The sequence below is a fragment of the Taudactylus pleione genome, unplaced genomic scaffold (assembly GCF_031769625.1).
Source record: "Taudactylus pleione unplaced genomic scaffold, aTauple2 ptg000113l, whole genome shotgun sequence".
Taxonomy (NCBI): Eukaryota; Metazoa; Chordata; class Amphibia; order Anura; family Myobatrachidae; genus Taudactylus; species Taudactylus pleione.
In genome coordinates, this window is record NW_028284515.1 from 6,721,802 (window position 1) to 6,865,980 (window position 144,179).

General features: G+C 45.1%; 1 protein-coding gene across 2 annotated transcripts; it reads right to left on the minus strand.

Annotated features, from left to right (window-relative positions):
- Nucleotides 1-17,245: 17,245 nt before the first annotated feature.
- Nucleotides 17,246-116,211, minus strand: COX16 (cytochrome c oxidase assembly factor COX16). 2 transcript variants are annotated; one of them, XR_015878313.1, is made up of 5 exons: nucleotides 116,015-116,211; nucleotides 110,191-110,268; nucleotides 82,572-82,696; nucleotides 82,169-82,240; nucleotides 17,734-17,820 (listed from the first exon to the last, which is right to left on the minus strand). XR_015878313.1 is itself a non-coding variant. In XM_088471302.1 (4 exons), the coding sequence occupies exons 1-4, from the start codon at nucleotides 116,078-116,080 to the stop codon at nucleotides 17,707-17,709; spliced, it is 330 nt and encodes a 109-aa protein (XP_088327428.1). In that variant the 5' UTR covers nucleotides 116,081-116,194; the 3' UTR covers nucleotides 17,246-17,706. The 2 variants fall into 2 exon arrangements, 1 of the variants encoding a protein (XP_088327428.1); XM_088471302.1 differs by lacking the exon at nucleotides 82,572-82,696 and having other exon boundaries at nucleotides 17,246-17,820; nucleotides 116,015-116,194.
- Nucleotides 116,212-144,179: the final 27,968 nt, after the last annotated feature.

Genomic DNA, 144,179 nt, shown 5'->3' on the forward strand with positions numbered 1-144,179 from the left:
TGTGTCGAATCATTGTTTGTGTGTCGTCCCCTCTTCCCTTTTCCCTTTTCGGGCGTTTCCGTTCGGGTTGCACCCATGTGCCTGGCATGCGGGTGCAAACCAGTCTGAGGCCACAAGTGCCAATGATGACCATCCTCTAGTCCCCGCACCCCTGTCCGTCAGTCCTTCCTGTGGCACCAAGGTCCGGCCCATAGGTTCAGCGTGTCCGACCTATCTTACAGGTTAGACCGTCCCCGGCTGTGTCAAACCGGAAAGACCCAGGACCGTCGGTGGGAGAAACCAAGGTGTCCTGAAGGTGAGAGCCACGGGGTGAGAGAGGTAAGTGCCCCGCCACACCTGCACGGCAGCAGGCGCACGCAGCAGTCCACCCCTTGCCCCTCTTACAATACCTTACTGTAACATAAGGACTAAGTATCAGATTCCTCTTTATGTACATAATGTGTTGAATTTAAGAGGCGCCAGTAGTTTGCTTTCAGATATCGTGTTATTGTTGTGTATTTAATAAGCTTGGTGGTGCTTATTTTGAAAGCATGTTATAGGCTGCATTTTATGCTCATGTTATGTCGCATAATTTTTATATGTATTTGGCACCAGGAGGCATTGCCTCGGCTGGTGTTATCATGGACATTCATCTTTAGGTGCACTGATCCCACCCAGATAAAATAGAGGTGATGACAAGTACATAGACCCTTTGTAATATTTTTCACATTTGCGACCTATCAGACGCAGCAGTGTCTGCCAACTGGGTGGCATCAAGAAGTAGCTGGATGGGAGCAGTGTAATACAGATGGAGCCAGCCTCATCGTTGCCGCAATGCGCCCGCATGTGAGCATGCATCGCAGCATAACGCAGCAATCGCCAGGCTGCAAGCACTCGCAGCAGGCGATTACTCCATTAAAGTCTATGGTGTGCACGTGCGTACGCACACGAATGCCACAGCCGAGGACACGCTAGTTGCGCCATCCATGCCGCGATGCGCTCGAATTGCGGCATTGATGACAGTGGCTACAACTGTACTTCGCAATTATGAAACATTTGTAAATCCTTACATTGATTTGAACTTGAAATTAACCATTTTAAATGTAATAATTAAATAATTTTGAAAAAACTTTTGCAGATATTAACCACTTGCTGCCTGCAGACAGATATAATTGCCAGCAATGCCCACTGAGATACAGGGCACATCTGCATAATCCGTCTACTCTTTCTGTAATGTTCCAGCTGCCCAAAGCGCGGCCTGCCTTTTAAAAAAAAGACAGAGGGGTCTATGTTACTGTGCCTGTCACAGTAAGGTAAGCGCAATGCAACTCTAATTTTGTTATAGCCAAGTCATTGTTGTGCTGTTTCCTGACATAATACTTGCTAACAGCTCAAGAATGAAACATTCAATGTACTTTTAAAACTGTTGTAAATAAAATAATTGCGGAAAAGACAGAATAATATATTAATATTGTACACAATGCAAGACAAGCATTTTTTTTAAATACACATTACAGTGTTAGTAAATGCTTTCTTAAACCTGTTTTACCTCAAAGTGCAAATCGCTCTGTATGCAATTACCTTGTAACATTCTTGGAAACATAAGTAGCAATTCAATAAAAACTTGCATTCGACGTTGAGATGAGATTCTAGAATATTATTCCCGTGGAAACGTGATTCTTCGGCTACTGATGTGGATACTGGGAAGAGATAGAACTGTTAGAATATTTTGCTCACATCATTGCCGACAAAAACGTAACATGAACATACGGCAAAGTGTTATCTAATTGCAACACTTGCAAAAACCTCAATATAACAGGTTGCAAATACGACCAAACATGTCTAGTACATAGAGATGCAAACAGTAATAGAAGGAAAAATCAATTAGCGATCTGTAATTCAGTTTCACTTAAAGGGACGCAAATAAAATAGAATGCAAAAGAATAAAAGAATTCTGTGTGTAAAACAGTTAAAACTCTTCTGGAAAAGGAAGTATTAGCTAATTTTCTCAGTAAATTTTACAGATTAATATGGACTTCTTATATTAAAAACTTAATGATTCTGCTTTTTCAACCTATATTCCTATTTTGATAAAAATTTGTAATAACTGATGTTGACAGCTGATAGGGTTAAGCTGGCAGGAAAACATTATGAAAGTAGCCTTGCGACTTGCTTTACCTATGGCATAGCCAGTTTGTGTCTGTGGTGGGCATGTGAAAACACGCCCTGTGAATGCCATTGTTATATGTCCTTTATTGTGAGAGATCTACATGTCCAAGTTGATAGGTTATTTCTGTATAAGTTACACGGTATCTAATACGTGTACCATGCTATTGCGACAGTGTCCTAAGCTACTGCTTCCTCTCCTATAGTTCCAATCTAAACCATTTTTTATTCAAATTTATACTTCACATGTATACCTCCATAGCTCTGATTGTCACCCTACTGTATTGCCTAGCAAGGATGACCCGTTAAGTCTAGGTCAGTTGGATTGTTTAGGCCAGTGTAAATCACTTCACTTAGGTCCAAGTCTAGACTAGTGTTCTAGGTGAGCAATGGTAGATTGGAGTGAAGTACTGTGAATTTGCCCAGTGAATTGGGATGAAGTCACTATCAGAGTTTATTGGTTCCATCCTGTAATGTCTAAGCTAATTTATTGGATGGGTAGGTTCTGCAAATAGAGGAACAACTTTGGCCCCTATGATACAAGTGTCCAGATTGCAATGTTATCTGCTGCCTGCTTAGGCTAGACTACTATTTGTCACTTACAGTGGGCTAGCAGGCGACCTGGGTACTTCCCTAAAAATCTGGACCCAATGGGCAGATGAACTGGGTCCAAAATGATGATGAATGAGAGATAAAGTTCTTCGGTTATATATGACATTAGCCGTCAATGCAAAGAATCAACTAACACAACACAATGTATTCACAGAGTTTACTATACAAAAGATTGAATAGCCCAACACTGTTGTATAGAAACATTACATTTATATGTATGGGATTGTGCCCCAATCCAAACATACTGGAGATATATCTTGCACACCCTCCAAGAGAGAGTCGCCTGTTTAACCAGTAGCCTGTACAACAAACATTAGCTATACTTTTAGTTTGATCTCCCTTGTGTGTCAGAGAGACAAAAGGGTACATGTAATAGACTGGGGACTTCAAGCATCGGCGAGTACGAGACTGCCCAATGTTTTAAAATAGCAGTCATTTAAAAGTCAAAATCAACCTGGTTTAGCCTTTTAATTGACTGACACTGGGCAGTCTCGCACGGGACTTGCAGATGCTTGAAGTCTGCAGTCTATTACATATAACTCAAATAGTTTACATTTTTAGATCCTGTCTATACAAAAATAATTAGTTATAATAGAGTATTATCCTCAATGCATCTTGTACTCATTTATTCATTAACCATCATTCTTATGTTGGTGCGATGACATGGACAATGGTTTTTAGATCTAGAACAATACTACCCAACCTGGTGACATCATATACTGTATGTAACAAAACTACAAAAAAAAAATCAATGCAAGAAGCATATGCTCCAGGTGTTGTGGAAAAGGACTAGACCATAAATGTAGGATCAATAAATTTGCAGCTTGTCATTGGTTATCCTCACCACCCTCGCACTATTTAAAGTTGGCTATCTTAATTGATTCGCTTGGTTGTGTATTAGCTCAGACTAAAATATCTGCATGTTCTCCTTTGGTTCTCCGGAGGGGGGCAACTCTTCTACCCAAGTGACAAAAGATGTCCAGGGGAAGCAGAAATCCAAGTGCACCACCTTTCCTGTTTGATTCGCGACTTGGGAGTGTGACTGAAGTTTAAACAACCATAGGACAGGGCAAAGCAGCAGTATTTGGGTCATGGCTTTACAGAATGTGATGTCTGGAGGTTAGCTTGCTGCACACTAAACATGTTTTATTAACTAAATAAAAGAATGTTAATATAAAAAGACTGAACTTTAAATGATAATGCAAGAGATCTAAAAATGAACCTGTATTATGAAAACTTACTTCTCCCTAAAAAATATTAATGAAATCCCTCATTCCCCTCATCCGTTCTAACTGACCTTTTACTGGAACCTGTGCTATTGGCCATACATACACTCACACTTAGTACATTCTCTGCGAAGTGTGGCCTCCAATTCGTACAATATTCAAAGTGACCAGCTTGTTATGTGCTGAATGGATTAGCTGAGGGCTGCACCTATAGAAGTGTAGGAATCAGAACAAGTCATTAAATGATATCGATGAAATTATCATACATCTCTATACTATATTCTATTAAGACTTTACACATCTAGACAATAGTTTATTTCCTCCTCTTTTACTGATCGCTCCCCACCTTAGTGTTTTGCTGAGTACACGTGACTAGACAATATCTCCTCCGATATGTCGGATGGGGCCGACGTATCGGGCACAACGTCTAGTGTGTACGAACTATCGCGTGCTCCCGCGGGTCATTCATCACTTCTTCTGATCGGCCTGCAGTGCAGGGCGATCAGAAGATATCTTGAACAACACCATCCTCCTGGATGTGACCACTGAATGTTGTTGTGTGCACGGCAACTGCATACTTACCTACCTTTATAAATCTCTTCCCGTGAGAAGCCCGGGTAAGAGAAGCAGCAGGGGGCCGATGGGGGCGGGGCCTAATGATTCGCGTCAAGCCCCGCCCCTCGCATCAAAACTGCCGCGATTGGGTCAAATTTACATAGGGGGCGGGGCCAAATGCTGTGATTCATGCAGAATCACATCTTAAGCCCCCGCCCCCTTCACGGAGACCCGCGATCGCTGCGGGTATTCTCCTCATTCTGCCCACTTCACTAGGAAGTGGGCAGAATGCGGGAGAAATGCCTACCCTTCCGGGAGTGCGGGGGGGTTACCCGAAAAATCGGGAGCCTCCCGCGAAAACCGGGAGGGTAGGCATGTATGGGCAACTGACACATCGTTCCGTCGGCCACGATCCAGGATCATGCAGTGTGCACCCATCTTTCAGTTTAACAACTGTATTAGTAATACTGGGGAAACATAGCTCGTAGATGGAGTCAAGTCTTTAAGAATCAACATCCGTAATTTCTCAAAATGTATATACAGTATGTTTTATTTTGTTTAGAGGATACTTTCTATCAGTACAGTACTGTTTGGAACACGTTTGTTCCCTCCAAAGCATTAACGAGGCCATTTAAAAGTCTGTTTAATGTTGTGCATACTTAGACAACATCTGGAAGGAATGGCTACATAGATGATGGTGGTATTTCTTAGTATAATAAAACAATCACACCTACTGTGGACAGCTGCTGACTGATGCTCCGAAAAGCACAGAATCTCATTCTGTCCTACTGAACAAATGCTCATTTTCTCTAGACTTAATCCCTCTTGCTTTCTGAGCACAGGACAATAGTATGCCAGGAATATATTAAGGCTACATTGTGAGCCAGGGAAACTTCTGTACTAAATGCTGTCCATATGTCGGGTGAGTGTGGATAACGCATGCCAATGGGGTTTTAAATCTATTCACTGCTGGCAGATAAATCCCTTGTGGACAAGAAGCTATACCGCCACGTCTATGAGATTTGCTGCAATCTAAAATCAGCACATGTACGATGGCTTCTAATCAGTACAGGCTAGCGGGACAGAGCACACAATCATTCCCTGCATGCCTACGGATTGCTTTCTGGCACAACAATGGATGAGAGATACAGACCATTTCCTCTCCGGTAATCTCAAAGCTTACACAACTGCAATAACTAGGACTGTGGGTCTGAGAATATTAGGCCATATTTCATTCAGCATTATAGTCATTCCTCAGGGAGCACTAACAGTGCATGTTTTCCGGGTCTCCTCACAGTCACAAGTGAAATAATTATCTCCACCTGTGGTTCTTTTAAAATGTCTCAGCCAGTAATGAATACACCTGTGCACCTGCTAGGAAAAGTGGAAACCATGCACAATACTGAGTGCCTACAGCGATCCTAGGTCCTATGTGACTCACTGCCAGTATTCTGAGTAATACGCATCTGTGTGAGTACAACCCACCCCACACTCAGCCGCGGCAGCAGCAGTCACCACTAGCAACAGCATTTGCAGAAAATGCATCTGGAAATGGGAAATCTCAGAATAGTTCACAACTCTGGCTACAGGCTCACAGCACGCCCAAGGGTGGCTTTAAGTAACGCCCATTCAACCATCAATGTAAGACTCAGTCACTTGCAGCTGCTCTAAGCTGTGTATGTCAGCGGTGGCACATGCACAGTTTGATAAAAAATCATGAGATGCGGCTGCATTTGGACTTGCGTGCAATTCAGAATCAAGAATCAGGCCATGAGTATAAAGCTAGCCACGCAGGAATTTCCCTTGTCATGGTGTAAGTGAGAGGATCCCTTTCCACATGTTAAACATGTTGGGACCAAAATAGACAGAGCTAGCAAGATCACAATCAGATCTCTTGGTGCAATTGAAGAATAACCATACACACACATGCTGAGCATCAGGGCCGGCTCCAGGGGCCTGAGCACCCTGTGCCGAACCGGACTGCTGCGTCCTGCTATCAAGCGGGACCGAAATTGGGGGCGTGGCCTCATTAGCATAGGTCACGCCCCTAAGTGACATTATTTGGAGGTGTGTCTGCATGGCACGCCTCCAAATAAGGTCAGGCTGGGGGTAAAGCCCAGCCCTCCGTCACTGACTGGGCTTCCCCCAGCCCTCTCCCATCTGTGAATGGATGCCGCGCGCATGCACGTAGCATCCATTCAGACTCCGGGAGTCCCCAACCTCCCAATTTGACCACCCGCGGGCCACTTGGGGATGTTGGGGAGGGGTTCGCCCTCTATGGGTGGCACCCGTTTGACCGCACTGGTCGAACACCCCTAGAGCCGGCCCTGCCGAGCATAGATACACAGGCTGGCCAGTAATTTATCTGCAGGCCGTGTGAAAAGCCCTCAAATCAAAGGTGTAACTAGGGTGCTGTATCATGTGACCCTGCCCAGGCAGCAAAGCCGAGGGGAAATGTTGGCAGGTGCAATGTGCTCAGCATCACTTGTTTAGCTTCAGGTGAGAGTGACTGACAATGGGTGGTGTCATAAACACTTTGGAGAATCACATGGGCTCCAAACACCAGTACTGTACAAAAGTTTTAGGCAGGTGTGGAAAAAATGCTGCAAAATAAGAATGCTTTTAAAAATAGAAGTGTTGATAGTTTATTTTTTTATCAATTAACAGAATGTAAAGTGAATGAACAGAAGAGAAATGTAAATCAAATCAATATTTGGTGACCACCCTTTGCCTTCAAAACAGCATCAGTTCTTCTAGGTACACTTGCACACAGTCAGGGATTTTGTAGGATTATAGGTCATCATTCAATTTGGATCGCAGGTCTGCGTTCGCACGCACCCAGTCGATGTTTGTGTTCTGTGCATGCGTTTGCACCGCAGTGCACGAACCGGCCGCTGCGATCGCAAATGTGAATGCAGCGGATAGGCAGTGGCACAGAGAAATGATTGACAGCAAGTGCTGTTTGGGGTGGAGAGGGGGGGGGTGGTCGAAGGAAAACAATTGATTAAGAATTAATGGTCGTAGAAGAGAAACATGAAATGTGTTGGAAATCTTCAGCTGAGGAAGTGGCTCCAATTTATACACCACCGGATTGATGACTTTAAGAATACGATACGGCCCAATGAAACCTGGAGCAAATTTCATGCTTGGAACCTTCAGTCAAATGTTTTTAGTTGACAGCCACACCCTAACTCCAATCTTCAGAAGAGGAACGGCAAGAAGTTTACGATTGATGAACTTTTTGTAGTTACTAGAAGCTTTTTTAAAAGAGGAGTGAATGTTTTTCCATGTATTAGAAAATGATTCCACAAGATTTGTGACGGCAGGTACTTCCATGGTAGGTAAATCTTGGAAATATGGAACACGCGGATGTCTTCCAACTACTGCAAAGAATGGAAAAGAAAGAGAAGTGAGGAGTGGTACCTTAAATTGTGGGCAAACTCTGCCCAAGGTAATACACTGACCCAGTCATCTTGAGAAGAAGATACAAAGGGCAAAATTTACTAAGCGGCGGGTTCTAAGCCCCGGCGGTTTGATGGCGTGTTCTGTTCTAAACCCTGGGGGTTTGGTGGCGGTTTGACGGCGTGTTCTATTCTGTTCTAGACCACGGGGGTTTGGTGGCGGTTTTGCAGCAGCTTCTAAATGACAACCCTGTTCTATTCTATTCTAAAATGTGTTTTGACGACAGTTTTGGCCTTAGTAAATCTGCAGATAGCAAAACCGCCGCCAAACCGCCGGGGTTTAGAACCCGCCGCTTAGTAAATTTTGCCCAAAGAGTCTAAGAAATGTTTCCAATTCCTGATTCATCCTCTCGGTTTGGCCATTTGTTTGCGGGTGATAAGCGGAGGTACACCTCGATCCGACACTACCTCCTGTCACACCCAGATACAGGTTCCTGTATCAGAGCTAGTTGAACCCATGCTTGTAGTTCATATGGATACGGCTACGGTGAACCTGGAAGTGCGGCAGTGAGCTGTTCCGGTGGGAGGCATCCTGGTGACCTGGAGTATATGGTCTGATGTGTGGTACAAGTATGGTATAAGTGTTGTTTTGTGTTTTTATGCTGCTTTGTGTATGATCCTGATGAGGGGGCGGATGCCCTGAAAACGTTTGACCAAATACATACACAACTTTTGTTGTCTCAGAGTGCCATTACTCTGCATTGTGCCGGCAAACTGTGGATTGTAGTGACAGGCAGCATTCCTCAATGTGTATGAATAAAACTGTGAAATGCAGGTGCCTTCCCAGTCAACCTTCAGCAATCAGGTGGACATGTAAATAAAAATAAACCAATGAACAGCGGCACTCATTTATAAAGACACTTGCAGCGATACTGTATTTAGAAAAAACAACGTTTCAATGCGTGAAGCATTTTCGTTTTCTAGTTATAAAGTACCATCATGCATTGGCTCACCACTGTATACTTGCACTTGTAGTAGCACAACAGTGTCCACTAGAAGTATTGGCCCCCTTAAAAGGAAAATAAAAATTTTTTTGCCTATTACTTTAATGAAAATAGGTGGTTGGTAGCATATCTTTGTGATGTTCATTTTCCTACTGTTACAGATGAAGACAGGGCCTGGTTAGAATCCCCCTTCTCCCTGTCCGAGTTAGAGGTAGCTCTTAAGTCGACTCCATCTGGGCCTGGCATGCCTCTAGTCTCAAATACCTTGGAGTCATTCTGGATAAAGATCTCTCCAGGCTGTTTGAACATCATTTTAAGCCAATACTACATACCTTGCATTGGAACTAAAGACTTGAACAAATAAGACTTTCTTGTTTGGGTGTGGTTAAAATTAATGTTCTGCCCAGGACTTATATATACTACAGTCTTTGCCCATAAGGGTCCCTCAGCTGTGGTTTTGTGAGCTGCATAACATGGTGAGAGACTTTGTTTGGGGTGGCTGAAAACCTAGTTTTAAGCATGCTATATTATTCAGGCGTAGGACTATGGGTTTACTCCAACTCCCGCATTTCTCCACTTACTATGATGCAATTATGCTTGGTCGCATAATGGACTGGACGAGGGTCGGGGATGCTAGACAATGGGTACATTTAGAAAATTGCTCTGTTTCTGCAGCTCTATCTACCTATCCATGGAGATCTAAAGTTACCAGCCTGCCCCACCATACAATAGGTTCCACTTTAGATAGATGAAATAAATTGAGGAGATATCCATGGATCTCTTCTCTTTTACACCTTTGACCCCGATATTTGACAATCCAGACTTTCCTCCAGGTACTTCTGGACATATGTTTGATAAATGGAAAATGCAGGGGGTCTTCCGAGTTGGTCAACTGGTGGACTCTGGTACGGTCGTGCCCTTTAGCTCCCTTCAGACTAAGTGGTCCCTGCCGGCAGTTGAGATTTGGTGATACCGTACCTTCAACTTAAGCATTTTGTTCATAGTGGAGAAGTGTGATTGGCCTGCAGTAGACCATTGACCTCCTTTGAAGATATGTGCCTGGCGGCTACTCGTCCGTCCCATTCTCTATCTTTGTGTTATAAATTGTTGATAGCAAACACTTATCATGTAGTCCCCACGTTTTTAAATGACTGGGAACGCTATTTGGGGGTTTCTTTCACCCCTCAGTATAGACTTACAATCTTTGATAACTCTTTTGCCAGCCCCATTAGTTATTCAGTGATCGAGACCCACTATAAAGTAATCACTCGCTGGTATAAGTGTCCACAAATATTAGCTAAAATATTTCCTGCTGTGTCTAATTGCTGCTGGTGCTGTAATTCTGCAGAAGGCTCGCCCCTACATATTTGGTGGGACTGTCGAGCGCTATGTCCTTTTTGGGAGAAAGTTATTTCTCTTTCTGCATCAGTTTTAGGATATGCAGTCCCCTCAGACCCCTCCTTTTGGCTTCTAAATTTGTACCCTGGATCGCTTAAGCTGTACAAGAAATCCCTCCTCAAATTTCTTAACAGTGCGTCGAAAGCAGTAATTCTTATTGGTTTGCTCGCGTGGATCTTTATATGGATATGGAAGATCTACGGTTGAGAGTTGAGAAACAGCGTGAATTTAGTGATACCTGGCTCCCTTGGCTTGAGTTTAAATTTTCCACTGATTATGCCGATGCTCTAATTCAAATAACTGGCGCTCTAGGTGAAATCCTCCCTTCTCCCCCTATGCTTCTTAAGTCTTCCCTTTGTCTTGCCTTTTTCTTTTTTATTTGTTGTTTTTATGTTTGTTTGTTCCATGTGCTATGGTACTTGATATTGGGTCATTTTTTATCTGACTGAGTATCGCTTTGTATTCTGATTGTTATACATGTTTGTACATGTCTACTCCAGTGGATGCATTACTTTGCTCAATATTGTTACACCAACTGTTTTTTTTCTCTGTGTTTTTTTTTTTTAACCAATAAATATATATTGCAAAAAAAAAAAAAGAAAATAATACATTTTTATTAAGAAGGGGGCATTCTATTAACTGTCTTACCTGGCTAATAAAAATATATGACTGTGCCACTGTATAATAAAATGTTTAACTGTGCTCTTCGCCTAATGAACATCAATAACTATGCCTCCTCTTAGTAATCAATAACTGTGCCCCTTTAATAATAGCAATAGATAATGGCATTGTACCCATTTATAATATTATTGGCCCATAAATTTCTCTGTAGTGCAGTAGGTATATAATTCCTTACATGGAATAATCTTCTAGCCTTGAGCCGGCGTAATAATATGGGAAAAATAAGAAACCCTTATTCATGAAGCAGAATGTACCAGAGGAGCTATCGCCACAAAATTTAATGATATCATAAATGAAATAGTAGTCTCCTCCTCAGCCAGCGACCTGCTGAATTCCCTACCTGAACCCGCTAGCACATTCTCTTCGTTTGACCCCACAAAAAAAAGATGAAGTATCTACACTCTTCTCATCCTCCTACTCTCCTCTTGATCCTATATCCTCACAAATTAGTAAAGCTCGGTCTCCTGTGCTCATCCCACCCTTATCTAAAATCTGTAATCTCTCTTTCTCTACTGGTATTTTTCCATCACTGTTCAAGCATGTGGTGATTATTCCCATTCTGAAAAAAAACTAAATTCTGACCCAAACTCTCTCTCTCAAATTACCGTCCCGTCTCCCAGCTCCCATGCCCCTCCAAGCTACTTGAGAGACTTGCCTACACTCGCCTCACACACTTTCTTAACTCACACAACTTTTTGGACCCACTTTCGTCTGGCTTTCGTTCCCAACACTTCAGAGAGACAGCACTGACTAAGGTAGTAAATGATCTGGTCACTGCTAAGTCTAAAGGTACTCACTCACTTCTTATTCTTCTAGATCTCTCTGCTGCTTTTGACACTGTTGACCACTTCTCATACAAACAGTACAATCCCTAGGTCTTTAGGACACAGCCCTTTCTTGGTTCTCATCCTACCTATCTGATCACTCCTTCACCTTTCATTTTTCGTGATTCTTTGCTACCTCTATCATTTGGAGTACTGCAAGGCTCAGTCCTAGGTACTCTGCTTTTCTTAATCTAAACCACCTCTCTTAGCAAACTAATCAGCTCTTTCGGTTGTCCGTATCATCTGTACGCAGACTATACTCAAATCTACCTATCCTCCCCATATTTGTCACCATTTGTACTGGTCCGTGTCACTCAATGTCTTTCTGCCATTTCATCTTGGATGGCATCTCACCACCCCAAACTTAACATATCCAAAACAGAATTAATTATATTTCCACCAGCCAATAGTAGTTACCAACCGGATATCTCTATCACTGTTGATAAATCTATGTCACAACCCGGTTTTGTTACCCTTGCTCGTAGGTCACTTACCGCTCCTGTCAGCTCACTCTCTGGGCATAGTAAAGGCATCCTACTAGGCCGCAGTACACAGCCAGCCAGACCCGGAGTACTGCTGTCCCGATTACCTGACACTGCTCAGCCAGTCCTGGCTGACCCTGAGGTATATATTCTGGCCTCTGGCTCTCAGACATCGCCAGTAAAATGTCTAGCTCAGCCCCTACTGAGTGAAGCTATAACTGTGCTCCTGTTGCATTTGTATGTTACCCTGCTGGTGCAGTTTTGATTCTATTTGCTGCACAGACTCCTTATGTTGCTCTACATCTGTGCATACTATATCTGTAGCTTATGTTGCTCTACATCTATGCATACTATATCTGTAGCTGCACAGGTAATTTCAGCCTTCTGCTGTTTGCTGATCCAGCTCCATACCTGTGCAAAGCTTACCTCTGACTGCACAGGTAATACCAATCCGTTCCTGCTTCCCTGGCTCTGTTCCTGATTATCTACAGCTACCATCCATTCCGGTGTTCGGTCTGAATCCGGTCCTATCATCATCTAAGTGCTCCCAGATCCTGGACTACAGCGACAACCCAGTTTGATCCTGGTTAATATGCCTGCCAAGTTCTGCCACTCAAGCGTCCTGGATTACAGTTACCAAGTAAAAAGAGTGCTATTTGTTTATCAAGTAATAACCCAGTTTCTGCCTGGTTAATATACTGCTACACTCTTCACTGCTACATACATCATCCTATCACCAACACCGAAGTCCCTGGTGGTCTAGTGGGTACGATCTGGCATATCTCTGCCGAAACCCGGGTTCGATTCCCAGTCAGGGAGGCATCTGTTCACATGCCAGGAGCTCTCCTCAGGCCTGCCAGCTTTACCTACACACCTCCAACTACTTATTCAGACCTTCTCCTGACACTGGTTCCACAAACAAACACAAGCGTGACACTCGACAATCAACCCCACCCCACAAGCTCGCTGCCTAGGTATCATCCTTGACTCTGAACTGTACTTTGTTCCCCACATTCAATCTGTCTCAAAATTATGTTACATCTATAAAACAGATCCAAAATTTGACCAGATCTTACCCAGACACTGCAAAAACGTAATCCATGCACTCATTAATTCCCGCATTGACTATAGCAATACTGTAGTCTCCTTACGGGTCTTCCCAAAAATAGACTCTTGCCACTACAATCCTTTTTGAATGTGGCTGCGAGGCTGTTCTTCCTCGCCAAACGTTCATTATCTGCTGAGCTGCTCTGTCAATCCCTCCATTGGTTGCCGGTTTTCTACCATATTCAATATAAAATACTTTTACTCACACATAAAGCTATTAACCGAACCACACCAACATACATCTCTTCAAGTCTCAAAATATCTCCCAACCCGACATCTCAGCTCTGCACATGATCTGCGTCTCTCATCCACACTCATTACTTGTGCCCATTCACGTTTACAGGACTTTTTTCAAGCTGTACCCACGCTGTGGAATACCCTCCATGCACAATAAGACTTTCCACTGGTCTCCAAACCTTCAAGCATTCCCTGAAAACTCACCTCTTCAGACAAGTTTATCAGATTCCAGAACCACCTACATAACCTTCATAGCTTCCATATCTAATTACATCTCTTCTTACAGTCCACACATAACCTAACATATTTTATCTTTCTTCACTTTCACATCCTCCTGACCCTTGGCCAACATTCCTGTGTGACTGGATCATACAGCCCACCAAGCACCTCTACAACCTAGCTGGACCAATTTGCAATATGGAGCGCCTATCCTTGTGAATCAGTACCTATTTCCCTATAGATTGTAAGCTTGCGAGCAGGGCCCTCTTACTTATATGTCTGTCTGTTACTACCCAGTTTTGCTCTATTAACATTGTTTCCAATTGTAAAGTGCAACGGAATATGCTGCACTATATAAGAAACTGGTAATAAATAAATAAAATAAATGTCTGGTAGACCCATATCGATTTAAGAGATGGGCAGCCAATCAGGAGCAGTCTCTCATCCATGAGAAATTATAAATAACAATGTGGGCAGCATCATTAGATATTGCAGTTACTAAAGGGGCACAGTTAATGATTTTTTTATTAAAATAAGAAAGGAGCACACTTTTATTTTCAGCCTAATAAGAGGGTAACATAACTTTTTCCCTACTATAGAGGCCAACACTTGTAGCAGTTACTCTTTTGCCACTAAAAATCCAAGAATGACGGTTTTACCAGGTACATTTCCCCTACCCACATATTTAGGATTTTGGAATTTATGAAACCCAGTACTGTGGCGCAGAGTCTAACGTGCCACCGGTATTCCCAGTCTTCCACACAGATCCTGATTAGATTCTAGGCCACGTAAAGGTCTAGTTTGAATAAAAGGGGCAAAGATTTTTTACCAATCGAAGAGCTCCGAGATAAGGGGGAACTGGTCCTTGACAGTAATGGAGTTCAGGCCCCAGTAATCAATGTACGGTATCAGGTCTTCATCTTTTTTTCTTATCAAAGAATAGACCAGCTGCTGCAAGTGCTTTGGACTCCCTGATGAACCCGCGCTTAAGATTCTTCTTGACATATTGTGACACCACCTGGGTCTCAGGAAGCGAGGGAGGAAACACTCTTCCACGAGGGGGCATTTACCCAGGTAACAAGTCTATAAGAGTAGTCCCACTCCCGATGAGCTGGAAGGGTCTTGGCGGCTTTATTGCTGAACACATCTTTGAAGGACTGGTATGGAGCTCGAAGAGGGTCCTCTGTAGAGATGGTCGAACTCTGCATGACACAAGGTGGAGATAGTTAGCAGACATGTCTGATGGCACTGAGATCCCCACAACAGGACATAAGGTTCACTCAAATCTGAGGTGGGAGCATGCTTGCAAATCCACGGGAGGCCCCGGATAATCAAACTCTTGGCTGTCGGGAGTATATAGAACGAGGTTAACGCCTTATGAAGAGCGCCAACTTGCATGGTGACTTTTGAACTCCTGGTGTAGCCATAGGAAGTTTATTTCCGTCTACTCCGATAATGCAGAGTGAAACCTGTAAAGGCACACTAGGGATTCCGAACTCCTCAACTTTCTTGGCTGTAATGAAGTTGCCTTTGGTGCCCGAATCCAAAAAGGCCTTGAGAATTTCTGTGGATATCTCTTGTAGCAGAGTTACATTAATCGCAAATTGGGATGAGATGTTTTCTTTTGGGGTGTGCTGGAATGCAATCTGACCACCCCATGATCAGTTAGGCTTTCTCGTTTACCGAAGCTTGAGACAATGAGCAAGGAGGTGACCTGGTTCACCACAGTACAGGCACAGCTTAATCTTAATCCTCCACTCCCTTTCTGAGGCAGGGAGACGCGATTTCCCTAACTGCATGGTTTCTCTGGAGGATCAACCAGAGCTGTGAAATGAAGAGCAAGCTTGAAGCTGAAGCGTCGGGACTGCTCCCACTCTCATACCTTTTCTCTACGGCGGAGTCTAAAGATGTTGGCAGTTCTCTGGACGCCAGGACATCCTTAATTTGCTTGGAAAGTCCTTGCATGAATGCGGCAACCAGGGCATAGTTGTTCCATCCCAGTTCTGAAATGCACTGCATACTGTCCCGCGGACTGGTTGCCTTGTCTTAGTTGCAGGATACTTGATGCTGCAGAAGACATCCGTCGAAAACCTTCCTGAAGGCTTCCAGAAATGTTGCACTATCGTTAACCAGCAGACCATTTCTCTCCCACAGCAGGGAAGCCCATGCTAGGGCCTGTCCGCGCAGCAGGGAGATTACATAAGTCACCTTAGTTCTCTTGGAAGAAAAAATTGCAGCTTGGACCTCAAACTGGATAGAGCACTGATTCAGGAATCCCTGACAACCTTTTGGGATCCCCATCAAATTTAGAGGGATTCAGAATCCATAGTGGCATAAAAGCTCCGGTAGAAGGAACAGACACCGCATGTGAAGACGCTAACTATACCGCAGACGACTGGTAGGTATTGATTTGCTGCATCAGTGTCTGTAGACACTGATGCAGCAAATCAATACCTACCAGTCGTCTGCGGTTTTCCAGCAATTACCGTGGTGAGGAATTACCAGCAATTACCAGCAATTACCGTGGTGAGGAATTACCAGCAGAATCCATGTTGGGCCAGAGTTTTGGATGCGGCCCTCAGACTTGGTTCCTGAGTACAGGTGCCGGTGTACTCTGGAGTGGAGCGGAGTACGATGAAGGCAAATAAGCGTAGTTGACAAGCCGGTTTAGAACCAAGCAGATAATACAGTACCAGGGATCAGACAATATCATGTCAGGAATGTAGCTAAAGTCAGGAATGAGCTGTAGAAACCTGAAGGAATAAGGACACTGGAGTAAAGTAATGGAGCCTATACTCTGGCACCTGTCTAGTGCCCAGAGTTCAAATCTATTTAAATCTTTCTGCAGGTTGGCGTGCGCACCCCTAGGTGAGCCATGGCCACCTGCACTTTGCAGCAGCAGCAGAAGACAGAGGGAAGGAGCTGGGAGCAGGAACACAAGCAGTGGGTGCAGGGAACTCCCCGCCCGCTGCCCAGTGCTGCCGGACCTGGTAAGCAGCCGGTGTCCAGCACACAGTGACAAGCTTTTTAGTAATGTTACTCCCTTTTGAATACATCTGATCATTCTTGGACATATTCCTTATTATTAGCCACCATATGTGACAATGTTGGGTCAACGCACACAAACGGATTGCACTTCTTGAGTCAACTTTTATAGTTGTAGTCACTGGGCAACACATTGAGACTGCAGCACAAGTGGTACTCAAACCAAACCCACTGCCTTTATCATAACAGCCTACACTTATTGCAATTGTTAAACATAACTAGCTGTGCATGCAGTTAACATAAAAACACATAAAATCCATTTTTGTTGATTTTTTTTGGTTTGTTAGGCATAAATACCAGGCGTAATGATATGTTACAAAACATCCTTTAATTACTAATAAACTATACATATTAAATGCTTCATTTCTACAGAAAAACAGCCTCATCATTTCCCTGACTTGTTCTGCAGTGTCTTCAGTTCTGTACAGAAATCAATTTATATGACTGTTCCTATGTGTAAGATTTAATATTCTGTTTGCAGCAATCGGCTTTTGAAATCTGAAAAAAATGTACTTGAGCTGAAGGACTGCATAACAATGATTTAATATTAAATAGAAGTAGCTCTGAGAAAACAATCACAAAATAACAGTTAGGGTTCCCACTTCATCACGATCCACCTGCTGAAATAACATCATACATTTTGGGGAATTGCTGAAGCATGTCTTATGTGTGGAGAATGAGCCAAAGGAAATCTGCCGTACAAGGCCTCTGTCCTCTGTATCCACCGCTATGAAGGCCTCTACCACTTTCCCAATTTCATTTTCTTTGATTTATGTATTTTTGGCAGTGTTTATCCTCTGTTGGTCTTGGTAAGATTTAGAGTCCTCCCATGGACGAGGGCCTCGGATGTTCATCCAGCTATCAAGGTCCTTCTGCTTAAGCTTCTGTAGATGACAGGTGAAAAAACAGAGGATGAGACCAGACCACTGTATGATGACAAAGTGGCCCTGATGCTGAGGTGGGAGTAAAGCAAAAAAAAAGTTCAATTAACTTTGCACCTTGGCAAAACCATGCTGCATTGCAGGTGGGGCAGATTTACAATGTGCAAAGAGATTAAAGGTACGTACACACTTGGCGATATTTTGGATGACTGAGCGATAACGATATCGTTCAGCCGTTCACTATATCGTCCAATTTGAACGCAAAAACTATGAACAATAACGACAAACAATGCACGCTCCCTCAGGTCGTTAGTCTTTGTCGTTCAATGCCCGAACACGCAGGCCATCCTGATGATATTGTCAGGTTGTTGCATGTTCGGGAATGAGGGAGGGAGCCCGTTACTGAACGATATCGTTCAGTGTTTGTGCTCAATGTTGTTAACGACACTGAGCACACCCCTGCCGGGGACACACTAGACGATGATGCTCAGGAAGCAAATTGTCTAGTGTGTATGCCCCATAAGCCTGCATACACGCGGTACGATATCTATGAACAATATAAACGATAACGATATCGTTCAACGATATATTGTTCATATCGTTCATTTTTATGCAGTGAATAACCAACGATGCACGTTCCCGCATGAACGATAACGATATCTATGATCGTCTGTACATGCAGGCCAACTTGCACAATATGGTCAACTTTGCCTGTGCAGAGATGTGGCAGGATGACTTCACTGAAAGAGATCTTTCAAATCGTTGGTGATACAGATCGTACCGTGTGTATGCAGCTTTAGATTTGGGAGGGACATGTTCAAACTCAAATATAAATTGCAGTGTAAACATAGAGCTGTCCAGCATTTGTGGGCTACATGCAACAGCAGCCAATATTTACCCTGCATGCAAAAATAATAAAATGTATATGAACCCCTTGCTTTGCAATATAGTTTGTCCTGGTGCATGCAAAGTTACTTGCTCTTTTTTGCTTACTCCCAACTCAGAATCAGGCCCAGTACTTAGACAAACTATAGGGATTTTATAAGAATAAAAGCTAAAACATGATTTAGCACATTTACACCCTGAGAAGCAAATTATTTAATTTAATTGCATTTTAAATTAATAAAAGCTAGCAGACCCCTCCGACCGTAATGCCCCCACCCCTAATCCCCCACCGAACCAAACCAGAGTCCCCTAGGCTTCCTCAAATCCTCTTAAATCCAACCACTAGCGGATGAGTTTGGGGAGCAGGAGAACAATATCACATTCCTTCCAATTGTTGACTGATAAATCCCCGATTAACCAGTTCTGTATTAATAAAATAACCTAAGGCGCGGGGCCTGCATTGCTACTTATTACTAGGTGGTAGCGCAGTTTTGACCAACAAACATGTAAAAATAGAACATATAATAACGGTGGCCAAAAACATAAAACTCTAAGCCTGACCTTTGCTGGAAAATATCTGTATATGTTATTTTATAATATGTTGAATAATAAATTTAACAATGTTTTATTACAAAATAATAAAAGAAAAAAATACAATTACGGTATTTGTTTATAAAAACACATTTTAAAAACAAAATTGAAATAGCTTATCAAAACAAGGCATAGTTCCATAAAGATATTATGGGGCTGATTCAGAGGTGAACACAGAAGCGGCTGCGTCAATTGCGGTCGCCCGTCTGTGGCTTTATGTGAATGCTGCTACAAAGTCCTTTCCTTTTGTACATTTGTGCCTCCTGGACTGAGACTCACACTTGCTATATCGGTGCACACCGTCATACCGATTGGTGCATCCTATGGCAGGTGCAGTTTCTACATCAGAGTATGTAGTTATGCAGAAAGGGCATATCTGCGCACGCCCAAAAGGGGTGTGTCTTTAAGCTGCGATCCCAAGCCGGGCTGCCCCCAATCGCTGCTATCAGTGTGAATGGATGCTGGGCACACGCGCCTGGCATCCATTCACTGGCGGTGACCTCTACACCACAGTTTCCCCACTCGCGGGACACTGCGACCAGTGGGTGGGGACGGCACCCGCAGGCTGTATCAGCGGGGCGACGCACCGGAGGGCAGGGTGCTTTTTGCCCTTTAGAAATAGGGCAGGGTGCGGCGCCCCTCTAAAACAGCCTAGTGGGAATGCTAAGTATGGCCTCCCATGTGAGCGGTTGGGCATCTGTGCACGCAACCACTTCTACCAATAAGCCCCACGTTACTCCCATAAGACGCTCATAAGATGGACCATCTCCATGCTTGCGATAAGACACCTCCCTGCCACTGCCCAGGAACGTCCACAACACTTCCATTTGGGACCCATGCGCTGTGTGACTTAGACACGTGCGTAGTAGCAGCAAAATCGCTCCACTGCGTCCGACATGGTTAGTGTGCCCTCTTCAGAATCTGCCCCTAATGGTGATAATCTTATATATTAACAATTTGTATTATATAGGTTTAGTGATCCTCAAGACTGATTACTCACTGGCTTTGCCAAACGGTATTGCAATTTATTGGTTATCCAGTGATTGCACTTTGGTTGGTGGTGGTAGTGGTTGAATGAATGACACGCCAAATACCTTTATGCAGTGAATAGTAAATCGAACATGGTGTATGAAAAACAGCACTACGATCCAAACACTCCTGAGTGCAAGTGGGTATAGTCAGTCACTGGAATCAAAGGGTTCCAACCACTGTTACAACATGCTATTAGAAACTTGTATTTTGATGCCAGTGGGTACGGGGGCATTAGTGGGTATGGGGGCTTAAGTTGTTAGTAGCAATTTGTTCACTGATAGAAGCAGGAGTTAAACCAACTTTCCATTTCATCCTAATCTGTGAATTAATCACTTGCTGATACATAGTACTGTACAGAGAATGCCAAAATTAGACAAGAAACATGCCTACTCCCTGGCAGAGCTGAAATGTAGCCTTGTTTTATCAGCATCTGCTATTATAAGAGAGCTATGGCCACCTTATACACCGGGCGGATAAACGACAAAAGAAGTTATTAAGGCGTGACAATGAAACCATCACTCATCCGCTGGGTGCAGGACTGGTTTATGCGTCAGTAGATGGATATAAACACAGAATATACACATTGAGGTGTCAGGTGCATCCCCTATGGCAAATAACGGAACACAATTTATCCCCATGAAAAGTGCATGATCACAAGACACTACTCAGTCACAGACACAGATATGGGCTGCAAAAGGAACATACAAAGGAACCATCTTTCAAAACAACAAAACAAAACAAAAACAAAATGACATAAATAATAAATCAAATCATAATGTAAAACCTGGCATACAGCAGATAGGCACACATGCCAACTACAAGAGTACTAGACATCAGAAAGTAATTTTACATTCATAATGTGGTGCGGCTAAAGGCTCAGACTGAATAACAAGGACACACACACATGCGGGAGACGGCTGCTCCGATATAATATTTGCAAGCTTAGATGACAGAGGTGCTCTGCTGAGCGACTCAGCGTGACACTGGCTTCATGTGGCATCCACCATCATGTCAGTGACACTGTATGCAAATGAGAGAGACAAACACTTGAAAGCAGCTTTTTTTTTTTTAACCATATTTACATGTGAGAGTTGCCAATGGCTCATTCATCACAGGCAAACTGCATTTAACATGCTATTAAAGTGGAACGGTCACATACATGAGGGGAAACATCCATTTGTGAGGCCAACGTATATTCATGAGAATGTAGCCAATCAATGCACTTGGAACCAGTACCTCATGAATATCAAGTAGAGGTTCCTAGCCGACTGGAGAACTGCACGGCACGTAGGGTGAGAGGTCCATTTTAAAAATGCGGCAGTCAAAGGGATTGTTAATCACCATGACAATCACGCTTAGCATTCACATGAAATGATCTGCATAGGAAAAAAATGCCTCAGCTATGTTCAAATACTTGTTCACCTTCCAATGGTATGCAGTCGGAATGCCGACCGTCTAATCCCTGCAAGGGTCTAATGACAGGCGTCGAAATCCCGACGCCTGTCATTTTATCTACGCCGGGAGCCCGACGCCCGGCATACCGATGAAAGGTAAGCTGGGCGCAGACACCCGCGGGGGGGAGGGTTAGGTTAGGTGCCCCGGGGGGGACTTAGGGTTAGACACCCCCCGGGAGGGGTAAGGTTAGGCTAGGGGAAGGGAGGTTAGGCACCTCCGGGGGGAGGTTATTTTTAGGCACCCCCCCGGGACGGGATACTTGGGTTTAGGCTGCGGGGAAGGGGGGGGGTTAGGTTTAGGGGCTTAGAAGGGGGGGTAGGGTTAGGCACTTGGGGGGAGGTTAGGGTTAGGTACCCCTAAGGGTGGGTTAGGGGGGGGTCAGGTTAGTTTGTACTTACTTTAGCTGCTGTCAATCTCTTCACTGGTGCCAGTCTTCGAAAATGTGTCCGGCGGTAAATCATACCGATCCCCTTCCAATTGTTCACCCTCCTATTAGCACTAAGGGTCAGGGCCCTTCTTCCCTAGCACTATCCTTGCTCCCTGTGCTCCATTTCTCGTCTCCTAGTCCCTTTCAACGACTCTGACTCTGCGCTTGGCCTTCATGGTGTACAGTATTCACTGAGTGCAGAACTGTGTGTATACGACATGCTGGCCGACATTCAGCTCCCTCCTTCCGGGAGGGAGCTGAATGCCTGCATACAGCAGGGGGCATGGTCGGGCATGACTATATTGGGGCGGGGCCGCACAATTACATCATAGTGGCCACGCCCCTCTTCACAATGCCGAAATTAAAAAGGTATTGTGAATCAGGGCCGGGTTTTTTTTTTTTTTTGTTAGAACGGCCTCCTGGCCGCTCGCATAGCTGTGGGTGACCACCCACAGCTACAGCAAGCGGCCATGATGATGGTCGCGATGGTCAAGACCATCGCGACCATCGGGCTTGCAACGAGACCCTTGTGGTAGGGTCTCGTGGCCGCAAGCCCCAGAGAGATTTCAGCTCTAACAGCACTCTGATGTCTGTGGGGCCGCCCCCAAACGACAGGCGTTCTTATGGGAACGCCTCAGTTTGGGCAGCCACCCCCCCGGCCCGCCCACCAAAGGGGGCGAGCTGTCACTCAACATTGAAAGCTCGCCCCCTTTGTTGCGAGACCCAGAGCGACGGATTGCCCGTCGCCAGCCAGGTCTCGCGCATGCGCTGTGGGCCACCATCGACCCGGTTGCGAGCGCTCAGCGCTTGCGACCAGGTCTGAATCAGGCCCTCTGTGTATCCAGTCCCCGTGTTCTGTACTATCCATCCTATGTGTCTCAAGTTGCACCTTAGTGCATTAAGTTCCTGTGTTCTGTAGTACCTCCAAATTCATCCTGTGTGTCTCATTATTATTCCAAGTCTTCAGTCTCTCCCAGGTGCCTGTCCAGAGGGCCGCGACCTGCTCACTTGGCGAAAACCATATCCCAATTGGAGGGGTCACTGGATAAAACCACCAAGTGGGTTAGACTTCGTGGCTCTGGGCAGGTCTTGCCAAACCTGGGTTAGACCGCAATTGGAAGACTTAATCTGTCACCCCCGTCATATCCATACCCCTATCCTAAAACCCCCCGGTTCTTAACCTCATCAGAGGTAGTTCCTGTGCTGGTTGTGACACATTAGCATTTAGTCCAATGGTGAATTTCCCATTAGGCACATGCCTAGGGGCACCACTTTTTGGGGAAGGGGGGCAGAACTTGGACACTTGTTTTATTATTATCCGACCCTGATTTAGTCACAGATGCGACTGCTTCAAAAGATGGTAAAGCGGTCGTAGCATTGTGCAGCTCAAAACGAGCCCCATGACTTGATGATTGTGCAGGGCACATACGTATAAGATCAGAAGGAGGCATGTGGTCAGGAATGTCAGGTGCACTTGTCTGAAGACTCAAACATATCTATCATTATTGAAGTCATAGGACCATAATATGTTGACATTACATTCTGCACATTACAGTAAAATAAGTTGGGGCCCGATTAAGAGCTACAAGCAGTTCTGTCTGCGCATGGTTCTAGCAATTACTCAGCAAACTCTGCACGTATCAAGGGCTGAATGCACAACTCAGACCAATTACAGGCCATTCAGCATTGTAAAGATCTCAGTCATATCGCCACTTGTGGCTAAGTGGGTGTAACTGGGTGGCAAATGGGTGTACACAAGGGCTATTCGGATGTGAGGGCATCTATCTGAATTGCACAAAGAACAGGGCTGGTGTAAAGGCAGGCCGATGAGGACAGTTACTTCCCCCAGAGCATGAATGGATGGAGCGAGACTCCGAATACAGATGGAAATCTGCCTTTCTTTCAAAACACGGAACGCGACCGCAATTGTGACCACTTCAACTCTGAATAATACCCATAGTTTTGCCAAAAAATAAATATATAATACTTGAATCTGTATTCACCAAACACAGCAAAATCATTTTGACATCACTTAATGTGACAGCTGGTAAATGGAATGGTCACAATCTCTCTGCCCCAGCTTTGTACTAACAGACTGCAATATAAATGTATGCCTATTACCGGCTTTGTATAACATACTAGCTAGAATGTAATCTCTCATATTTCAGAAACAGAATTTCCACACCAGAATGTCAACATGTTCTGAATGTTGACAGAATGCAGACATAGACTTTGACAACATACAAAAATACAAACATACAAAAAGGTCGACATGTTCATAATGTCAAAATTAACATGTTTACACCAGAATGCCAACATTTCGCCCCCCCCCCCCCTTAGGCCCCATAACACTTCACTATTTTCATTTGTGTGGTGCCCTGGGGTGGTTTGGCTGGGCTGGTTTGGGGTTGCCCCATGCCCCATACGGAATACATACGATTTACCGCCGGCCGCATGGCCGGCGGTTCTAATCCCGTCAGCGGCATTCCGGCAGAGGAGGAAATCCCGATAAACAAAGGTAAGTATTGACTAACCTAATTCTACCCCCTAACCCACCCTTAGGGGTACCTAACCCTAACCTCCCCCCCAAGTGCCTAACCCTAACTCCCCCTTACCCTAGCCTAAACCTAACCTCCCGGGGGGGTGCCTAACCCTAAGTCCCCCCCCCCCCGGCACCCTAAACCTAACTCAACCCGTGGCTGTCCGCGCCCGGCTTACCTTCGATCGGTAAGCCGGGTGTCGGGCTCCCGGCATAGGTAAAATGACAGGCGTCGGGATATAAACGCCTGTCATTTAACCCCTTGCCGGGATTAGACAGTCGGGAAGCCGACGGTCGGGATTTCGTCCATCGACTTCGCGACTGCTTCCCCCCCAGACATGAACCCCTATAATGCAGACTTGCCTACTCTCCCTGATTGTCAGGGATACTCCCTGAAATAGTAGCAATCTCCCCGAATCCCTGAAGAGTCTAGCAATATCCCTGATTGCACCGTACCCACATTATGTAGCTGATCTATATATAAAAAAAACAGATATATACATTCAAATGGCATAATCAGTGCCATTTCCCTGCATTACTTATAAGGCACAATATTCCCTATAAAAAAAGGATTGTTTGAAGGGTCTGCGCTAGGATATATACCAGTGTAAAAAATATTGACAAATTGAATATACCAATGCCAATGTGCTAATACAAACAATTTATTGGATATATAACAATTAAATAGATTGACTGCAGTCAAATGTATGTAGGTGTATATGAGCTTTAAACATTAAAAACAAGAACCAACATATTCTTGTACCATTAATATACAATCCACCTGTATTAATCTGAAATGAGAAAGTCTCTTATCAGCTGATTTTTGAAGCTGTAAATAACAGTCTACCAGTATATAATTGCCTTGGTATATTCAATTTGTCAATATTTTTTACACTGGTATATATCCTAGCGCAGACCCTTCAAACAATCCTTTTTTCTTGCAATCCAATTAGGGGATATAGGGGTCTATTTACTAAGCAGTGTTAGGAGAAGTGAAGAGTGAAAAGTGATAAGGTACCAGCCAATCAGCTCCTAACTGCCATCTCACAGGCTGTGTTGTTGAAAAATGACAGTTAGGAGCTGATTGGCTGGCACCTTATCACTTTTCACTTCTCCTAACACTGCTTAGTAAATAGACCCCTTAGGCAGGAATCCCCTGTTTTTAGGTCAGCAGCTGAGGATATCGGAGACTGACACTAATTAGCGCACCTGGTTCTTTTTATTTAGTTACAATGATCCCTATGGCTACATGCATTTTCTGAAAAGTATCAGTGTGTTTTCATCAACGAATAGATCTTACTAACTGCTTTGAGATCATTTACATTTGGATGCAAGTCAGATATATGACACGCCTCTCACATTGTAGCAGTACAGTCCACTTTACCGCCGCGCTCATAGGTACTGCTTTCACATTCTCCCTGAAATGCTTTTGCAAAAGTAGGTAAGTATGCTATAATATTAAGGCCTTACCAGATGAGGTTACCTTGACGTTGGTGGGTAAGCTCATAACTTGGTCTAATTTATGCCAAAAACCTTGTATATTAGTTATAATTAGTACATTTATTATAACTCTAATGGTTGTATGGTGCACCTGCTCTCGTTTTGTCTATGTTGTATACTCAGTCTCAGCTAGGTAGCACATCCCATTACAAGTAGCTAGGGTGTGCAGTCTAGGCCCCCTCCCCCTAATAGGTTTCGGATTAGGCTAAAATAAGCAAAAGCCATATGTCGTCATTCTGGTGTTGACGTGTTAAATGTCAACATTATGAACAGGTCAACCTTGTTGCATGTCAACTAGTGATACCACACCTGGGAGGGCATACATGGTGAATGTGGGGGGACCCTCATAAACAGCTTTTGCACACAGACCCACCACATTCCTAAAAAGCCCCTGTAACTAAATACACAAATTCACAGTATTAAATATTTTAAGTAAACGTAATAATTTATTTGATCTACCTGGTGCTACAGCATTAGGCACGCCAGAGTTCAATCTTTCAATCACCGGGAAACTGCTGCATTTTTTATGCGGCCGCTATATTTGCTATAAGCAGCCCCCTCAAACCTGTCTTTGTGATTTTATTTAAAATCCTCTCAGCCCGTTCTCATTTCCAACTCAGCTCACATGAAGTGACAGAGAGAGGACAGCATGTAGGAAAGGTTATCTTTCAATTAATCTTTCTCTGATATTTAAAGCAAGTTTACACCAGTTCCCAAACTCAGATGTGTAGTTGTATGAATGTAAAACAACTCTGGTCACCCCCGTGCTAGCAGAATATTGTACATATCTACAACTATTGTTGTGCTATTATGCTTTTCGCTTCTCCTTTGAATAAGGAAAAAATAAAAAACGTAAAAAGATAATCTCACTTTAGGAATATTTTATCTTGATCGCACAAGCTACTTTTACATGAAAGAATGAAAGCCAGCATTTTGGCAGAGCATGCTAAATATTTATGGTCTTGAAAGCTTACATAAACTTTTAACAATATTAAACAAAACAATAAAAAAAAACAACTACCCTCCTGCTGTCCTACTGAATAGTACAGGGGTGAATCCCCATTTTCTGCACTGCTGGGATCCCTAGTTCAGAGAAGTGAAGTAGGCAACAGAAGGTCACTTTGTTGGTCCTCCTGTTTTTTCATGTTGCAGACATTGCAAGTCCCAGTACTAATAGTTCCCACCTCTGGGGAAATGTAATAGCCTGCCACTTGCAGGCATCGGTGGGGTTCCAGTGTTTAAAAGTGGCAATCATTTAAAAAACAAAAACCTGGTTTTGTCTTTAAAATCATTGCCACTTTAAAACATTGTGCAGACTTGCCCACTCCCAGACCCCAAACAGCTGCAGCCAATCAGGATGCGGCTTTATGGAACTGCAAGAGAAGGCTGCCAGATCTTACACATCTTGTAACATCGTAGTAGTACGCAAACCATCAGGTTTTCGTACTTCTTTAAAACAGACTCAATTTGTGTTGAGAGTAATGGAGCTATTCCACTCTCTGCGCATCGTAATTCTATGTAGCAGTGTAATATATTGGAGAGCTGCGAAAATGTGTGTTAACTGCAGCCGAGTTAAGTTGTGGGGGAGTCAGTGTTGCTAATATTATTGGAGGATGAGTACTGTGTGTATGTGCCTAATCACTAGCAGAGTGTAGATGTATTCATAACAAAACTATTAAATCAATAGATATAAAGGGATGTACATCCACAACATTTGTTCACATCAATGGCAACGAGGGGCCTAGCGATCATAATCAGACTTCTTGCAACAACAACTGGTAGTCTATTATTGCCAATTATTGTAGCAATAAAAAGCTGTAATTCATCCTGCATTTATCACAATAATTTTACAGAGGCATCTGTCAGCTACTCTGCTTTCCCGGGAATACTGGTTAATGCTCTCTTTTGCTTAGTTATGGCTCTGTATGAGATAGTCATATATAATATGGAATCAGAAATTAGGCATACACACCATTTCAGAACTTAAACATTAAGGAGACAAAAGAAAGATCGGATCCACCGGTCCGCCAGACGCGCATTTCACCTTGTGTAACTTGATCGCAGTGATCAAACTACACAAGGTGAAACGCGCGTCTGACGGTACGGTGGATCCGGTCTGTGCATGGAACAGATTGCACAAATGTAATCCCTGGTATTATTGCAAATTTGTATGACACACTTTAATTTTTTGGAATATTCTATGTCCTTCTTCAATTTTGAGCCACATTAATTACAGTGAGTCTGTTATGATAATGATTTATAGCCTTATTTATAGGCTGACTAGACTATCAACACATCATTGCAATTAGACCCATCTATCTAATTTACTTGGCTGATTATTCTTTGATGTTTTCATGTTTGAGACATCAATTACAGAATATGGGCTATAATTGTGCAGGGCTGATTATTTATTGATGTTTTCAATCTTTTGAGACTCATCATTCCTAACTATGTATATAGTTACCCACCTGATATATTGTTTTATTGTTGCTATATAGGGATGTTTTTACTAATTGAGTAGTCCAGTTTAGTGTGACCACATACCATTAATACCTTTATCTCATCATTGTTCAGTGGGACTCTCATTGGGATCCTCTGTAAGCTCACCTCTGCGCTGGGTTTTAACCCATCAGGGGGAGCTCCAAGCCTCTCCCAAAAGCAAATCTCATCCTACAGTAGGTCTCGTTTCCATCATGGCTTGGGTACAGAGGGCCTAATTCAGACCTGCTCGCGAGCGCAGGACGCTCGCAAGCAGGTTGATGGTGCCCTAAAGCGCATGCGCACGACGGAGGGAGCTCCGTCGTGCGCATGTGCGAGACCCGGCGAGCGACGGGGTAGCCGTCGCTCGGGGTTCTCACACCAAAGGGGGCGTGCTGTTGATGGTGACTGACAGCATGCCCCCTTTGGTGGGCGTGCCGGGGGCGTGGCTTCCAGATGGAGGCGTTCCCATGGGAACGCCTACCGTCTGGGTCCGGCTCCACTGACATCACTAGTGATGTCAGTGGGAGTGATTTTGGCTCTGATAGAGCCAAAATCACTCCAGGGCTTGCGGCAGCGAGACCCTACCGCAGGGTCTCGTCGCAAGCCCGATGGTCTGGACCATCGCGACCATCATCATGGACACTCGCATAAGCTGTGCGAGCGTCCAAGAGGCCGCTCCAAGTTGAGGTAGGAGGGCCCTGATTCAGAGCGAGCGCTCTGGTCGGAGCGTCCGGCTCTGAATCAGGCCCAGAGTACACTCTCTCACCGCATCCGCAAAACACAGAGGCTGCAGAAGCGGATAGGTGCCCCATAAACAGTGATCTGCTTTCATTTCTTCTAAGCTAACTGGTATTATTGAATTCCATTGGAAACCTAACACAAACAAATGTGTCTATCATGTATATGATTATCTATATTTGATTGCTAAACATCTCAATATCATATGCTGTTACCTCTAACGACCACATTTTTAGTCTTAAATAATTTTCATACAATAAACATGTATGATTAAAAAAAGAAGGGTATTTTTTGCTTAGAGTTATAACTTGCAATGCTGTGTGACTTATAGCCTCATCTGTTATAACTGTTTCATTTATTATATTGAATAACTACATGCAAATTACATAGCATTTCGGTTTCCATTAATTGTTTTTAGGTTGTTGATACGCTCTATATTAAAGACATGTACAGTAATTCTTATTCAGAGGATCTACACTAAGGGTGGGCAATAAGAGGCCCCCCAGCTGTTGTAGAACTACATATCCCAGCATGCCCTGCAACAGTTTTGCTATTTGCCCATGCTGGGATTTGTAGTTCAACAACACCTGGAGAGTCGCTTATTGCCCACCCCTGATCTTCACCATGAAACGATCAATAAGTGAGGTCAATGTTTTATGTAACCACAAACACCAGGGGTTCGTTGATAATTTTAACATATTTGTATAGTTATCTGATTATGGGGTCTATTTACTAAGCAGTGTTAGGAGACAGAGTGAAAACTGATAAGGTGCCAGCCAATCAGCTCCCAACTGCCATCTCACAGGCTGTGTTTGAAAAATGACAGTTGGGAGCTGATTGGCTGGCACCTTATCACTTTTCACTCTGTCGCCTAACACTGCTTAGTAAATAGACCCCGTCAATGTTTGCTAATATTTTCATCGCAGAGTATTTTAAGCTGGGTACACACTAGACGATGTGTGTACACAACTATGTGACCCATGACCCCCTCTCCGACAGGCCGACATATCAGGCGGCCCGTACACACTGGACGATCCGGGGCCCGACCGCCCGAAATGTCGGCCCCTGCCGCATCCCGCTGCATGGAATAGTCAGCCGCATCGTCTGATTGGACTGCATGTAGAGAAGATCAGATAATGCGACCGATGACCACACGGGAGCGTACACACTGGACAATTTTAACGATTTGTTGTTCCGATGCATAGGAATCGGCCAAATCGCTAGTAATATCGTGTAGTGTGTAGGTGCCTTCAGATCATATGTACATTAGTACTTATAAATTGATACAAACAATATTATCTTTACTCTAGCTCTTTGTGAAACTATATTAGACCAGACTAGCATCATGTTAGAGATAGAACAGTTCCCTGTTCATCATTCAGGGTGCATGTGTCTGGGCCTGGAATGGGATTGGAATCAGAATACTTGTATACTTAACTTTCAACTCACTACCCTACCCCTTTTCTTCTTTTTCTCTTTTGCAGTGTTCATTCTAGCACCCTGCCGCTTTTACAACCCGTGCAGTTCCTCTTTCCTGCCTGGGGTGTCACTCTCTGTTCTGGTGTTTCTAACACACTTAGCTAATGTAACAAACCGATGAGCTACAGACCAGTGCGTGCTAGAAGCACCAGAGCAGAGAGCGACACCCCAAGCAGGAAAGAAGAACTGCACATGCTGCGACAGGTGCAGGGTGCTAGAATGAACACTATTTTTGGATACAGTTATTAACATTTTAATTTATATAAATAAAAGCTAATTTTTCTCAGTATTTCAAACTATTATTTAAGAGTGCCCCAACACAGTCTCTCTTTTATTCTCATTAATGATTACCGCTGTACATTATTGCCTCCGAGTGCACCACCAACTTAGGTACAACTGAGAGATCCTCTTATTAGGTGATTTATTAATGCATTATTGTTGGTTCTCAATTCTAAAATTAACATTCTCTACTTGAAGATCTATTGAGATCCTCTGCAGAATCACTTTTCTCCTTCTAGATACTATTTCAGAACTTCTCAACTGACGCAATGGACAGAAGGAAACTTCGGGATATATGCAGGGTACATTGTATTCTACAGAATATCATGACATACAGGTATTACCTAACACCTTCCCAGGCAGATCAGTGGGGTGGTATAAAACACCATTAATTAAAGGGGAGTATGGAAAACAGAAATGTCTTTTGTAAGTGATACTAAAACACGTCACCTTGTGTCTTCTATACCATTAAAAATGTTCCCTAAGACACTCTGTCAGATGCACCTATTCTGAAGCAGTGCAACGTTAAATACAGTACCATTCAAATATACTGTATACCGTGTTGGAATGAGGTATGAAGGGCCCAGTCTGGGAATGCAGTAGTAAGAGGACCAAGCTTAAGGGGCATGGTCAGCCACCAGAGGGAGTGTGGCCAGCCACCACAATGGGACTTGGGGCCTGATTCAGCAGCATACGCAATTGCAACTATGTAGGCAGATTGTCCGATTGTTCAGTACTGCACATGTGTATGCACTGCACTGCATGTGTGTTGCAATCGCACTACGATTATGCACGCAGATAAGAATCCATCGCCGAATGAGTGACAGGCCGTGAGCGTTTGGGGGTGGTGATGGGGAAGTGGTCAGAGAAACGCAAGCCTGTGTGTCCGTTGGAATGTCATTGCATGGGCATGCATAAATTACCCACTGCGATTGCATACGCAGCTTGAGTACTCACTGCGTGCAAGGAGACTTGCAGTTTCTACGACGGGTCAGAGCTGCTGTAATTGTGCGTGACGGGCGATGTGCTTCGATGTTACCGATGTAAACGCAGGACTGCGAGGTATTACAGATGTGAGAAAGCAGCAGTGGGTGTCTCTATGCTGGCTGAGCGGTGGCAGACATTAGCATATTTTCACAGCTTCATTGCGTGCGATCACAATTGCGATCCATACTGAATCAGGCCCTTGGACAACTATTAGAGAGGACATAGTCAGCCTGAAAAAACAGGGCCCTTTTATAAAGGAGGAGACATTGGTGTGTCAGGACCACCCACTTTGATTGGCAGGAGGGCTGATATTGGTGTCAATGCCACAGAAATAAGCCCGGCACCCGTTTATCAATGTTTCTGCTCCACCAAGCTACTGACCCTCTAGTAGAGTGAATTGAAGTGCAAGGTCTGGAACCTGCCCCCTAAAGAAGCACTGGGGACGACCGGGGATTCCTCTGTACACCTGTGGGCCAGTCCAACCTGGACGGTATATAGAAAAAAAATCTATTTAGCTTAGAGTAGATCACCTTAATTTTACCACTAAAGGGGCCTATCCATTACATGACCTGAAAAACTGAACGTCTAGAGTTCAGTCCTTCAGGTCGCGGGGTGCGGTACCAGCACTGAATGTCATTCAGTGCAGGAGACCGACCTCCCTATCTGCTAACATGTGGAACCTGACGAGCCTAGTCAGGTTGACCAGCATGTTCAGCAGATAGTCGGGGTTGCTGGTCCTTGCCGGCTATCCATTACACGGCTTTGGGAACAATGCGGCCAAAACCTCCTGGTTTTGGTCGGATCGTTCAAAAAGTTGTGTACTGGATAGACCCCTTAACACTGAGATACTTGCTGGAAGTCAGTATTGTGCTTTCCAAACATCAATTGGACATGGCAACTGTGCTTAGAAATGATTTGTATCTAAAATACAAGATGAGTGAATTCTGTAGAACCAATAATTCATGTCAGACTTCAGCAACTGTTTTTTTATTTTTTTAGAAAAATAATGTAAACATAAATTGCTGTGTTTTCCTGTCACATTTCTATAATGGAGACAAAAGAAAAGATTTGAACATTTCTGCAGCAGAACATCCCTAGACTTACCAAGACAAAGGGAAAGAAAGCCGAATTTAGTCTGTTATCAAAACTCCTCCATTGTTTTGGTAACTGTAGGTGTCTCTTTTTTGCTGTGATCTATTAACGTGTCTCAATAAGTGATGGTCTGGAGACAGTAAGTGATGTGCTTATTCACTACGCAACTACTTGGGAATCGGATTTTAAAATCCGACAAAAGAACACTCAAGGCCAGTTTTCAGCATTTCCCAATAATAATAATAATAGCTACAATACCCAGAAGACCTCTATATTTCACACAACCAATCATCTCACACACAAAGCAAACTCTGTGCTGAAACAGTAAAAAAAGCTCCTTTAAAAAATAAATGTCCTACTTTGTCCTGTGCTTTAGGTGACAAACATTCCTTATAATCTGTTTTACATGTGCTCAGCCCAAGAACAAATCATCTTTGCTGATAGGGAGAGATAGGATGGCTTAGACAAATGGTGTCTACTGAGAATGTTTGTGTGCTAGGAATGCACCAGCAATAACAGAAACTGGCTCATACACCCCTTGTGAGGAACAGGGGAGAGAATGATTAGAACACTAAAAAGGTCGACAAGCAATAGGTCGACTTCATATGGTCAACAGTCGATAGGTACAAAAAGTCGACATGGATGTAGGATGACAGGATCAAAGGTCAACATTGGAATGGTCGACACAAAATGGTTGACTTTTTTTGTTTTCTAACCCTAATATTTACCGTAACCATCCCTCCTAATGCCTAACCCTAACCATCCCTCCTAATGCCTAACCCTAACCATCCCTCCTAATGCCTAACCCTAACCATCCCTCCTAATGCCTAACCGTCCGTCCTAGAACCTAACCTTAATCCACCGGTAAGTGCCTAACCCTAACCATCGTGGTAAGTGCCTAACCCTAACCATCCCTCCTAATCCCTAACCCTAACCATCCCTCCTAATGCCTAACCGTCCGTCCTAGAACCTAACCTTAATCCTCCGGTAAGTGCCTAAACCCTAACTAAAACAAACATGTGTTGACCATTTTTGTGTCAAACATTTGCATGTTGTCATGATTTACCTGTCGACCATATGGTGTCGATCTTTTTACTTTTGACCTTTCATCGTCCAACCGAGGAACAGAACCTGTAATGCTGAAGCTATGACTCCATATTAGGGGTGTATTTATTATAAAGAAAAAAAAAACCTAAATTCATCAAAACTGAGTGTTTCAGTCAGGGACAGGGCATCTTCCTATTTAACAAGCTGTGTCTGGGACAACATGTATGGCATGGGGAATCAGGGCCGTACCTAGGGGTTTGTGTGCAGTGCTGTCACCAAGGGTGCAACAGTCAGTGCCCCAAAACACCTGCATTAGGAGCACTCACCCTTCAGCCTGTAGAGCAGGACACTACGGGGGCATTGCCTTACTTCCTGGTGCCGGCGACGTCACATGTTCGCAGGTGTGGCCAGCATAGGATGGTACAGAGATCTGCTCCGGCTCGGTGAGGCAGCGGTGGTACACGTATCACCTACTATCTCATGCCAATCCCAGAGTTGATAAACAGAAAAAAATGCTCTATTATTTAAATTATGTATTTTTACCATTGTTACTTTCTAATTCTAACTTTTGATCATTCATTTTATTAAACTATTTATTATTTTTTAATTTTAATTGTAGCTGGCAATCCTGGGTTGCGCATACCCAGAAGAGGATGCAGTCATGTGACCGGCGGCCGCTGGTCACAATCCCGATGACAGAATGCCGGCTAGGGATTATTGATAGGCATCGGAATACCGACGCCTATCATAATCCAGACGCCGGAATACAAAACATTGCGGGCCCAATCGAGGTAAGTCCGGAGCGCACGTCGGGGGAGGGTTAGGTGGCTCCTATGGGGACTTCGGTTTAGGTACCTCCTATGGAGACTTCGGTTTAGGTTAGGGTTAGGCACCCCCTCGGGAGAATTAGGTTTAGGGAGCGGGGGTTAGGTTTAGGCACCCCTCGGGGGAGGTTAGGGTTAGGCACTAAGGGGGGGAGTTAGGGTTTACGTACCCTTAAAGGAGAGTTTAGGGGGAGGCGAAGGTTAGGTAGTTTACTCAACTCCGTCGGGATCTCTGCTGTTCGGCCTGCCGGCATTGGTGATTCTGACTGCCGGGTTCTCGTCCGGTGGTCATTCATACAGATTCCCTCAGAACGGACCCAAATTGGCTTGCAAAGTGGTAAGTCTCTTCTTTCCACAGCTAGCCAAGTATTGCCAGGGGGCTGAGCATTGCTCAAATGACATAGTGAAACTTTAACTCTAAATTCCTGTGATAGAAGATTTTCTATCGCTGCATTTGTAAAATCTCTTCTATTGCTAAAAAATGATAAATAGACGCATAAGGCGACCAGCTAAAAATATAGTTTTCTTTTTTTTTTTTACTACTAATGCATATGAAACATGTCAGAAGTCAAATAGCAGTCTTTGCTTGTTCTTTGTCCAGTCCATTAGACAGGCAGATCAAACTGCAATTATTTAAGGTCTTCTAGCTCCACCAAGCTCTGGAATATGCCTTAAAATGTACATAGTTATGTTGAATACAGTCATTTTTTTTTTTTGCTTCAAAAGAAATTCCAAAATGGAAATTTGTCTTCTATGCAGAATGGAAAATCCCGGTGTCCTTAAACTACCTGCATCTTTTACCTGCCACCTAGAAGAGATCAATCGGTATTCAGTGAATTACACCATTAGAGGAATACTAGCGATTTCCAGTCTAAATCAATATCAAGGCTTGCGTTCGTATGTTTCATCATACTATTGTATCTTTCAGCAATTCCACAAAACTAACACTTACAAATCAGGTTATCCGTGTCCTTGTTAGCAGCAAGTGTTAAGGAAAAAATAATAGGAGTTCAACAGGTTATAACCTTTAATGTAATATCTTATGTTTTAAAGTGTAGGAGAAACCAGAGGAGCTGAAGGAAACACCCGAAAACACAGGGACAATAAGCAAACTATTGCCCTGGGCAGAAACAAACCCAAACCCTGCACTCTGTAGCAGCAATGCTAACCACTGTGCCAAAATGTAGGGTTATATTTACTAAAGTGAGTTTTTAGAATTGGAGATTTTGCCCATAGCAACCAAGATTCTAGCTATTATCTTCTACAAGGTGCTGGATAAATGTTAACTAGAATCTGATTGGCTGCTATGGGCAACATCTCCACTTCTAAGAACGCTCACTTTAGTAAATATACCCCTTAGTGTTTCTCAACCTAAATGGGTGGGGGGGATTAAGAATGTGGGGGACAAAGGGCCTGATTCAGACCCACTCGCGAGCGGCTGTCCGCTCGCAAGTGGGTGGATGTTATGCACTGAGCATGCGCACGACGGAGGGAGCTCCGTCGTGCGCATGCGCCAGACGCGACGAGCGAAGGAAAGTCCTTCGCTCGTTGTGTCCGATCAAAGGGGGCGTGCTGTCAATGTTGATTGACAGCACGCCCCCTTTGGTGGGCGTGCCGGGGGCGTGCCTCCCTGACGGGGGCGTTCCCACGGGAACGCCTCCCGTCAGAAGCCGGCCCACTGACATCACTAGTGATGTCAGTGGGAGTGATTTTGGCTCTGATAGAGCCAAAATCACTCCGGAGCTTGCGGTTGAAAACCTCAACCGCAGGCTCCGGCTCGCAATTTCGATGGTCGCGATGGTCTCGACCATCGCGGCCATCACAAAGCACGCTCGTATAGCCTGTGGGTGGTGACCCACAGCTATACGAGCGTCCAGGAGGACGCTCCATGAAAATGGAGCCCGGCCCTCATTCAGAGCGTGCGCTCTGCTCAGAGTGTACGGCTCTGAATGAGGGCCAAAGTCACTAATTTAGGACTTTTTTCCTGAATGCCTAAGACTATTGAAATGGTACCATCAAATACAGTAGTTGTGGTTGTACAACATGTCTTAGGGAGGAATGCAACCAGCGCCTGTAAACTATTGAATGGTTAAGCCATTGATGCTGTGCTTCTCTTGGTGAGTAGTGGAAAAATATAGTTTGTGCATATGCAAAGAATCTCTGTAATAACACAGTGTACGGCATGACATCACCAAACATCGGGAAACCACCAGCAGAACAAAGAGGTTGATTGAGACCATTTGCTCCCTGCAATTTGTGGCATCTATCAGAGATTTTTATGTTTGTTCATGTGAGGGATGAAAGGAGAACCATTGCACATGCAGTGTATGGCAGTATAGCCACACTTGCCTACTTTTGAAAAAGCATTTCAGGGAGATTGTGAAAGCAACACCTATGAGCGCGGCGGTAAAGTGGGTGTGTCCTGCGACATTTGAGGGGCGTGCCAAAAAAATTGATTTACATCTAAATGTAAATGACTCCCAAAGCAGTTAGTAAGATCAATGTGTTGATGGACACACACTGATACTTCTCAGAATATGCATGTAGCTATCATTGTTCATTATAACCAATGCAGGGAAATGATACTAAAAATCCCATTTAAATGTACATATCTCTGTTTTAATGGGGGTAAGGTGCAATCAGGGAGATTGTTAGACCCTTCAGGGAGTCAGGGAGATTGCTACTATTTCCGGGAGTCTCCCTGACAATCAGGGAGAGTTGGCAAGTGTGAGTACAGCTTCCCAATAGGTCAGAATAAAACAACATGGACAAGGGTAATGTCACAGACGTGCTGTGGACACCAGCAGTTTTCCAGCACTCAGTCCCTCCTGCTGTGACACATTTACGGGGAGAACACACTTAAGGGGCCTATCCATTAGCAGATAAAATGAACGATATATCGTTCAATCGTTCATTATATCTGCTAATGGATAGGCCCTGAACAATAACAGATGCGCACTCCCTCGGCCGATAAATCGCATCTATCATCTCTCCAACATGTTAGTCAATTATCGCATATAGCTGTACGATATTAGCAATATCGTGCAGTATATATGCGGTAAACAACGAAAGATATTAGCAGCAGCTACAGAGAAAAAAAAATCCACTCCCTGAATGTCGTCATGCGATATCGTTCGTCGTTTGCCAAAATCTGTCATGTACATGACAGATATCGCTCAGCACAGCCACCGGAATTTTCAAGGGATATCTTTTGTCTTTCATCGCTCAGAAATCATCTGCTAATGGATAGGCCCCTGTACATTGTCACAAGGGAGTGACAAGAGTTTAGAAAACATTGGGCCTGATTCAGACCCACTCGCGAGCGGCTGTCCGCTCGCAAGTGGGTCGATGGTCTGCACTGAGCATGCGCACGACGGAGGGAGCTCCGTCGTGCGCATGCGCCAGACACGACGAGCGAAGGACTTTCCTTCGCTCGTTGTGTCCGATCAAAGGGGGCGTGCTGTCAATGTTGATTGACAGCACGCCCCCTTTGGTGGGCGTGCCGGGGGCGTGCCTCCCTGACGGGGGCGTTCCCACGGGAACGCCTCCCGTCAGAAGCCGGCCCACTGACATCACTAGTGATGTCAGTGGGAGTGATTTTGGCTCTGATAGAGCCAAAATCACTCCGGAGCTTGCGGTTGAAAACCTCAACCGCAGGCTCCGGCTCGCAATTTCGATGGTCGCGATGGTCACGACCATCGCGGCCATCAAAATGCACGCTCGTATAGCCTGTGGGTGGTGACCCACAGCTATACGAGCGTCCAGGAGGACGCTCCATGAAAATGGAGCCCGGCCCTCATGCAGAGCGTGCGCTCTGCTCAGAGCGTACGGCTCTGAATGAGGGCCATTGTATGTAGCCTCTCCAGAGATTAACTGCTCTGTGCAACAGTTGTGACAGAGCACTATAAATGCTAGTGTTCAAAGCCTCCCTCCTAAAAGTTAAACAATGTGGAATGTAAATTTACTAAGATTCACATGTTAGAATTAGTGGAAATCTTTCACTTTAACTGGTTTATTACAGTGCAGTGAACACCAGGGGCTGCTTACAACAAATATGCATGGTTCCAAAGCATCAAACACAAAATCGTGTTCATGTCTATATATGTTGGTGGTGTTGGTGTTAGGTCTGGTGGTCCCTTTTAGAGAGAAAATAATCGCAGCAAAGCAATGCACGAATAAAACTTGTAACTATTATGCGTAACATACTTTAGTTATTGTTTATTAATTATGTAGAGGCTGAGAGAAAATTTCAGAGAAGCATTCATATCTAGGATCTGGCATTAATCTTTAGCTGGAAGAATTAAGCATGCAAGGCTTTTGATCCTCTAGCAGTGTGACGCCTACATTATGTTCTTCTTTTGACCTACAAATACAGTATAATTACAGCATGGGATTGTCAGCTGCTAGACATTGTAGGTCAAAAACAGCTGGAGAGACACCGGTGGCTTTGATTTAAAGGATCGTCAGTAAGAAGGTCGACAGCCAATAGGTCGACATGGAAAAAAAGGTCGACAGTGCAAAAAGTCGACAGGTTCAAATGGTCATTTTTTTATTTTATTTTAACTCTAATCCGACCCTTCTCCTGTCGGCAAGTTTGTTTTGTGCACATCCACCACTGAAACATAAGGAGGCTGCAGGAATGGGCACAAACAAATGAAAATGCTGAGAAATCAGTACTTTCTCCGTACTTTTCTCTATACTAAATGTACAGAAACAATATTTTAGGCTTTCTCTAGCTAAAGTACTTAGAAGAAATGAATATGAAAGTGACACGTGTGCACGAATAGCTGCCCCTTAGACTCCTTAGTAGAAAAAGTGTCACCAAACAAATCAAACACAAATAAAATAAAAAAGTCCAAATATCACCAAGTATATCCAGGAGGCGCTTCTAACAAAATAAACAGAAGTCTCGGTTCAATTTTCTTTTGGGAATGTTCATTCCAACAGGGTCTTCTCATCCACTTACTTCCGAAGTATAAACCTCAAAAATGTAATCTCATAGTGTGAAAAGTTATAACCAATCAGAATTTATGAAGATAATAATCAAACTTAATTAGAGTAATGGTCTACCGCGTGAAGAAGACAATCAGGCACTTTTATAAGACTACTTAGGCATAAACTGCAGTCCCACACGACACCTCAGATCTTTATGGTTCCATGTTCGCTCCACATATATATATATATGAAATAGATCTCCGATAGTGTAACGTTTATTAAAATCACGAAAAAAAAATACAAGTTGCTAGTGGACTCTTACCAAGTATAATGGTCTACTAGTATGAAATAAGTAGACAATTAATGCTTAGTGATATGGGTGAATAGCCAGGCGTCCCCAGGGTCCACCAACCATCTACTGGGTAAGTTCCAGGAGTGTCCAAATAACCTCTTCCCCCAAAGCGTCTCGGTACATTAGTAATCAGTTGGTCTGAGATCTATTTCTATTTTGAGGTTTATACTTCGGCAATAAGTGGATGAGAAGACCCTGTTGGAAGGAACATTTCTAAACAAAAATTTTAACTGAGACTTCTGCTTATTTTGTTAGAAGCGCCTCCTGGATATACTTGGTGATATTTGGACTTTTTTTCTCTAGCTAAAATACAGGAGAAAAAACTTTTTTAAGTTTACGAAATAGACCATATGGCCATGAAATGACATTGAAAGAGTCACAAAACCTAAAATAGATGACTGTGCAGTATGGCAATACATTTTTTCATATTCAAAATAGAAATAAACTCACAAGTAACCTAGGGCTAATATAAAACTATTTGTATCAAATAAGAGCTGCTGCACATGTAAAACTGGGTACACACCCCTGTGATCAGTCTCGCGATATATTGTTCCGACGCGGAACAGAACGACACATAGTCTCAACAGTGCAAAACATGATGCAATGAACAACATCATGCTTCTAAATGCAGCATGGAAAGACATCGCGCTGTAGTACAATGCATTGTACAGTGTGTACGGATGGCGCTATGTGTCATCTCCTTGTGTTGCCCCATGGGCTAGGTCCATAACTGCATAGTATGTACCCAGAATTAGTAAAAACAGCTATTTTAAAGTGAAGAATCATGTTAAATCATGACTCCATTTTGTGTTCAAATGCGAAGAAGAAATTATATTCTGTGTGAGACATTGGACCTCATTCAGAGTCGGTCGTTGCGGCCGCACGCCACCGATGTTCGCTATACTGCGCAGGCGTAAAGTTCGCAATGCGCGTGCGCAAACTAGCCGCTACGATCAGAATTTTCTCTCTCCTTGAACACAGCCAGGTCGGTAGTTTGAGTGACAGATGGAGGCGTTTGTGAGTGGTAACAGGGGAAGGTGCTTGAAAGCGGGGGAGTGGAGATCTGAACGCAGGCGTGCCTGATTATGCGAACGGCGTTTTATGGGAGTGCATATGGATTATGGGAGTGCATAATTAACAAAGTAGCGTCATGGCACATGTGACATGGGAGGTTTTTACACTGACATGATCGTAGAGCTTAAGAGAGGGTATGGTCAACCTTAAACTCTACGACCAGTTCCGATGGTTCCCGATGGTCTCGATTAATCCTTATATGCCCGGAGATGACGTGCAATGCGTACGAGAAGGGGGCGTATTTTTTTGTCTTCCGACCGCTTCGTCCCCTTGGTCGGCCAACATCCGATTCGAACTTAGGGACGCAACTTGCGAGGGAATCATTTGCATATCCGGCCCCTTTTTCCGTACGACTGTGCGGCCACTTCGACCGACTCTGAATGAGGTCCATTGTGCCTGAGAAGGACCTCATTCCTTATCTATCTATTCTAGTTCTTAGGGATGTATTCACATAGAAATAACTTATGTAAGCCAATTTTAGACTATAGTAGAGTGAATTCATCCTTTGCATTCAAGTCTGAGTTATATGACAGGAAAGATAAGAGATTATATGGTCCTATTGGGAACAATGGTGTATGTTGTCAAGAGACTGCCTTATACCAACGATGTATTGTCTCCAAGACTAGCCATAGCTAATAAATCCCTTGAGAGATGTCATATAGATTTATAGCTATAGATAGTAGTACTGATATTCATTTATTGATAAGTTAGGCAATACTGCCATCTACTGACAATGTATGTAATGCTTTGAATATGGTAAATATATTCATATACAGTCAGGTGCATAAATATTGGGACATTGACAGAATTTTCATATTTTGGCCTCTATTCACCAGCAAATTATCTTTGAAATGAAACAAACAAGATGTGCTTTAACTGCAGACTTTCAGATTTAATTTGAGGGTAATTACATCCAAATCAGGTGAACGGTGTAGGAATTACAATGGTTTCTATATGTGCCTCCCACTTTTTAAGGGGCCAAAAGTAATGGGACAAACTAAACAATCCTAAATCTACTTATAATATCTAATGAGGTGTACTTACTCATCTCTGCGCATGCTTATAATGTCTAATGAGGTGTACTTACTCATCTCTGCCCGTGCTTATAATACCTAATGAGGTGTACTTACTCATCTCTGCGCATGCTTATAATGCCTAATGAGGTGTACTTACTCATCTCTGCGCATGCTTATAATGCCTAATGAGGTGTACTTACTCATCTTTGCCCGTGCTTATAATACCTAATGAGGTGTACTTACTCATCTCTGCGAGTGCTTATAATGCCTAATGAGGTGTACTTACTCATCTCTGCGAGTGCTTATAATACCTAATGAGGTGTACTTACTCATCTCTGCGCATGCTTATAATGCCTAATGAGGTGTACTTACTCATCTCTGCGCATGCTTATAATGCCTAATGAGGTGTACTTACTCATCTTTGCCCGTGCTTATAATACCTAATGAGGTGTACTTACTCATCTCTGCGCGTGCTTATAATGCCTAATGAGGTGTACTTACTCATCTCTGCGCATGCTTATAATGCCTAATGAGGTGTACTTACTCATCTCTGCGCATGCTTATAATGCCTAATGAGGTGTACTTACTCATCTCTGCGAGTGCTTATAATGCCTAATGAGGTGTACTTACTCATCTCTGCGCATGCTTATAATGCCTAATGAGGTGTACTTACTCATCTTTGCCCGTGCTTATAATACCTAATGAGGTGTACTTACTCATCTTTGCCCGTGCTTATAATACCTAATGAGGTGTACTTACTCATCTTTGCCCGTGCTTATAATACCTAATGAGGTGTACTTACTCATCTCTGCGCGTGCTTATAATACCTAATGAGGTGTACTTACTCATCTCTGCGCGTGCTTATAATGCCTAATGAGGTGTACTTACTCATCTCTGCGAGTGCTTATAATGCCTAATGAGGTGTACTTACTCATCTCTGCGCATGCTTATAATGCCTAATGAGGTGTACTTACTCATCTCTGCGCATGCTTATAATACCTAATGAGGTGTACTTACTCATCTCTGCGCGTGCTTATAATGCCTAATGAGGTGTACTTACTCATCTCTGCGAGTGCTTATAATGCCTAATGAGGTGTACTTACTCATCTCTGCGAGTGCTTATAATGCCTAATGAGGTGTACTTACTCATCTCTGCGCATGCTTATAATGCCTAATGAGGTGTACTTACTCATCTTTGCCCGTGCTTATAATACCTAATGAGGTGTACTTACTCATCTCTGCGCGTGCTTATAATGCCTAATGAGGTGTACTTACTCATCTCTGCGCGTGCTTATAATGCCTAATGAGGTGTACTTACTCATCTCTGCGTGTGCTTATAATGCCTAATGAGGTGTACTTACTCAACTCTGCAGCGCTCTTCAGAGTGAAACAAAGTCAGGAAAGCAGCAACTAAATAGATGTAACTGGGCGACAACTGGCATTCACACTTAAGAGTAATTTTGCTGGGGAATTGTGGCCTATTTAGAGGTAAGCTCATATATCCGCGATTTCAGACGCATCTATTGCACCCAGGAGAAGGCTAGTGCAAATCCATCTCGGCTGCTCTCACAAGTATATGTATAGGACAGGTGCAGCCGCATTGATCTGGCTGACTGAATTCAGATGGAATTCAGCATATATTGTCAAGCATGTAATGTGGCCATAATTCTCAACCATACTTGCCGACTTCTAGCAACCCCCTCCAGGTCGGTCGGAAAGGAGGGTGGGGACGGCTGAAGAGGGCGGAGCGGGGGCGTGTCTGCACGATCGCTTCCTCGCCCCCGCATTATAATGCCGATATTACTGGCATTACAAAGCAGGGGGTGGGGCTACGATGACTCGATTCAGCTCGAATCGCGTCATCGCCCCCCGACTTGCCCACTTTCACATGCAGGCACAGGGGGTCAGCGGACAATGCAGGGGACTTGCCTACTCTTGCGGGGTGCTGGGAGTGGCACCCGGTTTTCAGGAGGCTCCAGACATCCCAGGAGAGTAGGCAAGTATGCTCCGAACCAGGCCCTGCGTGCATTGGTGAGAATCTTCATCAGCAATCTGGTAGGTTGTTCTAGATCACCCACTTCGAAAACTTTCAACAGACTTCCAGCAGTAGATAAAGATTAATACAGAAGGAGATGCTCTGAGCCTAGTCAGACACATTTTAATATGTTTGCCAAAGGGATGAAACATTGATTCATTCATCAGCGTGAATTCCATACTGAGTGAGAGATGCTAAGAGAAGTCATATGAAAGTGAAAGCCAATCAGTAGATGACGCTGAGTAGCGCTGCACAGCGGAGGCACAACACTGTCCAAGAGAACGCTTTTTCTCTGGACAGAAAGATAAAACAGAAAAATAAATACAACATTGTATATTAATTACCTTTTTCGCTATTTTAGCGAGTAGTAACTCTACAAGAGGCTTTGTAAAAGTCCATTTGTTTGCATCAACTAGGGGATGTTTTCTTTAAGCTTGGATTAGATATTTAAAAGCAAATCTGGAATAGATGAATAAATATTGGTGGAAGGAAGGAGGAAGTGTAGGGTTCCAAGGAAGCCCTGATCATTCCATGAAGACAGTCTTATTTATACAGATGTGTCCTCATACATCTAACCTTAATACGCCACATAGCGTGACTTGTTTAGTGTGAGTGAGCCGCCAGGTCCCGCCCTACTCTGCTAGCGTCGGACATCTTTTTTTGACGAAAATGCGTCTAAGTCGCAGTGTGATGTGACTGTGCTGATTACGAGTCTGTATATGAAGCAAAAACGGAACTTGGAATGAAAAAAGCTGCGGCCACTACATTTTCAGGCGCATATAAAAGCCTTGGTCGCTGAAAAGAATATTTGGCCGTCAAATAATTTGATTTGCCCATAAACATTTCAAACTCTATTTCTGTGTGTCTTTATTTGCATTATTTTCATTTGATTTGTGTAATCCTCTGTCACCTTTCCACTATTTACCATAAACATTTCCTACACATCATGTCTATATTCGCTTTTACCATTACAATTGCTGGCTAAGAATACATATAGTAGCCATATGTGCATCATGGGAAATCTACTTGTTGTGTGCAAGAGTTTCTTTACAGTAGCACTGTGCTCTTTTCAACGTTCCAGAGCACTGAGGACTAATAGGAAATGAAAGCAGCTTTGCAATCGTCTGACTGACAAAGGAGGTCATGGAAATCAAAACCTTTCATTTTTCAAGGACTTCCGTTGTGTGATTTACAGTACATACAGCAAGTGGCATTTTTAAGCAGGACGGCACTGATTTGAGGGGACGGTCTGTACCTACAGTCAGCACAATATTTTCTGACTCACAGATAGGTATGGCCATCAGCGATTAGCAACCATTGATGGTATGCTGCCGATAGTCAAGGGCGGAAGTCCCATCATGTCTCTGCAGCATCGATGGTGGAGGTCCGGTAATGACACCAGTGTTCTCCCCACGCTTTATTTGTCGGGCGGTCCGCCCGGTAAAAATCCCCCACCGCCCGGCACTGTAACATCGGCGGTGCAGCTGATGCATTGCACTGGGGCCCACACCCGCCGCTAGTGTTGGCCAAACCGCAGTGAGTAGCGGTCTGCCCTACACAGAAACAAACACACAGCCGCCAGCGGCAGCTGTGTGTCATAGCAGCGCAACCAGCCAATGAGAGTCATACAGACTCTGATTGGCTGCTGCGGCCATGGAGGGAGCCGACTGGAGCTCACTCATGAGCTCCCATTCCGGCTCCCCCCGCAACGGTGGATGGAAGAGACGTCATAACGTCTCTCCCATAGTGCAGAGCGGGCCGGGAGCAGCGGACAGTGGCGGTCGTCGGCTGGAGCGGGGATCAGGTAAGTTGTCTATTTTTTTTTCTTTTGTGAGTAGGCATTACTGTATAAAGGGGGGTGCTAATGGGGGCACTGTATAGAGGGGCTGCTACTGGGGGCACTGTATAATGAGGCTGCTACTGGGGGCACTGTATAAAAGGGGGCTGCTACTGGGGGCACTGTATAAAAGGGGCTGCTACTTGGGGCACTGTATAAAAGGGGGCTGCTACTGGGGGCACTGTATAAAAGGGGCTGCTACTTGGGGCACTGTATAAAGGGGGCTGCTAATGGGGGCACTGTATAAAGGGGGCTGCTAATGGGGGCACTGCGTAGGGGGGCTGCTACTGGGGGCACTGCATAAGGGACACTATTTAAGCCTGGGGGCACTATTTAAGCCTGGGGGTACTGCATAAGGGCAAAGATAAACTACAGGGGGCAATGCATAATGGGCACAAATACAGGGGGCACTTCATAATGGGCACTTTTGACTGAGAGCCAGTGGGGAAGCAGTCTGAGACCTGTCGGGCTGGATTGGTAAGGGAGATACCCCTTTTCCCGGCGGGCGGATAATTACGGAGGCCCACACCCAGCTAGTTTTTGATGCCACCCGGCTGGAAAAAAATTCTGGGGAGAACACTGGACACTGCAATTTTTTTTTCCTTCACATATCACTGAACCCTGCCATCCTGTCACACATCACTCAGCCCCGCCAACCTGCTATGATTGTCCATCTGCTGTCACATGTCCCATCGATGGTTCAGAACATTGGTTTCCTGCTATTGATAGAAAGTATCAATGGCACCATCAATGGTCCTCCCTGCTCACAGGACATTTGTACAATAAGTATGGCCCCACTCAGGGGACATCACAAATGTGACTAATATTTAAACATAAATAAATGTGTGTGTGTGTGCCATTTAGACAGTATGCATTTAGGTGCTGCATGTCTATAATTGTGCACCGAGCTATAAACATATTAAAGCAACTTTCCGTGCATACACAGGACCATTGGAACACTTTAAGCTACAACCACCTAGCTAGGATTTCAGGACACCTGCACAAATGAGTATTTGTTTGTGTTTTTTAAATTTTCACATCCATTTCTGCAATGCAAAACCGCTACTGTTTTGTTTTTAGATTATGTCCATCATAAACTAAAAGTGATGCAGTCAGGAAGCCGACGGTCGAAATGCTGACCACCGGCTTACCAACTGTCAAATCACGGCAGGGAACTATTGAAATCCCGACGCCTATCATTATCCCTACGCCCAACCGAACGACGCCCAGCATGCCGAACGAAGGTAAGCCGGGCAGCAGGGGGGGGTTGTGGGGTGTTAGGGTCAGGCACCACCCCGGGAGGGTTAGGCTATGGGAAGGGGGGTTATGCACTCGGGGGAGGTTAGGGTTAGGCACCCCTAAGGGAGGGTTAGGGTAGGGGGGGGAGTTAGTATATAGTTTCATACAGATCCCACATATAAACTGACATTAATCTCAGCACACTGTTCTTTACACTATTTTAGCCTTATAATCTGGTTGTTCACAGTGAAACCTGGTTTGACTTAATGGACCTCATTTATGAAGTGCAAAATGGGCAAAGTGCAGTGCACCTCGATTTAGACCAAGTGCATAGGATTATGGATCAAGTTATCAGTATTTGTGAAGGGGCAAGAGTTTGCACTCGCTGATGGGAGAAGCTGGGTGAGTGAGGGGAGCAGGCATATCCGTACAACTGGTTTGATGAAGCCTAGCAAAAACTATGATTTAGATGCAAGATTACTGAAATGAGGGGAAAGGATTAGAGAGAGCACATTCTTAGTTGTTTTATTTACTATGTGAGGGCACATGGACATTTCACTTTCATAGAGGACTAGATCTTTGCATCACCTCTAAGATAAGGTTTTGGTCTATACTTTTATTAAGGCATTTTGCACTTTCTAGTCACAATGGAATACGGAGCTTGTACCTGACAAAAATGCCATATGTGATACACCTTAATGTTCCCTCACACTCATGATTGATTTAGTGCTGCGATAGCACTGCGATTGCACAAGCACAGAGGAATCCATCGCAGAGTGAGAGACAGGCTGTGAGCGTTTGAGTGTGGTGATGGGGGAGTGGTCGGAAAAACGCAGATGTGCCCGTCTGTCTGAACGCCGTTGCTTGGGCATGCATAAATTAGCCACTGTGATTGCATACGCAGCCTGAGAGCTTTCTGCGTGCAAAGAGACTTGCAGTGTTTGCGTCAGGTCAAACCTGGTGTAAATGCTGTGCGAGTGGTCGATGTGCGTCAATGGTACCGATGTTTACGCAGAAGAGCGACGGTGGACGGATATGAGAAGGCAGCAGTGGGCGTCTTTATGTCGGCTGAGCTTTGGCAGGTATTAGCATATTTTCGTAGCTGCATTGCGTGCGATTTCGCAGCTGCGATCTGTACTGAAATCAGCCTTTTAAGCCATAAATGATGCTAATGGATGCATTTAATGAAAGAAATGTAAAGTTCTGGTAGGAGGTTACACTTTTGCACAATGTGCCTCTTCAAAATATCTCTGCCGCTCACCACTAAAGCACATTTCTGTATGCAGAGGCGTTTCCTAAGAGATGAAAGTAAGCATGCATCTTCTAGGGGCATGGGTGCGACTTAAAGGTTAAAAGTTCAATTCCTGGTCATGGCCCACCTGTGTGGAGTTTGTACGTTCTCCACGTTTGTGTGGATTTCCTCCCACGATACAAAAACATACTGGTAGGTTAATTGGCTTCTGACAAAAAATAATTTTCCCTTCTGTGTATGTGTGTTCATGTGTTAGGGAATATAGAGTGTAAGCTCCACTGGCGCAGGGACAGATGTGAAATATTCTCTGTAAAACACTGCGTAATATGTGTGCACTATAAAAATAACTGTACATGCATATATTTAATTTAAGATGCATAACAAAAATTGGAATTAAGCGCTACCCAATTTAAATTTACGTAAAGGTCAAGACACATGGGCATTTAAAAGCAGTACTGTGCTCTGAGGCATTTTGAAGTTCTGAAATGCTCCTAATGAATAGGAAACTATTTCCATATCAGATAGGAACTTTATCACAGTATGCTATTTGTACTCCCTCCTTTAAAGAATACCGGAACCATGTAAGTAAACTCCAAATATATTAAATACAGCAGTTGTGGTGAGGACCTCACTACAGGAGGCACCATTCTTAGGACAGCAAAGGCTACGTTCTCACCACACCTGCAGCACCCAACAGGAAAGGGAGATGGCACATTACTCTAATGCAGTGGATCTCAACCTCAACCCTCAAATACCCCCAACAGGTCAGTTTTGAGGATTTCCATCAGTGGAAGGTGGGAAAATTAGTGACTCATCAAAATAGATGAACTCATCTGTGTATGATTAAATAAATCCACAAAGCATGACCTGTTGGGGGTACTTGGGGACTGGAGTTGAGAACCACTGGTCAAGTGAATGATTGGTGACAGAGCAAAGGTGGGACAGTGGGTATGCGTTCAGAATGCAGACATAGGCCCTCATTCAGAGCCGTACGCTCTGAGCAGAGCGCACTCTCTGAATGAGGGCCGGCCTCCATGAAAATGGAGCGTCCTTCTGGACGCTCGTATAGCTGTGGGTCACCACCCACAGGCTATACGAGCGTGCATTTTGATGGCCGCGATGGTCGAGACCATCGCGACCATCGAAATTGCGAGCCGGAGCCTGCGGTTGAGGTTTTCAACCGCAAGCTCCGGAGTGATTTTGGCTCTATCTAGTGATGTCAGTGGGCCGGCTTTTGACGGGAGGCGTTCCCGTGGGAACGCCCCCGTCAGGGAGGCACGCCCCCGACACGCCTACCAAAGGGGGCGTGCTGTCAATCAACATTGACAGCACGCCCCCTTTGATCAGACACAATGAGCGAAGGACTTTCCTTCGCTCGTCGCGTCTGGCGCATGCGCACGACGGAGCTCCCTCTGTCGTGCGCATGCTCAGTCCAGAACATCGACCCACTTGCGAGCGGACAGCCGCTCGCGAGTGGGTCTGAATCAGGCCCATAGTCCGAATGTCAACATGGACAGAATGCGACAGCCGATTTTGGGGTCAGGGTTAGGATTAGGGTAAAGCTGGGTACACACTAAACGAAGTGTGTACCAAGCGATGAGACACACGACCCACCTGTCGATGGGCTGACATATTGGGCGGTCCGTACACGCTGGGTCCCACGGGAGCGTGCAATACACGATATAGTGCATACGCACTAGGTCGATTTTAATGATTTGTCATTCAGATGGGTCGGAAGCGGCCAAATTGTTAACAAAATCGTCTAGTGTGTAAGGGCCGTTAGGCTGTGTTTAGGGTTAGCCAATGGGGAAATGCATCACATCAGTGTCAACATCTGACATGTCGACATTCTGAATGTCGACTTTTTATATCACACTAATGCAGTGCACAGGTGGTGGAGCGTCCCTGCATGTTGACTATATTTCAACAAATATAATAAATATATTATTTTGACTACTTTTTTTGTGTAAGTAAAACAGAAATGTAACTGCTTTTTTCATTTAAGAATTTCAGATTTATTTAAAAAAAAAAAAAAAAAAGTCTGGAAAAAACAAAACTAAAATCTCACTTTGCTTCTTGAACTTTGACAGCATTACGAATTCTTTGTTTCCAAGAAATGAGGTTTAATCTTCCTCTGTGATCCATGCTTCCAGTAACAAGAGCACATTTCAAGTACAAAGAAAAGACATTGGGCCTGATTCAGAGTTGGGAATAGAGAGAGAGAGAGAGAGAGAGAGACAGCACTTAAATGTGTACCTGGGCAAACCATGTTGCAATGCTAGGGGTGTAAATACATAATTTTTTTTTTGCATGTAGTGTAAATACTGGCTGCTTTTGCATGTAGCTCACAAATACTGCACAGCTTTATTACTACACTGCAATTTAGATGTCAGATTGGACACCTCCTTCCCAAATCTAAATCTCTCTGCACATTTTAAATCTGCCCCACTGCAGTGCAGCATGGTGTCACCAAGAAGATCAGTTGAGAGAGATCTCTCTCTATTCCAAACTCTGAATCAGGCCCAGTGTCTGATCTGAACACCGGGCCTTATTCAGACCCGGTCGCTCGCTCGATGTGTATGCAAATATTTGAAAGTGACGCGGCGGGGAGTGATCGCTCGCCAAGGCATAAGCACGCCCATCTTACCTGTACGAGCGTTCACTTTGTGTATGCAGACTCCCCTTGGCGTATACAGAGACGCCCGCTGCCCCACGTCATCTCCTGGAAGTTTGTGAAAACATTGGTACATCGACCACTATCGGTTGTGAACGCAGTGCTTGTGGTAGCTTTTTTCTACCATAAGCACTGTGAGGAAAACAGAGGTAATAAATGGCTGGTGACGTGTACTATGACGCTGCCTGTTAATTATGCACGCCTCTAAAACGGCGTTGAAACACTCAGGCACACCTGCGTTCCCACCTCCACTCCCCCGTTTTTACTGGACTGCCCCTGTTACCACCCACAAACGGCCTCTCCTGTCATCACTCGCTCTGCTGGGCTGGCTTTGCTGTACGAGCGAGGGATCTGCGAACGCATTGTGTAGTTTGCACACGCGCACTGCGATGCATGCGCAGATTAGCAACCATCGCCAATAGCGAGCGCACTGCGGATAGCGTCCAGGTCTGAATCAGGCCCACAGTTTTCCTCATCCCTACCTATTATGTGACTATATGGTTTCTCAGCGAGCAGACGAAAACAGGAGGGGTAAAACCTTACATGGATCCGGCTTCAGAAGCGCTGGTAACGTGCACATGCCTACAGCGTGATGCAGCCATGTCCCATGTTGTAGGACGTGTGGCTGTTTCCCACGACAGGCCTTGGATACACCAATAATTAAAGGAGAAACAGCATTTATCCACTACAGCATTAAACATCGGGGGGGTTTAACTGCTATAATCAAATTACATTTTATTTGGATTTCAAGTGAGCAGTATTATTATACAATTACAGTACAGCACAATTAAAATACTGATAAACACATAAAAACACAAACATCACAGAGTATCCTATGACTGTTGTATATGTTGATGTTTGGAAGTGCTATACAGAACCAGCTCATAACATAGCATGGAGGCAGTGCTGGAACATCTGCATGTAATAGGTTTCTGTACAGTTAGTTAAAAAAATAATATGTAGTTAAATATAAATACATACTATTATATAGCTTAAAAAAGGGTCAGGTTTAGAGCAGATGGGACAAAGATAAAACTCAGAGTAGTTGACATAATAATTTAAAAATCTATAAATGGATCAACTATAGCTATTAGTTACTCCAGCTGGGAAGTGAAGACCACAGCTCTATGTAAGCTGCTTGTAATTTATAGCCTATGTATATGTGTAAAAGACTGATCTGAGTGCCATAGACTACAGCAGTGTAGCACTTAAATATAAAAATAAGTACTTGTGCTGTACTGATCTTTTAAGAAATTGCATAGTATATTTATAAAAGCCACCAGCAAGCATAATGCACTGTCTTAAATGAAATGCCCATTGAAATGTAAAATTGTACAGATAAACTCGCCTATCTCCCAATTAGTGAGAACCGTGCTGGAATGAATCACTTAGGTGATATCCCGACTGCCGGCTTCCCGACTGTCTAATCCAGGCAATGTACAAATCATAAACCCCTTTTCCCAACATGCTGAACTCAACAACCAGCCGCCAATACTTGTACACATATTTTACTCACAGTGTGAAAGGGTATGCAGTCAGGAAGCCGGCGGACCTAATCCCGACAGCCGGCTTCCCAACTGTCATATCTCGGCAAGGGTCTAAAGACAGGCATCGAAATCCCGATGCCTGTCATTAGATCTATGCCGGGAGCCCGACACACGGCAGACCGATCGAAGGTAAGCTGGGTGCCGGGCGCGGAAAGCCGAGGCAGGAGGGTTAGGTTAGGGGCTCCCTGGGGGACTTAAGGCCAGGCACCCCCCTTGGGAGGGTTAGGCTAGGGGAAGGGGGGTTAGATTTAGGTACCCCCGGGGGGAGGTTAGGGTTAGGCACCCCCCTGGGAGACTTCGGTTAGGCTGCGGGGAAGGGGGGGAGGTTTAGGTTTAGTTAAGGGAGGTTTAGGGGGGAAAAATTAGGTTAGCGATACTTATCAAAAGGACGATCTGGATATTCACCTCTGCCGTGCTGACGCTGTCGGGATTAGAACCACCGGCCATGCAGCCGGCGGTAAATCATACCGATTTCATCAGGACGACGTACAAAAGACGCGATGGGCGTTCCAATTTCTCTTCATTCCGGAACACGTCGTTTTGCAATTTTCAAAGCGACGGCACGATATATCATGTCAGAGCATTGTATCCAATTAATATTTTCTCCTGTGCACACTATCCAATCAACGTGCAGATCACTGGCAGTTCAGGTGATGTCTACAGAGGAAAGATTGGAGTGATATATCGCATGGTCTTCCGGTTGAGCGTACACACTGCACGATGTGCACCACCAGATGTGAAGATGCGATGAACGACGCACGTGAACGTGTACACACTATGCGAAGTGGACAATATGTAATTCCCATTTGTCTCAAAATGACAGAACGTCTACTATATCGGCTAATGTGTACCGTGCCTTACGTGGTATTGGGTGTGGTTTAATTACTTGATACGAGTTGCTACCTGGTTGATAGGGAAGCTCTTGAATGTCTATTTACAGATATCTTCATACACTTGTGAACAGCAACTATTTAGATACAATACTAGCAACTTGTATCAAGTAAATAAAACACACACAATACCACCTTCTTGTTGGAATATCTCTTTTATTGCAGCCCAATAGGTATAGGAGCATGTATAGAGTATGTTTAACAATTCTTAACCACATATTTCATTTTCTTTATACACTATCTAATATCTATACATTTTATTTTAAATCAGGTTTACAATATAAATAAAAGTTATGTTTTAAAATTCTTTATTGTGCACCACAAGAGACAAATCTTTGTCTCTTCTCGGTTTACTTGAGATTGTAACCTATGAAATTCCCTGGGCCTTCAGCGTGATCACTATTATATTGTGACTCAATAGACATCATCGCTCATTATTGGCTTAGCTCACAGTATTTTAGGGGCTCAGCCCCTGAGACGTATAGGAGATTCATTAATGCTACGCTAGTAAATAAACGCAAGGCAGGCATAATCCTCAGATATTTCTCCAACACCATTTTGGTTGGTCTGATGAATAAATTGAGGTCAAGAGTGACAGAATGATATATTTCTGTAATAATTGCTTCATAAAGACTAAGATGGTTGCTTTTGCCTTTTAAACCCTTGACGCTTTAAAAATACGGCCAGACTGGCTGGAATCCTGCCCCTATCTGCATCTCTCACAAGCAATTCATAAGCCCCCAACACTCTCTACTGATTATAAAGAGGAGGAGGCCCAGTCATGTATTGTAGGCTTTAAAAAGACAATTGATTAGTGACTTCCATGACACTCAATGTTATTAAAAAAAAGTAGTGGGTCCAATTCAGAGCTGCACGCAAAAGCCGATGTTTGCGGATCCGAGCGATTCATGCATACGAGTTGCCAAGTTAGATTACCAACGGCAATCACAGTAAGGAATTGGACGAAGTGAGGTTTTGACGTCAGGGAGTGTTTGTTCTCAGGTTATATGGGGGGGGCGAGGCAAAAGCAGGCGTGCCTCAGTCTGCCAATGCAAATTCCTTTGCAGTAGTAGGGCGGCAGACATTCTGAGCGACCATAAGGTTCCCCTTCGGAAATACGGGAGAGTGTGATCGCTCCACCCCACAGGCAGAGGAGACTGCAGCTCAGCAGCAGTGAGCAGTCTCCCACTTCAGCCCAGCACAGAGCAGTGTTTGCTGGGCTGTTGTGAGGTAAGAGGGAGGGGGCGGCATAGGCCCAGGACCCCGCCGGGCCTCTCTAGCAAGCCCTGGCACAAGTAATTAGTACCCGCCCCACCCTCTCAGCCCCCCTGTATTTGTATATTATGTTCCTGTACAATGCTAAGGGTATAACGCATCAGCTTCTGAGGAGAGAAGCTTCAAGGGGGAAGAGGATACCAAGATTCCAGGGGAAGAAAGGAAAGAGCGGGACATCCTGTTTCTCCCACCCGATGAGTAAAAGTACCATTAACTTATTTTCCTACATTTGATTGGAGGATCTGAGCTCTGATACATGTTGCGTTGGAGAGCAGGGATTGGCTGATCTTTTTCTCAATCACTATGAACGGCAGGACTCTCCCTGCACATGCCAAAAGGACAATTTAGTAATATATATTGGGTAAGTGTCAGAATAAGGATACTGACACAGCAGACGTTTTACAAGTGTACGATTGGCATTTCCTGTCTTTATATTTGCATGATTTTAGGAAAATCATTAGAGACTTTTCAAAGCAATAAAATGCAGCAAATGTATAGAAATGAGACAAGTAGCATATATAAAAATGGTAACAGTACTAACAATGATTTCTCCCATCAAATCAATTTACATGCATTAACAAAAGTTTATAAAATTATTTAAAAACATGCCAGTGCATACAACCCCTAAGTAAATGTATACTTTACAACTTTGTATCCTGCACCCATATTATGGAGTAAAGCACAGCTTTACAAGCCATGCAAAACCTCAACCCATGACTTGCACGGAATGGGATTGTATTGCAGCCGATTCAAATCCCGACAAGGCTAGTCTGGCAGGTGTAAATCCCGACAGCGGAGGTAAGTAAACCTAACCCTCCTCTCATCCCCCCTAACTCTCCCTTAGGGGTGCCTAACCCTAACCTCCCCCTGTTAGTGCCTAAACCTGACCCCCCCTCCCCGCTCCCTAAACCTCCCGGGGGGGTGCCTAACCCTAACTTCCCCCCGAGGGTGCCTAACCCTAACCCTCCCGGTGGGATGCCTAACCCTAAGTTCCCCCCGGGAGCCCCCTAACCTAACCCACCCACCCCCACGGCTAAGAGGACAGGCGGGCCGGATTTGCCTCGTTCGGTCCCGAGTCGTCCTGGATTCCGGCTTCGGGATCATGATAGGCGTCGGTATCTCGACGCCTATCATACATCCCGCCGTCGGGATTGTGACCGGCGCCCACTACATCCCGACTTGCACTATGGTGGAACCAGGACATCAACATGAACAGGAAGAGAACACTAAATCCGAAAAAGATTCACTTCAATGGGTAAATTTAATAGCCTACGACTTGCAGGTATCAGAGGCTCCCCAGCGATTCTGCCCAATGTTTTAAAGTAACAATTATTTAATGGGCTGCACCAGTTTGATTTTGTCTTTCAAATGATTGCCATATCGTCCAGACTCGCCGATGCCTGCAAGTCGCTGGCTATTACATTTACCCCCTATGAGTCATATCCACTTTCAATTACCACTCTAAAAGAAACATGATAATAATGTAGGTTTCTTTATTCTTGCTATCGTTGGCCACACACACACACACACACACACACACACACACACACACACACACTTCTGTTACTGGCATCTGTTGGCCACGGGCCTGAAATCTTAACATAACAGAGGCAGTGTTTATAGGTAGAGGACACATTACCAGTAATAAAACCCACGCAAAGCTCACACACAAAACCAAATTACATACGTAAATCGAGAGGCGAGAGCTTTAAAATCAGCTCGACTTTATTTTCAACACCTCTGACCATTTGAAAAAATATTATAAAATAATAAAAAGTGATGTTACTGTATAGTTTGCTATCCCTTTAAGTATAATAGCAAAAAGACTTCTTTGAAAGCATTAAAAAAAACACACACAAACAACTATTTGTGGAAACCTAGATCATCACAAAGCATATGGCTGGGAAAACTGCCAGTGTGAGATCTGATTTGTTCTGCAGATTTATTTTGTTCTACCAATCCAAATAATCACCAGTGCTTGGCTTATTGCTATTCAGAATAAGAAATGTAGGCACAGTACTGACTGGTGTGGAAAAGAAAAATACTTAACTGACATTAGGAATGATATAAACCCAGTGTTACCAAGTCTATACCTGAAGGCCCCCATACATCAGAGATTGATTGCAGCAATCGAGCAATTTGCAATCGATTGTGTTTAAAAATCTTTCCCTTTTTCAATCGATTGCAGAATTGCCACAATCGATTGAAAAAGGGAAAGATTTTTATACACAATCGACTGCAAATTGCACGATTGCTGCAATCAATCTCTGATGTATGGGGGCCATTACTTTTTAATTTAGATTTTCATTTGTCTTATTTCCACCTATCTAAAGCATGTCATGTTAAATTTTAGAAGTTTAAATGCATTTTGTTCAAATTCAACTATTGTATATGTTGATATGATTATTATTTCTCTTTTTTGCTAACAAATATATTATTGTATTCATATCTAAAATACTTTAGTATGTATAACTAAAATGTTTGAAAACCCAAATAAAAACATTTAAAAAAAAAAGTTTACATGCACCATATACAAAAATGAAGCTGAAATTCAATATTTTAAAAATGACATACGTAGTTATAATTAATACTTAGAAGCAGAAAAAAAAATGTACACGCTTAGTAGTTAAATGTTATTATTTATATGCGTTACTCATGTTACAACAGAATAGACATAGGAACTGAGGGGACTTATATATTTATTTAAACCTGCTCTCCTAATTATTTTTACAATATGAGATTGTTATACTATACACTTATAAGACCCTAAACTTATGATTGGCACACAAACAAAAAACTGAATGTTAACTAAACGTGACTTAAAATCAATTTTGACATGTGACTCATGTTACATTTCTGTCCCCAGTTAAAAGGCTCTGATACAAATTACTCAACCCTGTAGAATCCATATGAATTAATCAATGTAGGCCTGTTTATCTTCCTGATGTGAAGATATATAAAATATTTAATCTGAAGGATATTTCCAGTTGCTGCCAGCTTGCTCCAATGTGCTCACTAAAAGTATTCACTATCTCTGATGTCCTTGAGCTCACCTGGGTAACTCTTTTCATCATTTCACCATAGAGCCAGTCACCGTTAACTACAGCATCTGAAGTCACTGTGACAGTTACATTAAGTTCATCGGCAGAAAGAAATTAAGTTGAAAATGTCTTGGCACCTTCTGCGATACAATTTAATTTTCATGTATTGTGTCCTACATTTCATGGAATGACCCAAATGCTCTAGCTTTTCGGATATACAAAATTAAAGATGGCTGCCAGCAGCAGGTACAGGGGGAGGGACTGGCACTGCTCGGCACACATTAGGGTCTACTCTTGGTGTCGGGTGTGCGTTAATGAGCCCTTCTTTAACACAAGTACCCGAGTGCACCACATACCATGCACCCAATATAGATAAGTCACCTGTCACAAAGAGTCCCGACAAAGTAGGAACAAGGGGCGGATTATCAAAAAGGTGACAAAGATATTCGGGCTAGGGCTCATTGTATTACCATCATCCATTCAAGTAAATAAATAAATGCAAAAAATCGTAGAGAATAAATGACTCCTGATGCTGGAAGGCATAAATGTAATCACTATTATACGAGGGGATAATGTTCATAAATCAAATCACTATTATTAGAAGTTATTTTCATGTATGGGACAAATATATATCTTTATTGTTTTTCAAGAAGAATGCAAAAATACTATGTTTTTTTCCAATAAAGTATATTTAAATAAGTGACAATAATAATACACTCACTACTGTATATTGGCCTATATGTATTTTAGAAGTCAACTAGTAACCCACCACGGCTTCACACGGGAGCCATTTTGAATTTACAGCAATGTATTTTTTTAACTGAGGTCTTAATATTGCCTTGCAATGTCATCATGAAAAGATTTAGTTTTGACGTTACACGCAAAAGGGCCACATAAATCTAAGCAGAACGGTAAGAAAAAGGGGAAAACTGAAATTATGTATCAGTAAAAGGGCTTACATCAATTTTTCGGTAGAAACCGGATAATACACATCAATCTCTACATGGTATACAATGGTGGATCCAAAACTCCGTATGCTACACAGTAGTAGATTTTCTGTATGTACTAGAGGTCTTAATAGAACACTGTGGAAAATTACAGCATAATTTTTTTATTTTTGAAGATATTGAATAATAAACGGAACAACAACACTAAAAGTTGAAAAATGGAGAAAACTGAATTTGAGCAGTCATTAAATATCTGCAAATGAAGTAGACGACGCCTACTAAAATTTCACACTCAAGCTCAAGGAACACATCCGTGGGAAGACTTTTGCGTCTGATAACGATGTCATGACTGCTGTCCAGGACCAATCACCAGACTTTTTCCTGAGGTTGGAGCATCGATGGGAGAAGTGTATTGAAGTAAATGGAGACTATGATGAAAAATAAAGGACATTTTAACTTACATTTCTATTATTCATGGTCAGGACACCGACTTTTGGACCCACCCCCGTAAAATTAAATCCATCGTTGTGATTATCTTTAACGGTTTAGGCAGCGCAACCAAAATAGCGCACGGACGCCCGTTTTTTTAATTTACTTACTTCACTAAAATCGTCACTGCGCGGCTCCCTTTTGTCAAACATTAATGTGTCAAATACCTAAACCTTGCTTTACAAATGCTCCAGAGAATAGTAAAAACTGCATCAAAATACATCCTGTGGTTCTCGAGATTAGCCCGAATAGACAGTCAGACAGATGCCTACCAGGGACTTTATTTTACACTATTGTGATAGAAGCACTGGTAAAGTGGTAAATGGCAGATATGTTTGTCCAAGGTTTTTGGCCTATGTGTTTTACACCCCCAGGAAAAGTCTGTTTTGCTAAACAGATTAAAGTGTCGGCTTCTGGTAAAAGCCGGATAATGGGTCCTGGGGTGTGTGGATGTGAGCGTGAAGGGAGGGCTCCATCCACAAGGCCGGTTCGGCTTTTCCGGTTTTCAGCCTGAGAGCAGGCTGATTAGTACCTGCAGCTGTGGGAGGCTCATATAAGCTGTGTTAGGGTTTGGTTCAGTGTGTCATTACCTGGGGAGAGCAGGCAGTCAGGCTTGTTCAGAGACACTGTGATGTACTACTTGTAAGTACTGTGCATATGCCTATGTTTGTGGTAAGGGCAATAGGCCCTACAATTTTGAGAGAGGGAACCTGTTAAGTTAGTGCCCAGACGGGTTAGGAATTATTTTTATGATTTCTGTTTTTATACTGCAAAATAAAAACTAGCTGCGGCTAGCTTGCACGAAAACTCTGGACTGGTGTGCGGTTTCTTGGCTGCTGTGTGTTTGGAGGGGTCCACCTACCCCAGGAGAGGGACCTCCTACCCCGATCGTATTACACTATGTATAGATGATGAGGTTGTGACATCACAGGTTGTTTCTAACATCCCAAATAAATGTATTGGTGTGCATTATTCTTGGTTATACATTAGTTTTTCTAATGAGCAATTAAGTTATGAACTCATGGGTTGTGAGCGATGACATCAGAGCTTATGGTTTATAAGGATATCAGTTATTTATAGGGGTTTATACAGTAAATGCATAACAATCAATTGAGTATTACACGGATGCTACAAGTCACTGAGGCAGCCTAAATGGTGAAAAGGCACAAGGCATGGAGTGTTTTCAAACAAAAGGCACTAACAGTGTTATCTATAGCAGGTAATCACACTACACCTGCCACTCATGTATTAGTTCATAAAGGCATATTGTCTCTCTAACACAGGAAAGGAAGAAATTTGCAATACTATAACTATTGCTGTCATGCTCTGATCCAGAAACAGGAAACACTGATAACATGTAACATATAAGTTCTAAATGTGTGTCATAGCTAAACAAGATTCCAAAAGAAACTTTTTAAAACATTGCATGTCAACAGTTTCCCAAGTTGTGACAACAATGCAGCTAGACTATCACACTGCGGGTTGTTATTGATCAAAGGTGCAGATTACTAGGAAGCCAGCAACCAGAGGTCAACACAAATTACTATATATGAAACTAGCTGAAGTCCCCGGCGTTGTCTGGTTTTAAATCTTCACGTTATTAAGTCAGGCATCCCAGACCAATTGCCACCCATCTGTGAAGTTTACATCCAAACCCATCCAGTGTAAGACTCAGAACAGGCTCCCCGGGTCAAAGTTCTGCCCAGCATACACCAATGGGAGGTCTGAACAGGACCCAACCCCCCTAAAATCTGGCCAGGATCCAACTCGACCACCTCGCATTGGTTTCATCCAAATTGGTGCAGGGGTGTCAGAATGCATAATCAGACAGACAAACAAGCAGACCAATTCATTTTATATATAAGATACAGAACCTATCTTTGCATTTAACAAATGAGAGCCTTACTGGTTTTTGTCTTGCACAAAAACTTACTATACGCTCTAGACTGTACCATTTGTTTGATAAGAGGGGTGTAGTTGCACCTCTGATTAATAAAAGCTGAATGATAAATTAAAACATCACCACCTATATATAATATTACCACAAGAGAGATAGACATTAGCCCACTTTTAATAAAGCAATTGGAATCATAAACCCCTTTTCCCAACATGCTGATCTCAACAACCAGCCGCCAATACTTGTACACATATTTTACTCACAGTGTGAAAGGGTATGCAGTCGGCGGACCTAATCCCGACAGCCGGCTTCCCAACTGTCATATCTCGGCAAGGGTCTAAAGACAGGCATCGATATGCCGACACCTGTCATTAGAGATACGCCGGGAGACCGACGCCTGGCTCCAAGCGCGGATAGCCGCTGGGGGGGGAGGGTTAGGTTTACGGTTCCCGGGGGGGAGTTAGGATTAGGCACCCCCCCAGGGAGGTTAGGTTTAGGCAGCGGGAAAGGGGGGGTTAGGTTTAGGCACTTAGAGGGGGGATTAGGGTTAGGTACTGGGGGGAGGTTAGGGTTAGGCACCCCTAAGGGAGGGTTAGGGGGTAGAATTAGGTTAGCTAATACTTACCTGAGGATGATCAGGATTTTCACTGCTGCCGGGATGCTGGTGTCGGGATTCCAACCGCTGGACATGCGTCCGGCGGTAAATCATACCGATTCCGTGTGAAAGGCATAGGCTTGACAAATCTGACAGCAACTGCAGATTGGTTCTTACAATAAAAATGCTCCATTTGTATTTGTTGAAATGTGCTTACAGTATGTGACATGCAGTCACTTACAATTCTCACTTGCTGACTGTATGCTGTGGATATGCAACATTTGCACATCCACAGCATACTATCAGAAATGAGCTTCATTCAGTCATATGCAAGTTAAGGCCCCATACATCAGCAATTGATTGCAGCAATTGTGCAATTTGCAATCGTTTGAAAAAGGGAAAGATTTTTATACACAATCGATTGCAAATTGCACTATTGCTGATGCATGGGGGCCTTTAGTCAATAAGATCAAATGTCAGTAATTGTTGTATTGCATTTTCACCTATGTACAATGTTAGTAAATGAGCCCAAATGGTATGCACAGGTATTGAGCTTATTTTTCCTGCCAAGTCTAGCATCCATGCTAATTTTGGGGTACAGGGCGATAAAGTACTGTTTAATACAGTGCATCTAGCTCACATAAACTTAGGCCCTGATTCAGAGCCAGACGCTCTGAAGCGCGCTCGCTCTGAATCGGGGCCGGGCTATTTTTTTTTTTTTAGAACGGCCTCTTGGCCACTCGCATAGCTGTGGGTGACCACCCATAGCTATAGCGAGCGGCCAGGAAGATGGTCGCGATGGTCAAGACCATCGGGCTAGCGACGAGACCCTTGTGGTAGGGTCTCGTTGCCGCAAGCCCCAGAGAGATTTTGCCTCTAACAGAGCCGAAATCTCTCCCACTGACATCACTCGTGATGTCAGTGGGACCGGCCCCAAACGGACTCGTTCACATGGGAACGCCTCCATTTGGGTATCCACTCCCCCGGCCCGCCCACCAAAGGGGGCGTGCTGTCATTCAACATCGACAGCACGCCCCCTTTGGTACGAGACCCGGAGCGACGGATCGCCCGTCGATATCCGGGTCTCGCGCATGCGCCACCATTTACCCGGTTGCGAACGCACAGCGCTTGCGACCAGGTCAGAATCAGGCCCTTAATCCCTTATCGGCTAATCAGCTTTCATTAGCCTTATGCAGGAGCTAAGCAAGTATTGGATGTTATGGGTCTTCTATCTATTTATCATACATGTGAAAAATAATGTACAGCCATGGCCAAAAGTATTGAGAATGACACAAGCATTGGCTTTCACAAAGTTTGCTGCTTCGGTGTTTTTAGACCTTTTTGTCAGATGTTACTATGGTATACTGATATTAATACAAAAGGCGGTCGGCGCTCCTGAAGGGGGAATTGGATGACACCACTAGCTGCTACCTCAGGGAATGTCCTATAATTCCCGAAATATATATGATAGCATAAAAAGGGGGGGGGGGGGGGGAGGAGAAACAGCGCTCTGTGGTGAATAATATAAAAAATAATATATATGTCTGTCTAGAAATGTCACTATGAATATTTTATAAAATTCTGGTCGGCAAAAACTTGGGGCTGGGAATTCGTGGTAATTAATATATTGTCCTGAATTGAGAGAAAATATAATATGTGGAAAACTGGTGGGCAATAACTTTCGGCTGAGTGTTCGATGTGTATCCCAAGTTCCTATTATGACTTGGTGTATAATGATGTTTATGCTTGTCAGTCACGTTACAGCTTGGTGGGCAAAAACTTTTGGCTGGGTGTTCAGTACCAGTGAAGATGCTTGGTTGATAACAGTATTGCTCCTCCTTCCCTCAGCTCACGTCACCAAGCGATGTGCCTCTGCTGGTCCGTCACTCTTCCCCACGTCCTCCGGTGTGCGCATGCATGTGAGTGAGGGGTATTGGGAGTATATGCGATAAGAATGATGAAACTAATCAATCATAAATGATGATTTATTGTGACTTCAATATGCAAAAGAATCCAACAATGTACAAAGTACGGTATTGATGGAATGGGTTAAAAAAGTCTATGGGTATAGTCTCTATGTCCCAACGCGTTTCGTCCCTATTAGGGACTTTTTCAAGGGCAAATGTCTCATGTTGTCCCATCTCCTCTTAAATAGGGATGCCAATTGATGTTCAAAAACTCCGGTGTGCGATGTGAATGCCGCACTTCCGGGTATCGTGTGCGCGCATGCTCAGTGCCGCACTGAATCTAGAAGTCAGCGGACACTGTCCCTGGTCTATCGTTACCTGCAGCCTAATGATTGCTTAATGTGGATCAGTCTCTATATTCTGTGCGTCTGGGCTCCACACACAGCAGCGGCCATCTTTGGTGGGTCCGTTTGTTACTCTATGACGTGTAGCTTCTATCTTGGCAAAATGTTCTACCTGGAGTGAATCTTAGTATTATGACATGGGAGTGATAATCCCTAAATATGAAGATTGCTCCTAACATTTGAAACTATCTTCATATTTAGGGATTATCACTCCCATGTCATAATACTAAGATTCACTCCAGGTAGAACATTTTGCCAAGATAGAAGGATAACACTTCTGCCCAAACCCCAACACTTAGGGGTTAAAACAAAACATAAACAAAAATAATAAAAATTAGATATACACAAAGTGATACCCCCAAGACGCCCCATATCATGATTATTTCCTTATTTAGGATAATAATTCCCTTAACGTTTATTTTGCATTTATTTTGCATTTATAATTCCTATTCTTATGGTTAGGTACAAGCAGACCAAAACCATTATACACACATACAGAATGTCCCTTTAACAAGACCATTACTTTTCCATTCAAATATTTAATTAATCAAACTACAATTCACTGTAGGAACATTGAGTGTGTTCCTCCAGTTTTCCCTTAATAGATATATTAGGTGCAAAAATTAGGTCAACACACGCCTAATTCAATCACTGGAATATTGCATTTAAAGTGTCCAATATACTTCAAATATTGGACACAATTGTAACTTAATGAATATGCCATGCAACAAGATCGCGCTATATACGGATATATTGTTTATGCAAAGATAAATGTATTAGCGATCACAGAGGGGTATAAACCACAACAAAAATGGCCGCTTGAAGCTACACGTCATAGAGTAACAAACGGACCCACCAAAGATGGCCGCCGCTGTGTGTGGAGCCCAGACGCACAGAATATAGAGACTGATCCACATTAAGCAATCATTAGGCTGCAGGTAACGATAGACCAGGGACAGTGTCCGCTGACTTCTAGATTCAGTGCGGCACTGAGCATGCGCACACACGATACCCGGAAGTGCGGCATTCACATCGCACACCGGAGTTTTTGAACATCAATTGGCATCCCTATTTAAGAGGAGATGGGACAACATGAGACATTTGCCCTTGAAAAAGTCCCTAATAGGGACGAAACGCGTTGGAACATAGAGACTATACCCATAGACTTTTTTAACCCATTCCATCAATACCGTACTTTGTACATTGTTGGATTCTTTTGCATATTGAAGTCACAATAAATCATCATTTATGATTGATTAGTTTCATCATTCTTATCGCATATACTCCCAATACCCCTCACTCACATGCATGCGCACACCGGAGGACGTGGGGAAGAGTGACGGACCAGCAGAGGCACATCGCTTGGTGACGTGAGCTGAGGGAAGGAGGAGCAATACTGTTATCAACCAAGCATCTTCACTGGTACTGAACACCCAGCCAAAAGTTTTTGCCCACCAAGCTGTAACGTGACTGACAAGCATAAACATCATTATACACCAAGTCATAATAGGAACTTGGGATACACATCGAACACTCAGCCGAAAGTTATTGCCCACCAGTTTTCCACATATTATATTTTCTCTCAATTCGGGACAATATATTAATTACCACGAATTCCCAGCCCCAAGTTTTTGCCGACCAGAATTTTATAAAATATTCATAGTGACATTTCTAGACAGACATATATATTATTTTTTATATTATTCACCACAGAGCGCTGTTTCTCCTCCCCCCCCCCCTTTTTATACTATCATATGGTATACTGAAGTCACATTACAAGCATTTCATAAGTGTCAAGGGCTTTTATTGACAATTACATTAAGTTTATGCAAAGAGTCAATATTTCCCGGGTTGACCCATCTTGTTCAAGACCTCTGCAATTTGCCCTGGAATGCTGTCAACAAACTTCTGGGCCACATACTGACTGATGGCCGCACATTCTTGCCTAATCAATGCTTGGAGATTGTCAGAATCTGTGGGCTTTTTTTGTCCACTCGCCTCTTGGGGATTGACCACAAGTTCTCAATGGGATTAAGGTCTGGGGAGTTTCTTGGCCATGGACCCAAAATTTCGATGTCTTGTTCCCAGAGCCACTTAGTTATCACTTGTGCCTTATGGCAAGGTGCTCCATCATGCTGGAAAAGGCATTGTTCCTCACCAAACTGTTCTTGGATGGTTGGGAGAAGTTGCTCTTGGAGGATGTTTTGGTACCATTCTTTATTCATGGCTGTGTTCTTAGGCAAAATCCCCTGGCTGAGAAGCAACCCCACACATGAATGGTCTCAGGATACTTTCAAGTATATATCAGGACAAAATTAACAATCATTTAGCCCTCAATAAGCTCTAAACTGTAATCAAATCATGTAACAAATAACTGAACAGATTTTACTTTGTCTTTATTCAACAAAACATAAGCCAGAATGCAGAAACCGTGTGTGAAATGTACAACAGATCCGCGGAGGGAGGGGGCTATCAGAGTGATCATGGGAGAGGTTGCTGCCGCTGACAGAAGTGTTATGTGGGGTGGGGGGGGCGGATCTGTGCCCCAGCCGAGCCCTCCGACAAGCCTGTGCCTGAGTAATTAGCACCCCACACCGCCCATGGTTTGCCATACAAAGCCAAACTCCACTCTGGTCTTATCTGCCTACAGGAGGTCATTTTAGAAGTCTTTAATTTCATTGAGATACAGATGTGTCCTCAAACATTGTGGCTCTAGTGGCGGCAAATAGCCCTTCCCTGTGCACCAGGTACCCGGTGACTCGGATGTGACAAGCGTGATTTTGGCTCACAATATGCATCTTATTCACATATATAAAACTACTTGCAGTGACAAAACAACATTGCTAGCTTGCACTGACCAGTTTTATGTGCGATACTAGTACATCTGTGCTACAGAGTCTGAATCAGCACTCACAGACTTTCCTCACGTTAAGTTCTGTTGTGCTTCATCTGCGACTTGTTCATGTTTGCAACCAATTACTGCGCAGTTTAGTTGCAGCCCAGTGTCACTATTATACTCTGAGTGGTGTTTCACTGTGTCTGCGATGCAAATAAATGCAAAATGTAAAGATAACGGTGGTACACTACATCTCTCGGAGCTGCTCAGTTGCGCCGGTCGTTTCTTGCCATATAATGTAAGGTGGTTGAGGACACATCTGGTACAACTCTGTAAACCTAATTTGTACTGAAATGGGTTTTATTTATTTTTCGTTATTACTATTATTTACTATTATGCTTTTAAGGCTGTTAGGCTTTGATGGAAAGGTATGTTTTAGCACACATTTGGGCGAAACTGGTAGAAAACAAGGGAGTGCGTTCCAGAGAAGGTGGGCGGAGAGGGAAAAAAATCTTGAAGGTGGGAGTGAAGCGAGGTAACCAGGGTGGAGTAGATGGGGAAGTCGGAGGAGGAAGAGCAGGGGGGATTGGACATGTCGGAGGAGCAGAGTGATAAAGTGCTTTGTAAGTAAGGCACAGGAGTTTGACTGGATTCTGAGGGGATGGGGAGCAAATGAAGCAGGTTGCAGGTGGAGGGGGGGCACGCAACACAGTAGTTAGGAATGAAACTAGCATTAGCATTCATGATAGATGGAAGTGGGGAAATGCAAGTAAGGGGGAGCCAAGAGATGAGTGCGTGGATATGAATTTTGTTGGCACCAGGGGAGAGAGCCCAATCTTAGAGATTCGGTGGTGGATATGGCAAAAGTTAGAGAAATTTTAAATGTGTATCAAGGATGATACAGGCAACAAAGTTGGGGTATGGCCTGGATGAGTTGTTATCGACAGAGAGAGAGGAGAAGATATGGCCATGGAAGAAGGATCCCTGTCGGTTTTGGAAGTTTAATTTTATAAAATGTTAAACACCCAAGATGAGATAGCAGAGAGGCAGAAAAAGATTCGAGTGAGGACTTAGGGAAAGATGTCAAGGAAGGACAAGTAAATTTGATTGTCATCAGCGTAAATGTGGTATTGGAGATTGAAGAAGCTGTGAGTTTTCTGATGGAGTAGGTTAAAAAGAGAGTAGAGGAGGGTGCTGAAAACGGGTCCTTGGGGGATGCTGACAGGTATAGGAAAGGGTGAGGCGGAGTTAGACAGACATGGGATGGTTTGTGAGATAAGTGGGGGCCAGATTCACGGAGAACAATGGAAGGGGGAGTTGGTAGGAGAAGCAAAGTGATCGACAGTAAAAATGTAGCCGATGGATCTAGATGAGTAATGAGAATTATGACTGCTGACTTTAGCACTGAGCAGGTCATTGGTTACCTTTAGTAAGGGTGATTTCCATGGAGTGGTGGGGACGGAAACCCAAAGAGCTTGCAGGCAAAAGAGAGGAGAGAGAGATGGGGGTGGTAGTCAGAGAGAGTCAGTCAAGTGAGGGTTTCTTAAGTATGGGAGAAGCAAGTGTGTATCTGAGCCAAGAGGGGGCAGTGTCAGGGGAAAGGGTCAGTTTGAATAGATGGACCAGGTGGGAGCAGGCTTCAGGGCAGAGGGAGCAAAGGAGGTGAGAGCTTGTGTTTTGGGTACGACATAAAGAAAAAAAAAATGTGTGTTATTTGTCAGGTGAGACTAGATCTATGTAAAGATAAGTAATGTAATAAATAATACATAGATATGTTTGTTAATCCATTTATTTTAATGTCAGCCGCTGTTACTCTCTTATGCAGCTTTATTCCTTCCTCAGCATGCACACTGATGGATGCCTCTAATCCGCTGGGTTGCCATCTATTTTCACTGGAGAAAGAAAGCAGCCAGTCCGACAGGATGATCTGTCACCACCACAGAGCCCAACTCCCCAAACCAGATGATATTTGTCAAAATGATTATCCTTTTTGGCACTGCTATGATTTATAACCCGTTTCATCAGACTCTAGTGATGCTGAGTGAGTTGCTTTTTTTTTTTCACCAGTGCCCCAATTTTACTCCTTTCCTCCCTTAGTGTTGCCATGACCCCCCCCCCCCTCCCACTATAATAATAAGGAACAATAAAAATCTCCTCTTGTCACGATGGCTGTCTCACCGCATTATTTGCTGCTCTGTGCTGCCAGAACTGTTGCTAGAAGCTCATATTAGATCTTATTCAACTAGAGCAGCTCCACAGAGCCCTTGGCCTGCAATCCCAGCCTGCCACATGCAGTTTGTTACACACCTTTGCTGGTCTATGCTGTGCCGTGCCAGCAAGTATTCTTCCATATCAAATGCAGCCTAAGTTTCTGTGGCAACTCCATTGTCCTCTGGATTTTCGTTTTCTTTCTTTCTTTTTTTTTTTTTTTTGGGGGGGGAGGAGGCATTGTAATAAAAAGTTTTGTTGGTAAGAATACAGTAAAAGACAAAAACTATGCATACCAAACTACTTTTTAATAGCACAGATGCATGGCGTGGGTTTATGCTGTGAAAGAACTTCCACTGCCAGTGTCGGTGTCATTATTGCGCACTCAGCATGTAAAGCACTGAGACCGGGTGATCAAGGCAATTTCCGTACTGGGCTGTCACGTACATGGAGCTACTCAGAAATCTGTTCTGCGGATGAAGTGGATTATTTTGATTATGTAGTATTAGATTATGTTATACCCTGTAACTGACTGCATGTCACATGAGCCCATTTCAACAAAAACAAATGTAGAATTTTCATGGTAAGAACCAATCAGCATTTGCGGTCAGGTTTGTCATGCCTTTCACACTGAGAATAAAATGTGTTATTGGCGGCTGGTTGTTGCGATCAGCATGTTAGAAAAAAGGGGTTTATGATTCTAGTTGCTTTATTAAAGGTGAGCTAATGTCTTGTGTGATGAGCCTTAAGATTATATATAGGTGGTGATGTTTTAATTTACCATTCAGCTGTTATGAATCAGAGGTGCCACTACACCCCTTCTTATGAAACAAATGGTACAGTCTAGAGCGAATTAAATCTCGTATAGTCAGTTTTTGTGCAAGACAAAAGCCATTAAGGCGCTCTTATTTGTCAAGTGCAAAGATAGCTCCTGTATTTTATATATAGTAATTTGTGTTGATCTCTGGTTGCTGGGTTCCTAGCAATCTGGGCACCTTTGATCAACAACAACCCGTACAGGCACTGTACGCACAGAGGGCCTGATTCAGAGCGCTCGCAACCCGGTCGGAGCTGGCTCCGTCGTGCGCATGCGCGAGACCCGGACAGCGACGGGCAATCCGTCGCTCCGGGTCTCACACCAAAGGGGGCGAGCTGTAGATGTTGAGTGACAGCTCACCCCCTTTGGTGGGCGGGCCAGGGGAAAGGCTGCCCAAACAGAGGCGTTCCCATGAGAACGCCTCCCGTTTGGGGGCGGCCCCACTGGCATCACAAGTGATGTCAGTGGAGAGATTCCGGCTCTGTTAGAGCCGAAATCTCTCTGGGGCTTGCGGCCACGAGACCCTACCACAAGGGTCTCGTCGCAAGCCCGATGGTCGCAATGGTCTTGACCATCGCGACCATCATCATGGCCGCTCACTATAGCTGTGGGTGGTCACCCACAGCTATGCGAGCGGCCAGCTGGCCGCAGAAAAAAAAAATAAAATGCCCTGATTCAGAGCAAGCGCTCTTTCAGAGCGTCCGGCTCTGAATCAGGGCCAGAATTCATAATGAACAATGTGCTAAACCAGTTGAACTTTACTGCTGGTCAGGGGAAATCATGCTGCCCGTCAGTACATTACCTGTGGCTCTAGGCTGTAAGGGAGTGGCAACAGTAAGCAATAAAAAGGGTATAATCAACAGCTGCCGCCCAGTGAGCCTGAAGCACCAAGTAATTGTAGGACGCAGATACAGATGCAATATGATTGTGGACTGCTTATTTCATTGCTGCAATTTTGACCTAAGAGGATACTTATAGTATTTGTAATTTTTTAATTTATGTCTCACATTTTTGTTTAGATTTTCACCCCACACGCCCCATTTTCCAACACAATTCTGATTTTATTTTACTATATTTAGGGAGGATTTCAGTTAGCTGCGTTTTTTTAACGCAGGCTAATTGATCCCCTGGGGCGACTCAATGGGCCCTGAAGCACTTATCACCACCACTGCGCAAGCAGTGGAAAAAAAAATTCCCAGATAACCAGGTGGTTAATGGGTGCAGCGACCCTGTTAAACGCACAAAACTGAACTTTTTACGGATACTGGGCCTGATTCAGAGCCGGACGCTCTGAACGAGCGCCGGCTCTGAATCAGGGCGTTTTTTTTTTTGGTGCATCCTCCTGGACGCTCGCATAGCTGTGGGTTACCACCCACACCTTATGCGAGCGTCCATGATGATGGTCGCGATGGTCAAGACCATCGCGACCATCGGGCTTGCGACGAGTCCCTGCGGTAGGGTCTCGGTGACCGCAAGCCCTGGAGTGATTTTGGCTCTATCAGAGCCAAAATCACTCCCACTGACATCACTAGTGTTGTTAGTGGGGCCGGCTCCAGACGGAAGGCGTTACCATGGGAACGCCTCCGTCTGGGCAGCAACGCCCCGGCACGCCCACCAAAGGGGGCGTGCTGTCATTCACCATTGACATCACGCCCCCTTTGGTGCGAGACCCATAGCGACAGCTTGGCTGTTGCTATGCGGGTCTCGCGCATGCGCACGACGGAGCTCCCTCCGTTGTGTGCATGCGCATTAGGGCACCATCGACCCGCTTGCGAGCGTCCTGCGCTCGCGAGCGGGTCAGAATCAGGCCCACTGTGTGTTCTTACCCATTAACCCACGTTAATGCCCGTTAACACGTTGATTTAACGGGTGTTAAAAAAGGTATTGGGTGAAAAAGGGAGCCTAATTGAATAGTCTCAGGCGATAAAGCCCGAGGCTACCGCCTTTTTAACTTGAAAAAAAACTCATTGGGTGTATCTGAATTCCCCACTGTGTGTTTAGGTGTTGATTTGATGTATTGCATCATAATTTCAGTACTTTTTATAATATACATAATAAAAGTTAAGTCTTAAGACCCCCATACACGAACCTATGGATTGGTACGATTTTGCTGCTATATCGTACAGTGTATGGGCATGATAATCGGACAGAGCGCGCTCCCGTGGGGTCGTACATCGCACCTCCAGATCTTTCTGCAGATTCATTTGATCTGGGGATGCGATGTACAATCCTATGCATCACTATGCGGGTGGGGGAGGGAGGTGCTGGCATATCGGGCGGTCGGCCACCCGATCGCACAGTGTGGGGTCCGCCCCATATGTCGTCTGTCGGATCCCCCGTAGCGTTGCAAGGTGCATATCGCACCGTGTATGGGGGCCTTTAAACTTTAGTTAAAAGAGTGCCCCTCCTAGAAGCTGCCGCCTCTTCCCTTTGTTTATAATGCAGGTACAGAAGTGGCCAGGCTGTGCTTACAATGGCTGTCTTTCAGTTCCCGAGGAAAAGCTCTAGATACAGAAGTGTCCAGCTACATTGTGAGATTGTTCTCCAAAAGTGCGCACGCATCGCGCCATGCGATTACCCGCAGAGGCATACGCTACAGTATACTATGGCGCGCACTGCGATTGCATCATGCAATCCTATGGATGGAGGTGCGGGTGCAAACGCAGTGCACGTATCCGCTCGTGGGCGAATGCCATACGTGGCGTGATTTGCTCCGTACGCAGCAACGATGTAGCAGGACACATCTGTTGCATGTAGCACTTTATTTTTACACTGCAATTTAGATTTGAGTTTAAACACATCCCTCCCAAATCAAAATCTCCCTGCACATTTCACATCTGCCCCACCTGCAGGGCAACATGGTTTTACCAATGTGCAAAGTTACTTGCTCTTTTTTTACTTTGCTCCCAACACAAAATCAGCCCCACTGTAGGTAGACATGTGAGAACAAAACCTATATGTATTGTGCAGCTCTATGGAGTGGTTGAGAGCCGCATGGGATCTATCAGTTTAACCACCACTGGAATAAAGCCGCATACACACTACACAATGGGTGTATGCGGCGATATAGTCATTGGCGGGCCCGACTGGGGCGCCAGCATCAGCAAGTGTATACACACATGCTGATGCCGACCAGCGACGGCGGGGGATTAGCATCCAGCAGCATGGAATCGCTCACGATATCCCCAAATTGGGCTGCAAATACAGCCAACTGGGGTTATCGTAAACGACCAGAGGGAGCGCGCATCGCTGGTCGTTTTTCGCATACACACTTGCCGATATTTTGAACGACTGAGCGATAACGTTATCGTTCAAAATATCTGCAAGTTTGTACGTGGCATAAAATACGAAGGCAAGATAATGTTGAGTTTGTATGTTCTCTCTGTGTTTGTGTGGGTTTCCTTCGGGTACTCCAGTTTCCTCCCACAATCCAAAAATCAAACTAGTAGGTTAATTGGAATCAGACAAAAAGAGAAAAAAAATGAACCCTAAAGTATATGTGTGTACTTGTGATAGGGAATATAGATTATAAACTCCAAAGGAGAATAACCAAAGATCCTGGAATGTGCGGCTATATAAATAACCAGTAATAAATACATAATGCAGCACATCGTTCTCATGACCCATTCTAGCAGTATAAATCATTCCTCACATGGCTGGCTGGATGTAACTGTAGGTAAAGTGGATCACCCATGAGTAAAAAGTACAGCTAAGTACACTGCTTAAGAATCTGGCTGTGCCATTTGCCAGCATTAGCAGCTTCTTAGCAAAATAATCTTCACAGAACATAAGACTTCCAGTATGTGTTTGTATATAGCTTTTGGATTTTAGTACATTTTCCAGAGTGTGCATTACATATTAAGCTCCTGTGAATTTAGATAAAGGTCATTAGCATTATGCAAATTCTTTGGTGAATCATATTTCCCACTCATAACTGTGCTGGCAGAAAGAGGACGACTGCCCTGGGTCAGGGACCTATTAAGCAGAGCAGGTTATTCGGTGCGTTCGCACCTCATTAAGCATAGCCTGCAAAATGACCCATTCACATATCACATTATGATTTAGGGAGCAACAACAACAAAAAATTATTTTAAGGACACGTTACTAAAAAAAATCTCACTGAAATTTATAGTGGTTATAGCAAATAATGGGGGAGATGTACGAAGCCCAGAAACGGTATCAGCGCACGTTATGTGCGCTGATACCGCTTCTCCCCGATGTATGATCGGTGGTCTGGGCGGTAAGTGACAAGGGCGCTATGCGCCCCTGTCATTATCGGCGCTGCTATCTACAAGATAGCAGCGCCGAGCGGCAGGGCCATGTATGAACGGTCATAACGCATGACCGGTCGGCCGGCTGTAGCTGTCGGAATAGCTACAGCCTGGCGCTAGCCTATCCCCACAGCAGGGACAGCGCTGTCCCTGCTGCGGCGGCTGCCGGCTCCAAGCGGGGATCTCGCGATACTTGCGAGATCCCGCGCATGATCAGTGGAGCCGGCCGGGAAGAGACACAGCGCATCAGCACTAGGCTGATGCGCTGCTGTCTCTAACGGGTAGTGCCGGAGGGGGGAGTTAACGCTCCCCCTCTCCGGCCGATGAGATGTTCTTACATCTCATCGGTAGCGCTTCCTGCTTCACCTCGGTAAAGAGGCGAAGCAGGAAGCGGTATAGCGGCACGTTAAGTGCCGCTAACATACATCTACCCCAATATACTGTACAGTTTGAATGTGATACAGTTATATTCTTTGTAGTTAATAACATTTGATGGTGAGTATAGAGCAATAGCAAGCATTACTCATACCTCACACCTATCCATCTGACTAGGATTTTGATACACCTGTGTACATATCAGTGAGTGAAATTTTAAATGTGGAGTGGGATGGAGGAAGGGAAGGGGGAGGGGCAGCGTGACCAAAGGGTGGGGTGGCCTCCAGAGGGAGAGCATGCTCCAACATGATGTGCTAGAGCAGGTGTAGCCAACCTCGGTCCTCGTGAGCTACCAACAGTTAACGTTTTCCAGACACTTGTGATTCTGTGAGGAGACCTGCAAAACATGCACCGTTGGTAGCTCTTGAGGACCAGGGTTGGCTACCACTGTCCTAGAGAGACTGTACATTTGTGGGCATGCCAAGGCACAATTTAAACATCCAAACGTTGGGAGGCATGAATTACTTAAAACTTTACTTTATTCCAGTAATACACTAAAATTCACTCATTATAGCTCCTCACACTGCACACTGGGTGTTCTCTCGTCCCAGCATTATACGGAATTGGTCTCCATTTGCTATAACAGCTTCCACGCTTCTTGGAAGCTTTCCACTAGATTTAGGAATATGGCTGTAGGGATTTGCACTAATTTAGCCACTCGAGCATTAGTGACGTTGGGCAGTTATGTTGGGTAATAAGGCCTGGCTCACTGTCGGCATTCCAATTCCTTCCAAAGGTTGAGGTCGGGGCTATGGGCAGGCCAATCAAGTTCAGCCACACCAAACTCTGCAAACAATTTTATTATGCACTGGATCTCCTTGTACGGGTCTATTGTTTTGTTGAAAACGAAAAGGGCCTTCACCAAACTGCTGTCACAAAGCTGGTACCATATTTTCTAGAATGTCAAAGGATCCTGGAATACAGGTTGAGTCTCCCATATCCAAAACGCTTGGGACCAGGGGTATTTTGGATAATGGAATATTCCGTAATTTGGGATATTTGCATATCATAGTGAAATATCTTGGGAATGGGACCCAAATATACACACAGAATGCATTTATGTGTTATATACACCTTATACACACAACCTGCAAGTAATTTTATACAATATTTTCAATAATTTTGTGGCTCAAACAAAGTTTGTGTACATACATGAAATTCAGTTATGTTTCATATACACCCTATACACACAGCCTGAAGGTAATTTTATACAATATTTTTAATAATTTGTGCCTTAGACAAAGTTTGTGTACACTGAACCATCAAAAATCAAAGGTTTCATTATCTCAGTCATGTAAAAAAAAAATCAGTATTTTGGAATATTTGGATATGGGAGACTCAACCTGTATTAGTGGTCTAAATGGAACCATGAACAACAGCCCAAGACCAATAATGATCCTCAACCAGAATTCACAGTTAACCAAGTGAATGCTCCCCAAAGCAGTGTTTCCCATATAGCACACTATCAGCGGTACCAAAAGTGGTCTGGTCCTAAGTAAAATTATTCAAATGATCGGCCTTACAGAGGCAGCACATGGGCATGTACCAGGCTGCACTGCTTATTGAGGGAGATGTACGAAGCCCAGAAACGGTATCAGCGCACGCTATGTGCACTGATACCGCTTCTCCCCGATGTATGATCGGGGGTCTGGGTGGTAAATGACAGGGGCGCTATGCATTATGCAATCTGGGACATACATTATTCAATATGGTGAACGGACTGGAGTAATGATGATTTATAAGCTAAAATTTTGAAAAGCACGTGGCTAATTAACAGGACTATAAAAAATAAAAGTAGAACACAATTTCCCTTTTAACAGATGCTGAAAGGAGAGAGCAGCTGGAGCTACTCGATCAAGGGCTGTTTCTAGGTATTAAGAGTATTAAGATGTGGTTATGCCAAGATAGGAGAATGTAGAAATTGGGGGAGGTGGGAGGGGGGGGGGAATTGTTGCAGAGAGGTGGACATTTTTTGAAAATGAATAGAGTTGAGATTGATATGGACAAAGGAGTCTTGGTGGAAAGATTAAAGTGGTGGGGTAGAACTTGTAGGTGATTAGGTGAAGGTCAGAGAGAGTGTTTAAAAAGTAAAGTCTTAAGAAAACAACATCAAGGCAGTGGCCATCGGGAGGAGTAGAATCGCTCCACTAAGAGAGGCCAAAACAGGAGCTTGGACATATTCTGGAGGCACAACTAGAATGTAATACAGGTATGTTGAAATCATCCATGATGATAGAGGGGATGTCAGTGAATAAGAAATGAGGGAGCCAGACTGAGAAATGTTCAAAGAACTGTTAGGATAGGGCTCGACAAATCCAAGGTCGCCATGGTCTCCAAGATATTAGTCCTGGTGACTAATTTTTGATTAATGAAACCACAAAGCACATTCATCATCAGTGTACTGTTTGGGGATATATTTAGCTGTAGCTGCGATAACTCTGCCTGACCGCAAGGAACCGCTGTAACCGAGCTCCCGCCTTCCTCCAACTCCAATCGTTTAAGTCTATCTCACCAGAAGGGAGGGCTGGAGCTGCTGAAATTATGGTCGAGGGGGGAGCAGAAACAGTCAGAAGTCAGGAATAAACTGCAGGTATATGACTGGGCTAAGGGAAAAGGGGCAGTCAGTAAGATCATGCAATGCCCGGGAATATGCCCCCCTGGTACGGCTAACGCTGTGAGGATCTGCTTGCTTGTATTAGTGATCACTCATTCTATGGGGGGATATGGGAGTAGTAACTGCTTCTAACTGTTATACATGGGGCGTATGGTGTGCTGCTAATGCTCCAAAGTCCAGCCTTGTACAGCGTGTGCTAGCCTCCCATTTGCAGCATCTCCCACTAAGTAATAAGAGCTGGCACATTGCATTTCCCTGGGAAAGTTTGTTGCAGAGTTTCTGTCACTTCTGCCTCGTGCCTGTTGCCATAGCCCTACTTTTTGGGATAATATGCATTTGGGCCCTACTATGTGTCATATTTTCATATGGGGGCAAATATGGACATGTAGCAGAATCGGATGACCATTGAGGGGGCATGTGTAGTGGTCTGATGGCATGTGGGGAGGTTGAGGGGCATTGAAGGGGCATGTGTGGTGGTCTATACAAGTTTTCATATATTTTGGATGCAAGCGATAGTCTGGCTCCTAAACTTTTAAGCTGGCCCCTAGATTTTACAAAAAATTGTCAAGCCCTGTATTAGGATGATCCAGTGCGCTGACAGATCACAGCAACATGCAATTCACAACATGGAATAGGAGTGACGGGACATTTGGCAGGACTGTGAATGCGCAGCTTCTGGGCCTGCATGTGTGTGTGAAGTGGAGACTATGAGGTAAATTTACTAAAGTGAGAGTTTTTAGAAGTGAGTTTTAAAAGTGATGTTGCCCATAGCAACCAACACTTTGTGTGTCATACACATACAATAACAGTGGGTGACAAAAAAAACTGGGTCACGCAGGTTGTGCTCCGACCAATCAGCTAAGGAAAAGGAGGAAACTGTGCTTTTCTCGCTCTCTCCCGCTCCAGGAAACTCTCTGGCCAATCAGCAGAGGACCAGGAGGAGAGTGAGTTTCTCGCTATCCCTTGCTCCAGGATGCTCTCTGGCCAATCAGCAGAGGACCAGGAGGAGAGTGAGTTTCTCGCTATCCCTTGCTCCAGGATGCTTTCTGGCCAATCAGCAGAGGAGGGGAGGATAGTGTGTTCTACCGCACTCCTCCTTGCTCCACTGTATACTGTGAGGGCTTGTCAAAACAAAGTCCCATCTGACCCCTGGCTTCCTGCAGAGAGGAGCAGAGTGCAGGCAGGCAACTGTAGCAGTGCAGACGTCTCAGCATCATCTTACTGCCGACCCGCCGTCGCGCCTACAGAACGGCCGCTCAACAGGTCAGTGCAGACATCAAAACTGGGAGGGCATTTGAATTGCCCGCCCAGCTAAGATGTCAATCACTGGCAGTCCCTGCAGCATGTGTAAGTACACACAGACCGATGTACTGATGTATCTGTAGATATATATCGTCCTTCTGCTATGCTGCAGAGCAGATGTGATATGTCTGAACAACGTCGTTCACAGACTTATCCTGGGTACACACTGGCCGGCCCGCTCCTGATATATCGCCCAGTGTGTACCAAGTTTAAGATGAAATGAAGAGGAAAGTTGTCCTAAGGTAAGTAAACTACAACTGTTAAAGAGAATTGAGGGGGAGGGTTGTTTAGTATGTAAAGAAACTCTGGCAGTGTGTGCTTTTGGTACAATTAAGCTTTATTTACATTTAAATACCTTACTCTAAACAGTTCACTGAAAACGTACATTAATTTTCTTCGATATACAAAACCCTTCTAATTTCAGACTGGATAACATCGCCCCAGGAAGTATGCTTTTCCCATTGAAAACTGGTTGTGATAATATACATTATGTGGCACTTAACCTCATGTATGAAACCCCTATTTTTCTGCTAAGCAGTGAGCTAGTTCCTTTTACAGCTATCTGTTAATACACAGTCTTGTTTTATTACCCTTTATGCTCCCAATTTAAACTGCTGTGCGTTGTGCTTGCACTATACAAATACATGTTAACAACAACAATAAAAATGTGCTACCTATACTGGTAGGGGCGATGCGGGTAATAACCCTACGATCAGGATGTCGAATGCCAAAATCTCGGCGCCGGAATCCCGATCACAGAGAGAACACCGGCGCTGGAATCCCGACAATGGGGCATATTCAATTAGCCGTGAAAAGTCCCGTCCTTTTTGCCTGCTGGACTTTCCGCCTACATTGCGTGTTTTTGAGAGAACACTTTCCGTGCACACGCAACTTTTCGCCCTATTCAATTCCAAAAGGACGCGAAAACGCGTCCCAGCGAAACTCAAACAGGCGAAAAGTGCTGTCAGATTTGGGGAAATCAGCCTGACACCCCCCAAAAGATGCACTGACATTGGGGATCACTATAGGTACCCTCGAATAGGCCTCCTGAAGGTATTTGGGGTGCTTAAATGCTCTCAATAGCTGCTATTTAGCGTCTTTGCACAAGTGGTGAAGAATGGCATTTAGCAGGGTTTTTTGGCAAAAATAAGTTGTCCCAGCAAATTTGGGGTATATGAAAATGGGTGCAAGCATGGTTAAAAATCGCTAAAGTGAGGTTTTAAAAAACGTTAAAAATGCACCTTCAGCAATCACCTGCAATCAAAAAACACCCGAGGCAAACTTGGGGGACCTCCTGGATTCTATTTCGCTAGGTTTTAAGTTTGTCCCCCAACTTTGGACTTTTTTGCCCCCAAAACAGAAGTACTTTTTTGGGATGATCTAAAGTATATTTTGAAACTTTTTTTGATGCAGTTTACCTTTGGGGGGCTGTCCCAAGGCTGCAGGGGTGTTCCCCCAACTTTGCACCCCAAACCCCCAATTCTGCACTTTTTTCCGCCTGCATTCAGAGTCGAATCTTTTCCGCTGGTTACGGGGCGCAGACTTTTCGCACCGGTGAAAAGTCTTTGGAGTTGAATATGGCGATAAGTTCTCACCTGGCGAAATTACGTCAATGGCTTATCACGGCTAACTGAATACATGACTAGGGATGCCGATGTCGGAATCCCTGCAGCCGGGATCCCTATCGTAAGGAGGAGATTGGGGCAAGGTAAGTGTCAGGGTTAGACACCCCAGTGGGATTTAGGGTTAGGCTGCGGGAGGGGGGAGGTTAGGGTTAGTCTCCAGACAGGGGGGGTTAGGTTCAGGCACTACCGGGGGGAGGTTAGGTTCAGGCACTAATGGGGGAGGGGTAGAGTTAGGCAGTTGCCGGGAGAGAGTTAGTATGAGGGTACAAAAAAGGAGGGTTAGGGTTAAGGGGTAAATAGGACAGCAGAACAGTACTCACTGTTCCCCTGTCGGGATTACAAGCATCAGGATGTCGCTGTCAAATAGACCCATGCGGTCATGGATCTAATATCTACGGCTATTTGTCACTAATAAATCAAGCTTGTATTATATTTATTAGTGATAAAATGAAGGCAGACAATTGGATCTCTGGTGACTCCTAAATAGAGATGAGCAGTTCGGTTTTGGCTCGGATCTTCACGCCAAGTTCTGACCTCAGAATGAGGCAAAACGTCACCTTTCACGTACATCTCAGTACAGATGTCTGTGAAAGTTTGGCCTCGTTCTGAGGTTCGAACTTAGCGTGAAGATCCGAGCCAAAACCGAAGATACAACGAACGATGCACTTGAGCATACACACTGCACGATGTACACCATCAGATATTAAGATGCGATTAACGATGCACATGAACGCGCGTTTGAGCGTACACATTATGCGATGTGGACGATATGGGGACACAAAAGTTGAAGGAAGGTTCAATGCCTATAAAAAGCTTATGAAGCAGCTTAGAAATCGGAGCAACTTTATTTTTCTGCATTAATCCTTTTGCTCATGGAAATAACATCAACGCATCCAATGCACAATTGCATGCTAATCGGGTTTAACACCTTTAAATGCCTTGAATTATTGTCTTCTCTTGCCCACTTGGAACTTTGTTTATTGATTTTTTTTTTTTTTTTTAAAAAGGTATTGCTTCATTTTCTGGTTCCTTTCTGTACTTTCCAGCCAAGAATTTATATCCTTAGGCAATTTTGTTAATTTCTATTGCCCTTTATATGGTTTATGAAGAAGAGTGTGTCCAAAGCAAAATATACAATAGGACTTTACATGGTGGAAAATCACAGACAGCAAAGCAATGAACATATCAGAAGTTGTAGGATGGTATTCTGAAAGAGGATATACCATTTAAATAGTTAACGACTAGGGTGCGGGTGGTCTATGCTTTTACCATAGATCAGAGAGCAGATGGTGCGTGAAAGAAGAAAAAACAGTTACAAAAGCAGTGGATTCCTATACATAGAAACAAGTGGTAACCGGAATGTAGTGGCCCTTGTCTAATTTTAGTGCGACACACCCGCCCTGTGGTCAGAGGGGCTGAAAGAGAAAAGTCAGAGATTTTTCCGAAGACAAATAGTAAATTGCTAGTGTAACATGCTGTACCTCATATTCAGATTCCAGGGAAACCTCCTCTCCATCTTTATTTTTCAGCATTTCAGCTAGGGATGGGTCTGCCTGTAATTTAATCAGAAATACCATTAGTATTTAGAAAGCTACATTTTATGTGGTTTAAACAGAATCAAAACATGCTGGTTATAAATAAAATACAATCATCAGGAATCTTGAACCTCAGTTCTAACCAAACAAAACGTAAAAACTCACAACTATACAAAGAATTAAGATTCCAGGTGCCTTCCACAATAGAGATAGAACAAATATGCAGAGGATGGCGGCACTCACAAAAAATGGAATGTACAAACGGGTCAGGAGACCTACTTCGTATCGCAACGTTTCAGTATATTTCAACTTTCATCAGGGGTGTAAAAATTTCAAACCAAGTGCTTACCTATATAGACTGACTATCACCCCATGTGCTGATGCTGCTTTCAGTCCGGGCGGTGTCTGATGCCATGACCGCGCATGTTGCAGCGGGCGTGATGTCAGCAGCCTGGAGCCCGTTGCTATAGAAACCTATACACAAGTGCAACAATTACCCCAAAGGGGATACAAAGAATACAAAACAAACAACCAATATATACAAGTAACAAGTACTACGTATACCTAATGCAGTTTTGTATAACAATCGTCACCAATAGGAAACAACATACTGACGTGATCATGTAAGCAACAAAATCAAGTAAGCTTGTTCGTACGACTAAACATCCTGATTCACTATCAAGAAACTCTATACAAAGAAAAAGCGTGAAAACACTTCCTCAGAACTACACTATAGAAATGGACTCTCTCAAACAAAAGAGACACACAATTAGGGGATGTTTATAGAAAACAAGTGAGAGGCAAATTCTCATTAAGACCATAAGATTGTACACAATTTAATATATCAGCTCGTAAAAGGGCATTCGATCTACCAGCCCCCCCCATTGATATTTTCCGGGATGAGATCGATCATATTGTAGCTTATGTTCTCTAAAGTGCCTAGTGACAGGTTGCTCGCTGCACTTCCCCTCTATTGCTGCTCTGATTGAAGAGTGATGGTTTGCCATCTGCTCACGGAACTGGTTCATAGTTTTGCCTACATGTAAGAGTCCCGCAACTTCAGGGTTGAGCGTAATATGGAAGGATGGTATGTCGCTGGCTGTGTGTCATGGAGGGAAATCGAGGGGTTTAAATATGCGACAGTATAACATGCTCCTCCATCCTGGCAATCACTGAGCTGGTGGAGCAGGGGCTCTTCCCGCCTTTTCCAAAAAGAGTGTTTTTTTTTTTTCTTTTTATCTTTTATTAGTAATAAAAAACTAAGGACCATATATTAACTGTCCATTAATGTCTGAAACGGGGCACGCTAATTCAGCATACCGTCCTCCTTCCATATTACGCTCAGTCCTGAAGTTGCCCAGGCAGTATAACTATGCATAACTTGTAAGTGACTGATTCTAGAATCAATCACGTCCATTTTCTACCATACTTGCCTACTTTCTGGGCTTTCCTTTCAGGTGATCCTCGATGGAATGTCAAAAGGGCGAGCACAGGAGGTCAGACAGTGACATTTGCACCACTAGGGCCCCGACCATTTCAGTAGGAAAAAGGGCTGGATTTGGAAATGTGGCCTTCTCTCCTAGGAATCTGAAAACGCCAAGGCTCAGGAGTCTTCTGTACGCGATTCAATTGTTTTATCGCACCTGTTCTCTCGTCTAAAGTGACGGAAGATCAGGGGGCGAATATTCAAATGTTTTTGGGTGCCCATGCCTTTTTGAACATGTTACGCCCAAATAGACCGGGTTTAGCTGCGTAAAATCACTTAAGTCCTGGTCATCATGACTAAACAGCAGTTTGGGGTGCCCAAAACCAGGACATTTTGCACATTTAGAAAACCAGCTTTAGGCAGCTCTTTTGCACCCAGCAAAGGTAGTAAATCTGGCCTCCGTGGATGTCCGCAGTAAATCTGGTCTCCGTGGATGTCCGCAGTAAATCTGGCCGTGGACGTACGGCAGTAAATCTTGCCTCCGTGGACGTACGGCAGTAAATCTGGCCTCCGTGGACGTACGGCAGTAAATCTGGCCTCCGTGGACGTACGGCAGTAAATCTGGCCTCCGTGGACGTACGGCAGTAAATCTGGCCTCCGTGGACGTACGGCAGTAAATTTGGCCTCCGTGGACGTACGGCAGTAAATCTGGCCTCCGTGGACGTACGGCAGTAAATCTGGCCTCCGTGGACGTACGGCAGTAAATCTGGCCTCCGTGGATGTCCGGCAGTAAATCTGGCCTCCGTGGATGTCCGCATATGCTGGCACTGTGCCCCCGACACAGATTTAGGCCCAGAATGCGGAATTGAACAAGGAACAGTCTTGAACATTTCTCTACTGGATAGTGAAAGTTTAAAGCCAAAAGAGCTCGATGTATGAATGGAAGAAAGAAAAATGAATTTAAGTGAAAGGTAAGGAACAAGACTCATCTTTCCTCTGCGGAGAGTTGGGGTAAAATTGAAGTGTTTTTGCGGAGTGAAAAGGTCTATGCCCCCCATCAACCCTGTATCTCATTGTTTGGCAGAATGAAATCTTTTTGTTGCACAGTTCATAATCTCTTTTTGGAAGGAACCTCTTGGCTTTGCCCATCTCCTGCTGGCTGGTCACACCCATGTTTTGTCTGAAACCAAAGTACTCTAGCGCAATTCATGGGACACATCACTATTTGGCGCAATTCATGGAACACATCGCTACAGAGAGGATCACTGCTCCTAGGACATGTTGTGCTTTATAAATCAGGCTCTGTGAATATTGTATGGAAAAAAACCTACTCATCTTTCTTTGTACTTTTACCTTCTCTAACTACTTACTGCAACGGCTGGAGAAAGAGCATGCATTACCCTACAAAAAGAAGGAAGAGACATCATACAATGGGCCGCAGTTTACAAGTAGTGCATGGCATTCTGTGTATTTCGATGGATTCAACTAGTGTCTGGCAGTTTAATTCAGAAAACATGTAAAGGTCAGTTGCCTCACATGTCACATTATCTAATGGGCACAGATCGTCTTATCTCCAAGCAGTTGTTTAGATATATATATATTTTTAAGGCAGTTGAAAAGGAACGGCAATAATGGTAAGGACATCTGGCAGGCTGTTGTTCCAAAGCAAAAACTTGAGGTTAAGTGCTGGAATGGGAAACATTCAACAATAATCTTGTACATGTAAAGTATATCATATAACCTTTCCCAGTAAGTTTTTAAACAGCTAGTAGCATTCACAAATATGTATTAAAAAATAAAAAGTTTTAAAAATGTGGTAGGAACCAGTTTTCTTGCTCTCTGCCAAACCGGAGTGATATCAGATAGCAGCAGACTGGCTATTGTCTCCGAAAAACAATAACTTAAGATTATTATAGAGTTAATGGTGCTTTTCATAATGGTGTAGTTCAGGGCTTGACAAATGTTTCTAATATCTAGGAGCCAGACTCCCCCTTCCCCCTTGGCATTACTTAGCACCTACACCCCGGGCAACCAACCCCCATGGCCACACCACTAACGAAATATCCCAGGTAAACCACCCTTCTACAGCCACATTACTGAGCAGCTATCCCCCCTCTCCAGGCATCCAACCCCCAGAAAGACCACCCATCCGCAGCCAAAAAACCCCTGGCAAGCAAAGCCGCCGCCGGCAGTGGCCGAACTAGAGAGTGGTTGGCCCAGGTGCAAGAATATGCTTTGGGCACCCCTATGCAGTGCTCCCAGTAGTGGTCCGCCTATGCAGTGCCCCCAGTAATAGTCCCTAGTAGCACCCCCCCCTTATACAGTGCCCCACTAGCGGCCACCATCCCTATGCAGTGCCCCCATTAGTGGTCCCCATATACAGTTCCCCAGAAGTGGTCCCCCCTATGGATTTCCCCCAGTAGTTGTCCCCCCAGTAGTAGTCCCCACTATGAATTGCCCCTAGTAGCAGCCCCCCCATACAGTGTCCCCAGTAGCAGCCACCCCCCCTACGCAGTGCCCCCTGTAGCCACCCCCCTCCCTCTATGCAGTGCCCCTTACACACACACACAAAAAAAAAACCCACAAAACTTACCTGATCCCGACTCCTGCTGATGTCCGCTCCTCCCAGCCCGCTCTGCACTATGGGAGAACTGTAATGATGTTTCCCATCACTCGCTGTGAGGTAAGCCAGAAGGCAGAGCTCATGAGTGAGCTCCAGCCAGCTCACTCAGTGGACGCAGCAGCCAATGAGAGTCTGTCTGACTCTCATCGGCTGCTATAACAAACATATAGCCGTCGCTGGCAGCTGTGTTTGTTACTGTGTAGTGTGGACCGCCTTTTGCTCACGGTCTGCACTACACTAGCAGCGGCAGGGGGTTGCTGCAAATCTGGTCGCCAGACAGCCAAATCTGGTCATCATGGCAACCTGGCCCCCGGGTTTTGTTGAGCCCTGGTGTAGTTGATATAATGGTGTAAATTTACTTGGGCCTGATTTATTGTTGGATGTCCACCTCACAAGCGTAAAATACCACTTGATTTTAAAGGCTTAAAGTTCAGCGCAAGTTATACTTGCTAGCCCCTAAAGCTGGGGAGGTGCTCCAGAGTTGGATTGGGTGTTTCTATGCTCAAACATAGACTTCAATGCGGTATGTAGTCAGGAAGCCGACCACCGGCTTCCCGACTGTGAAATCCTGGCATGGTTTAGAGTGCGGGGAGGGTGGGGGTTAGGTTTAGGCCCTCCTCTGGGTGAGGTATCGGTTAGGCACCCCTAAAGTAGCGTTAGGGGGGGGGGGGAAGAGGGTTAGAACTTACCTCAGTTGGGATTTTCTGCTTTCTGCCTTCCGGCGTTGGTATTACATCCACCAGGCTTAAGTCCGGCGGTATGTCATACCGATTCCCTTCAATGCATTTGTTTTGAGCTCAAAGTAGAAGTCGCACAATTTTTTGTATACCTGTAAAGATTAGGGGCCTGTTCGGAGTTGCACGCAGTGCTGATATTCATGAAAATGGGCAATGTTTTTTATCTGCACACGTCTCAGTAGATAAAAAGTTGCACAGCGCATGCTTCCCACTGCGTGTACACACAGAGGCGCAGTTGCAATTGAGACACACGGTCCAAGAAATGTATTGGGTTTTCCTGGGTGGTGATAATATATACAGTTATAGTGCCTGGGTGCTGACTGCAGAGGCATGAAGATGTACGGTCTCATGTAGTGTTCATTCTAGCACCCTGCATCTGTCACAACCCGTGCAGTTCCTCTTTCCTGTCTGGGGTGTCGCTGTTTGCTCTGGTGCTTCTTGGAACAACTTATTGATTTTAATAACTAACCCTTTCAAAAAGAAACAAGAAATTAATGTTAAATTGTGGGTTTATATGTTCCATACTACATAATGTATTTCCTGGAATGCAGGCTTGTTACTTACAGGTTTCTAACAAAAATAAAATAGAATGACTACTGTGAATCTGCGCTCTCTTACTCAGTTATTGCATAATTTTCTTACACGCTGCAATAAACAGGAGACCTTTCAAAACGATGAGATCCTTTACACCGATCCCATATAAGTGTGCAGTGACGGAACACAAGGATTATTGGAACAGAGTAGAAATGATTGACACTAATATTAGGCTCCACAATCAGTTACCGCTGCAACTCGGGAAACTAAATATTTGCACAATTAGCAAAACTGAGCATATTTTGATTGCCAGATGGTCTCCATTTAATGTTCATTAGCTGAACTGATAGATGTCAAAAAGCTGGAACCTCCTGCTCTGAGACGAGATTAGTACTTGAAAAGTCATAAAAGCAAATAGCAGCCCCACTCACACACTTCCCCTGTGGATATCCCCCCGCCGCCTCCCACAGCAGCAAATGCTCCCTCTCGCTCTTCAATTTTGCGATTTCAGATGTTACCTAAATCACTGTTTGGCAGTACAGAACACCGACTGTGATCCAATTATGAGTTTCACAATCCCATATAGATACGAGGCACTAGATGATTTCATTAAATCAAATAGAGTTTCCAGATTAAACATCAGGCCTCTTAAGAATAGTATTAACGACTAGCGCTCAGGGTTACCGAGAGCAGACAGCGCTGTGGTAACACGGAGCGCTACTGAAAACCTTTGTTTCTTACAAAAGACTCCTGTGTTGTGTCTTTGTATATATGCATCATTTTATTACTGTAATACAGTTTAAAGCTTAACAGCATTCAATGAGCAACAGACAAGAGTTAATTGCAAGTAGGAAAATTAGCCATCATACCATCATGTTTTGCCATAAAATAGACTGCAAATATAAAATGCCAGAAAAAATGCACAAATGTGTTTATAAGGTTGTTGATCGCGATTTTACTCGGGAGGTTAACGGAAATCACCTAAGCTTCCCCGGTGTATTCGCTTACAGACAACATAATGCAACAGAGCAAGCGGAATTTGAAAAAAACGCTACCATTCCGCTCCAGAACGCAGGTGTATATGAGTAATTGAAAGAATGGTTTCCATCTGCATGCATTGTCCTAGAAACATTAGCACAAACACAAAAAAGTGACACCAGTGGGTATGAATCCTAATAAAGATCTAGCTATGAAGTATGCCAATTATTCAATCCCTGGCTGGAACAGAAACAGAAATGTGTACTTTCTATTTTTTTTTTTTGTTATAACGTAATTATCACTTGTATTGAATTTGTTTTTATTTAATTTAGGCTACAACTCTGTAGCAGTGCAGACCATTGGGAGCAACTGATGTTGTGTTATATGCGAATGTTAATGTTATGGCATGTTTTGTGACCATGAAAGGGCTCTGTATACCAGCTGTTTATTACTGTATTTAAAAAAAATATTTAAACAAAAATATATTAAAATTAACAAAAATTAGTATATGCTAGATATTAATATCATTAATAATAAACAACAATATAAATCTGTACACATCTCAATACATAATTTCCATGGACTGAAGAAGTGCGAGACTGGTTATATAATACAACGACAACTGCACATTGTCCTTACAAGTCAGTCTAGTGGGAGGAATCATATCACATGCCAATAACAAAGGAGGTCAATCTCGGCTTCATAAGGCCAAAATATAGTTGGCTCATAGCCATCTCAAGAGCTTTACCGGACTGTGCACCAGTGTTAACAAGCTGTGCCCTTGTATGTATTACAAGTGTGATGATTGCCAGTACCCCTAACACATGGACCAGTTATTCTTTCAATAGTAAAACATGATGTCTGCCTGACCTTGCTCAAATCCATACTACTTCTAATCAGAAAAAACATCTCCAGCTCACAGGAGGATACTTGGGCAACAGGTTTGTTTTTTTATTTGATTGTGATTCCTTAAATAAATTGTATTGTGTATTTATTACCTATTACACAACTCCTTTCTTCTTTTTACTTTAATAACAAATGGGGCTATCCACCGTCATAACATTTAAGATCAAGTAAAGCCATTATTTTAAATTAGCATATATCGAACGGTATACATTCAATATTGCACTAGGGGAAGGGTTAGGTTTAGGGTGCGGGAGGTTAGGTTTAGGCACTGGGGGTAGGATAGGTTTAGGCACAGAGAAGGGAGGGTCAGGGTTAGTGTAGGGAGAGGGGGAATGTTAGGACACCGACCGACAGGTGTCGGTATCCTAACCCTGTCGGGATGCCGACGTTGGGATTTTGAACGCCGCGATCCCGAACGCTGGCCTCACGTACCCACCACTTGGTATACATTCAATCGCCCAGCAGATATGATTCCGGCGGTCAGAATGCCATGCCGGAATCCCGACAGCTGTCAGAATTCTGGTGTCGGCATCCCGACCGCTGGAATCCCGACGGTAAGTAGCGGGGTTGGGGGGAGGCTGAAGTTAAGTTTAGGCACTAGGGGGGGGGGGTTAGGTTTAAGCACGAGAAGGGAGGGTTAGGGTAGGGAGAGGGGGAGGCTTAGGATACCGACCGACAGGTGTTGGTATCTTAACCCTGTCGGGATTCCGGCGTCAGGATTTTGAACACCGGGATTCACAAATGCCAGCATCTTGTACCCAAGTTGAAGAATATATTTAGAGTTTTTACTTAACTAAGCATATGTGACATGCCCTCTTCAACTTTTCTGCAGCTGGTTACCATCTTAGGAAGAAGTCACTTCTCTAGCAGAGCAGACACAGCGTGACTGACAGCTTGGCAGACGTGCTCCTCAGAAAGTCACTGTTGGCAGCTGAGAGTACTGTTACAGCAACTAAAATGTCAGCAATTTGACCTGCATCAAATCCCATTTTGACACTGTCCTAAACATGTAGTTGGGACTGAAGAAATATAACGGAGCTAGGAACGGATAGGTTATATATATTTTTTACCTTTGCTTTTATATCTGAAGAAGTTTTCAAATTGAAATTAGTAGTCCTCAATTTAATTGGACTTCTACATGACCCTCCATAACTTTTACTAACTATAACACTCTAGGCCTTGGGGCCATACTTGCTATGCTTTCTTTCATATGTTCTACTCCCAAGGCTTTCTTCTTGGGCCCTGTGTGCTTATAGGGCCTGATTCAGTACGGATCGCAACTGCCACTGCAATAGCGATTACGCACACAGGGGTCTATTTACTAAGCAGTGTTAGGAGATAGAGTGAAAAGTGATAAGGTGCCAGCCAATCAGCTCCCAACTGTAATTTTTCAAACACAGCCTGTGAGATGGCAGTTATGAGCGGATTGGCTGGCACCTTATCACTTTTCACTCTCTGAGCCGTATTCAATATGAGCCGAGCCGCGATACATTTCGCAGCCCGGACTTTCTGCCTACTTCGCCTGTTTGGCAGGCTGAAAAGTATCCCGCGCGTGTACGCTTTACCCCGTATTCAATATGAAAGTACGCGAAATGGCACCCGGTGAAACAGAAACAGGCGGAAAGTGCTGTCAGATTTGGGGAAATCAGTCTGACACATGGTAGTTCACTATGGTACCCCCCGATTTGGCTTGCTGAAGGTATTTGTTTGTTTGCATGCGCAGTACACAACAATCGGCCATTTGCGGACGTAAATCGCAGTTACCATTCTTGCTGAATCAGGGCCATTATACTTTATATCTGCATTGTTTTCTGGATTTTGTGCAAAGTTTACGGTCATTAATAAATAGTAAAGAATTTAAAAAAAAAGACAAATACTGTATATTCAGGACCGCACCAAAACATAATAAATGACAGAAACTGCAAAAAAAGAAAAAAAAAAAAAAACAGAAAAACAAGATGAATAAGTTAATAGAAGTTGCACACTAGCCAATAGAAAACAGTTATCTGAAGGTCGACATTCCCTTTCAAATTAACACTTTAGGAAGACTTCGATCCAAAGTTATTATGACTAATATTGATCACATTAGTAGTTGCGTTTGTATGGGGCAGCGTTTTGATTGCAATCCTCTTAGTGTACCACCAATCGGCCATTTTTTCCTAGTTACACACATGTAAATAGTTTAAGTGGCTGAAACTATTTCTCAGGGAAATCATCAAAATGTGATCTATAACCATAAACAGAAACAGTAATTTATAAAGCATGAACAGGAAAAGGATACTTCTATTACAAAGCAAAGGCTAATCAAGAATGCCAAATGAGCATAATAGACAGCTAAAGCTCCATCTCGCATCTTCAGAATGCGATCCTAAACGGGACGTAAGACAGAATAAAAGCTGAAATGGCAAAGCACAAGTTAGCGCTGCTTCCAGAGCAAAACAGACAGCCTGTTCCACTGCTCAACTTCAAGGTGATGCTAGATAGAGAAACTTCTCCCTCACAAACTAGGGAACTAAGGAGTGAAACAGAATGCATCATGGATATTTCCCACCTCGTTTATTACAGGTATATTTCTTAGCGCAGTAATACACAGATTTTGTTATATATTAATGGGTTTTATTTGCTCCTAATGCTAGTGGGAAAATGGTGTTTTATGCGCTACAGTTAACTGTAATTACATTTGAAGCAAAGGACATATTATTATACTGACAATGGTTGGATCTACGTTTTAATAAAGAGTTGTAAGCTCCACGGGTAAGTGAGCCATTTTCCCATACTTGTTTTATGAGCCACAGAACTGACCTCAGTTATTTTATTTTTCTTAAGTGTTTTTCTTAATAGTGCTGTAAAGTGCGATAGACATGACTGCATTGAACCGGCAGCGCTAGGCAGTACGTTTTCAGGTTTTGGTGGCGCAGTTTGGGATTTTGACAGTGGTCATTTGTCAGAGTAGCATGTTTTAGCTGGAGTGAATGAGTGATATATAGTGAACCTTGCAAAAGCGAGAACCAAGGATGTTAATGATCGCCCAACCTCATCACTACAAGGCAGAGCTGCAGGGCGCCGTGAGGTATAGATCGATAGCATAGTAAAACAGCAGAGAGCTTTATAACTCATGAACAGTGCATGCTTCAGGGCTCTTAAGTGCAGACTAGCAGTATTTAGACTCATACAACTGATGCCATGCTATACAAAGCATTATAGGCCTGAAGCAAATGGATCATCATGTGCACATTAGCATGAAACCCTGGGATCATTGCAGAAAAAACATTGGGCAATGTGTCCGTCCAAAAGATGGGGTTGATAGGACGAGTTAAAGTTTAACCACACCCAACGCATCCAAGGTTTGATTAAATAACAGGCGCTGTTACAATGAAGCAAAGAGTGATAATAAACAAAGACGTTACTGGTGTTGCGGCCCGGCGGAGGTAGACGGAGTCGCAGTCTAGGCATCTTATTAGCTCGCCCAACGCTGCTAACTCTAGTAGAAGAATATAAATAAATCAAAGCTTTAAGGACTGCATGAGCAGTCCCCAGTTATAAAGGTGCGTCTGAATCCTGCCGCACCAAATAAAAAACGACGTGCCTGTGGCTGGGGGCAGGGTATATATGGGAGAGGACCGAGGCATTCTGGAAGCGGAAGCTTTTGACTGTTTGGTGCCTGGATCACTCATGGTATCCCTGTGGACCCTATGGAACCCGAAGAAGAAAATAAAAACTGCAAAACAACTGCACATTTACTGTATGTAAAAGAAAGTGCAATTTACCTGGTGGTGTATAGGGCTGTGATCTGTAATTTAACTAAGGGGGCCTATCCATTACACGATTTTTTGAACGATACGTCCAAAACCAGAAGGTTTTGGTCAGATCGTTCAAAAAGTTGTCTTAATGGATAGGCTGCAAACGTCCTGCGCCACGCACTCCCACGAATGACAAAAGAAGTCTTTTCCTGAAAACAAACACTTGGGGGTGTAAATGTAATAGGGTCAGAGTTTTTATTGTGAGACTTGTGAGTTCGGGGCTATTACATTATGCGAGCTTTCCCCTATGTAAACTCGGACCTTGCAATGCGACTTGCATTACAAGCTCCGAGTTATACAAAAGCCTTCACAGATCTCTGTGTGTAAAAAAAAAATACTAAACCATAAAAATATAATACGCAGCCCCGGGGCTCTGTTGAGCCTGTCCTGGTTCATAAAATACAGTGGAATAATGAGTAGAGTTGCCTTGTATGTTAAGAACCAGCACCAGGCCCTGTTGAGCCTGTCCTGTTTCTTAAGATACAGGGGGAAAAAAATGTTTAGGCTTCTCCTGCATTTTATGAACCAGCACCAGGCTCTGTTGAGCTGGTCCTGGTTGTGGAAATACAGGAGATAAAATTAGTAGGGGGTCCCCTGTATTTTCCATAACCAGCACCGGACTCTTTTTAGCGTGAGTGTAATGCCACAGCCGGGGAACCCTTTCACCGGATCCCTCGGGAGATGGGGACCCCCAATAAAAGGTGTTCCCCCTCTCCAGAGCACCACAGGCCTGGGCTGTGGGTGCCAGGTTGATTGTGTATAAAAATTAGATTAATAATATTGTCTTTTACTGGAGAACTAAAAGGTCCCAGCAAGCCTCCCCTGCATGCTGGTACTTGGAAAACCACAATTACCAGCATGTAGGACATTAAGGGCCTGCTGGTATCTTTAGTTCACCTGCAAATGAAATATTAAAATAAAGACAAGACACACACCGTGAAAGTATAATTTTATTTAAACATACATGCACACTCAATCCCTGTAGCCCTTCACGTCCACTTGTCCAGTAGCATCCATAACACCTGTAAAAAAAAAAAAAAATCCATACTCACCTATTCCAGTAGGTATCCAAGGGGTTAAAAACAAAAAAACGGAGTCACGAAACCAAGGAGGAAGAGTATGTGTTTATTCATATACTTCCTTTGCACAAATGACCGAGACCCGTGTGACTCCTGTCCTTACAGGAGCCGGCAGCCAATCAGCGGACGCCTCAGCAGTCGGCCTGTCTGTCAAACTTTCCCCCATAGACCTCAATGGTGGGAAAGCGCCATTGAAGTCTATGGTGGGAACCGGTACATTGTGTCCTATGATGGAAACCGCAGGGTTCACCTCTATCAACCTTGTGGTTTCCCCTGTATTTTAAGAACCAGGACAGGCTCAAAGAGCCCCGAGCTGGTTTTAGGGGGTGCCCCATTTTAATTTTTTTTTAATTTGTACATTTTATACACAAAGAAGCATGCACGGATCTATGCATGTTTCTGCGTAACTCGAACCTGCTCAGGCTGGACTGAGCATTACAAGATTTCAGCCGGTAATAGTGTGCGCGTTAAACACTTGCACTATATTACATTGCCCGAGTTGTATCCTCACAATGGCAAAACATCTGGATCCAAGTTTTGCCATTGCGAGTTTGCATGTTCTCGCACCGTTACATAGGGCGAGCTCTAAATATGTGTATAGCTCTATGCTCGCACATTTTCCAAATGCAGACCATATTCTATTTTGCCCTTGGAACCAAATGAAAAAAAAAAAAAAGTCACTTGAAAAAAATATGTGATTGCTGAAATAAGTGATTACTTCCGCAGAGTCCAGATCACCAAAACGGCAAAAAACAAATTTGAGTATAATGAAAATGAAGATGCAGTATTAGAAACCCAAAGACTAAATAGAAAAAGTTACAGATTAGGCTGTGTATAGCCACGTCTTAGGCACTAGTCCACTCATAGCCGCTGGGAAAATGGCTAAACGCTTGATATCTAATGCACATTTTAGAAGCGTTTATAACGTAGGCCATTTCCACAACAACATTCTAAATTTTAAATAGCACTTTCTTGGGTGGCAGAAAAGCGCCTTAACAGAGTAAGCCAAAGAGGGATCATCAGCTAATTTACTGACATGTACATGCCCTTCTGCATCTTAAATCAAACACCCTGCTTAATCTTCATAGCCGTCTTTGTGGTTTTGCACCATACATTGATATTACTATCCAGCAGTGCTTACTTTTGTTGCCTTGGGATATACATATGTCTCTTGTGCTTTATGTACAGTAGCAGCTTCTCAAACAAATTGTTGCTTTGATGCTCAATCTATATATCCAGTTACTATATAAGAGGACTAAACGCTGGCCGGCTGTTCACCTTGTCTGTGCTATGGTGGATTGCGGGTAAAAACCAAGAAGACACAGAAAAAGGTCTTGCTCCTCATCCTGTAATCCAGGGCATGCAAGTTACTGGGGAACTTGTCGTGCCTTATAATTGTCAGACCCCAGGTAAGCCAACTTTTGGGATGGGGTATGACTTATATTATCCTTATCTTTTAAATATATTACTAAATATTAAAAAGCAAAACTAAAATTATAAGTATTATAAAACATACACACACACACATATAAACAAACAGATGATTGAGACACCTGCTGAATTCCTAACTAGAACTATTCCATTTCTTTACATGGAATGTGCAGGATCGAGAAGACAGGAGACAGGTCTGCAGCTCCACCATCTGGTTTTGTTCTGACACTACATGAAGCATCACGCCAACTCCAGTACAGCTATAGCCATGAAAGTTTTGAACATCTGGCTAACAATGTATTTGTCAGAGAGTAAATTTAATCTGTTTTCTTAAAGATCTTTCATATTCAAACTTCAATCAGCCAACCAAAAAAAGACAGACTTTTAAACACCACACTTGCATAAAGTAACAAGGTTTAAAACTGAGGGAACAAGATTCTCTGTGCTTATAACACTTACAGCAAGCCAATACCAGCAGTTCTAACTAATCCAGTTAGCAATGTTTTAATATGTACTCTGCAAAAACTGAATATCACAGTAACATGCAACTGATGATAATATAGAAAAATTATAATGAAATTAAATTCACAAGTGGCATAAATATATGCAAAACTTCCAGCAGACTGGCAACAGTGCATCAAATTAGGATAATCTGATTCAGATTAGTGTCTGATTAAGGTTGAGTGTCTGATTCAGACACTAATTCAGATGACCTCACAAACAGAACGCCAGACATTGCATCGTATGGGCTACAGAAGCAGGAGGCCTGCCCATACGCCATTGCTATCTGCTACAAATGGTGAAACGCTTACAGCTTGCTCAGGAGCATAGGAACTGGACAGTAAATGATTGGAAAGGGCCTTGTGGTCTGACCAATCACGTTTTCAATTACACAATGCAGATGGTAGATTGAGGTTAAGGAGACAAAAGCACGAAAGCATGGATCCTTCTGGCAGTGGAGTCACCAGGGGGGGTGCGGGCCGCACCGGGTGACAGTAAAATACCAGAGCTGCTCTGATATTTGGGCATCACCCCTTCAGATGGTGTCACAGAGCAGTGTGCACCGGTGATGGATGACACGCACCTGTACACGTCATCCATTACACACCTCCCTGTGGCCGGACAGGCTGGGGGCTGCCCAGCAACTCCCCAAGTGCTGGGCAATGACTGACACACACACACACACACACACACACACACGTTGAGTCTCCCATATCCAAATATTCCGAAATACGGAATAATTTTGGCATGACTTAGATAATGAAACCTTTGATTTTTGATGGTTCAATGTACACAAACTCTGTCTAAAGCACAAATTATTAAAAATATTGTATAAAATTACCTTCAGGCTCTGTGTATAAGGTGTAAATGAAACATAATTTCATTTCTGTACACAAACTTTGTTTGAGCCACAAAATTATTGAAAATATTGTATAAAATTACCTGCAGGCTGCGTGTATAAGGTGTACTGTATATAACACATAAATGCATTCTGTGTGTATATTGGGGCCCCATTCCCAAGATATTTCATTATGATATGCAAATATTCTAAAATACAGAATATTCCATTATCCAAAATGCCCCTGGTCTCAAGCCTTTTGGATATGGGAGACTCAACCTGTATGTATATGCGTGAATATATATATATATATATATATATATATTTTTTTTTTTTTTTACACAGTCCAAGATAACCGCACTCCACAAATTAGTCATGAAGGTGGGGTGCACAATTTAGGGACACAAGTCCATAGATATAAACAAAGTAGAATCGGCACTCACCCGGTTTAGAAAAAAAATCACCGTTTAATTACCACTCATAGGCAGAAAATAAATGCATAGTCGACGTTTTGGTTCTAAACGGACCATCCTCAGGACAAAGCAGCAGGCATAAGCCAAACAAAGTGGACACCATCACCACGGAAGTGGCGGTGGGACGCAAGCCACTTCCGGATTCAGGACCTCATTCAGAGTCGGTCGTTGCGGCCGCACGGTCGTAAGGGAAAAGGGGCCGGATATGCAAATGATGCACTCGCAAGTTGCGTCCTTAAGATCGGATCGTTAGCTGGCGACCAAGGGGAGGATGCGGCCGTAAGACAAAAAATACGCCCCCTTCTCGTACGCATTACATGTCATCTCCGGCCATATGAGGATTAATCGAGACCATCGGAACTGGTCGTAGAGCTTAAGGTTGACCATACCCTCTCTTAAGCACTACGATCAGGTCAGTGTACAAACCACCCATGTCACGTGTGCCATGACACTACTTTGTTAATTATGCACTCCCATAAAACGCTGTTCGCATAATTAGGCACGCCTGCGTTCGGATCTCCACTCCCCCGTTTTCTAGCACCTTCCCCTGTTACCACCCACAAACGCCTCATTCTGTCACTCAAACTACCGACCTGGCTGTGTTCAAGGAGAGAGAAATTTCTGATCGTAGCAGCTAGTTTGCGCACGTGCATTGCGAACTTTACACATGCGCAGTTTAGCAAACATCGGTGGCGTACGACCGCAACGACCGACTCTGAATGAGGTCCTCACTGCTTCATTGATCTACAGGTATTTATTTGCTGTGTTTATTTTGTGTGATCCCCTTTGCTGATTATTTATTGTTTTGCTCGTATGAGTACTATTTTTGTTGTTAATTGCTATCAGATCTTGTTTAACCCAGAGGGCTGTACGACCAGGGGGCAGATCTGGTGGGTATTGGGGTGGGTATATATGTGGGTATTTATTGGGGTGGGTATATATTTCAGCTTCTGTGGTGATGGTGTTCACTTTTCATTCGGCTGTTGTTTGGCTTATTCCTGCTGCTTTGTCTTGAGGATGGTCCGTTTAGGACCGAAAGGTCGACTATGCACTTTATTCCCTGCCTATGAGTGGTAATTAAACGGTGATTTTTTTTTCTAAGCAAGGTGAGTGCAGATTCTAAAAAAAAAAAAAATAATATTTGTTAGGTACCCTAACCATCCCTTTCAGCACCCTATACCTAACCTCCCCTCCAGTGCCTAACACCAACCCTCCCCGTTAGGTCACTACTTACCGCCAGGACGCCACCACTGGGATTATGACTACATCCAATATGGCTGAAGTAACTGACATTGCCTGGGTTTAAATCTTCAAGTTATTAAATTTTATTATGTGAGGTCATCCAAATCCATCCAGCGGAAAGGCCCAGAACAGGCTCCCTGGGTCAAAGTCATTCCCGGCGCACTCCGCTGTGACGTCCGCCTGGTACTCCAAACAGTCCATGCAGTCCAGAACATCCCAAACCAGCTCAATGAGGTTTAAGTTTGGAGACTGTGCTGGCCATGACATGATTTGAAGCCAACCATCATGTTCTTTTCACTGAGGTAATTCTGACATAGCCTGGAGGTATGTTTTGGGTCTTTATCTTACTGTAGGATGAACCCTTGACCAACTAGGTGTAAACTAGAGATGATTGCATGGCCGTACAGTAGCCCTATTGTTTCAGGGTGCCCTTTTGGTTCAGGGTGCCAGTCACTCATTGTAAGTTGTCAACTCAAGATCCAGTAAAAGATTTCCAGACCATCACGCTTAATCCTCCATGTCTGACAGAGGGTATCTCAGGGGTTTGTGTTTATTTACTAAGCAACAGCTTGTAAAGGTATGAGGTAAAAACTCCGACAGTCGGGATGGATTCCCAAGACCTGTCAGAATCCCGGCTCTGGGCTTAGGGAGAGAGAGAGGGTTAGAGAGTTAGGCACTAAGGGGGGGGGGGGGGGAAGGTTAGGTAACTGACCGACAAGTGTCAGGATCCTAACCCTGTCGGGATTGCGAGCGCTGGCATCCCGTACCCAACCCCTTGTAAAAGCCGCCTCTTACCAGCGCATTTAAGCCCAATTTTTAACAAAGCAATGCTTATAATAGCAAAGCATGGAGTGTTTTGTTTTTGGTAGACAGCATAAAAAATAAAAAAAAGTATTTTTTTTTTTCCAAAATTCTTTTGTTAGCTACTTATGGATGCTGAAGATGTACACTTTAATAATTGGATTGCTTGGTGTATGTTTTGTCCCATAATAAAATGCATTCGTAAAAAATTGTGTTTGTTTTCCACTATTAGGTTTTTCTATTTATTTATTGTACTTATTTTAAAACACAGGTGCTTTGTTTAAGTTTGTTTTAGTTTTGTATTTTTTAATACTACTGTATGCCAGGGAACGTAAATACATGTTCAGATGCAAGCTGTGTAGTGACAGCAATGATCTGGGCCTTACCATGTGGCATAAGGATTGCATGTTAAAGAGCTGACAATTAAAAAAAATAATAATAATTTACACTGAAATAATAAAATATTTTTTTGGGAGACCTAAATCGCTGTATTAAATAGAAATTTAGGACAATAATTTCCTTTTTTTATTATTTTAAATAAAGGTACTTATTAGTGCTGCCTAGCAAAGACCTGTGGCAGAGAAAGCCAGCTGGCCACACAGCTAAAGATTTTCTGTCCAACCAGCCAACTAGTTGATTGGTTGGAATGAAAATCTGGTAAGGTATGGGAGTAACTAATGATCAGCAATTTGCTCCCAAATGTCAGACAAGTTTGAACAAATTGTTTATATCAGTGGTTCTCAAACTCGGTCCTCAGGACCCCACACAGGTCATATTTTCCAGGTCACCCAGCAGGAGCACAGGTGTATTTATAACTCACTGACACATTTTAAAAGTTCCACAGGTGGAGTTAATTATTTCACTTGTGATTATGTGAGGAGATCTGGAAAACATGCACTGTTTGGGGTCCTGAGGACCGAGTTTGAGAACCTGTGGTTTAGATCAAACATTTAACAAAACAGTTTTTGTCCATTTTCCGGCGTTTGGGAGCAAATTGCTGATTGTCATTTACTCCCATACCTTACCAGATTTTCATTCCAACAAATCAACTAGTTGGCTGGTTGGACAGATAATCTTTAGATGTGTGGCCAGCTTTACTCATAGCACTTTTATACCTAAATTCCGGGTCTGACCTGGAGGTCGAAACAGGGGGCCTGATTCAGACCCGCTCGCAAGCTGGTCGATGTTGGCCCAGTGCGCATGACGGAGCCAAAGGGGGCGTGTTGTCGGTGGTGAGTGACAGCACGCCCCCTTTGGTGGGTGTGCCGAGGGCGTGGCTGCCCAGACGGAGGCGTTCCCATGGGAACGCCTACCGTCTGGGGCTGGCCTCACTGACATCACAAGTGATGTCAGTGGGAGTGCTCTCGGCTGATAGTGCTGAAAGCACTCCAGGGTTTGCGGCAACGAGAACCTACCACAAGGGTCTCGTCGCAAGCCTGATGGTCGCGATGGTCTTGACCATCGCGACCATCTTCCTGGCCGCTCGCTATAGCTGTGGGTGGTCACCCACAGCTATACGAGCGGCCAGGAGGCCGCTCTAAAAATTAAGAAGGACGGCCCTGAATCAAGGCCAGGGTTCCATAACAGATCAGACCTGGAATTTAGCCAGCGCCGACCCAGGATATTCCCGAGTCGGCGCCGTTCACACCGGAGCTAGGTCTGCAGTGACCTGGCTCTTCCAGCGTGGAAGTGGACGCTTGGAGATGCCATCAAGGCGGCGCACTCCAGGTCGTCACCCGGATTGCGCCGTTTACACTGCAGGTTTTCATGGGTCATTCCAGTGTTAAACCCTGCAAGTTACCTGGGTTGGATTGCCGAGTCACTCGACCCGAAAATCCAACCCTGTCCCCTTTTACAAGGAGCTACCCGGGTTAGCCCTGCAATAACCCAGGTTTTAGCTCTGGTGTAAATGGGGTATTAAAGGAGAGTGCTAGATTTCGCCTTCTAATAAACAAGTTCTATTCCCGTTCTACACAGTGCTTCCTCCGTAGCCTCCATGCTGGGGCCCACAGAAAAAATTGTTTCTCATCTTAAATTGGTAGTGATAATAATCCAACAGGAGGTATGAGACTCCTATTGAGAACATTTATAAATGTAATTTTGGCAGATGTGACTAATGAGATGCAGTCGTCACGGCGAAACCACCTAATTGCAAGATGATATCAGAAGTGGTCATAGGCTGTCACGGCTGAGATCGCCTGTGTAGATGAGTCTTTAATCAATACTTTTCTCATTTTCACTGAGCCACCTGTGCTGAAAATCTGGCCCATTAATAGCTGCCAAGAAGTGAATCATCACTTATGCTTCAGAAATGATTGTATTCCATGCAATTTTAGCATATGAAAAAATATGAGATATGGTAAGAACTTACCCTTGTTATCTCTATTTCTACGAAGTCCATAGGGTTCCACAGGATACCTTGGGGGGGGTATAGGTGTGACGTCAGTCGCTGGGCACCATAGAGTTAAGCTTTTCAGCCTCCCAGGATGCACTAGGGTCCCCCTCCTATACCCCGCCCCCGAGCCAAGGCACCTCAGTTAGTTATCAAGCCATAGGCCGGAGGAGGAGAAGGAAGAGAGAGAAAAAAGATCTGGACACATACAAGAATCACATTCTCACCAGAGGGAGACGGAAAACCGGTGACCAGAGCAAAGCCCATCTGCAGCACAGGTGCGACAGGGCGGGAGTCCTGTGGAACCCTATGGACTTCGTAGAAATAGAGATAACAAGGGTAAGTTCTTACCATATCTCATATTTTCTACTTCAGGGTCCATAGGGTATCCACAGGATACCTTGGGGATGTCCCAAAGCAGTATCCTTTAAGGGTGGGGACGCTCCTGTGCAGAAAGGAGAATCCGCCGCCCGAAGGAAGCATCCTGAGAGGCGAAGGTGTCAAACCTGTAATACCTCACGAAGGTATGGACAGAGGACCACGTAGCAGCCTTGCAGATCTGAACTGCCGAGGCACCACGTTGAGCTGCCCACGAAGGACCCACAGACCTAGTGGAATGAGCCTTCAGAGAAGGAGGGACCGGTAGGCCTTCATGAAGATAAGCTTCAGAAATAGCCATACGGATCCAGGCTGCCAAAGTTTGCTTTGAAGCAGGCCAACCCTTTTTACGGAAGCCATAGAGGACAAACAAAGCGTCCGACTTCCTAAACGAAGAAGTGCGGTCAACATAAGTCCTAAAGGCCCGCACAACATCCAAAGAGGCCTCACCCACGGAAAGACCCGGTGAGTTAAAGGCCGGAACAACTATTTCCTCGTTAACATGAAACTGGGAAACAACTTTGGGAAGAAACTCGGGCCGAGTGCGGAGCACTGCCCTGTTCCCATGAAAAACCAAGAAAGGGGGTCTACAAGAAAGAGCCCCTAACTCAGAAACACGTCTGGCCGAAGCAATGGCCAGAAGGAAAACAGTCTTAGCTGTTAGCCATTTAAGATCCACTGAGCCCAGTGGTTCAAACGGCGGTCCTTGGAGAGCCCTCAGGACCACAGCCAAATCCCAAGGCGCCACAGGTGGAACAAAGGGCGGCTGAATGCGGAGAACACCCTGCATAAAGGTGCGCACATCCGGGATTGTAGCAATCCTACGGTGAAACCAGACAGATAGGGCCGAAACCTGTACCTTCATAGAAGCAAGGCGAAGCCCATGATCTAGTCCCGCTTGCAGGAAGGCGAGAATCCGAGACAGACGAAACTCCCGCGGTGCATAACCTCTCGGTCAACACCACTGGAAGAACGTATGCCACACGTGATGGTATATCCTTGCGGAAGACGGTTTCCGAGCTCGTAACATGGTACGCACCACAGAGCTGGAAAACCCCCGGGACCTCAGCATGGCCGTCTCAACAGCCACGCCGTCAAAGACAGCAGAGTCAGGTCCGGGTGAAGGCAAGGACCCTGAGACAGAAGGTCCGGTCGTAGCGGCAACCGCAGAGGACTGTCCACGGACAGACCCTGAAGGTCTGAGAACCAGTGCCGTCTGGGCCACGCGGGAGCTATCAACAGGAGCGTCCCTCCTTCCTGTTTGAATTTCCGGATTACCCGTTGAAGAAGGGAGACCGGAGGGAACAGGTATGCGAACCGGAACGTCCACCGGATGGACAGAGCATCCACCAGAGACGCCCCTTCGTCTCTTGTGCGAGACCCGTACACCGGCAACTTGTTGTTGTGCCGGGACGCCATGAGGTCGATTTCTGGAAGACCCCACCTGTCCACCAGTAGTTGAAAAACGTCCGGGTGCAGGGACCATTCCCCCGGATGAACGTCCTGGCGACTTAGAAAGTCCGCCTCCCAATTTAGCACTCCCGGGATGAAGACCGCTGATATGGCCGGAAGATTGCGCACCGCCCAAACCAGGATCAGAGAGACCTCTACGAGAGCCGCCCGACTGCGAGTTCCTCCTTGCCTGTTTATGTAGGCCACGGTGGTAGCGTTGTCCGACTGGACCTGCACCGGGCGACCCTGGAGAAACCGCTGTGCCTGCTGGAGAGCATTGAAGACCGCACGGAGTTCCAAGATATTTATTGGAAGCTCCGCTTCTGTCGCCGTCCACCTGCCCTGGAACAAGTGTGGACCCGAAACTGCTCCCCAGCCCCGAAGACTGGCGTCCGTTGTCAACAGGACCCAATTTGGAACCCAGAACGGACGGCCCTTGTTGAGGTGGGTCGTCTGTAACCACCACGCAAGGGACAGGCGAACCTCCTGGGTGAGCACAATCGTCTGGGACTTCAGAGACTGAGGCAGCCCGTTCCACTTGGACAGGATCAGGTGCTGCAGAGGTCTGGAGTGAAACTGGGCGTATTCCACCATGTCGAACACCGACACCATGGAGCCCAGTAACCTCATCGCCGAGTGTAAGGACACCCGGCGGCTGTGCAGGCAACTGCGCACCCTTGACTGTAAAGCAGAGATCTTGTCCTCCGTCACGAAGATCCTTTGCTGTCCCGAGTCCAATAAGGCTCCAAGATGCAGAATCCTCCTAGACGGGATTAGAGTGGACTTCTGCCAGTTGATTAGCCAGCCGTGCCGTTGCAGCAGTGCAATGGTCAGGTCCAAGTGGCGTAACAGGAGCTCTGGAGATCCTGCCACCAATAACAGGTCGTCCAAATACGGCAACATGCGGACTCCCTGCAGCCGCAGAGAAGCCGCCATGACCGCCATCACCTTGGTGAAAACACGTGGTGCTGTTGCCAGGCCAAAAGGTAACGCCCGAAACTGGAAGTGGTCGCTGCGGATTGCAAACCTGAGGAACTGTTGATGGCGCAAAAGAATAGGGACATGCAGGTAAGCGTCCTGTATGTCCAATGACACCATGTAGTCCCCAGGTTCCAGCGCCAGAATGATGGACCGTAGGGTCTCCATCCGAAACTTCGGGACCCGCAAAGACTTGTTGAGTGCTTTGAGGTTGAGAATCGGACGATATGACCCATTGGGTTTCTGTACCAAAAATAGATTTGAATAGAAACCCTGGCCCCTCTGGGAGAATGGAACAGGCACTATAACTCCAGCCTGGAGCATAGTGTGCAATACCTTCCGCAGCTCCGTAGCCTTGTTCCGGTCTGATGGTAGACCCGTGGTGAAGAAGCGAGCCGGGGGTCTGTGCCGGAAGGAGAGGGCGTATCCGTGGGAAACCACCTCCAGAACCCAAGTGTCTGTCGTAGTGGTCGACCAACACTGGGCGAACTGTAGCAGGCGGCCTCCCACCCTGGGATCCCCCAAAGGGAGGCCCGGACCGTCAGGCCGCAGGCTTGTCATCTGGCTTGGGGGCCGGACGTCTGGTACTCCATGCCTGCTTCCGGGGCTTGACCGATTTCTTAGGGCCAGCCTGTCGAGGAAACGACTGTGGTTTGGGCCTGCCCTGGGCCCTAGATGACCGAAAGGACGATGGTCCCGAACCAGAAGGAGCAGCGGCCGACGGGAGACAAGCAGATTTGGCTGCCGCCAGCGTGGCCACAATCTTATCCAGATCCGGACCGAAGAGAACTTCTCCGGTAAACGGCAACGCTTCCAGACCTTTCTTGGAATCTGCGTCCGCCTTCCAGGATCGCAGCCACAAGGTGCGACGAGCAGCTACCGCTGCTGAAGAAATTCTAGACACCAGAGTACTAATGTCTAGAGCCGCCTCGTTGATGTAGGTGGCCGAATCACAGAGATTGCCAATCAACTCCGCCTGTTCGGCCGGACAGTCGGATTCAAAAGAAGCCTCTAATGAATCCGCCCAGCGCTCCATCGCTCTGGCAACCCAGCAAATGGCCATAGCCGGCCGTGCTGCCCCCCCTGCAAGGGAATAAGCGGACTTCAGGCAGATTTCTACCTTGCGGTCCGTAGCATCCTTAAGGGAGGACATGGATGGCATCGGCAATGTGGCACTACGGACAAGACGGGTCACGTGAGAATCCACCTGTGGAGGGGATTCCCACTTAGCAAAATAATTATCCGCGAACGGATAAGCCACCGCCAGGCGTTTCTGCGGCTGGTATCTTTTGCCAGGTTGTTTCCACGCCTCCTCTAAATGGTCCACCAACTGTCCCGAAAGAGGAAAGACTGTGGCATCGCCCTTCACATCTTTGAAAAAGGCATACTTAGATTTAGCCGCTGGGGGAACTTCGTCCTCAATCACCAAGGCTGTGCGGACCGCCCGAATAAGTCCAGGAATATATACTTTGGACTTAGCATCAGCGTCCTTAGTATGGAGAGGTTCCTGATCGTAAGGATCCAGAATCTCCCCATCATCAGACGTCCCTTCGTCATCCTCATAAGGAGCGGACAGAGACGCCACCGGCCTTTTATGAGGCCGCATCACAGACTCCCCTTGCAACACATCCGACAAGTGCTGTACAGAACTCGTCAGGGAGTTAACACACGCTGGCTCCTGAGAACCCGGGAGCGGGGAAATAGGGAGACTGTGGGGTACCACCAATTGTCATGGGAACCCCTGCATGGGTGACGACACCACAGACTGCTGGGACAAACCCATCGGAGTAAACGCGGGCTGCGGAGCTAACTGGCCCACTAAAGCGGTTAACGCCTGAGCGAAACAAGCCCAGGGCGGCTCCTGTACCGGTGCTGTAACCGTAATAGGCCGCGCCATGGACAAACACTGCCGGCAAAGGCCCTCCGCGCTACCCTCCCCCTCCGCTAACGGTACTTTGCACGTGGTACACTGTAGCCGGAGGGGAAAATCACTTTCAGACATGATGGCACCACGTATGTGACCTCTCTCACCAATTAAGTATTAAATAGGCGAGAGACCACCCTGCAGCACCGCACCGCAAGGGCTTTAGCAGAAAGAACAGGGACAGTAATAAAGCTGACAGTTTAGAGAAGAAAAGTTACAGGCAGCGCTAGCACAGTCACATACAATGCAGAGAAATAACAATTCCTGCACTAACAGCGCTGATCACTCAACTACACAGACACAGGGCCTGGTAGGACACAGCGCTGCATACACAGACCTGAGCCACAGCGGAGGAGAGGTATGCGGGGGGACCCAGACCACGATGCTTCCGTCCAGCGCTTCCAGCAGCGTTCACCATGCGTTCTGGAGAAGATGGCCGCCGAGGAGCAGAGAGGAGGCTGGCCTGGGGGAGGAGCGCTGCCACAGGACCAGTCGGCAGCATGCAGAGAGGGCTGTGTGCAGCGGGGGAGGCGCCGGCTGTGAGACAGGGAAGGCGCGCTCCCCTGGCATGCATTTAACCCCTGGGACGCCGCAGCGCTACCGCTCTGCTGCGGTCCGCTGTCCCAGGGGGTAGTGGAAAGCGCAGGTTGGTCGCCTGGCTCCACGCTGCAGCCAGTCCCCAGGGAGCCCCCTGCCTGGGGACTTAGGACCATGTGACCAGCGGGGACCCACCGTGGGACCCCGCTGCTTACCTTTGTCCCCCTTGGATCCGGCCATGGTCCGGAACATCTGGGGTCACCGCTAGCTGTGACCCCAGATGCTCACCAGCATCCCCGGATCGGTACCGGCGTTCTGGTACCGGCGGGGGTGTAGGGAAGACAGCATGGACGTCAGGACTGACTGTCCATGCTGTACATCCAGATGTGCAGCCACAGCTGCACTGAAGAAAGCTTCAGGGGCTCTTCTAGCCCCCACTCCGACAGGTGCACCCGACGCCGGTCGGGCACCAAACTAAACTGAGGTGCCTTGGCTCGGGGGCGGGGTATAAGAGGGGGACCCTAGTGCATCCTGGGAGGCTGAAAAGCTTAACTCTATGGTGCCCAGCGACTGACGTCACACCTATACCCCAAGGTATCCTGTGGATACCCTATGGACCCTGAAGTAGAAATAGGACTATTCACAATATAGTAGAACCATATAATTATACCTAGTCACACTCATCCTCCCCATGTAACTGCTCAGTCAGTGACAGTATCATATGCGGCAGAGACGGCATCATATGCGGAGACAGTGCTGTCCTAAGCAAGTAGCAACGTACCCGAGGAGCTTATATGTGCAAACGAGAGGGCGAGTGAGCAAAGCAAACGCTTTCAGCAATTTTGCAGACAGTATGGTAGATATTAGATATCGGGTACTGAAACCCTGCTTGGGGTATTAATGCATTACACAGACATTTATGTATAGAGAACGAGCCACCAATGACCCTGTGATAAGAAAGATGCCACTCATAAAAAGGAGTCAATAGGGTCTGACAACAGTGGACTCATTCTGAGTCGCCCCTCTGCATCTTTATGCAAATGCCGATACAAACTCCTTCCCCTAGTGCCCAGCTGTCCTGCTCAATGTGTAAGGACTGAGACATCCACTTTTAGGGGTATATTTACTAAAGATCAGGTTTTTTCTACTTATTTATCTAGCACCTTCTAGAAGATAATAACTATAATCTGTCTGGTTGCTATGGGCAACATCTCCACTTCTAAAAACCCACACTTTAGTAAATTTACCCCTTAGTACATATAATACCAATGACACTGAGGGGTTTATTTATTAAACACATTGCAACAGCCCTATGGCAGGTACAGCGTCTCCTTCTGACTATGGCCTCCTATGCCTGCGGCTGTGCGCCTGGAAACGTAACCGCTTCCATTAACATATCAGAGAGACTCCTATAAAAACGCCCACTGACGGCCTGTTCTTGGTTGCACTACTAGCCACTGCCCAGGGACACCTGTCACTTTTCCTCCACATTTCTGAGATGGTCTGGATAAATTCCACCAGCACCTTTGTGCGCACACTCTCTGTAATGCGTGCGCTATAGGGGTTTACGCATGCGCAGTTGTAAATAAATCGCTCAACTATGTGAATATCTGCATTTTCTTGCGAATCAGAATCAGGGCCAATGTGCAGAGGTAAAGATGGGCTACAGCCAGTGAGCTTGCAGATTATTACGCCGGTGGTATAAACGTGCTGCAATCTAATCACAGATGGGGTATTTTGTAGCTCTTAACCAATTTACACTAGTTTAATGCAACGGCATTGGAAATGCTCTGCATCAATTGTGTTTTTTTTATTTTTTTTTAGTGTGGCATTATAATTCCCTGCAATACATATTTCTGCCACCAAACGGCGCTTTAATGGGAATTATGCTACACGTCAGGCTAAAGTACAGAGACAATGTAGTGTTCATTCTAGCACCCTGCAGCGGTCACAGCCCGTGCAGCTCCTCTTTCCTGTCTGGGGTGTTGCTTTCTGCACTGGTGTTTCTGGCACACTCGATTGATGCAACAAACTGCTGAGATACAGACCAGAGTGTGCTTGAAGCACCAGAGCAGAGAGAGCGACACCCCAGGCAGGAAAGAGGAACTGCACGGGTTGTGACAGGTGCAGGGTGCTAGAATGAACACTACCATGTATAGTATGCTTTAAGAATCAAATTATGTCTGCCCCCCAGCTTAAATACAGCATCTGCAACCCGAGTGGAGGTAAGCTTTCGTGTACGTGCAGTAAACTCAATTCCTGAGAACTGCAAATGACAAACAGTACTTCCACCCAAGCCACACATACTGCACTGCTTAATCAATGAAACAAAAAATAACAAAATAGTTAAAAAAATAGACCACATTCACATACTCAACCAGGCCCGGCATGGTTTGGTTTCCGCTATACTAGTGAGACCATATGCATGGTGTCATCTTTATTTAGAGCTGTACGCAACCCCACAGGACTTTTGAGCTTAGGTTAACAAATAAGACTGGGACTTGTCAATAAGATCTCCGTCCACTATATCAGTTAAAAATAAGAAATTGAATATAGCACTCTCTAAAATCATTGTTCAGCACTTTACACAAATAACAAAATTACTTTTCCCTTCATAGTCCAACTAAAGGAAGAAAGAAAAACTTGAAAAGTCCCCAACAAGAAATGTCCTATACACTCAATAGGAACGGTCACCATGAAACAGTCAGGATTCCCAGAGACCGCATCTCCCTCACCTTAACATGTGGCTTATAGTAATAAAACAAGCGCGTCTCCCTTATAAGAGAGCTAGAAGACTTAACACAAATCAATAGGCCGTTATTCAGGCTTTATCCAATAAAAGAAAATTTTTGAAGTTACCCGGAGAGATCTGCAGTCATTTAAAGCAGATGGAAGATTACGATGAAACATTCAGCCTTCTATACTGTATTTTACTTACCCCTCTTTTTAACTTTTGCACGTCGTAACGGATTTGGGTAAATTCCCGTAGTCCGAAGGAGCCGCCTATGACCAACAGCTGAAAATAGAGAGAGAAAATATTGTAGAAAATCCTGGACATGATTAGGACAATACAAAATATTTGTTGTCGAAAAAGCGCAAAACTTGCAATACTGCGCAAATGTCTACAGCTGCGATAAGCACCTTGTACATCTATAGAAATATATGTTTGATTAGTAGCTCTTCTATAAAACCCATATGCATTATAGGTTTAGCGGACCATTACAGAAATAATCCATTTTGGATTGACCACCACTATTAAAAATGGAACCCCTCTATGCATACATCATTTCTGGGTACTTAAACACGGAGTCATCACTTCAAAGAAAGGAGAGAAGTTGTCGGCATAGTGAAAGGGGCAGTTTTATTTGCAGTATCTATGGAGTACACTGTACTTGGCATATATGGTTTCTATCATGAGACGGATTCACTTTTCATGTATGTGACATGGTATGAGCTTGTACACATACACACCAACACAGTCGCACAATCATTTGTCCAATGTTCAGGCTCCTAGCTCATTGCCAAGCTGCGCCTGTCATTGGGATTGATAAAGGAGCAGTGCCTCTCACAGTGCCAAATGCTAGCTACAGCTGAGGCTGGATGAAAGTGCACCAGGATGGGGGCTAAATGGCTTCTCTGCATAGTTCAAGTATCTTTCTCCAATTCTGAACACTGTGGGGTAAATTTACTAAAGTGAGAGTTTTTAGAAGTGAGTTGTAGAAGAGATGTTGCCCATAGCAACCAATCAGATTCTAGCTATTATCTTCTAGAAGGTGCAAGTTAAATGTTAATAGTAGAATCTGATTGGTTGCTATGGGCAACATCTCTTCTAAAACTCCCTTCTAAAAACTCTCACTTTAGTAAATTGACCCATGTGTCTGAGGGGGTCTATTTACTAAGCAATGTTAGGAGACAGAGTGAAAAGTGATAAGGTGCCAGCCAATCAGCTCCCAACTGTCATTTTTCAAACACAACCTGTGAGATGGCAGTTAGGAGCCGATTGGCTGGTACCTTACCTCATTTCACTCTGTCTCCTAACACTGCTAGTAGTAACTAGACCCCTAAGTGCTAGATGTCAGGGATTGTTTATTCTCTATTGAAAGTTATTATTAGCTTTTTTTATGCATTATATGCATGTGTCATAGCTGTGCAGAAGTTACATTTATTTGTCTATATGGGTTTACATTTCAATAATTTTAGATATTCTCTTGGGTACTACATATGAGGAGTAGCATACGAGTGTACTCGGGCAATCTCAGGTACTGCATACGACTTATTGCTGTCAGAACCACAGGGTTTTGTGTTCCCGGATTGGAGTCGGTGAGGATTTGAAATGTAAGAAACTAGGTGGTTTCATGAAGTTCCTACGCAAGGAGTAGGATCGGACACAGGTACAGAGGAGAGGGAATGAGATGTATGGAAAGGGAAATAAAGTAGCTAGCCAGGTATGGAATAAGGGCCTGATTCAGAAAGGATCATACTAGCGATTACGCATGCAGTCTCACTGCGAAGTTATACTAATGATTGCAATCACCTAACATAAGGACGCCCCTTTACCTGACACACATCCGTAATACTTAGCAAGAATGTGAAACCATCGGTAACAGAGTACAATCGCAGCCTCACACACAATTGCATAAGCTCTGACCTTACTCAGAAATTGCTAACCTCATCGCACTCAGTGAAAGCCCAAGATGCGTATGACATTGCAGTGGATAATTTATGCACGCGTTCAAACGCACTGGCAAGCCTCCGTTTCGCCAACAACCCCCTGTCACCACCAGCAAACGGGGGCGACAGGGGGGTCCTGATATAGGCATATACACATGCGCAGAACGCAACAATCAGCCGATTGCGTGCGTAATGGCAGTTGCAATCGGTAATGAATCAGGCCCTAAGTCTCTAGTGCAGAAACTGGACAGCACTCCTGAGGAGGATGTAGAATATTCCACTAAAGGAATTATCCCACTACTTGACTGAATGCCCAATGCAACAGGTTGAAAGAGACACTCAAGATAGTGTGGCTGAGCAGGATTCCGGACTGGGGTCGGCTGAGCAGGATTCCGGATTGGGACAGTGGAAAAAGTTCCCGGACTGGGACCAGCTGAGCAGGATTCCGGATTGGGACCGGCTGCAGAAATGACCGGACTGGGACCGACTGGTGAAACTACCAGACTGGGAGCAGCTGGCTGAGCAGGATTCCACTGAATAGATAGGTACAGGCAACAGAACTGCAGGCACATATAACTGGGTCTGAGTCACAGGAACCAAGTGAAGCTTGGTTAGCAAGACATTGTTCTGGCTATCTGTCAGTGCAAGAGGGAGTCCTTTTAAAGGTAGGGGCGCAACTAGGGGGGCTAAGGGGGCACGTGACGCGCTTCCGGACTTGAGGGGGCGTGGAAGAGGCTGCCGGAAGGCTAGGTTGCTGCTCTCGTGGGTTTAGTGCCGCATTCCGGCCTTGAGAGGCACAGAGACACAGTTGCAGTCTAATGTGGTACCGGTCGCATGTTAATCAGTGCTCGCGGATCAGCAGCGGCTGCCGGTCTGTGAGCTCCAACTGGTTCACGAGCGGCGCCACATTACAATGACGGCAGCACTGACAGTTCCCCAGCGTGTGGCAGCCCCGACCCGCGCCACCCCAAGCTCACCCTCCACAAGGCCCTGGCAGGTAAGAGAAGGGAGATTGGGCCTTACTGTGGCATAATGTGTAAGGGGCCTTACTGTGGCATATTATATATGGGGCATTACTGTGGCATAATGTAAAGGGGCATTACTGTGGCATAATGTGTAAGGGGCATTACTGTGTGGCATAATGTGTTATAAAGGATATTACTGCGTCACAAAACTACATACCCTTTTTCGTCCTCTATGTTGTATTTCTTTTTTGGGGGGGTACCAAATTATGGCCTTGCCCCGGGTGACAAAAATAATAGTTTCGGCTCTGTGAAACCTTAACTGCTATTTGCTACAATGTGGTCAGGTGACTGGAGCTAAGATGGAGGTGCCCATAGTCCGGTGGTGGTGGGCTCACTGCACGCAGGGACGCCAATCAGCGGCGCCTGTGCCAGAGAGGAAGTGGCCAGCACAAGCAGAAGAAGTCGTGAGGAGTTGGGGAGTGCTCTGGAGCTGTCACATGCAGTATAGACTGGTCACAGTCGGGGACCGGGTGGGGACGCGCTGCAGACAGAGCTGCAGCCAGGTTTGTGACAATTGCATGTACAGGACAAAGAGAGAGTGCCTTTATAATAATAAATTTGTTTATACAACATTGCAACAGTTACAATCAAATAGGTTTTATTTGTTTATTTAGTAAAAATATAATTTTTATTATTATTTGTGTCTAGAAAAAAAAATAAAAACCAACATGACTAAATTTATGATGCATTTTATATTTTACCTTTGTTTTAATTGCGCTGTATTGTGGATGTAACACTCAAATGTTATATTCTGACAGAACAGCAATGGCATTCTCCTTTGGAAGCCGCAAGGCAGCATCTGCTTCACCTCACAGCGACTGTCTAACAGTCCCCATACAGTATACTGCAATGTTTTGCCGTATGAGGGTGCTAAAGCAGGAATACGCATGGGGCCAATACACCAGGAGAAGGGAGGCCCGCACTCCCACAAATACATTCAGACTCCTATGCGACTGCCTTGGTGATGCTTTATTCACAGTCATGACTATGAGAAAACAGGCTGACCGCTCTATTTTTAATAACTGTGCCGAAAATGTTATATCTATATAATGAGAGAAAGTGCGTGTGTCTGTTGTACTTTATGCACGTCCAGAGTTTTGTACCTAGCTCCACCAAATTTTGCATGGTGATGTAGTTTGACCAGGACTAGGTTTTTGGCTATATTTGAAGTCTGTCAGGGCCATGGAGTTCTACATGGTGCCCACCAAGTAGGCCGTGGAGTCTCTGATTTGAAATTTTTGTTTAAGCAAGTTCGCTCAGGATGTCTTCCAGTGCCTAAAACTGCACTGATCTGAAGGCTGATATGTACCAGTGGGGGGCAGGCACAGCTCCAACGGAAGAGCAGTGAGTCAGAGGATCAACTGTCACACTGCACCTGCACTGACAGTTACTCATTTCCCCCAAGCACATTTTCATATGCCACGGTCTCCAGTATTGGTCTGCAGAGACTTTTGCTCGGCAAGGCTTCCTGTTCTGCACTGATTTCTGAATGATGGCTGCAGATGTACTTCAAAGTCCATTCCGCAACACAGAGTATCCCAGCTAGTTTATAATTATTATGGTAAACATATGTGCATTGTGGTAATCGTAACATAGCACATAATGGTAAACATACAAATAGCGCACTGTGACAATTGTACATTGTGGTAATAGTACACATAGCGCTTTATGGTAATCGTATACATTGCGCATTGTGGTAAACGTGTACATAGGGTCCGATTCCGCGATTTACGCTAAAGCAATCACAACTGCATTCTCTCACGGATCGCAGTTGCTAAAATATGCTAATACCTTCCAAAGTATAGCTGAGCATAGGAATGCCCACTGCTGCCTTCTCATATCTGTCCGACGACGTGCAACAGCGTAAACATCAGTGACCTCGACGCACATCGGGCAGTCATGCAGCACGTAAGTTAAGACTGACCAGCCACAAACACTCCCCCTCTCCTGACATGCTGAGAGCTCTCTCTCTCTCTGAAGGAGATCGCAAAAGCTAATTTATGCATGCCCATGAAACAGCGTTTAAATGGTCCAACATGTCTGCGATTTTCTAACCACGGGAATTCTTTTGCTGGTGTAATGCTCTATTCAATGCTGATGCTGTCTGTACCAACCTGACAATCCTGAATAAACTACAGCAAGTTGGTTTAGCAAGAAATGCGGATATTCAATTATTACCTTACTTGGCACAATACATAGCGCACTGTGGTAATTGTACGCGCATACATAGCGCATTACAGCAAGTGCATACATAGCGCATTACAGCAAGTGCATACATAGCGCATTACAGCAAGTGCATACATAGCGCATTACAGCAAGTGCATACATAGCGCATTACAGCAAGTGCATACATAGCGCATTACAGCAAGTGCATACATAGCGCATTATAGCAAGTGCATACATAGCGCATTATAGTAAGTGCATACATAGCGCATTATAGTAAGTGCATACATAGCGCATAATAGTAAGTGCATACATAGTGCATTATAGTAAGTGCATACATAGCACATTATAGTAAATGGATTCATAGCGCATTACAGTAACCGTACACGTAGCGCATTACAGTAACCGTATACATAGCGCATTACAGTAACCATATACATAGCGCATTATAGTAACCGTATACATAGCGCATTATAGTAACCGTATACATAGCGCATTATAGTAACCGTATACATAGCGCATTATAGTAACCGTATACATAGCGCATTACAGTAAACGCATACATAGCGCATTACAGTAAACGCATACATAGCGCATTACAGTAGACGAATACATAGCGCATTATAGTAACCGTATACATAGCGCATTATAGTAACCGTATACATAGCGCATTACAGTAACCATATACATAGCATAGCAGCAACATTCTTAAAAACATAAAAGATACAATATAAAAAATAACATGAAGGTTAAATTAACTTATCAGAGATCCAAGTGTACACCTGCCCATACACTGCCTGTCTTATCGGACCTACTACTAGCAAATACCTGGCAGTGAGATGAGAAGGGACATCCTCTACTAAAACATAATATAATAATACGTTTTCTCCCATTACAACTCACCATCATGGGCACTCCATACCGTAAGGTCGTGTTATTTTTAAACGATTGCCATAACGTGCCCAGCATTTTAGAATAACCCCATTCACTTTACGGGGGAAATATATCTGCAGCACACAGTACTTCCGACATCCATGAAACCAGCCTCAGCAGACGGTAGAACTTATTTCCCTTTCACGCAGACTGGCAAGTCCGCACTACAAACTTGTCCCCCGAAAACAGACAACGAAGCTCTTGTAGTTCCCTGTGTGAGCTCGGCGCTGCACGCCCGCTACTGCTTACAGCTGGCTGTGTAATCTGGTATTAGCAGGCGTCCACAGTATCCTATCGTATTCCTATAGTATGCACCCCTGAGTAATAAGAGTTAATAAATCCCAGCCGTGATATATGCTAGCCAAATATTGCATGGATATATGCTAGCCAAATATTGTGTTGTAAGCATCTATCTACAAAAGGATAGCGTTATCCAAGAGACTGTGAAAGTGAAGATAAAAAATGAAATCATATAATTACTGTAGTTTCTGTGCTAGCTGTTATTTCATGATCTCTACAATAAAACCAGTCAGAGCCGTAACTAGACTTTTTGGTGCCCTGTGCCAGAAAGAGCATTGGTGCCCCCTTCATTTTTCAAAGGCACATAATGCACCCAAAAAAGGGGAAGGGCCAGGGAAGATATAGGAGAGGCCAGGAGATGCTGGGGATGAAATAAGAGGAAGCTACAAGCAAGAATGATAATAAACAGAAATTTGACAGGCCCAAACAGCGCCCCCTGACCTGTGGTGCCCTGTGCGATGGCACCGGCCGCACTACCCTAGCTACGGCCCTGAAACCAGTAACTTTACAGCTATTGCCTATCTTTAAAGCTTCAAAATGTAACTGCTTAAATGTAGGCAACAATTTTGATTCCTTTGCAAAAAGATAATGGTACAGAGACACTTGGTACTCACCTAACCTGCTTATGGTACTGTGGCCAGGTAAGTGCCTCCCTGGTCTATAAAGTAGCTGGACTATAGTAGTTGATGATAGAAGTTCTAGGCAGGAGAGTTAAATTATTCCAGCTGTGGCGGTAGAAAAAAGTGGGTCATCAGCCGCTACATTCAGACATCTTGGCCACCCTGATTACCAGCTTCACCCCGTGCGACTTTTGGTTGTGGATTTTTATTTAATTTTGAAGACCTAGGTGTCAGATTTGAAAGACAGCATTAGATATCAGGTGCTGGCAATTCCGCCCGACGTTCCTTTTTGCTACAGAGAATGCTGTCCTATGAATGGAAACTGTTGTTGACTACAATGGAGGACACTTCAAACAATTGCAAGAGACCTGGAGACAAAATGTGTAACATATTTTTTTGGCAAGCATATTGTCTGAAGTACCTGCTGTCCAAAATGTCACATTATAAGCCATACAACTCACCCCAGAGTGCTTTAACTTTAAAGGCCGTCTTCAACTAGATGCGAAAAGTCTAGTTTGGCAAAAAGTGTTCGCCGGTGCAAACTTTTTGCGCATATGTGCAGATTGCGCTATATAATTGCCAGAGTGTTCGCATGTGCGAAAACTCCATAGGCAGAAACCGGCGAAAAGTTTTCACCATCTCAGAGTAGGTGATAAAATGTGCAAAATCTCTATTTTTGGCTAAAAATGTGAGGACTTAGGGCCTGATTCAGAGCCGCTCGCAAAATGCGAGCACTCGCTCTGAATCAGGGCGGCCGCTTTGTTTTAAATGACCCGGCCTCCTGGCCGCTCGCTAAGCTGTGGGTGACCACCCACAGCTTTAGCGAGCGGCCAGGTGATGGTCGCGACCATCGAGCTTGCGACGAGACCCTTGTGGTAGGATCTCGTCTGCCGCAAACCCCAGTGAGCTTCCGGCTCTAATAGAGCTGGAAGCTCACTACTGACATCACTCACTCACTCACTGACATCCAGCCACCTCCCCACCCCACCAACAAAACGGGGCGAGCTGTCGATCAACATCGACAGCCGCCCCGTTTGGAGAGAGAGAATTTCTCGCTCCGGGGCTTGCGTATTGTGCACACCGCGCATGCGTAATGCCCCACCATCGACCCGCTTGCGAGCGCATAGCACTTGCGAGCGGGTCTGAATCAGGCCATTAGTTCAGAACCCTTTGGACATGCCCCATAGTGACTCATTAGAAAAAAAAATAGCTTAATTCCCCCTAATGATGACGTAATTTTTGGGGTGAAAATAGAAATAGTGTTGGAAAATGGGTATAAAGTACTGAGTCAGGTATTTTGGGGGGCTGCATGGATGGAACAGGTGATTTTAGGATTGTAGGTGGCTGCAGCAGGTGTATTTTTAACATTTTTCAAAACTGCACTTTATAGACACATAAATATACTAATACCCATTTTAATGTTCCCCCCAATTTAACTACAGCAATTATTTTTTCCAGAAGAAATTGGTTTATATAATTTTTCCACACTTATGCAAATATCCATATAACAGCCCTTTGACTCAATATAAGATCACTAAATACTTTTATTAGGGCTATTACTACCCTTCTATAATGATTTTCTATGTCAGTTAGGCTTTTTATGGGGTACACGCTGTTTTCCCCAAAATGTGCTGTACTTTTCGCTAGTTTCACCATGTGCAATTATCGCACATATGCGTTTTCGTGTGTTTTGCAGTCGGTTTGGGGCGAAAAGCGGTAGCGCGCACTGAGAAAGTATGCCAAAAGATCCCATCAAAACTGGCGAATGTAGCGATAACTTTGCCATGCGAACGCTTTTCACCAAACTCGACTTTTTGCACCTAATTGAATACGGCCCTATGTAGTAATATTTTAATATAATTTTATATATATATATATATATATATATATATATTGTGATGTCTTGGGGTTAATTAGCTCGGCAGAGTGTGATTGGGTCCAATGTTTGGGTGCATTAAAGAGAGTCTACACACAGCTTTCAGGTGAAAATAAACGAGGTGATGCTTTACTTCCAGCATTAGAAATCAGGAAACGGAAAATAATATACAAACCTAGCCCTTGTTTAGGGCACTAGCTCACTTCTTCAACCCTCTCTATAAGGGAGCAGCTAGTCTGCCAACAAAGTCTCTGAGATTGTGATCCTTCCTGCAACATGCAGAACTGGACCTGGCCTCCTGGCCTGGTATAGCTTCCTCAGCTTACAAACACAGTCTCTGTGCCTTCCCTGTATCCTCCAGGTATACAGAGGCCCTGGATTCCTCAGCCTGCAGCTTAGCTGCCTCAATGTCACTCAGTCTGAGAGTTTGTGGTCCACCCTTGCCTCCTGCAAGGTCCAGACACCGGCCTCCTGGCCCCCAATGGCTCGCTGCTGCCACAATCCCACATGGACTGTTTCCAACAGCAGCCTGACTGGTCTGCCTTCACATCAGCCCACACTTGAGCTGTATCCACAAGGCAGCAATTAGGCATCTTCCCACAATGCTTTTCTAGTCTGTGTGGGTGGATCTCCCCTGCCCCACACAGAATCTGCTGCTCACCAGTGCCACCTCTGGTGATACTCCCTATATATATATATATATTTATATATATATATATATACATACACACATACTAGTGGTTTTCCCCGGCGATTCTTAGCTTTTTTTTCTCTCTGTTCCCTTTCCCTGTGTCTGCCTATCTTTATTCCGGCTGCTCCCTCAGCCTCTTTTACTCCAGCTCCCTCAGTATTCCTCTCTAATGTCCCCTTAGCCTTTTTTCTTCCCTGCCTCATCAACATCTTTCTCTCCTGGCCCCTCACCATCTTTCCGTCTTGCCCCCTTAGCATTTTTCTCCTCCCCTGTTTCTTTTCCATTTACTCCAGTCAACTACAAATTAGGGTGTTCCTAAAATAGGGAATTATACATATGCTGCAAAGACAAATTCATCTTCTATTTTAAACTACACAACAGATTCATCTTCTCCACATTGATAAGTTCAGAAATTGAGGGATTCTTGAAAGTTTCATTTCCAGCCAAAACTGAGGATCTGGAACTTAGAGAAAGTTGGGAGGTGGAGGTTAGGTTTGGCACTAGGGAAGGAGGTTAGGTTCAGGCACCGGGAGGGAGGGTTAGGGGAGAGGAGGAGGGTTAGAATACTGACCAACAAGTGTCGGTATTCTAACGCTGCCAGGATTCCGACGTCTGCATTCTGACCGCCAGGATCCAGAGCTGCGGCATCCCGTACCCATCCTGAAATGTTCACATGCTGCAAAGACTAATTAAAATCTTATTTTGAAACCAGATGCTAGAATCATCTTTTGTTATCAGAGTGATACATTTTGAATAGTATCCAAAAGTTCAAAGCACCAATTAGTGCCGCAGCTGCCAATGCCACGGGCAATTTCTTTAAAACTGAGAGACCCACTTGCAGCGCCCTGTGCCAGTGGAAATCAGTCTTGGTGCAGATTTGGATGCACCATCTGTGTACCAATGAACGCACCATCGAAGCTTGCACCAGCCCTATGGCTGGTGCAGTTTCTCAGTTTGAACATGAACAGAGTTGCTGTCATCGACACCCATGTCTGCCAAAGAGGCCCACGAACATCCACACTCCCTGCACTCAAATTCGTTCTGCCTCATCATGCGGTAACAATCGGGACGCATGCACAGTGTGACTCAGACACATGCACAGAACTTATAGCATCGGTTTTGCGAGTGGTTAGTGTGCGATTCAGAATCAGGCCCTTAATGCCAATGGGTTGAATATCGACAAATAAAAGTTTGGGAGCACTACTGGAGTTTCACGCCAGCTAAAATTGATATTGCATTCAACCAGGACACCAATTGTAAACAGGACAAGGCCCTTTGTGATCGCAATTAGCTTCATGCTTATTTCAGAGGTCCATTCATCAGCTCGTCACTTAAAATTTTCACCTACTTTTGTATACGTTAAAATTTGGGGCCATTCATTATAAAGGTAATGCAGGAGATATCACTGATATCTCCAGCTTACCTTTTAGCCCCAATCTGCCCAGCTGTCCCCATACACTAGTATGGGGACCTAAATTCATCAAGCTCCAAAAATACTATGGAGCTCATTCAGACCCAATCGATAAGCTGCGCTCGCTCGCAGGCGGGTGATTTTTACATACTGCGCATGCCTATGTGCCGCAGTGCGCATGCGTAAACCACTCACTGCGATGAAATTTCGATTGCTCGCGACGCTCCACATGGACGGTACCTTGAGTGCCAGAAAGAGCCGTTTGTGGGTGGTAACAGGGGAAGGTGCTTGTCAACGGGGCACGGTGGTGCAAACGCAGGCGTGTCTGGCCGTGACAATGGCGTTTTATGGGCATCCATAATTACAAGGCAGCATCATTGTACACATCACCTGGCATCTTTTTCGACTGAAGCACTCGCAGTGCTTGCGGTAGCCCAGGGCTTACCACAAGCACTGCGTGAGCAGTCGATGGTTCTTTTCGGTGCCGATAGTTGCAGCAGGTGCTACAAATTCTATTGTATAATTGCAAAGTAGATGCGTTATTTCGCTTATTTTTTTGTTTTTGTTTTTCAATTTGCTCTTTTTTGTTAATGACTGTGATGTCTTTACAGATACAAATCCCAAATGCATTTTACTACTCTAACAATTGGCCATATATATTTTAATATTCAAAGATCTCAAATTGTTTTTTTTTGTGTATTTAAAGTGCAATAGGATAAACTGTTTTTTTTTTGTTTTTTTTTTAATTTATGTGCTCCCTTCAAGCTGGTGTGGAACTGCATATCCCAGCATGCCATTCCAGAGTAAATACATGCCTTAATAGCAATTGTGTGCCAGGCCAGGCTTGGATTAGTAGTTCCATAACAGCTATATATATATATATATATATATATATTTATATTTATTTTTTTTTAGAAACAAAAATGCATATAAAAAAGACAAATGACTGACTCTGTTGCAAATGTACAAAGTACATTTTTATTTGTTAATACAACAAATTTGAGTTTGAAATATGACTTTTAAAATCAAAATAATTTTTCTTTTCTTAAAAAAAACAACATTAAATGAAATGAATCGATACACGATTTTCTGGAGGAATTTGGAATGAGTACACACTTGCAAATCTGGTTTAGGACTTTTGTGCCATCACCAAATGTCCCTCCTTCACCTCCTACAATTCAAACTTCACCTCCAAATATGTATGGCACATATGATAGCAAGATACAATGTCAAATTATTCTTTGTATGGTTTCCAGGGGCACTAACCAGATCTAATTTTGGCCCATAAACTTCCATAAAGTTCGTTTAGAAATCTGGGTGTAAATAAACCAAGATCATCAATCTTTTTTCTTCCGCTTTGCTGCCGACTCCGGAGAGCTCAATTTAGGGATCCGTGTGGACTGTCGTGTATCCTGCTTGGAGCTCGTTCCATCCACAGCAGGTTACTGGTCCACCTCACCTTCTCTTGGGCCAGTGAGTTGTTATTTCATCTCCCTGACATCTTGGCTTATGGTCCTTAGAATGGAGGCTTGCTCCACCATGCTGGCCTGGACTGCCTCAATGGCTGCAGATTGCCGTTCCACTGCCACCCTAAGGCCATCGATGACTTTGGCAGTGTGGATGGGGAGGCACAGTTGATGTTGGTTGTGTCGTCATCCCATCCGACTGCAGCCCTTGATCCATGGCAGGTCCTTTAAAAATGAAGAAATATAAATTACTATTTTGACTTTACACATAAATAGACAGATACAGAGACAGGTGTAAGCAAATAATTACCAGGCACAGCACGTTGGCCATCTTGTGGAGGCTCCAGATGGAGTAATTGTGCCTCCGACAATAACCTCCATTCTAAGGCCCTTTGGGTCAAAGCCAATCTGTCAGGGAGGGGACCCCCTGGCCCATTAAGGTGTTGGATCCGTAAATTGAGCTTTTTCTTGAGTCGGCTGCAAAGGTCACCCCACCAAATAAGATTGTTTAGTTTAATTATTTTCAGGGCCGGATTAAGGTCTGTGGGGGCCCCTGGGCAACAAACTTGTGGGGGCCCCTATATACCACCGTCCCCTGTAGTAATGCCCCTTCTGCAGTGCCCCCAGTAGTGATCCCCCTATGCAGTGCCCCTTATATAGTGCCCCCAGCCCCAGTAGTGGTCCCCCCTATGCAGTGCCTCTTATATAGTGCCCCCAGACCCAGTAGTGGTCCCCCTTATGCAGTGCCCCTTATATAATACCCCAGTAATGGTCCCCCTATACAGTGCCCCCATTAGTGCACCTTTTATAGTGCTCCCAGACCCAGTAGTGTCCCCCCCTATGCAGTGCCCCTTATATAATGCTCCAGTAGTGGTCCCCCTATACAGTGCCCCCAGTTGTGCCCCCAGACCCAATAGTGGTCCCCCCCTATGCAGTGCCCCTTATATAACTCCCCAGTAGTGGTCCCCCTATACAGTGCCCTCAGTAGTGCCCCTTATATAGTGCCCTCAGACCCAGTAGTGGTCCCCCCATGCAGTGCCACTTATATAGTGCCCCCAGTAGTCCCCCCCTATACACTGCCCCCAGTAGTAGCCCACCCCTATTCAGTGCCGCCAGTAGTTGTCCTATGCATTGCCCCCAGTGTCCCCATGAACCGGCCCCCCCTATGCAGTGCCCCTTACACACACACACACACAAAAAAAACACAACTTACCTGAAACCCCGCTCGTTACGCGACCGCCGCTGTCCGCTCCGGCTCCTCTTCTCCTGCAGTATGGGAGAGACGACAGCGTCATGATGTCACTCCCATTACCCGGGGGGGAGCCGGAAGACGGATCTCATAAGTGAGCCCCAGCCGGCTCCCTCCGTTGAAGCAGAAGCCAATGAGAGTCTGTGTGACTCTTATTGGCTGCTGTAACAAACACACAGCTGCCGCCGGTGGCTCTGTGTATGTCACTGTGTAGTGCGGCCGCGCTCACTGCGCGGTCTACACTACACCAGCGGCGGGGACACTAGCGGCGGGTGAAGCCACCAGCTGCACCGCTGCTAGTGAGGGCCCCTCTGTGTGTGGGGGCCCAGGGACGACCGCCCCTGTCGCCCCCCCCCTTAATTCGGCCCTGATCATTTTGTGTAAAAAATATCTTGCTATGTCCCAAATTATATATTGAACATTGACACACCATTTTTAAAGTGTTGACCATCATAATTAGTGGAGTGTTTCAGATTGATGATCTTGTTTACTTCTACCCAGATTTCTAAACGAGCTTCTACTGGAACGTTATGACCAAAATAGAATCTGGTTAGTGCCTCATGGATGAGGGTATCCATAACCCTACAAGGAATAACTTGACATTGTATCCTGCCATCTGATGGGCCTCCCACATTTGGAGGTGATGTGTTTGTAGGAGGTGGAGGAGGAACATCTGGTGGCTGCACAGGCAGGGGCGCCGAGAGGGGCGGGTACAGATTACCGGGGCCCGGGCTTCCTGAGGGGCCCGGGTCTGGCGCCGCTCCCCCTCTCTCACAGCAGCCCAGCGTGGGCTGAGCTGCAGTGGAGACTGCTCGTGGCTGCTGAACAGCAGTCTACTATGCCTGTGGGGGGGAGTGATCACACTGATCGCGCCCCCCTGGCTTTGAGCAGGACTGAGGGGGCCCAGAGCGCCCCCCTCCCCAGCGCGCACGGCGCTGCACATCTTTATTTATTTTTTCCCGGAAAGGGGGCGTGGCCACGCCTCCCGCGATTAGGCCTATTACCCGGGCCCGCCGCGACTCTCAGCGAGCACTTTCCACACCCACATCTGCAAGTGTGTTAACATCTACATTTTCAGATTCTAGTCCCAATCCAAATTCACCAGAAAATCGGGTATTTCGTTCTTGCAGTCAGAGAAACTAGCCTCCTGAGATCCATTACTGCAAATCCTAAAAGCCAGGCATTGCCATTTATAAGCATATGCATACGCCGCTGTAATAGTGTGCCACTGCCACGCAGTGCCCTACGTAGTACACAAGCGACCAACCGACACAAACACACGCCTATAAAATCGCCCCTCCAAGTTACAATCACTTTCACGAAAAGCTGCGGAGTGTTGCCAGTGTACGAAATGCCGCACAGGCATATGTCAGCTGTGGGATTAGGTGAGTCACATGCTGTATGGAAGGTGTTATATATATCTAAATGTAGTAAATTAAGAAATGTCCTGTGTCCATCCGCCACTTTTGAGGGGCCAACCAATCAGAATGCACCATAGTTTATATAAAGTTTGCACACTGTAATATCTGTCATTGCCATCATGAGAGCCGCAAGCTTCACCCGCAGGGAGCTGCAAATCTTGGCATGCGTCATGGACTGGCGCCTGGTGCCTGCAATGCTGTTTGTGACAAACCGCCAAAAGAGGCGGGCCTACGTCGAGGTGCAGCGTAGGTTACACCGCATAGGCTGTGACCGCACCATTGTGCAATTAGAATGGCGTTGGTCCGACCTCCGCCGTCGTACACCGGATCTTCTGATCCGCTTGCGGGCCCTTAACTTGCAGCGTAAGTAGTTCCGCACTGTCAATGCGTCCGTTAGCAGTGCTATTTTTTGCAAAAGTTAAAATGATATAAATATATTATTGTGTTTCTGGTACTATAAATGGCTTGGCAGGTTTTTTTTATTTTTATTATTTTCAAGTAGCAGCCATTTTGTCAAATTACTGGATTCTGTAAATTAACATAAAGTTTGTGTGTGTGTGTGCTGTATTCATCAAGTGTATTATAATGTAAAACAATTTCATGAGTTTTGTTAAAACTGCAATAGCAACAAATTTAGGCCCTGATTCAGAGCCGGACACTCTGACCAGAGCGCTCGCTCTGAATCAGGGCCCTCCTCCATTAATATGAAGCGTCCTCCTGGATGCTCGTATAGCTGTGGGTCACCACCCACAGCATATACGAGTGTGCAAAAAGATGGTCGCGATGGTCTTGACCATCGTGACCATCGGACTTGCGAGGGAAACCCTGCGGTCGGGTTTCCCAGCCGCAAGGCCAGGAGTGATTTTGGCTCTATCAGAGCCAAAATCACTCCCACTGACATCACTAGTGATGTCAGTGGGGCCGGCTTCAGACGGTAGGCGTTCCCATGGGAACACCTCCGTCTGGCAGGCACTCCCCCGGCACGCCCACCAAAGGGGGCGTGCTGTCAATCAACATCGACAGCACGCCCCCTTTGGTGCGAGACCCGGAGCGATGGAAAGTCCTTCGCTCGCCGGGTCTCGCTCATGCGCACGACGGAGCTCCCTCCGTCGTGCGCATGCGCAGTGGGGACCATCGACCCACTTGCGAGCGTACTGCCGCTCGCGAGTGGGTCTGAATGACCCCCTTAATTCTCTCATCCTCTCACTATTTATATAAATAAATAGCGATATCTATATATATATATATATATTTATATATATATATATGTGTGTGTGTATATATATATATATTTATATATATATATTGCGTGGCGTATATTGGAAGAAAGTTTTGGATTAGTATTGCCTAAAATTTTTACAAAAAAACACACATTTAAAGTGAATTGTTTAAAATTTTTTATAGTTTGGGCAAATCATAACACAAATCATATTTCAAAAGCATTATCTTTTAGGCCAATGCAGACGAGCCAGAAGAGGGCGTGGTCAACAAAACCCCTCACCTGCTCACTCTTTCCACCATTCCTCCCCTCCCTCCACTCCCTCCCCTGCTCAATCTTCCCACCATTCCTCCCCTCCCTCCACTCCCTCCCCTGCTCAGTCTTCCCACCATTCCTCCCCTCCCTCCACTCCCTTCCCTGCTCAGTCTTTCCACCATTCCTCCCCGCCCTCCACTCCCTCCCTGCTCAGTCTTCCTCCACTCCCTCTCTGCTCAGTCTTCCTCCCCTCCCTCCAATCCCTCCCCTGCTCAGTCTTCCCACTAGTCCTCCAATCCCTCCCCTGCCAACCCAGAACCATCACATTCTTCCAATTCCTCCCCTGGACAAGCTTCCTCTCAGGAAAGTTGTGGAGGCTCCTATTGGGCGGCCTCTTCACAGGAGCCATCCCAGGAAGAACCTGCGGCTGAAGGTACATGCAAGACCTAAAAAACATTGACACACACTTTCAAGGCACATTTGTATTTTCTGAAAATCATTACAACATGTATGTTGAAGGGAGCCATTTCAGTGTACAAGCTTGTTTGTGTGTTAAATTGTATTTTAAACTTAATATAGCCTACAGACCACTTTTCAAATGTCAGTATTGCTATGAGGTACAGTATATATGTAACACATATACCTATATTGCATAGTAATGGTACAATCAAAGGAAATTAAAAAATAGACGTGTGTGTGTTTCTTTAAGAAAAAACAAAACAACAAAATAGTCAAAGCAAGTTTAAGATTACAAAAAAAAAGATGCAATCAAACTATAATTACATACAAATAACAAGCTATTAGCAGACGTTTGCTAAGGCAAGTACATCGTGTGGTAGCAAATGTCCTGCGTTGGCTTTCTATATATAGGATGTGGAATGACGAGTCCGCAGATGTCAGCAGTGAATGCATCGCTATCATTGAAGTGATGGTCACTCGCAGCTTAAGGTGGGTAGTTTTTCAATCTGGCTGGGCGTGTATATCTTTGCGATGTCTTTGTGATCGTTCGCTGGTTTTGCACATGATTGCTCGCTGCGGCTGCGAGCGATCGCTGCTTAGCGACCGGGTCTGAATCAGGCTCTATATCTTTGGAACTTGACTGCAGGAGTAGTTGCCATCTGCAGATGGCATTTTCTCCAGCAGACACGCTCCTTCCCTATGGGAAGAAGTCCCAGGTTGTGAAGAGGGATCCTTTCAGATCCCTCCGTCACTGTCCGGCTCCTTCCATCGGACACCGGGGCTTTGTGCACCTGCGTGAACCCCAGTTCATGTAGACGCACTAGCATTGCCGAGACAGACTTATCAGTGCTAAGTTTCACTGTTTTTAGATACTGTATGTATGCAATGCTGAATTGTTACGGAGTTGAAGAGATTATCGGCTGACCGAGCAAGCGTTGCAATCGCACTGCACAGGTGCCAAGGTACCTTAGCGATGCTGCTCGCAGTGAGGATATTCAGGGGCTGTTTGGGGTCGATAACAGGGAGTGGTGGCAAAAATACATGCGTGTCGCAACTGTTTTTGGGGTGTGTCTCAGCCTACAACTGCGATCCAGTGGGATGCAGTCAATAAGCCCGCGCTCGGCAAATCCCGACGCCTGTCATTATACCTACACTGGGAGCCCGACGCCCTGCATACCAACTGAAGAAAAGCCGGGCGCCGGATGCGGACAGCCGTGGGGGTGGGTGTTAGGTTAGGAGCTTCTGGGGGGGACTTATGGTTAGGAGATTTAGGACCTCATTCAGAGTCGGTCGTAAGCGGCCGCTCGGTCGTACCCAGCGATGTTCACTAAACTGCACATGCGTAAGATTCGCAATGCGCGTGCGCAAACTAGCTGTTGCGATCGGAAATTTCTCTCTCCTTGAACACAGCCAGGTCGCTAGTTTGAGTGACAGAATGAGCCATTTGAGGGAAGTAACCGGAAGGTGCTTGTGAACGGGGGAGTGGAGATCCGAACGCAGGCGTGCCTGACTATGCAAACAGAGTTTAATGGGAGTGCATAATTAACAAAGTAGTGTCATGGCACACGTGACATGGGACGTTTTTACACTGACTAGATCGTAGTGCTTGAGTGAGGGTATGGTCAGCCTTAAGCTCTGTGAGCAGCTCCGATTGGTCCCGATGGTCTCGATTAATCCTTATATCCCCGGAGATGAAGTGTGTTGCGATCGCAAAGGGGGAGTGTTTTTAGTCTTACGGCCGCTTCTTACCCTCGCTCGTTCAGCTAGCGAGCCCATCTTAGCGACGCATCTTGCGATCGCTTCATTTGCATATCCGGACCCTTTTCCCTTACGATAGAGCGGACCTAACGACCGACTCTGAATGAGGTCCTTAGGTTTAGGCTGCGGGGATGGGGGGGTTAGGTTTAGGCACTTAGGGTGGGGGTTAGGGTTAGGCACTAGGGGGGGAGGTTAGGGTTAGGCACCCCTAAGTGAGGGTTAGAGTTAGGGGGAGGAAAGGGTTAGCGATAGGAAAAAAACTTACCTTGTCTGGATCTTCATCTTCTAACTTCCGGCGTTGGTATTAGGTCCGCCGGGCTCCGATCCAGTATACAGATAAAGTGGTTCCAACGTCTCAGTTCAGGCGGCCATTCTGCGTGACGATAGGGTTACTCAGGTAGCCGACTATGGAATGATGTGTGGCGGCATTTGGATTTGCGATGGCCCTGGTGAGCATTTCAATACATATCCCGGCATCTTCAACATTTGCATATTTTCACACAGCAGCTGCAATTGCATTAACGTACATCTCTGAATCAGACCCAGGGTCAGTGGCAAACGCAGGATTTCTAGAGCGGGGTTTCCAAATGCTGGATTGTAGAGTGAGTGTGGCCAGTCCATGAAGAGGACGTATTTAGCACTTATCCAGCTTAGTGTCATACAAAGTGTATTGTGTGTCATAACTCCAGCATACACAGGACCATCTCAGTAAGCCATTAGATGTGCCAGTAGGGCCATCCTGTCTGAGCTGTTTTTATTTCAGATGTGGGCACAATTCCAGAGCATAGGAGCAAGTCCAGGAGTCTGGGGGAGCAGGAGAAGAACCTGGCATTGCCCTGAACATATATGTACATATTGGTCTCCTTATCCACTGGATAGTGTATTATTATACGGTATTAATAATTAACTCTAATTATGGTCTATAGCAGTGCACCCCTGACAGTGCATGTTTTCCATGTTTCCCTAACAGAGCATGTTGGTGCATAAGTGTATTTATTACTGGCTGACACATCTTAAAAGATCCACAGGTAGTGCTAATTATTTCATTTGTGATACTGAGAAGAACATGCAGCAGTAGTAAAATTCTATTATATTACTCTTTCCAGGGGCGTCTTTAGAGAGGAAGGGGCCCATGTGCTTTCCCTGTCCGGGGCCCCCTCCTCTCTTCCCGGCGGCCAGCAGCCGACTGACGCAGCTGCCCTGCCACCGGAGCATTAGTAGACTCTGGGCACTAGAGTGTGCCTGGAGCAGGGGCGTTTTAAGAGAGGAGGGGGCCCATGTGCACATCTCGTGCGGGGTCTCCTCCCCTCTCCCTGGTGGCTGGCAGCCCACTGACATGTCTGGCCAGTACCGGAGCATTAGTAGACTCCCGACCTAGATCGTGCGCGGAGTCTATAACGCATTCGCAGAACGTCGGAAAAATGGCCGCGGTGGCCATTTTCCGGCGTTCTGTGCATGCGAAGTAGACTCCGGGCACACTCTAGTGCCTGGAGTCTACTGCTCATGTGCAGAACACCGCGGTGGCCATTTTTCCGGTGTTCTGAGCAGCAGTGACACCCGACGCGGGACCTCGGACAGGTAAGTTTAAAAAAAATATGGGTGCAGTGTGTGCGGTGCGGGGCCCCCCTGGACCCGGGGGCCCATGTGCCCCGCACACACTGCACCCATTATAGATACGCCACTGGCCGGGAGTCTACTGCGCATGCGTAAGATTCGCAATGCGCGTGCGCAAACTAGCTGTTGCGATCGGAAATTTCTCTCTCCTTGAACACAGCCAGGTCGCTAGTTTGAGTGACAGAATGAGCCATTTGAGGGAAGTAACCGAAAGGTGCTTGTGAACGGGGGAGTGGAGATCCGAACGCAGGCGTGCCTGACTATGCAAACAGAGTTTAATGGGAGTGCATAATTAACAAAGTAGTGTCATGGCACACGTGACATGGGACGTTTTTACACTGACTAGATCGTAGTGCTTGAGTGAGGGTATGGTCAGCCTTAAGCTCTGTGAGCAGCTCCGATTGGTCCCGATGGTCTCGATTAATCCTTATATCCCCGGAGATGAAGTGTGTTGCGATCGCAAAGGGGGAGTGTTTTTAGTCTTACGGCCGCTTCTTACCCTCGCTCGTTCAGCTAGCGAGCCCATCTTAGCGACGCATCTTGCGATCGCTTCATTTGCATATCCGGACCCTTTTCCCTTACGATAGAGCGGACCTAACGACCGACTCTGAATGAGGTCCTTAGGTTTAGGCTGCGGGGATGGGGGGGTTAGGTTTAGGCACTTAGGGTGGGGGTTAGGGTTAGGCACTAGGGGGGGAGGTTAGGGTTAGGCACCCCTAAGTGAGGGTTAGAGTTAGGGGGAGGAAAGGGTTAGCGATAGGAAAAAAACTTACCTTGTCTGGATCTTCATCTTCTAACTTCCGGCGTTGGTATTAGGTCAGCCGGGCTCCGATCCAGTATACAGATAAAGTGGTTCCAACGTCTCAGTTCAGGCGGCCATTCTGCGTGACGATAGGGTTACTCAGGTAGCCGACTATGGAATGATGTGTGGCGGCATTTGGATTTGCGATGGCCCTGGTGAGCATTTCAATACATATCCCGGCATCTTCAACATTTGCATATTTTCACACAGCAGCTGCAATTGCATTAACGTACATCTCTGAATCAGACCCAGGGTCAGTGGCAAACGCAGGATTTCTAGAGCGGGGTTTCCAAATGCTGGATTGTAGAGTGAGTGTGGCCAGTCCATGAAGAGGACGTATTTAGCACTTATCCAGCTTAGTGTCATACAAAGTGTATTGTGTGTCATAACTCCAGCATACACAGGACCATCTCAGTAAGCCATTAGATGTGCCAGTAGGGCCATCCTGTCTGAGCTGTTTTTATTTCAGATGTGGGCACAATTCCAGAGCATAGGAGCAAGTCCAGGAGTCTGGGGGAGCAGGAGAAGAACCTGGCATTGCCCTGAACATATATGTACATATTGGTCTCCTTATCCACTGGATAGTGTATTATTATACGGTATTAATAATTAACTCTAATTATGGTCTATAGCAGTGCACCCCTGACAGTGCATGTTTTCCATGTTTCCCTAACAGAGCATGTTGGTGCATAAGTGTATTTATTACTGGCTGACACATCTTAAAAGATCCACAGGTAGTGCTAATTATTTCATTTGTGATACTGAGAAGAACATGCAGCAGTAGTAAAATTCTATTATATTACTCTTTCCAGGGGCGTCTTTAGAGAGGAAGGGGCCCATGTGCTTTCCCTGTCCGGGGCCCCCTCCTCTCTTCCCGGCGGCCAGCAGCCGACTGACGCAGCTGCCCTGCCACCGGAGCATTAGTAGACTCTGGGCACTAGAGTGTGCCTGGAGCAGGGGCGTTTTAAGAGAGGAGGGGGCCCATGTGCACATCTCGTGCGGGGTCTCCTCCCCTCTCCCTGGTGGCTGGCAGCCCACTGACATGTCTGGCCAGTACCGGAGCATTAGTAGACTCCCGACCTAGATCGTGCGCGGAGTCTATAACGCATTCGCAGAACGTCTGAAAAATGGCCGCGGTGGCCATTTTCCGGCGTTCTGTGCATGCGAAGTAGACTCCGGGCACACTCTAGTGCCTGGAGTCTACTGCTCATGTGCAGAACACCGCGGTGGCCATTTTTCCGGTGTTCTGAGCAGCAGTGACACCCGACGCGGGACCTCGGACAGGTAAGTTTAAAAAAAATATGGGTGCAGTGTGTGCGGTGCGGGGCCCCCCTGGACCCGGGGGCCCATGTGCCCCGCACACACTGCACCCATTATAGATACGCCACTGGCCGGGAGTCTACTGCGCATGCGTAAGATTCGCAATGCGCGTGCGCAAACTAGCTGTTGCGATCGGAAATTTCTCTCTCCTTGAACACAGCCAGGTCGCTAGTTTGAGTGACAGAATGAGCCATTTGAGGGAAGTAACCGAAAGGTGCTTGTGAACGGGGGAGTGGAGATCCGAACGCAGGCGTGCCTGACTATGCAAACAGAGTTTAATGGGAGTGCATAATTAACAAAGTAGTGTCATGGCACACGTGACATGGGACGTTTTTACACTGACTAGATCGTAGTGCTTGAGTGAGGGTATGGTCAGCCTTAAGCTCTGTGAGCAGCTCCGATTGGTCCCGATGGTCTCGATTAATCCTTATATCCCCGGAGATGAAGTGTGTTGCGATCGCAAAGGGGGAGTGTTTTTAGTCTTACGGCCGCTTCTTACCCTCGCTCGTTCAGCTAGCGAGCCCATCTTAGCGACGCATCTTGCGATCGCTTCATTTGCATATCCGGACCCTTTTCCCTTACGATAGAGCGGACCTAACGACCGACTCTGAATGAGGTCCTTAGGTTTAGGCTGCGGGGATGGGGGGGTTAGGTTTAGGCACTTAGGGTGGGGGTTAGGGTTAGGCACTAGGGGGGGAGGTTAGGGTTAGGCACCCCTAAGTGAGGGTTAGAGTTAGGGGGAGGAAAGGGTTAGCGATAGGAAAAAAACTTACCTTGTCTGGATCTTCATCTTCTAACTTCCGGCGTTGGTATTAGGTCAGCCGGGCTCCGATCCAGTATACAGATAAAGTGGTTCCAACGTCTCAGTTCAGGCGGCCATTCTGCGTGACGATAGGGTTACTCAGGTAGCCGACTATGGAATGATGTGTGGCGGCATTTGGATTTGCGATGGCCCTGGTGAGCATTTCAATACATATCCCGGCATCTTCAACATTTGCATATTTTCACACAGCAGCTGCGATTGCATTAACGTACATCTCTGAATCAGACCCAGGGTCAGTGGCAAACGCAGGATTTCTAGAGCGGGGTTTCCAAATGCTGGATTGTAGAGTGAGTGTGGCCAGTCCATGAAGAGGACGTATTTAGCACTTATCCAGCTTAGTGTCATACAAAGTGTATTGTGTGTCATAACTCCAGCATACACAGGACCATCTCAGTAAGCCATTAGATGTGCCAGTAGGGCCATCCTGTCTGAGCTGTTTTTATTTCAGATGTGGGCACAATTCCAGAGCATAGGAGCAAGTCCAGGAGTCTGGGGGAGCAGGAGAAGAACCTGGCATTGCCCTGAACATATATGTACATATTGGTCTCCTTATCCACTGGATAGTGTATTATTATACGGTATTAATAATTAACTCTAATTATGGTCTATAGCAGTGCACCCCTGACAGTGCATGTTTTCCATGTTTCCCTAACAGAGCATGTTGGTGCATAAGTGTATTTATTACTGGCTGACACATCTTAAAAGATCCACAGGTAGTGCTAATTATTTCATTTGTGATACTGAGAAGAACATGCAGCAGTAGTAAAATTCTATTATATTACTCTTTCCAGGGGCGTCTTTAGAGAGGAAGGGGCCCATGTGCTTTCCCTGTCCGGGGCCCCCTCCTCTCTTCCCGGCGGCCAGCAGCCGACTGACGCAGCTGCCCTGCCACCGGAGCATTAGTAGACTCTGGGCACTAGAGTGTGCCTGGAGCAGGGGCGTTTTAAGAGAGGAGGGGGCCCATGTGCACATCTCGTGCAGGGTCTCCTCCCCTCTCCCTGGTGGCTGGCAGCCCACTGACATGTCTGGCCAGTACCGGAGCATTAGTAGACTCCCGACCTAGATCGTGCGCGGAGTCTATAACGCATTCGCAGAACGTCGGAAAAATGGCCGCGGTGGCCATTTTCCGGCGTTCTGTGCATGCGAAGTAGACTCCGGGCACACTCTAGTGCCTGGAGTCTACTGCTCATGTGCAGAACACCGCGGTGGCCATTTTTCCGGTGTTCTGAGCAGCAGTGACACCCGACGCGGGACCTCGGACAGGTAAGTTTAAAAAAAATATGGGTGCAGTGTGTGCGGTGCGGGGCCCCCCTGGACCCGGGGGCCCATGTGCCCCGCACACACTGCACCCATTATAGATACGCCACTGGCCGGGAGTCTACTGCGCATGCACAAAACAGCGCTGACAACTGGCGTGGGACCTCGGAGAGGTAAGTTTGAAATAATATGGGTGCAGGGTTTGCGGTGCCGGCCTCCCTGGACCCGGGGGCCCGTGTGCACTGCACACCCTGCACCCATTATAGATACGCCCCTGACTCTTTCTATTGTGGTCATTGTATGGGCTGGGGACCGGAGACCCCCTTACATTTGCCTATGAGTGTCAATAAACTGGATATTCAACAGCTAGGCATCTTGATTTGGAATTAGATTTTCTGTAAATTGTGTGAAAGTGCTACCTTTAACTTAATTTTCTCTGCTAGGTTGCATGGGTATGTAGTTATGAGACCGGCGGACGTATGACCGCTGGTCTCATTACCGACAGCATAATCCCGGCAAGGGATCTAACATAGGTGTTGAGATGCTGACGCCTATGTTAATCCCAACGCTGGGACCCAGACAGGATGCCGGACCGATCATCCAATGCCAGGGGTAAGTATGTATGTAGCCGGGGATGGGGGGGTTAGGTTTAGGCACCCTGGGGGGACTTAGGGTTAGGCGCCCCCCCAGGGAGGGTTAGGGTTAGTCTAGGGCAGTGTTGGCTAACCTTGACACTCCAGCTGTTGTGGAACTATATATCCCAGCATGCCCTGCCACAGTTTTAGCATGCCCTAATAGCAAAACTGTAGCAGTGCATGCTGGGTTATGTAGTTCCATAACAGCTGGAGTGTCAAGGTTAGCCAACACTGGTCTAGGGGAAGGGGGGGTTAGGTTTAGGCACTAGGGGAGAGGTTAGGGTTAGGCATTTACGAGGGAGGTTAGTGTCAGGCACCCCTAAAGGAGGGTTAGGGGGAGGGAGAGGGTTAGAAATACTTAACTTACCTCCGCTGTCGGGATCTTGGGCATCGGGCTGCCGGCGTCGGGATTTGAACCGCCGGGCTGATGTCCGGCGGCCAAACATACCCATTCCTTTCGCATGGTGGATATGTCTTTCAGCTCTATTGTACATAAATTGCTAAAGACGTTACAGATATGGTTACCAACAAAGAGGGTGAGAGATTAATGTTAAAGCTGCATACACACACAACGATTGAGTTAATGAACGATTTTAGTAAACGATTTTCTAACTTGAAAAAATTAACTAAAATCGTTTACTAAAGTTGTTCATTTACTATGTTCATTTAAATGTAATGAACGATTTTTATGAACTACAAATGTTTTATGCATATTAACTTAATGAAAATCGTTGAGTTGACAAGTCTGACTGAACTACAAACTACAAACGTGAACGCGCATGAACAATAATCGTTCATCGTTTGACTCAGAAAGTGAACGATTTTTTCAAACGATAATCGTTAAATGATATCGTTAAACGATAATCGTTCAAAAAATCGTTGTGTGTGTATGCACCTTAAGAAATAGTCAGATAAGTATTTCTAATACAAAGATCTTTTGTTTCGCTATTAATTCAAAAGCCTTAATTTGTGATTATAAATGTAACTTAACTGCTTCGCTATTTCTGTATGAGAAATATGAATTGACAATTTAGCTATTAGAAAAATAGCAAAAAATACTGTTTTACCAAAATTCCAAATTTAAATGTTCTTTTGTTATCCATCAGTAGAGGGACCCAAAGACTCATTATTTTAGGCTCCATGGAAAAGGTTCCTGTTCATAAAATGGCTTGCTAATGGAATTATATACATCAGTAAATTATATTTTCTCAAAGAAGGGAAACAAGATGTAAGTTATCAAAGATCTAACAAATTGTTTAACGTTAACTAAGTAACTGTGAAATTATCTGTTCCTTCCTGGTATAATGTGCAAGCAATCTCACTATTAGAAAATAAACTTAAAATGATATTTATTACAACATACAGCAATCTATCAGCAATGTGGTTTTCTTTCTACATTTGCTTGGCTTTCAACATATAATGAAAAGAGGGAAGGGGTGGGGGGGGCTGTACTATACACCTTGATGTTATACATAATAAGATGTGCTACCGTGCTACCATGCTGAGACTTGTAACCTCATTTTATACTCCATGTTAATTGTAGTTTTTATCAGAATTCTTTTGATTATCAGCATTCTTAAGGTGCATACACACGTAACGATTTTTTTAACGATTTAACTATAACGACGTCGTTATCATTCAATCGTTGAAAAAATCGTTCAGTTTCTGAGTTATAACGATGAACGATTATCGTTCATGCGCGTTCCCGTTTGTAGTTTATTCTGACTGACCAACAGAACGATTTTCCTTAAAGGAAGTTACAAAAATCGTTTGTAGTTCAAAAAATCATTCATTAAGCCACATACACACAAAACAATTTTGTTACCAACGATTTTCTGAACGATTTTATGAACGATTTTCTGTCAGATTATCTGTCAGATTTTTTAAAGTGTAATGAACGATATTTTGAACTACAAACGATTTTTGCATATTCCCTTAATGAAAATCGTTGAGTTGATAAGTCTGACTGAACTACAAACAGGAACGCGCATGAACGATGATCGTTCATCGTTTCACTCAGAAAGTGAACTATTTTTTCAAGCGATTATTGTTAAACTATATTGTTTAACGATAATCTTTCAAAAAATCGTTGTGTGTGTATGCAGCTACACTTTAAAACAACTGACAGATAATCTGACAGAAAATCGTTCAGAAAATCGTTGGTAACAAAATCGTTGTGTGTGTATGCAGCTTTAGTGCTTGGAGCAGGGGTGCCCAACCACGGTCCTAAATGCACACTAACAGTCCAGCTTTTAAGGATAGCCATACTTGACTACAGGTGATTTAATTAGTATCTCAGTTATTTTGATTTATCCATCTGTGCTCAACCATGGATATCACTAAAACCAGGACTGTTAGTGTGCCTGAGGACCGAAGTTGGGAATCACTGGTTTAGAGCAACTCTAAACTCGGTCCTCAGGACTCCACACAGTTCATGTTTTGCAGGTCACCCAGCAGGTGCACAGGTGTAGTCATTACTCACTGACACATTTTAAAAGTTCCACAGGTGGTGCTAATTATTTCACTTGATTCAGTGTGGAGACCTGGAAAATCTGCACTGTATGGGGTCCTGAGGACCGAGTTTGAGAACCTGTGGTTTAGAGTATGCACCTGCATTTTCTGTTTTCTGCATGGGGTTCAACATAAGATCCAAGGCCTGTGGTCTGTTTTTTTTTCGGGCCTGTTTTCTACATTATGCAATAAATTGGTGAATGCCTTTTCCAGGAATAGATTTAGTTTTTTACACTAGATGGTATATTTATTTACTAAAGTGCGGATTTATAGAAGTGGGGATATTGCCCAAGTAGTAACCAATCAGATTCTAGGTATTATCTTCTAGAAGGTGCTAGATAAATGATAAGTAAATGAATCTGATTGGTTGCTATGGGCAACATCTCCACTTCTAAAAACCTACATTTTGGCAAATATACCCCTAGCAATCAGGAGTGGGTGTAGCCTGCCTACACTAACCACAAGGATACGATAACCATCATTGGAATGCCAAAACCAAAGCCTGTCCCATTACAGCCAAATCGGCGAAATCCAGGCGTGTCAGGGCATTTGAACGCCGTTACAGGGGCATGCATAAATTAGCCACTGCGATGCCATACGCAGCTTGGGCTTTCACTGCGTGCAATGAGGTTAGCAATTCCTGAGTGAGGTCTGACCTTGTGCAAATGTGCGTGAGGCTCCAATGTTACTCCATGTTACCTATGGTTTTGCAGTCTTGTGACTAAGGGGAAGTGGGCGCCCTCATGTTGTGCTGAGATTACATTGCGATCTCAGACATTAACATATCATCACAGTGAGGCTGCATGCGTAATCGCAGCTGCGATCACAGTTGCAATCTGTACTGAATCAGGCCCAATATTAGTTAAACTGAAAGCAAACATTTCATTGGTTGCTTTGGTTTACTGCAAAACACGCACCCGAGCAGAGGCACCTTGCTGTGGCAGGTAGCATGTCATAATATATTTGAAAATGTGTGTAACTGAGACCTCTGCATTTAATTATTATTATGTAGTTTGTAAGTTTTGTTTTTTTTCTGGCCCATTGCAGTGTGCACTGCTGGGGGAATTTATGTCTCGTTTTTTCTTGATTAAAAACTAGAGTAGCCAGAGGGGATGTAGTCAAAAGGTTGCCCGGCGGGGGCCCAGGTCCTTTCCCCCCCCATCCCCTCCCCCCCATACCTCTTGTCTGTCAGTGGCAGCAGCCTCTCTGCCCTAGGGATGGCCATCGGAAGGGTGTCCATTGATGATTGCCATTGATGGGTCCATCGATGGTACACAAACCATCGATGGTTTGCACCCCTTGATGGCCACCGCTGCTGTTGGGAACGGGGCCAGCGGGACAATCAAAAAATGGGGCAGGCTTAGCGGGCCCCGGGGAGCTGGGCTAAGTTCCGTCCCGACCAGAAAAAAAAAAAGTATTAGCTGCTACTCGTACATCGATGGCAAAGAACCATTGGCTCTCTGTCATTGATGTTAAAACTATTAGAAATCATCCATAAACCACCGATGATTTTGTCCATCCCTACTCTGCCCATGCCAGCACAAGAATCAGCAGCAGTCCCTCTCTGCCTGTAGAGGCGCCAAGGTGGAAGGGGGATGGGTACTAATTACCCGGACCTGAGCTTGTTGGAGAGGTCCGGCAGGGGACAAGGTCAGCTGCTAAGGGGGACATTGTCCTCTTTGCAGTGCTTCTGAGGGGGACAAGTATAAATGTCCCCCTGTGCAGTCACCGACGCTCCCTGCCCTGTAGGCTTTGCTCCTGCTGCCTGAGAGTCCCGCCTCTTGTACTCAGAGGCAGACACTGGCAGTGACAGCAGCATTCGGCTTCCCACACCTCTAAGCGGCAGCGCTATGTGTGTGACAGAGCTGGTACACTGGGAGGAGGAGACACCCGGAGCAATATAAGGTCAGTGACAGTGCAGCGCTACGGGTCTGCAGAGAAATTTATTTTTCAGAGAGGGGCGTGGGTCATACCCCCCCAGTACCGGGGCCTGTACTCCCTCTCTAAGGGTCTGATTCAGAGCCGGACGCTATTTGCGCTCGCTCGTTCAGAAAAAGGGGTGGCTATTTAAATTAACCGTTCGCTCTTTGCGGTCTGTTAACGCCTCTATGTCTGAACGAGCGAACAAAACATGCAGACGTTTTTTTGTAAAAAATGCCCCCTGGCCGATCGCATCATACGTCATGTCCGCTATTTATTAGATTAATCGAGTACATCGAACGGCGTAAAGACAACCAAGTGACGTGGTCAATGACGCTGCTTTATTAATTATGCACACCCTTAAAACGCCCGTTTCGACCTTTAGGCACGCCTGCGTTCGGATCTCCACCTTCCCCTGTTACCACCCACATACGCCTCCTCCTGTCACTCAAATTAGCAGGCATTCGCTATATTGCGAGCACACGATTTCTGGCCGCACTGACTGGTTCGCGCATGCATACTAAAACCCATACGCATGCGCAGATGTGCGAACATCACTCGGAACGAACGAGCGGCCGCTTACGAGCGGCTCTGAATGAGACCCAAAGTTCCTGTCTGCCTGCATGATGAATGTCGGCATTATGACTATCATACCAAATCCAGATTGTGGTCAGCTCTATATTAATTTTTCCACCAGAAATCAGCAAAAATTACCACCAAATGCCTTGTATCATTAAAGTATTGTTGCCACCAGGAACCCCTATAATGTATAGAATGAAGACAAAAGAAATTAAGCCCTGTCGCAAGCAAAAACTCTACACTTGGCTGGCACCAGAGATTTACTCTTTTAGATAAAATAAAGGAGCCCATTCAGACCCGCTTGCTAAAATGCATACTCTCGCTGCTGCCAATGGTATGCAGTGTGTATGCACTGTGTAAGCATTGTGAACATGCGCATACCATAGTGAAAGTTCACAATGCATTCGTTCGCTGCGCATAGACAGCCCAGCAGAGTGAGTGACAGGGGACGCCGTTTGTAGGTGGTAACAGGGGCTGGCCATTAAAAATGGGGGAGTGCAGGCGTGCCTGAGCATCTCAATGGAATTTTAGAGGTGTGCATAATTAAAAGACAGCATCATAGTACACGTCACCTGGCTTGTTTTTACACTGAAGTGCTTGCAGTACTTGCGGCAGGGTATGGTCAACCTCAAGCGCTGTGAGAGCATCCGATGGTACCTGATGTACCGATGGTTGCATACACTTCCTAGACATGACATGCACAAGTGGGCGTCTTAAAATAGGCTGGTGGGTGTCTGCATACACTATGTGATCGCTCTTTAAGAAATACTGGGCGTGCTAATGCATTGCTGTGTAATAGCACTGCCTATGCAATTTGCATACACATCATGTGAGCAATCGCATCTAGCGAGCGGCTCTGAATCAGGCCCAAAGTCCTTAGTTTCCAACACAGAGAACTTTTTCAGGAAAACACAAAGGCCCTCATTCAGAGCCGTACGCTCTGAGCAGAGCGCACGCTCTGAATGAGGGCCGGCCTCCATAACTATGGAGCGTCCTCCTGGACGCTCGTATAGCTGTGGGTCACCACCCACAGCCTATATGAGCGTGCAGTTTGATGGCCGCGATGGTCTTGACCATCGCGACCATCGAAACTGCGAGCCGGAGCCTGCGGTTGAGGTTTTCAACCGCAACCCCCGGAGTGATTTTGGCTCTATCAGAGCCAAAATCACTCCCACTGACATCACTAGTGATGTCAGTGGGCCGGCTTCTGACGGTAGGCGTTCCCGTGGGAACGCCCCCGTCAGGGAGGCACGCCCCCGGCACGCCCACCAAAGGGGGCGTGCTGTCAATCAACATCGACAGCACGCCCCCTTTGATCAGACACAACGAGCGAAGGAAAGTCCTTCGCTCGTCGCGTCTGGCGCATGCGCACGACGGAGCTCCCGCCATCGTGCGCATACGCAGAGCACACCATCGACCCACTTGCGAGCGACAGCCGCTTGCGAGTTGGTCTGAATCAGGCCCAAAGTTTTGGTGTTCGTAAATCATAACAAACAGAGATAAAAAAGAATTGTCACTTTTTACTGCAATAATCATTATCAGAAATATCACTCAATCGAATATTGCTCAATTGCCACCAGGTGGAGCTCAGGCTCTTGCTCCGCTGGGTGTGCCAACTGTGGCAGATCAGCAGTGTTTATTTTAAGGATGGCCATCTGTGGCTTTTCCATCGATGGCTCCACCGGTAATAACCATCGATGGCACAATAACCATCGATGATTATTGTACCATCGATGGTTTGCACCACTCGATGGGCACCGCTGCCAGGTGCATGGCGAGCTGCAGGCCAATAAAAAACGGGAGGCGGGTGTTAGCAGGAAAAAACCCATCGGGTTCCACTGTGCCATTGATGGCAGAACACCATTAACTCTCTGCCATCGATGGCAAACTATCAGCCACTGGTAGTAAACCATTGATGTTTATAAACTATCAATGGTTGATGGCCATCCCTAGTTTATTTTATTTAAGAGATTTAAATAGACCGCCAGGACCGTCCACTAGTCCCAGGCAAAACTTCACAAATATAACGGGAAGTGTTACTGTTGGGAGGGAGGTCAGCGTGTAGAGATCTTTGTATGGTTCCAGCTTCCCTGGGTGAAGTTTTGATGATCCACAGTACAAGATAAGACATCCCTAACACTGAGTTGTTTACCGTGGAACTTAAAGGGTTTGTACCAAAAAGGGGGCCACTCCCACATCTTGGAGACAAGTGCCGGCTAAGGCTGTGCCTGTCTGCTTTGGTGTTTCCATGCTCCTCGATTATAGAACACTGGCTATCCCTGAATAATTATGTCTCTGTTTCAGATACCAGGAGGGGGGAAGATATGAAGGGGAGAGGGCAGATTCAAATCCTTTATTAAAAGTTAAAAGTGAAACTATTGTAAACAGAAGTAAACACATTGCAGATGGGTGGTAGTCAGAATGAACAGTGCTGTATAGAGTGGCAGAAAAAAAGTACTTACAGTAAGCCGTACGTACTAAACAATGGTAAGCTATGCTTAGATTCAAAAGGGGTTATGAATCCCCTTTTGAAGCTAAAAAGGGATTCATAACACCTTTTAGCTTAAATTAGTGCTAAAGGGGTTGGAGTCATTAAAATAGATAGAAATAGGATGCTATTCATGCACTATGTGGTTGTGCTCACCCCGATTCTAAAACGCGCAAGCCAGTTACTGGGGGCAAGGCTCAGCCTGTACATGTATTCCTTCAAGTCTTACTTGGGCTGACCACAGCACTCTGGATACTGGCCAAGTCCCGTCAGCGGGGATCCATCACTTCACAATATTTTCATGGGCCCCATCGCCTCCCTTCAGTGAGCCCTTTAGGTTTCAGTTTAACCTTGTCCCTGCTAGTTTTGTTTTTTACTTGTTACCACTACGCAGCCGGCGCCACCATTAGGCAGCTGCCTAGGGGCGCCGGGCCACTGGAGGGCGCCGCTCGCTGCCCTTTATAGTTAGTTTGACACAGACAATGTATCACATAATGGCCGGCCCCTGTGTAAATTCTAGCGGTGGCCGCGGCACTAGCCAGCTGCGGCCACCGCTATGTTGTCCAGGAACAGTATTTTAATAATGACCCGGCTACCCCTGTGTAGAGTCCGAGCGGCTGCAAGCACACTGTCTGTCTCCTCACTCCCCGGCCGGCCCCTCCAGCTGCAGCATCAGGCGGCAGATTCAAGGCAGGCTGTCAGTCTGCCTGCTTTGTCTTTATGTCACAAGTTGGGTGACAGTGCTGCCACTGACATACCGTGTTACGTCACTACTTGCCGTCTGTCAGGTTACAGCGCTTGCCAGCCAATTGCCCGCCCCCTAGTTCTTTTCTATACTTTCCCTTTTGCTCCTCCTCTCTTCCTCTCAGAGACGAGGAGCAGGGAAAGGAATCAGGATGCTGCCCGGGCAGAGAGAGGCCCGTCTGTAGTCATCAATCATGACAATATTTATGTAATGTATTTTATTAACAAACAACATATGTATGTTGTGTATGTGTGTCAGTAAGTGTATTTGGCGCTGTAGACAGTATATTATATACTGTCTGCAGCACCATTACACTTACTGACACACATACACAACATACATACATTGCTTGTGTTATTATATATATAATAAACTGTATATTATATATATTAACACCATGTATGACGAGTCACTCAACATACATGATGTGTGTTGTTTATATATAACATACAGTATATTACATGTTATACATATTATCAAGAAATCTGTGTTATGTGTGGCAGTAGATATACTACATGGGAGAACATTAAAAAATACAAATAATAAGAATAAAAGAAATAATTATGCAATGCAACTCTTTGCAGCTGGCGCTGGCTTTACAGAGGGTAAGGGGAGTATGGTGGAGGGTGGGTAATATTCTTTGGTTGGGGAGGCAGCAGTGATTACTCCCATTCTGAAAAAAAAAATTCTGACCCTAACACACTCTCAAATTACCG

Excerpts from the sequence above, each read along its gene's own strand:
- COX16 (XM_088471302.1), bottom strand. The coding sequence starts at position 116,080 with ATGCTGGGCACGTTATGGCAATCGTTTAAAAATAACACGACCTTACGG. Across the intron at positions 110,269-116,014 it reads GGTATGGAGTGCCCATGATG|CTGTTGGTCATAGGCGGCTC; the intron begins GTGAGTTGTAAT and ends CTCTATTTTCAG. Across the intron at positions 17,821-82,168 it reads CCCTGGAATCTGAATATGAG|AAGCTTAAGCAGAAGGACCT; the intron begins GTACAGCATGTT and ends TGTCATCTACAG.